Here is a 144179-nt window from a genome sequence, read left to right on the forward strand (position 1 = left end):
CATAATCTCGACCTCTTTAGACAGAAAGAGAGAGAGAGAGGCAGAAGAAATAGAGTATTTGCCTAGCTGTCCCCAAGGCCAATGGCAGAAATTCTCATAGAACGAAAAGCTCAGCAAGTGCCAAGATTGGATTTTTGCAGGTTGATGATACAACTAGCCACGGGCAGAGACTGGGACCTCTACTCAGATTAGATCTCAGAGATTTCTAAGCGCCATGTGAGTGCTACTGAGCTGCAAGAAAATACTACCCCACGAAACCCAAAAAACGTGGCCTCCTAGCCAGCCTTCGGCCTCCCAGCTGAAGATGGTCATCTTCTGCCTTTCAAGTTTTCTAAATGATGTTAACTGGTGAGCTGTTAAAAGGCTATTAGTATGGCTGGTGTCACTTGTCTGTCCTGTACTGCGAACATCAGTGCACGCTGTAGTCAATTAAGTGCTTGGCAAATAAAAATTTTAAGGAGCCCTAATAAAAGTAATCCCATCAATTATGTGTGCTCCATTTAATACAGGGTTGCTTAAAATAAAATTTCCCAAACATATGTTCATTATGGATTGCAGCAGGCTGGGAACCAGTGGTTTTATTTATGCATCTAAAGTCTTACTCCAACTAGGGAAGCAGAAAAATGACAAGTTAGTTGCCAGGAGCTTCTAAAAGCCGCTTTCTGTTGCTTTCAGGCTACAGCCCATTTGCCCCATCGAAGGCCGATTGGGAGCCCGTGGCCAGGCCGAATTCCCTCTCCGTGCCCTGCAGTTTAAACGTGGCCTGCTGCACGAGTTCCGGAAGGGCAACGCTTCCAAGGATCAGGTTCGCCTTCATGACCTTGTCCAGCAGCTCCCCAAGGCCATTATCATTGGGGTGAGGAAAGGGGGCACCAGGGCCCTGCTTGAGATGCTGAACCTCCATCCAGCTGTGGTCAAAGCCTCTCAAGAAATCCACTTTTTTGACAATGATGAGAATTATGCCAAGGGCATTGAGTGGTACAGGAAAAAGATGCCTTTTTCCTACCCACAGCAAATCACAATTGAAAAGAGCCCAGCATATTTTATCACGGAGGAGGTTCCGGAAAGGATTTACAAGATGAACTCATCCATCAAGTTGTTGATCATTGTCAGGGAGCCAACCACAAGAGCTATTTCTGATTACACTCAGGTGCTAGAGGGGAAGGAGAGGAAGAATAAAACTTACTACAAGTTTGAGAAGCTGGCAATAGACCCTAATACCTGCGAAGTGAACACAAAATACAAGGCAGTAAGAACCAGCATCTACACCAAACATCTGGAAAGGTGGTTAAAATACTTTCCAATTGAGCAATTTCACATTGTCGATGGAGATCGCCTCATCACGGAACCTCTGCCAGAACTTCAGCTCGTGGAGAAGTTCCTAAATCTTCCCCCTAGGATAAGTCAGTACAATTTATATTTCAATGCTACCAGAGGGTTTTACTGCTTGCGATTTAACATTATCTTTAATAAGTGCCTGGCGGGCAGCAAGGGGCGCATTCATCCAGAGGTGGACCCCTCTGTCATTACCAAATTGCGCAAATTTTTTCACCCTTTCAATCAAAAATTTTACCAGATCACTGGGAGGACATTGAACTGGCCCTAAAATAATAAGTCATATAACACTATGTGTTGTGGCTGGAGACACACAATGTCTCCTCTAGATTAAAATATGCACTTTTCTTAGACACAACTATCCAAGTCATTTTTCCGTGTGTACTTGTACATACACAGTGTGTGACCAAATATAAGATCAATTCTTTTTCTATTGAAAAGTTACAAAAAAATAATTCGCTGTCCGAGGAGTTGCATCTTTTAAGATATTTACAAAAAGAAAAGGTGGTGGTATTGGGGGAAAGTGACTTCAGCTATTCTCAAAGAGTTTAGTCTTCCTTTGAGTCAGAATTTGTCGCCCGCCATTTTCATAGAGTTAAGCCAAAAGATGATGTGTGAAAACGTACCAATGGCTGTGAAGCTTCAGGAAGTAGAGGATTCAGTTATGCATTCTTTTCTAAGGGAAAGCTGGCTCTTTAATTCAGCTCCTGAATTGGTGCCGTGGAAACAGAAAATACTATTTTCTTATTATTCGAAAGAATGTCGTATCTCATAAAATTGACATTGTCCCAAAGTTCCTGTGGTGATTTTGCACTATTGTTTTCTCGTATAGACCATGGTGTTACTTGTAGCATGTCAATCACACATTGGAAAGTTAAAGTCCTTTTACTTCCATGTTCTGTGTCAACAAAGAGAAATGTCATGTACATAATGTATATTGTTGTAAATACTGGTTTCACACTAAGTAATTCTATTTTGTAAACTGAATATGGCTATTTAATTTATTGTGAAAATTAAATTTATTGTGGTATTTAAAAATGGAATGGATTAAAATTACTCTATGTGCAACCTTTTTTTTTTTTTTTTTTTTTTTCATTTTTTTTTACACACCCCCTGCTGGCTCCCCAAATCGAAGCTGTTTATGTGCATATGAGCGCGCTTGGAAAGAGGCGCTTCCCGGTTGGATTTCTGTACCCTTGTGAAAATGTTTTTATGAAGTGAGGTTGAGTATATTAAAAAAAAAAAAATCTCAGCCATCTGGAAATCTAGTAATAGAGCCACCTCAAAGAATACTAGTTTTTCTGCTACAACTTTGTAACAATTAATTTACATGCAGTTTCTGCTGTGTCAGGAGAGAGACAGAAATACTTTAACATAATCAAGGCATAGAAGAATCACAATTTTATTTGAACCTCTAATCAGAGTCAGACCAGTCGAGAAATTAAATAAAATAAGATTAGGAAACGTGTGTGGCCTCTGTACTGAAAGCGGCTGATGCTTCAAAAATGAATACAAACTCCCAGAACTGCCTCTTCGAGATGACAAAAAAAAAAATCAGTCTGCTCAGAAATGATCAAATGCGTAGTGCTGCTATTACTAACATAAACATAGGGCTCATATTTCTATCCAGAGAAATTAATGCTAAATTGGGTGAGTGCCAACATCAGATACACTGTATCAGGCTTAATATAATTCAGAAAACTGTGGAAAGAGGTGTCAACAACAGCAACAAAAAGAGGGATTTTTCGCAGTCATGGCTGCCTATCCAGTAGAAGATGTTTGAGGGAGTTTTGCTCAACATCACACTGAGAGTGCCTAGAGAAATCAGCAAATTACAGTGGGTTCCCTTTTGATTGTAGTAAGTGTTGACTTTCCCCATGAGTTGTTTCTCCTGTCCAGTGATTTGATGGTGAACTTCTCTAAATAAATAGCCCTTTCCCCTCTGGTTCGGTATATATTCCCTCTCAAGTGACACAGCCTTAGTGATCATCTCTCCCGTTTCAGTTAGCAGCGATGCCGTTCTCTAAGCATGGGATAGGCATGATGGCAGCACACGGTGACAGGCCAGCTCCTCACCCACCGTGCAGTGACCCTGGAGAGAGTGTCTCGGGTCTAGATGCCAGTCCCTTCTCCCATAAGCCATGAATGAAATCAAACATAATGAATGTAGCATTAGATTTCCTTGTGCCTCAACTGTCAGCCAGCCGTTAGAGTAAACTCTGAATACTGCGTCCAAGGTCATAATCACATGCTGTCATCAACTCTTTCTGGAGCACTATGCGGCTGATACAGTTTTATACCAGTAACTGTGAAATTATGCCCCACTGGAATACGGATGTTTCCGAAAGTCAGCCTGGGTATTCCACCAATAAAACTGAAAAATGGCAGTCTTTTGCTAGACAACTAGAGAAGTTTTTCTAAAACAATGAATAGAAATTTATCAGTGATCATCTTTTATATTCTAAATTTTTCTTAAATTTTGCTGCTGCTACCAACAATATAGATCTCAGAGTTTATTCAAAGATTCTGTTTGACTTATACTGACTTTTCTAATTGGTTATTTGGGGCTCAGGAAGCCAGTATTTTTTCATCACGCTCAGAAAAAAAGCTCTGTGATTTCCAATAGTTCTGCTTCCTGAATAAGTTTGAGAATTGCTTTAAACCTTGGAGCCTCCCCACAGGGACCTAAAGCAGAAGACCTGGCCTGGGAGGATCCTTTGGAGGCAGGTTTCACCGCACTGAAAAAAAAAAAAAAAAAAAACAGCCATGGCCACTGTTGATTGAGCAATGTAGAGAGAAGTAAAAATCCTATAACTTAATAGTGTACCTCCACTGGAGGTTTTAAACCTCCTTGTTTAGAAAAACGTGTCCTGTTGTCATCAAACAGGCAACAGATCTCTAGAGAAATCCTCAGCTCATTACGTTAGCTCTACCAGGGCTCTCTTGAATAAGTTATTCCTTTTACATTATGAAATCTCTGCATTCTTCCTGAAGGCTTGGTGGCACTATACGGCTTTGTGAAACAGTTCTAACTGCAAAGAGAAAAAAAACTTTAAGCAATGGTGAAGTTGCTGCTGAACCAAAAAAGCTGAAATGACACTGGTGATTTTGGAAGCCAAGGAATGCTGATTATAAGTACACAAACAGGAACAAGAGTCCCGAAGGGTCAGAGAAAAAAGAGACCTACAAACCCAGAGACACACATCCCCAGTTCCAAGTCCATCCCCTACTCAACCTGAAATCACCTCACAGAAGCCCTCAGTTGATGAAAGCCTCACTTTTCCTACTAACTTCACTGCCATATAGGAAACATCTAAGACATTAAGGTCCTTACTCATGTATGAGAAAGCAAAGGCATGTGAACCATCATAATCACATCTGATCTTAGATTTGGCACCTTTTATGTGGAGGGACCAGCAAGAACCGTCACTAATTGCCACTAAGGCTGACGGCCTCACGAGAGCACTGTTTGGGTGCCGCGCCTGGTAGAAGGGCCCTGTGAGGAGCGATACGTGGGACATGGGAGGCGTGTTGCTGCTAAGGGGAGGTGGGAACCCAGGACAAGGAAAGTCCAAATACCAGCCCCGCCAATAAGCTTTTGCTTTCTCCAATTAGCAGTTAGCTAAATTGGATTGCCTTCATAAGCCTAATTTGAGAATTTTCTAGGGATGGAGAATTTCAAATGATCGTAAATAGTGTCTTCCTGCTGAAGTCTTTTGTACTTTTTGGCACACTCAGCAGCCATTCTCCACTCAGGAGAACAGTCTACAGTGTAAGCAGAAAAAGAAAACTTCACCAAAAACATTCCCCCTAAAAATGACTAAATATGGCAAAATCTTAGCAATTTGGGCTAACAAGAAATATAGAAAGCTTCAAGCAAACTCACTGCAATTATTCCCAAGTGGATAAGGTGCAAAACTGTACTAACAATATACTGAAAAATACCTAATTGCATCTGCTTTATGAAATAAAAGCCTCTTAATTGGCATAATTTTTTTTTCCAAATTGGTGTTACTCAAGTATTTCAAAACAGTCTGTTCTCTTAAGCAGGTTCCTCAGGCCCCCTAGCATCTGTTTATCAATTTTCATAGGAAGCCTTTCCTTTAGAGCGAGGCCAAGGATGAAATTTAGGCCCAAACAGGATCATTCAGTAAGGTTCTAATACAGGTGCCTTATTACACGTTACAAATACAAATGCAAATGCACTTTCAAAGATTTCTTTCCAATTACATTGCATTGTACTTTTGAGGAATAAGAGTGCTATTTCATAATGATTCAGAACGGGGTGGGGAGTTGAAGAGGCAGAACTGAACGGACAGCAATAGGCGTTCCCATAGAAAGCCCTGACCGGAAGCCCAAGAACAAGTGTCTCTTCTCCAAAGGCAGCTGGGTTGAGAAGGAATACTCCGTCAGGCACAGCTCGGAGGCAGCAGCGGGCTTGGTGCCTGATGGGCCTACTTCTCTCCCTGCTGAGTCTGTGAGCCGTGTCTGTCTACCAGGGCTTGGGAGCTGTTGGTGAAAGGGCTGTTGTTTCCAAACATACATGCCGCCCCCCCGCCCTTTAAAAGCAGTCCACCACGAGGGCCAGGGTTCCCCGTAGATTGCTAACTCTACAAAGAGCCTCCACCGTTTCTGAATGCACAGAATTCGGCTTCACACGTCCTTTTCAGAGGGATGCGGCGTTGCTGGCTTTGATGACCAACGGCGGGAGCCGTGAGCCAAGGAACGCGGGCAGCCTGTAGGAGCTCCAAAAGGCAAGGAAATGGATTTCCCCTAGACCCTCCAGAAGGGAACACCTGTCAACACCTTAACTTTAGCCCAACGGAACTTGTGCTGGATTGCTAAACCTACAGAAATGTGAGAACAAGTTCATGTCGTTTTCAACCACGGACCTGCGGTAATTTGGTACAGCGGCCGTGGAAAACAGCTCCAAGGAATACGGAGAAACAGAGTGCTCGCCAAGTGCTGGCGTGTTTAATCAGCTGATGCTGATCATCTTCGCAGGGTGATGGGGCAGCAGGCATCAGTCGCAAGGGCCTTTCCAAACAAAGCAAGCGGAAGTCCTGAAGGACAGGGGTAGGTTCCCGAAGGCGAATGCAGGCAGAGTGACCCTCGAGGTGACACTTCCCTGGTGATAAAAACCAGAGCAAGTCTCATTTCTTCTGGGACACTCCAAGGGGTAAAAAACAAAACAAAACAAAACAGTTTAATGGTAACTTGTAGACAAGTTTATGACAAGGTATAGATTATGTAACATTTTTTAATATCTTTAACATTAAGGTTTGTACGCTAAAAAGAGAAAATATTTCCGGTCTTTTTACAAGTCCATAGAATCTAGCCTTGATCCAGAATATCTGAAGTCTCCAAAGATCAGAGCCAGGAGAGTTGGTCTTTTTCAAATTGGTCCCAGGCCATTTTGAGGTCCAAATGGCCTCAAAAATTGTTCTGTAAGGAAAACAGAGACCTGAGATTCTTTCTCCTGGCATTAATGAGATTCAGAGGCACTTATTGATCACCTAGGATGTTCCCAGCTCCTGAAAGATCTAGCAAACCATTACTAAAGGTCACTAGAAAAAGCCAGCGTTAGAGGTGTGACCAGAATGCAGCCCTCCAGAATTCCAGCCCAGGGCTGCTTGTCAAGAAGTCTCTAAATGGTTCTTTTTATTATTTATGTCTGCCTACTTCCTAAAAGGATTTGAGGTGGTGATTTTCTAATTAAAATTTGTTTCTAATCTCTTTCTAATCTTGTTTTATTGGCTGCATTTCAACCTTCTTGTACTTAATCAACCTTGAATAGTAACGTGTATTGAGTCTGTATAAAAATATGAATTAGCATTAAAATTAAAATGTACACACATTTAGTACACATGTAATATGTATGGGCATATTTGTATTTGTAAGCCTGCTGAAAGAAGCTAATGATAATGGTTCATTATGGGACTAATCAAAACCATTCTTTTGTTAGCGATTACCTATCAAATTTGCACAGCTGCCTTTTAAAAATTCCATTCCAAAGGTGTCACAGTCCAGCCAAACAGTGAATATACGTAAAGAAAAGAAAAACTCAATAAATTAATATTTCACATCAACTGATCTGGAAACAAATACTTTGATAAAAGAATACGACTTGCCTAATTAAAGTGTCGATACCTCGAATATAAGAAGTTTTAATGGTAGAAAGACATACATCTTGCTAATTCGAGGCGGGTGCTCACACAGGAAGTATTATTCATGCCACCACTCTGTGCATGTGCATGGACACACGTGTGCATGGGTGCGATTTTCAGCGATTCTGGAACAGTGTCTCATCCCCATGTGATTATCACATTACTTTGGCTTGATCACCACCCTGAGTCTTCCTCCTGAACTGTATCAAGTTTCTCTGAAAGCACAATTAAATTTAAAGATAAATTTAAGAACAACATGTTTACTTGGCATTATTATCTGTAGCTGTTGTGTTTGAGGCACTAATGTAAAAACAGTGTGAAATTCGTAGGGACACAGACCCATGCCTCAAGCTCTGAGAACATGGAATTGATAATTCCCTCTGGGCTCCTGAAATGTCTTTGGGAACTCTATGCTAAAGGTTCAGACTGCACTAAAAACAAATGGTATTTGAGGTGAGTGGTCAGAATCACAAGGACAGAATAGCCCCAGTGCTTTTCAACCGCAGCCCCATCATGGGAAAGACTACCAAGGGAGTAGACACCCACCGAGTGTTATCTGTATTTATACACACAGACTAACCAGCTGAATTCAGCCACACAAACCCTTATTTTGAACAGTGTGTTAAATTGGCCAAATTATTGGTGACTAGGGGATCATCTTCAAAAAAGTCACTTCAATCTTTTCAAGTTCTCCTTCAAACAATGTCTTTGAAATATTTAGAGAAATAACTTAAAAATTCGTTATATGGGGCCCCCCGGGTGGCTGTCAGTTAAGTGTCTGCCTTCGGCTCAGGTCATGATCCCAGAGTCCTGGGATTGAGCCCCGCATCAGGTTCCCTGCTGGGCGGGGAGCCTGCTTCTCCCTCTGCCTGCACAAGCCGCTCCCCCTGCTTGTGCTCTCTCTCTCCCCCACCCCTCTCTGACAAATAAGTAAATAAAATCTTTAAAAAAGTGTTTTTAATTATTTATGTGAAATTAATTATTTTTCAATCTCTTTGGCTGGCTCGTGCCCCCCATGGGTCCCAGCCTCTGCAACGTGCTCTCAGAGCATTCCCAGAAGTCCTCAAGAGCTTCTTAGCTCTGCTGACAAACAAGCCAACCAGCACCACAGCGCACCTGTCCGGCATGGAGGTCTCAGCAGCACGGCCAACTTTGCTGGGCAGGGTGGCATCCCCGGTGGGCATCACCACAGCCTCCACATCCCCAGTGAATGAATGTATGTGAGGGGGTATCCTTCTATTCTTCTGTTATACCACCTTTTAAAAAGTACCAAAACTTTCCTATGGGGTTACCAACAAAGCAGCTCTTTCCATCCATATGTTCAAAATCCATCCTCTCCATACAGCCAGGCTAGAGCAGAAGACAAATTTGGGCAATAGACACTCTATCAAACTTAGAATCTCATGATAAATGATCAATAAATATTTGTGGATTGAATGAATAAATCCTCTTTCATTACAGTGATGGGGGCTTCACTGCTGGACTAAGTTTGTTTGCCTATCTTATTCTTCCCTTAGAGTGGTTCTCTGCCAGGAGAGTCTAAGTCCTCTGTGCAAATAGGCCTCTGGTGGCCAACCCACCAACAGCAGTGGACATAGTGCAGGCCTTTGCTGGGCTCCCAAATGCCCATTATATGTTTAATGTACTGCAGGATAGAAATGCGAAGGACCAAGGGCTACCTTCAAACTCTGTTCTCTACCTTCTCATGCCAGGCACCAGTGAGACAGTTGAAGTCACTTCACTTCTTCATGCCCTCCTAACATACAAATGGTGAAGCAGTAGATATCAACTTTTATTTATCTAAGAGACCTCACCCCTCCATAAATGTGGATCTCTAAATGTTCTCTATTAAACTGCTAGGTTTTACACTTAATGAAGCATGAATTAAAACTGTGAATTTCAGAAACAATAAACTAATTGCCACGTTCATCATAGTAAACCATGCTCTGAGTATCATTGTTTAGGGGATTATAATATGAAAGGTGAGCAGCTCAGTTCACTGGTGGTATAGAAATAGAGCTCTTCGATGTTGTTTTTAATTACACTTGACTTCTACCTTTTTGCATGTGAATGCATCTTAGTCTGAGAACGTGCAGACACAATATGATGGACAATATGATGGATGAGACGTAGCCAGTTCACAAGCCCCTGGAGTACTGGAGAATAACAGGGATCTACATATACACAATAACTCCCTCATCATCGAGTAGGAGAAACACCTACTTTTATTTGCTTTGACATGTTTAGAAAATCATTAGTAGATATTAATGAAAGAATTATATTAATTGAATTAATTGAAGGCCCTGTATGTACAAGGAAAACAACGAAATGATAGATGATCTACTTATTTCTGCTTATGGTGAAAATAGTTGCAAATTGAAATTGTCATTCTATGAGTCTAGCTGATTCTTGCATCTCAGTTGATTGGTTATATCATACAGACACGGGCACATCTTTTGGGAATATACTTTGGCGAATGAATGATTTTGGAAAATTCACTAACTGAAGAGGCCGCAGCTGTGAATAGAAGAAAAAATCTTGACCTGAATATCTACCCAAGTCAAACAGAACCACTCCTGTCAGGGCACGATGGGTAATATGACTAACAATGACCCGCTGGGCTGCTTATTTCAGTATCTCACAAGCAGTCTGGAAGAGACCTGAAAGAAACGTGTATGTCAGTTCCTACCCCTCGTAGTACAGATAGGCAGGCAGCCCACGTAGAGAGCCACTATTTTCTATTCTAAAATGTACATGTTGACTTAAGTTGTCTTAATAAGCGCAGCATAATTAAGAGAATGATGTCTTTGACATTTCTTCTATATCAATAAGCAATTTTAGGACAAGGATTATGACATCTACATCTCCCCATCCCATGCAGGCCTGAGACTCCCACTCTACGCCACAGTAAATGATTTTTTTTATTTTTTTTATTTTATTTATTTATTTTTAAAGATTTTATTTATTTATTTGACACAGAGAGACACAGTGAGAGAGGGAACACAAGCAGGGGGGGTGGGAGAGAGAGAAGCAGGCTTCCCGCCGAGCAGGGAGCCCGATGCGGGGCTCGATCCCAGGACACTGGGATCATGACCTGAGCCGAAGGCAGACGCTTAACGACTGAGCCACCCAGGTGCCCCGTAAATGATTTTTTTTAAATCGTTAATGAAAGAATTTAACTATTTAAATAATATCAAGAATAGCAAAAGATCATTGTTTGCTGAAAAGTAGCTTCTGATGCCCGATGCCGCTCAGGGACCACCAAGTATGGATGCTCTTAGATGCACGCATTTAGCGTAGGGCTCCTCACTTGCAGCAGGAGGTACAAGAAGGACCACGGGCTCACACTGGCAAAGAGGTCAAAGGTAGACCAGTGGCATGACCTCCAAATGAGACCTCCAAGTGAAAGGTCAAAGTCAGACCAGTGGCATGACCTCCAAATGAGACCTCCATAGGAGAGGTCAAAGTCAGACCAGTGGCATGACCTCCAAATGAGACTGCAGTCCCTGAAAAACTCTGACACATATCACATATTTTGACATAGCTCATTTTTTAATACACCCACACCTCAGAAAATGGTGGCAGGCCCTGTGACCTCTGAGAAGCACCAGTTTCATACATCCGGACCTAAACTCATTCACAACAGGATGGGCAGGATGGAGGGGGATCCCTTTAGCATACTCACGTTGCTTGACCTTGTCAATTTGTTTGGGAAACAAGAGGGTGGGACTCACAGGTCTGCACAAGAATGCACTTTTGGGAACAGAGCAAAGGCTACGGGAGAAGAAGTGCAGGAATGCTAATCCATATTCCTATGGAAATGCTCGGGTTTCAGTATTCCTTTTGAAAAAACGTAACTTCTCTAGTAAGTTGGTCACACTCCAAGAGGAATTAAGCTTGAAAGATAACAGAACTTCAAAAGCCAAATTGAAAAGACCAGACCCGAGGCTGTGAAGGGCATTCAGAAGAGAGAGGGGTTTTAACTCAGCTTTCAGAGCATGTTTTCCCTCCTCTTTGAACGTTTCTGACACTTGCAGAGTTGCTGAAGATTTTCCCACCAGTGACATCTTTCATCAGAAAACCATGAAATAACAAAAAGCTGTTTCTAGGTAGAGCAGGGGGAATGTGAAAGTCAGTTGAAGTAAGTTGCCTCTTATTCTGTTTATTCTGGGGTGTGTGTGTGTGTGTGTGTGTGTGTTGCTTCTTGAGCCTAACAGTCATCGAGAAAGCTCCCTGAGCCTTGCTTATCTCACTTCAAAGACATACATTCTGTGGACAGTGGAACCAAGGCCCCCAACATGTGGCCCCCAACGGTAAGCAGAACTCTCAGCGGGTCCCCAGAAATGTGTCTCCGTGTCCCATCGGCCAGGGATGGCAAAAAAATCCAAAGCGAAAATACTAGGAGAAAGGAATAAAAGTAGAAGGGGGGGGTCAATACACACCTCAACACTTACATTCCTGCCTCTTTCGGGTTACTTCTTTTACCCAGAACCCTGGCATCCTGCCTTTCCCTAGGGAACCTCTGCTGACCCTTCAAGATTCAACTGAGAGTCATTCCAATTCCTACTATGTGCCCGACCCAGTACCAGGCACAAGGAACCTGAAAGTGCACAATGCAAAATGTTGACCTTCAGAGAGCTGTGTGCTAGGCTCACGAGCGGGCCCCACGAACAATGTACAAAGAAAGCGATTGTTCTAAGCTTATCGCTTGGCACAAAGAATGCAGCAGTGCGCAGTACAAGATGCCTGTGCACAAGGAGCTGAGCACCAGACTCAGTGCTGTGCACGTGGGAAACAGCAGTGCGCAAGGCATCTACCCCAGGAGGAGCTGAGAGCAGGCTGAGTACTGAGCATGAGGGACTCAACAATGCATGACGCAGGTGCCTGTCCACAAGAAGCTAAGCCCCAGGCTCCGTGCTGGACACATGAAGCGCAACAGAGCGGAATGAAGTGTTCTCACCTGGAGGGAACTGGAGTCAGGCTCAGTGCTAGACGCAAGGAGCACCGCAGTACGCAACCCAAGCTTCCTACTCACAGATGTGTGCCAGGTTCAACATGGGCAAAATGAACAAGGCAGGGGCGCCTGGGTGGCTCAGTTGGTTAAGCATCTGCCTTCAGCTCAGGTCATGATCCCGGGGCCCTGGGATCGAGTCCCGTGTCTGGTTCTCTGTTCAGCAGGGAGTCTGCTTCTCCCTCCCTCTCTGCCTGCCGCTCTGCCTACTTGTGCGCTCTCTCTCTCTTTCTCTCTCTCTCTGTCAAATAAATAAATAAATAAAATCTTTAAAAAAAAATGAACAAGGCAATGTACAAGGCAATATGCTTACCCTCAAGGCACTGCCCTCCTTGAACCCTCTGACCTGGTAATGGCTTCTACACCTCCCATTTATACCCTGATAAACAGCATCACTTTCAAGCAAAATATTTTCAGTGTCTACTTCCCCCCATGGACGGTAAGTGTATTTATGATTTCATTTATAATTTATTTGTGTTCATATCCCCAACACTAAGCACAGTGACCACCACCAGTGACGACACAGATGTGTGTGGCTGAACAAAATTACTAAATTTCTGCCCAAAACAATGTCAGTGAGGTTTCAGAAAAACATTTCCTTTGCCATATTTTCGTTAGTATGTATGGTTCAGTGTGCATGAGTGATACTGGTCTTCAGTTCTTACTCTTGTACTGTCTTTATCTGGCTTACAGATCAGTGTCAAACTGGTTTCCTAAAAGGAGTCAGAAAATTTCCCTTCCTCTTCAGTATATTAGAACAGGTATCAGTACATTTTTGCCGTAACAGATCGATAGTAAGTGACAGTAAATATTTTAGGCTTTGCGGTCCACACAGTCTCTGTTGCAACTTTCAACTTTTACCCAAAGCAGCCATAGACAATAAGGAAACAAGCAGCCGTGACTGAGTGTGACTGTCCAATTAAACTTGATCTATAAAAACAGGTGGCAGTGAGCCAGATTTGATCTGTGGGCCTGGGCTTGTTGACACCTGTTCAGGAATAATTTATAGAGCATGTGAACCATATGGTCTTTGAAAGTTGGGTAGAAATGCGCCTGTACCTGATCTCAGTGGAAAAGACTGTGGTGTTTCCCCAGGAAATAAGATCAGAGGACATCGCATGTTTACCTCGTACTCTCCCTGCCCCAGTTCTGGAATGACCCACTTCTCCAAGGAGCCATACCCAACGCCCTTCGTCATAGAGGCTTTACAGTATATTTTAACGTGTGATAGAGCTAGTTGCCCTTTGTAGTTCTACTTCTTTCATATTTCGTCACAGGGTCTTCCCTGCGTCAACCAACCACAGAAAGACAGAGAAGGCTAGCAGGATACGTGACCCAGACGCCGACTTGCCCCCAGGGACAGGGGCTGGGAGGAAGCGGCTCAGCCCGGCAGGCTAGCTGTGGGACTTGGTAGCTTGCGTATGGCAATATTATGACCATGGGTCCCGGCATGTCTGGTCTAGGAGGCTGAGTCTAACCGAGATGTCAGGCTCTGAGGGCGGTGAATCCAGGTGCAAGCGAAATCCTGAGACTCACTTGTGCTGGGTGGGCAGCAGGTAGCAAGGATCTGCTCCCAGCAGGTTGCTGTCCCTGCAGCAGAAGGTTGGCCTGGCAAGGACAAGGCAAAGGCCGGAGAGTAGAGGTTCAGTGTCCCGAGACAGGGGCCCCGGCAGAGGTAGCAAGGGAGATCTCCCTTGCTGCCTCTTCGTTTCTTTTCCCTAAATTCCTTCCAGCTCACAAAGCTAATTTTATTCCTTTTTAATCAAGTCAATGTCTTACACAATGAACTGAAAAGTGAATATCCAATAACATTTCAACGACTGTTTTCAACTAATTCACATTTACTATGGTTGTGGTTTTTGTGATTCAGAGTTATTTTTTCTTGTTAAAACAAAATATGATGGTGTTTACTTTTTAATAAGCAACATCACTGTAAAGTTACAATAGGAGACCCTAGGAACAAAATAATTGTAAAACATGAATTCAATTATTTCTCACAACAATCCTATGCAATAGGAACTATTATTATCCTAACTTCATAGTAAACAAATACAAACAGATTAATAATTTATTCAATAGCATCTTTTTGGTCTAAAGATAAACTCCAAATTCCTTTGGTTTTCAATCAAGGCCCTCCATAATCTGGCCCCAAATGCCTTTTCAAAATTAGATCTCACTCCTAACTTACGATTATACTCATTAGGACTTGCCACATCTTCTGCTTCTTGCCTGTAAGCCTCAGTCCCACCACTGTCCCCATCCAAGATGCCCTCTTCCTTGCCCTCTGCCTATCTGGATCCTCCCATCATGCAAAACTCCACTCTAGTGTCCGCTCTTCCACAGAGACATCTCTGACCATTCTCACCCAATGACACTCAACAACCGACTCTTGCCAATAGTATCTTGTAACTTCTTTCGACATATTGCCTTATGTTGTCATTTAAATGTCCATATCACAGTCTATCCTCCAATGAGAATGCTAACGTGCTATGAATCATACTTCCACAGTGCCTAGCACAGTTCTAAGAACATAGTTATCCTCCATGCTTTTTTTTTTAAAGTAACGTGGGGTTCAAACTCACGACCTTGAGATCGAGTCACACACTCCACCGACTGAGCCAGCCAGACACCCCCCCCGCAATGCCGTTTCCATTAATGTATTCCGTGGCTTATGCAGAGGCTATTCTTTTTATCAGAAATGCACTTTGTTCTTAGACTCGAACATCTTCGGCATGAAAAATATTTACATGCCTGAAGATGCATCTATTCTGTTAAAAAAAATTTGGTGAGAGTTATCTATTAATCAAGATATTTGCTGCCCCAAACTCATATTGTTTTTACCTTATTTTTATATGCTATAAAAAAGAGAATATTAGAAAAAATTTACCACTTGAAGCAAACCAGTTAATGTAACATTGGAAAAACTCACAGCTTAGGCAAGAAACAAGAAATTGGATATTTTTTCTTTTAATAATGCACAAGACCAAAGGGAAGGCAGGTGTAAGAGAAGTAGAGAGCCGCACTCCGCTGGACTTATTTATAATAACTTCAAGGGTCCTTGGATAAAGAAAAGTTGCAAAAGTTAAAATGAAGAAAAATGGGTTTTCAAATGGCAGATTAATTTGAAAGTTTGGAAGACTGTTCAGGACAGTAACTCACAGCTTTCTGAATGTATTTAAATGAGGTGGAAACTGACAAAATGGAATTGTCTTAGAAAACCTGCCCCAAGCAAAGAGCAGATGGGTGGAAGATGATAGTGAACACAGAGCTACTTAACTCCAGTTTGGAAATGGACCATTAGGCTAAGGATGAGAAAGAAAAAGAAAAAAAAAAAATGTTTAACTCAAAATGAAAGAAATAAACCAGCTAGCTACTTTCAATGTATTCTGCCTGATTTTACTTCAAACTGCTCTTTAAGGGATCAGAAGTACATCAGCTTCTGCGAGCTGGCAGTGGAAACCGTCTTTGTGCTCCTCACAAGGCTCATTTGCTCATAAAACAAGAGAATGAACAAGACTGCAGCATCAACACTTACTGGTCGCATGGTCAAAATTAGTGTTAACTCATTTTAAAAAGTCCTGATTGGCCAAATTTACAGCACAACACTTAAACACCAAGGTGATTTAATTGGAGTCCTATCGGTCAGGAATTCAGGAGAAATTCTTAAGGAATTGAAACTAGGTAACAATAATAAAGATCCAGGGATGCTCTAGGTTCAGAAAATCATAGACTGGCTGGTTTAACTTCTGTCCTAAAGAAAGTATTAGGCTTTATTTTTAGAAACCAGTTGGGAATAGTAATGGACAAAGCTTCCCTTCGTTAAGGGGAACTAACCTGGTTGCAGGAAAATATGGCCACTCGCACTAACAGAGGTAATACGAGCTGTCGTTTGAAGATAGCAGAGCTGAGGAAGACAAAAAGGAAAAGCCGACATCATAATGAGATTACCACAAAGAGTAAGAGAGCATCTCACACTCAGAGGAAAGGTACAAAGGTCAAAGTCAGCGAACGGCTAGTAATGACCCTGCCAGCACTCAGTGTTAACTCTCAGATGCAAGATGAAAAGATGCTGCAACCTCCGACTCTTGCAAGGTTTGGGTGACAGTACCCTACATGTGAACTTGTTATGTACGGAGGATCAGTTTTTATTAAATATAAATAATAGATTACAACTTGCCTTAAAGCACGTTACGATGTGACAGACAATATAATGCTAAGAACCATGTAACAATGTGAGAGACAATATGATACTAAGAACCGTGGCTGAGTAATGAAAATTCTATCCAATACAAAACTTGGTAAGTTGGGGCTATATTTCATCTGTACTGCTTTCTGGAGAAGCCATAAGCAGACAAAAGTACATACGTGGAAGCTTTGGAGCAAAAATAAATGCCTTATATTTCTTGTCACAGACTTTCGCTCTAAAATATATATATATATATATATATATTTTACTCTGAGCAGAACATCTGGCCAAATTCGGTCCAACATTCCATCAGTCTTAGGAATGTTCCCAGGCAGCTGGAGTAATGACCTTTTTTACATATTGACTCTCCATTTTGGTGTCATGGTATTATTATTCAAGGACATTTTTTAATTTTCTAGACTTTGGATGCATTAACTTTTTAATTTTCTAGACTTGGAAGCAGCATATACTACTCTAGATTCGTCACCATCATCAAACATTTATTGAGGAGACAAAACCAAATGCACGTGAACATGAATTAAAACAACAAAGTGGCATAAACTACCTACCAAATGAATGCTAAGGACAACAAATACCACAGAAAGAGGTAACATTGGTTTGGAAAGGTCAGGAAAGAATTTACAGAGAATGCAGACATGAAGCAAGTTTAAAAGTCCTGGAAGAATTAAATAAATGGAGAAGAGAAATACAGGCATCCAGGGGAAGGAAACTGTGTCAGCCAAAATCTAAAGGTTGTAATTCACCTGGCTTGTCCAACCTGAATACAGTGTAGAACTCCTGTAGCAGCTGTAATGAAAAAAAGTTGGAAAGGTAATTAAAAGCAAAATGATGTTGCTTTTTGAAAGTCAGGTTTAGCAATTTGTACTTGATCTGTGGATAAATGAATTGAAGATTTAGAAAGTTTGAAGGGAGATCTGTGAACGAGATGGGTCAAAAGAATGAAGGTGGAAAAATCAGTAAGACTGTTGCAATGATCCAAGCCAATCAAATCAAATTCATACACTGGTAGCCCAAGGGCCCAGTCTGGCCCACAACAGATTTTATTTAGACTACATACTATTTTTTTAAATTGAGATATAATTGACATATAACATTGTGTAGGTTTAAGATTTACAAAGTTTGATTTTGTACATTTATCTATTGCAGTATGATTACCACAATAGTGTTAGTTAACACCTCTATCATGTCCCATAATTATCATTTCTTTTTTGTGGTGAGAACATTTATGACCTAGTCTCTTAACAACTTTGAGGTATATAATAGAGTACTGTTGACGATAATCACTACACTGTGCATTAATTCTCCAGAACTTACTCATCTTCTAGTTGCAAGTTTGTACCCTTTGACCAAAATCTCCCCAATTCCCCCACCCCTAGCCCCTGGCAATCACCATTCTATTCTGTTTTTTGAGTTCAGTTTTTTTAGATTCCACATATAACTGATATCATGCAGTATTTATCTTTCCCTTTCTGACTTATTTCCCTTAGCATAATGCCTTCAAGTCCTATCCATATTGTCACAAATGCTTACATACTTCTTTAAAAAATTCAAATAAATAAGTTGCCAACATTTAAAATGAGAATATTTCCCATTAAAACCTGAATTTCCAACTTCTCCAGAAGAACTGTTCAAGACCATCATAGTCCCTAGGGCCGAGGCACTGAATTTGGCAACTCAACCCCATCTTCTGTCAAACATACCCAAGTGAACCCAAATCCCACATTAAGTATAATCTATACCTAATTGTCTAAAAGTTGATTTACATTTGATTAGTTGATAACATGTTAGGTTTTGCAGACATTTAATTAAAATACTTATTAATTTTAATTTGCAGTTTTGTTTTTAAAGTCAAAACCTTTGGGCACCTGGGTGGCTCAAGTCAGTTAAGCATCTGACTTCTGCTCAGGTCATGATCTCAGGGTTCTGGGATGGAGCCCCAAGGCAGGCTTTGCACTCAGCGGGGAGTCTGCTTGTCCCTCTCCCTCTGCCCCTCCCCCCGCTCATGCAGGTGCTCTGTCTCTCTCAGATAAATAAATAAATAATCTTTTTTTTTTTAAAAAAGAGGAATGATGCATTTCATTTAAGTAGGAAAATCAGAAAGAAAAAAGGAATAGAATGAATCATTTTATACGTGTTGAATTTGAGGTATTGGCAAGAAAAATCAAAGTCCAAATAGCCAACGGGCCATCGCTGACACACAAGTGGAGGTTGAAAGAGATGGGGCCTAGAGATTTAGATTTTATAGTCATTTACACAAAAGAAACCACTGGAGTCATTAAAAATGAGCCTTGGAGAACATAAGGATTAGCAGGCTGAAAGCAATGGAAGAGTCAATGAAAGAGAGAAAAAGGCAAATGAAGCAATGTAATTGTCTAGGGTTTGGCAGCCAGGAGAATGCTGAGTTTCAGGGGGAGCCCAGCTGAGCCCGGCAAGCACTTCATACACGGCAGCCTTTCAAGATGGGGCATTATACCCATTGGACAGATAATACCAAAATACAAAGAGATTTCCTAATTAGCCCCAAATCACACAGCTAAGAAGCGATGAACCTAGCACAGTGTTTCTCAACTGGGGGTGATTTTGCCCCCCCACAGAACATTCAGCAATGTCTGAAAAAATTTGGGGTTATTACAGCCTGGCGTGGGGGCTTGTGGGGAGAGATCAGAGACGATGAAGGTGGAATTGATCGCTACTTGCAACTAGTGGATAGAAGCCAGAGATGGTGCTAAACATCCTAGAATGCACAGGACAGAGAACAGCACCCCCCCAACAAAGAATTACCTGGCCCCAAATATCAATAGAGCTGCTGCAGAGAAACCTTATTTAGCGTCTACTCTTTGAAATATGGTGTATAATCTTTCCACAGCACCACTCTCTCCACACCTCAACCAGGTTGCTCCACTACTGCCAACATTAGAGTAAGGGAGCCTTGATGGAAGTTTCTAGAATATGTTTTCTGTGTAGCGCACAAGACTGAGTTAGAAACTCTGGGAGTGAGGCCCAACTATCTGTGCTTTGAAAATCTTTCCAGATGATTGTGTTACACTCTAAAGTTTGAGAGCCAGTCATTTTTTTTTTTTTTAATGTCTAATGAATGTGGTCATTTGTAAACCATCACAGTCTGCTGAGAGTGTGCCGGCACCAGTTTCACAAGCTAGAAACTTAATGATTTGTCCTCTCTTCTCCATATATGTTAAATAAAACTAAATAAAGAGTTTACGTGCAAAATTTTTTAAATGTAAGATGTTTAATAAAAGTAAACATATTTCTATAATTTGTAGGAAAATTGCTTTTGTGCTGTTAATAAATTCAGCGTCATTCCTCTGTATGAGAGTGGAGGGCAGAGCCCTAGTGCATAAGATGGCTGCATAAATCCCACTGCTGAAAAAGAGAAACTCCATGGAAAAGATGATTCTTAAGATGAGTTGCAAAAATGCGAAAGCATTCGTCCCACGTGCAAGTTGCGAGAGTGCCTTTTGGGCAAGGAAGCCAAAGCAGCAAAAGTTAAAGAGACCTGTGTCAAGCCCTGGCTTATGTTAAGATAACAATAAGCAGTTTAGCCTGACTAGAGGACAGCCCGGCAAGTTCTGCAGAGAGGACAGCTCAGTCTGAAGGGCAGGAATGAAGAGCTTGACCATGTAGGCTGGAGGTGATTTGTAGAGCTAATGAAGGGGGAGGGGGGAGTGAAGTTTCAAGCATGGAAATACCTTAATTAGATATGCATTTAAGAAACAGGACATAGCAGGTTGTTGGAGGGTAGACTTCAGTGGGATAAGAGGCTAGCAAAGAGTTGGGAAGATGCTCTTACAACCATTTATTTCACCAGTGGTTTCCAAAGAAGGAAGGATGTACCCTGGGAGGGCTGCACACTGATCCACTCTGGTAGGGGAGAATGTGAAGACCTTCACTCTTCCCACATGCCAGAGGGCCACGCGTTACTCACTCTGATAGAAGAGTAGAGAGAGTTCCATGATGCGCTGGCGGGGCACTCCTCATCTCACACACGTTAGACTGTGTATTGCACCTCACATTTGCCCGGTCAAGTGGATTTATGGCTTATGTTATCTAATTTCAGCGAACCTAGCCCTGGCAAAGTGAACACACAGTTTTTAAAAGATTCCTGCAGGGGCGCCTGGGTGGCTCAGTCGTTAAGCGTCTGCCTTCGGCTAGGGTCATGATCCCAGGGTCCTGGGATCGAGCCCCGCATCGGGCTCCCTGCTCTGCAGGAAGCCTGCTTCTCCCTCTCCCTCTCCCCCTGCTTGTGTTCCCTCTCTCGCTGTGTCTCTCTCTGTCAAATAAATAAATAAAATCTAAAAAAATAAAAAATAATAAAAGATTCCTGCAAAGAGACATCAGATCGTAGAGGATGTGAACAATTCAAGCACGAGGAAATGGCACAGCTAAAGCTGCTTCTTCTCCTAGCCCAAACTCTCCCTCAACCACTGTGGAGGCATAGATCTGATGAGACGCTGGCCACAATAGTTTAAATTGTCCATAATACTTGAAATATTACTTTATATCAATAAAGAAAGCCTTACCTAAATTGCATGTTGTGCTTTGACAGGTTAGCTATTGGTAGGATGAAGTCGTCAAAACTAGTAAGATGTCTCAGGGATGAGAATGAAAAAATACATTGTTACAACATGAATAAATCTCAGAAACTTCACATTGAGCAAAAGAGGCCAGACGCGGGGAGGATGTGCTATTTAACTACTACATAAAGTCCAAAACAAGTAAATGTCTGTGGTGGCAGAGGTCAGAGAAGTCAGGCTACTGGTTATCCTTGGCAGTGGGGAGGATGGGGGCTGTACGGACTAAGGGAGGGCACAGGGGAGCTTCTGGGTTCTGGTAATGTTCTATTTCCTGGACCTAATTTAAATTACATGGTCACACGCCTATATTCACTTTGCAAAACTTCATTGAGCTAGAAACTTAATGATTTGTCCTCTCTTCTCCATATATGTTAAATAAAACTAAATAAAGAGTTTACGTGCAAAATTTTTTAAATGTAAGATGTTTAATAAAAGTAAACATATTTCTATAATTTGTAGGAAAATTGCTTTTGTGCTGTTAATAAATTCAGCGTCATTCCTCTGTATCTAAAATTATTGCGTTATTCCTCTGTATCTAAAATTTATCTTTACAAATGTATAAAATGTTAGACAAATAGTGCATGGATTTCATTTCATCAAGTCTAAAAAATAATACGCTGGGGAGATGGAATGCCTCCGTTTACTGATGGGGATATGGCAGAAAGAATCTCACCAGAGCACGCAGGCAAAGCTCGCTAAGAGTGTGAACTCCCAGTGCACTGGGGACGAAGGGAGGGAATTGAGAGAAGAAATTACAAGGAGACAGGATCTATAGGACAGATAACAGGCAGGATTGTGGGACCTGTAAAGAGAAGAAGAGTCCCTAGGGGCTCCCAGGTTGAGGTGTGGGTTTTGGCGTGGGCTCTCAGAGGTTGATAAGCCCGGCTCCAAGACAGGAAACCCAGGATGACAATGGGTGTGGAGAAGGTACATTTAGAATATGATAGGTGTACTATTTTTATTTCAATCCACAATCATAACCCCCGTCTTATATAGTCAGCACCAAAAAATAATTAATCTATTATTTTCAGAAGGCACCCAAAGAAGTGTCACTCCTAAGAGGAAATCCTGACTAATTAATGTTACACACTTAGGGTTATACTCTAAGTATCATTTACTTTTGAGAGAAAGTCTAGGAAAAATTACCCTAAAATCAAGTGCTGAAATTCTTTCTGTAAGTGTGGAAAACAGTGCACAGTATTTTATTGTGAGGTCTATGGAAAAGGGCAGTGTAATTAATCCTCAATTACAGTCTTAAAATTAGGCTTCTTTTAAAACATAAAAGTCAAAGAAATGCATTTGTTTTTAATTGAGGCTTTAAGAATGTTTTAAAATTAGCATCACGAAAATGTTATTAGGACAAAAGTCATTTGCATTGCCCACAAAAGACCCCATTCTCGGTAACGTGCATCAAGTGTATCGTCTCTAATTAAAGACTTCACCTTTACTTGGCTCTTTTTTTAATCCAAAAAGCTTTAATTTCTTTACAGATATTTATCCAGCTCCTAGGTACCTCATTCTCTGAAAGATTAAATGACAGAAGGATGCCTGCCTTTCCCTCTAGTCACCCCGTGAGAGATAGACTAGTTGGCATAGTGCAGGAAGGGACACGTCAGGCAACACTTCTCCATAGCCCATGTTGCTCCCTTTACTACAGAAAAATTTATTCTACGAAGCTATGAAAAGCACATGGAACCCCCTAAAATGTGTTGGAGAACAAGAAAAATAACCCCAAAGAAGAAAAAAACACACTGGAGGAAGAAAGGGCAAACTAGCTCTCACCTTTGACCCATCATCACTCTCTGCCATGGTCTCTCACTCTTGTTGAAGGGCTTCCTTTCTGCTACACTCATCCTCTGTACCTGTCTGTACCTCCCTTTCCCCTCCCTGCCTTTACTTCCCTCCTTGCATTTTCTTTCTTTTCTCTTCCTTTCATTCTTGTCCTTTGCTGATGGTGACTGTCGGTCATACCAAGCCGGCGTCAGGAATACCAACAAGTTTATGGTGCTCACCCTCAAGGAGATCAGAGTTTAGTAAGGCACTTAACATTTTAATCAAGGAAAAGACATGCCTTTTATAATTTTTTGCCCACAAAGCATGTGGACTCTTCAGTTTGACCAGGAAACTATCAATATTTTTTGAAGTCTTAAAACACTGATAGATTGGCATCTTAAAGACAAATGTTTTCTTGGACTGGTCTTCTAGTAGATAAATCCCTCTCACAAGGGATTGAAAGGCAAAGAAAGTCTGCTTTACTTTAGGATGATGTTTTCCCAAGGCTGGAAGTGATTTTTCAATATAATTATTTTTAGTGATACTGAAGCATGCAGGAAACATTTCAGCGTGCCATCCTAAAACCCCAGGCTCATAGGTATATAGTTTTTAAAATCCTAGTTATTCACCTCCTCTCCCCTCCATTTTTTTTTTTTGTCATGCTAAGACTATTTCAGATAACAAATCACAGACACTAGCAAGCATGCTTTCCTTCTTTTTTTTTTTTTAAGATTTTATTTATTTATTTGAGAGAGAGAAAGAAGGAGCAGGGAGAGGGGCAAAGGGAGAGGGAGAAGCAGACTCCCTGCTGAGCAGGCAGCTCAACCTGGGGCTTGATCCCAGGACTCCGGGATCATGACCTGAGCCAAAAGCAGACGCTTAACCAACTGAGCCACCCAGGCGTCCTGCATGCTTTCCTTCCAATGGGCACTGCAATGTTCCTGGACTATGGTTTCCCTTCTTATTCCTCAATTAGCTAAGAATGCTGAAATACCTGGCTTTCCCTGCATAAGCCAGGGATTTTGGGTGGGGGGTCACCTCACTTTGGGATCTGGGGTCTGTAAGTTTTTCTTTCTTAATGCAGAGACCACCCTGCTGTTTGCAAGATCCAAGGCTGATGTTGAAGGTATCGAAATGGCTAACATCAGATGGAGCACCTGAGTGTCCTCCCTCAGGGTTCTGTGGTGTATCAAGTGCTCTGATGCAGGGGGCAGCATGGGGCACCCAGAGGACGCATCCGCTCCCCAGCACCACAGTAAGTGTCTTTCAATGGCACAGTCAAATGAAATGGAACCACAGTCATTGTGCAGATAAAGCAGATTTTTGCCTCGTGGCCGGCTGTAAAATGTAATCAGAGCTTTCCTTTAATGGACTGAAAGTCCAAACCAATTAGAAAACTGTCTGACCCAAACTGTAGTTTAATTCAGACTAGGAGAGAGGCTATTGTCTTTAATGTACTTCACCTCTCCCCCGAAACAAGCTCTGCTGCTTTCGAAAAGGTTACAATTATGCCCAGGCAGCAAAACTAGAAACGGCCTGCCTGAAAGGGGCAGACATCAAAGTGATACCCTGAATCCTTACCCGTAGCGAGATGAAACCATAGACACAGAAGAAGCGGGGCACCCTATTTTCAGGCAAAAGAGCTGAAGAAGTGAGGAAAGAGAAACTTTAACAAGTTGATATTTATTAAAATAATAATGAGGAGGAGTTTCAGGTATGTTTTATAGCCCTATTCAGGAGGAAAGCACAAACCCCTGTATGTCCACACACAGAGGGAAAGCGTTTCTATTTTCCGACAGGAGATGCGTGGATATCCTGGGACCTCCCACCCATCCCAGGACCCAGACAATCAATCCGAGGGGACAGTGTGTGTGAGCAGCAGAGATAGTAGCTACAATCCTTCCTTCAAGGACAGGCTAAGACTGGGAAGAAATTAATTGTGGAAGAAAATAGGGGTAGACTATATTAACCAAAATATTGCTTTCCTTAGCTGAATCATCTGCCGCCCCATCTGGTTACATGGAAATCCTGAGCAGACCGACAAAAAGACAAGAGCAACTGTTCTCCAATTATATGTGGGAAGAAAGTGTACAAGAACAGCTAAGGCAGGTGCTAAGACAGTGAGCTTTGAACTTTCCAGTGCTGTGGAGAGGAAAGACAGGCACAATCACCATTATCTGCCTACCCACGGCTCATGGGCCATTCTTACGTCGGGGGGCTAGGTATTAATTGATTGTCTCACGGTTCCAAATCCGCCCTTCTTTGCCCTGTTTGGTGATGCCGAAGCAGGTCCCTGTAAACACATCTCCTTTGCTGGCTAGATCATATAGGCTTTGCCAACAGAGGGTACTAGAGAGACTCTGCAAGGGCCAGAACAGGAGGCAGGGATGTTCCTTTTTTCCCCTGGTGTGAGGGTTCCACTAGGCCAGAAGCGGGATTTGGCCTGTGTGGTATATAGTGCTCAGCCTCAACCCACGCCTCCAGCAAGAATCGCCAGCACCAGTGGGCCACGTGTATCCTCTCCTCAGGGGTTCTGAATTTCAGCCCCAGGGGGGAAGGAGGAGCTTCTTCTTAGTGCCTAAGTTCCTTCCTGTGCACCCTCTCTCAGCCCAGGGATAGGTGCTGCTTTCTCTATTTACTACCTCCTTACCTCTTGGAGTCCCTTTTTACCCGTTGTAGTTGTTAATAACTTTTTGCAAGCTAACACTTCTTTATATTAAATTTTCCCTCTTCAAATTGCTGGTGTAGGGATGCCTGGGTGGTTCAGTCGGCTAAGCGTCTGCCTTTGGCTCAGGTCATGATCCTAGGGTCCAAGGATCGAGTCCCACATAGGGCTCCTTTCTCTGCAGGAAGCGTGCTTCTCCCTCTGCCTGCCACTCTCCCTGCTTGTGCCCTTTCTCTCTCTCTCTCTCTGACAAATAAATAAATAAAATCTTAAAAAAAAAATTGCTGGTGTAATTTCTACCTCCATGAGTTCTCCATGGAAATAGGGTCTCCAAGGGTTACCATGATCCAGGGTCTGGTACTTGTCTTTGCAGTTTTATAAACTCAAAAGAATATGGAGAACTTCAGGTGTACTTTATCATTGGAAAGCCTTGGATTCAAATCTTAGTTCACCACTTTCTAGCTTTGTAATCAAGAGCAACTCCTATAAATAACAATTCTACTTATAGGAGATGATTCATTTATTCAATAAATGTGTTTACGGAGATCCTACTATGTGTCGGGTACTATTGCAGACATTAGGGATACAGACAAAAAGCCCTGCCCTCGAGGAGCTTATATTCTGGTAAGGGAAGACTGGCAATAAAAAAAGCAATGTATGAAATACACAGCATGCTCTATGGTCTAAAATGCTATGGTAAAAGCCTAGGCAGGGAAGGGCAATGGGAAGTGTTGGGAAGTTGGAAGCTTCCATAGAATGACAGAGAAAAGCCTCTTTGTGAATATAACATGGGAGCCAGTTTTGGAAGGGGATGAGAGGATTTGCTACAAGGATCCCTGGGGGAAAGGTATTCCAGGTTAGGAATTATTTCCGAAAGTGTTGCTTCAGGAGTTCATGGGCCGAGTGACAGGAGCAGAACGAGGGAGGGAAAGAATCCTTGAAAATAACAAAAGGTAACAGTGAGCACGACTGTGCAACCTGGAAAGCACTTGACCCCCTGCCTGGCCCGTGCTCCCTCAATGGTCCCTGTAACGGCCACCTCTGGGGCTGTGGGCTCCCCACAGAGAGAGCTCTTCCTATTCACTTCGGAATGGCTTGCACCCCCAGCAGCACCCAGCACACAGCAAGTGCCGAATGAACGATGGACAGATTATTTACTCTAATGACACACCGGGACTGTGATGTGAGGTCAGAACATGAAGTTATTAACGGATAACTGGGGTCCACCTCTCTCATGTACTAATTATGTCAGTCGGCTATCCGGGACACTTCCTACTAGATACCAAGGCAGGTAGGTAGCCAAATTACTCAAGACAAAACTGCTTAATCAGCATGGAATAAGGTCAAAGAAAGCCGGGGAATCCTAGGGGATGTTACTGTCTTCCCTGCCCTGGCGATTTTACATATCAGAAGATGTGTCAGGCGAGTACTTTAGGTCAAAGCAGGAAATGGAATAAACACACAACAGGGACCTTGTTGGCTGCCTCTTCAAGACTCATCCCCTCTCCGCATCCCACAGTTCCTAGCTAGCAGATACCGAGGGGCTACCTGCTTCAGGGGAGGCTGAGCCCCCTCCCAGCCCCCCGGGAGTGAATCACACTTGATCTAAAGCAATCACAGTAATCCCCGTTCTCCTTGAAGGAATTACTTAAGCAAAAGCACATGACAGAATTCTGACTAACAGGACATGACCAAAGGACTATGGGGGGGGGGGGTGGGGGGGGGGCTTCTGGAGAAGCTTTTTCACTCAAACAGATTTGCATGAGGAGAAGCTGGCTTTTCTGCTTCTTAAATAGCTGTGAGTGGAAGTAATACTTGGTAGCTGATACAGCTCTCTTGCATCCACGCGTGGACAAGCCTAGGGGTCAAAAGTCAATATGCTGAGGATGACAGAACTGGAAAATGGAAAGAGCTTGTGTCCTTGTTCACATTATTGAGCTGTTAATTAGTCAGCCTTGGGGATGTCCTAACTCTACAACTCCCTGTGTTATATGGGATGATAAATTTGCTTATATTTCAAACAATTTTGTTTGGATCTCATATTCATTTGCTAGGGCTGTCATAATAATATACCACAGACAAGGTGGCTCAAACAACTGAAATCTTTTTTTCCCACAGTTCTGGAGGCTAGAATTCCAACATCAAGATGTTGGAAGATTCAATGAGACCTCTCTCCTTAGCTTGTAGATGGCCACCTTCTTCTGTGTCCTCACATGGGCATTCCTCTGCATGTGCATCCCTGGTGTCTCTTCCTTTTCTTAAAAGGACATCAGTCATATCGGATCAAGCCCCATCTTTATGACCTTATTTAACTGTAATTACCTCTTTAGAAGTCCTGTCTCCAAATGTAATCACATTTGGGGTTAGAGCTTCAACATATGAATGAGGGGGAGAGGGGGGACACAATTCAGTTCATAACAGGTCTCTTCTTACAGATAATATACCACCTCTAAGGTCATCGTGACAATTTCAGGGGTCAGTGCCGTAGGCTGTGTCACAACATCTAATGGCAATTATAAGTTGCCCATCAAAATTTTAATTTGTATAATTGGATAAATTACTTTTCAAGGTCCTCCCAACTCTGAGATTCCATGAGTACATTTGTTTATTGCTAATATTTTAAAAGTTATAATCACAGTTATGTATCAGTTGAAGTACTTTCAGCTTCAAGGAACAGAAATATCTAGAAAAATGCAGCTAGAAGGAACTTAAGCCACATCACATAAAAAGACATCCAGAGGCAGAGAAGTTTCAGAATTAGTTAATAAAGTTGCTTAACAAATTATGAGGCAAGGCCAAGATTCCTTCCATCCTTCCAGCCTGCCAGTTGTCAATGTGTTAGCAGTCCCCCTCCCCATGGTCACAAAATGACTGCAGAAGCTCCAGGTATCACATCACTATATAGTACCTCCACAAGCAAGACAAAGGGAAAGGAAAAGATTTTCCCTTCCTTCCATTTTATTTTTTTAAGATTTTATTTATTTATTTGTCAGAGAGAGAGAGAGCACAAGCAGGGGGAGCAGCAGGCAGAGGGAGAACAGACTCCCCACTGAGCAGGGAACCCGATGTGGGGCTCCATCCCAGTACCCTGGGATCACGACCTGAGCTGAAGGCAGACACTTAACTGACTGAGCAACCCAGGCATCCCCCTTCCATTTTAGTTTAAGAATGAAGAAAGAATTCCATAGTTTCCCCATTAGGCTTCTTGCTAGGCAGACTTTTGTCACATACCTACCATGATGGGTTTAAATTGGTAGACTTCCCCTCATTTCTCCTTGGTAGAGTGAGGTAGCACACATACCAAATCATTTAAAAGCAAAGTGGCAGGGAGCCGGGGGCACCCGGTTGGCTCAGTTGGAAGAGTGTGAGACTCTTGATCTCATGGTTGTGGGTTCAAGCCCCATGTTGGGTAGAGAGATTACTAAAAATAAATAAATAAACTTTAAAACAATTTTAAAAAGAAGGAAAGAAAGAAAAAGAAAGCAAAGGGGAAAGAGACCTAAACGAAATATGAGTCTCTGGTGAAACAAATGTCCCCTGGAGAAGAATTGACCAAATCAAGAATCCATTAGCAAGAAAGGACAAGAAGATCTAAGATGTAACAACCACATTACTACAATCCCACGTTAGAGCTGACCGTGGAACTGCATATTTTTTTAAAGATTTTATTTATTTATTTGAGACAGTGTGAGAGCGAGAACACAAGCGGAGGACGGGGTGGGTAGGGGTGGTGAGAAAGGGAGATGCAGGCCCCTTGCTGAGCAGGGAGCCCAGCGTGGGGTTCAATCCCAGAATCCTGGGATCATGACCTGAGCCGAAGGCAGACACTTTATGGACTGAGCCAATCAGGCTCAGAGATGCGACCTACAATTGTTCCCACCCTGGTATTCCCTAGAAATATCAGAAGGTGTTGACAGAATCTTTGAGCTATTTCCAATATCTCAAACACCCCAGGAGAAAAATTTGTACAAAATGGCTAAAATGTTAGAATTATTCTGAAACTAACTGAAATTCTATAAAGTCTGTGTGCTAAGGATTGTTCTATCATGCTATTCAGGAGCTCCTATTGCTTGTTAATTACTATTTAATAAAAGTTTTCAATAAATTAGTAACTAAAACATATTCGAAAAATGGACACTTTTAAAATAAGGAATCCATGAAGGAAAAATAATTTTAAAAGGTTCTTGTTGAGAAAAACATGAGAGATCATTGATGCCGAAACGACTCTTTTCCTCAAGGAAATGTAAAGGATTTCAGCTAGTCGTGACTCAAGAGTGCTGTCCTCTCTAAAGAGACAAGAAGTAATGGTTCACAGACATTAAGCCATTCAATCTTTGCCTGTTCTGTGCCTGGGCAGTTATCTTTCACACTGACCATATGCTCAAAATCACTATCTTTCCATATCATTAACTCTTGACACCACCAGAATTTCCTGAATAAATGCATTAATTAATCTAAATGGAATGTAACAGGCACCCTTATTATCTTTTTTTCTAAGGGAAAAGGACCAATCAACAATAAGCATTTAAATTAAACTCTATCAGCAAAATATACTTGATATCACAGACATTCACACTGTATACCCTGCAATTACCATTTGCTAATAGTAATTTAATTGTTTAATAAATTATACCAAGGAGAATAAACATTAATGAAATGGTGCACACTCTATATGAGTCCTTCTAGTTTTACTTCTCAAAAGGGACAATTATACTCAGCAATTTAAAAAAGAGCATTAATCAAAGCCAGAGAATGATAATGAGAGATCGTTGCATGACTCTTGAAGATTATATGGCCAAAGAAAATAGCTAATTCTGGAAGTGGTGTTTGGGTAGAAGACTAAAGTGTAACAACACTTGTCAGGTGTTTTGAGTATGAGTTCTGATGCTAATGTAACTGGGACAAAAAACAATTGGTTAGGAAGAGAATGCACAGAGATTGCACACACATCCTCATACCTTTAAGCTAGCACCTAAGCTTGCTTGGCAGCTTGCAAGTAGCCTGTTCAGGAGTTATCCACAGAGCAGACACTGATCTCAAAGATTGTTGAATGATATCCTGGAAAGAAGGGTTTGTTTCTCTCTTTCTTTTTTTGTTTTTTTTAAGTGAATGACTATGGCTTGTATTCACACATTGGTGAAGTGGACACAGCAATGAACATATCTGATTCTCCATCTCAGACTGGAAAGGCCACTGTCCTAAGGAACTTTCTGGTCCAGGTATTAGGGACATACAAATGGGATAAAGGAAAAGGAATGCCACAGGTATACAGAAACAGAAGTCAGAGTAGGGTTCAAGCTCAAGCCTTGGAGAATAAACTGAAGGGTAGGTCTTAACCCAAGATTTCTCTGGAGTCCTCAGCAGTGGTACGCCTTGGCCGCAGTAGTCCACAGTCTACAGAGCACCAACTCTTCTCCACTTGCCTTCTGTTTTCTCTTCCTATGAATTTGCTTCTTCACTCTCTAACCTCTGATTCTTTTCTCCATCTTGAGGCGTCTGCTCATTCATAACTATAACTCATGTATAGTTTTATATCACTCATGACCTAACTCTAGCTCAACGCATTTCACCTTCTTGCCCCATTGCTAACCCCCTTCTTCTCTTGGCACATCCCACATGAAATGCCCAAGAGAGACCATCTAATTGACTCATATTATCTTTCTGTGCCCGGGTCACTAACACATACAGTGACTGCCTTGGGGTCAAGTGCCCATCCTACCATGTAACCATTTATGTACAGGAGAGAGAAGGGTACATAGGATCGAATATAACTGCCCAGGGCTCTTTCCTCACTAGGGCCCGAGGATGAGGTGCTTCGCTCAGGAGTATCTGAAAGGTAGCCAGGCAGGGTGACTGGCATCTCTAGTTAAAAAAAAAAACAACAATTGGGGCGCCTGGGTGGCTCAGTTGGTTAAGCGACTGCCTTCGGCTCAGGTCATGATCCTGGAGTCCCGGGATCGAGTCCCGCATCGGGCTCCCTGCTCGGCGGGGAGTCTGCTTCTCCCTCTGACCCTCCCCCTCTCATGCTCTCTCTCTCTCTATCTCATTCTCTCTCTCAAAATAAATAAAATCTTTAAATAAAAAAAAATAAAAAAAAAAAACAACAACAAAAACCCCCCACTGAATCAGGAGAACTCAGTCAGAAGACATGCCCGTAGGTATCTCTTATCTCGTTGGCAGATCTTCAGTGAGTCAGCAAATTGGATAACTATCCCATATTTACTTTATGTAATATAATCATAGTCTATACTTCTTTCAATCTGAAAGTAAATGCCAGTAATTATGAGAGATACTTTTCCAGTGCACTGGAGTTGTTCTGATGCAACCAGCTTTTGGAATCAAAACAACTCTAACAGTTAGAGACCCATGGAAATCTACTATCTTCTCTAACTCCCAGGAAATAAACTCCCTTTAGAATCCATGAATCATGACTAGGCATTCCATTATTAATAAATTCTGTAGGAGACATTTCAAAATAAAGGGCTGTTACTATTTATTGTTTGTAACGAACCCTACTCAGCCCAGAGGGGCATTGTGAGGATCACTGTCAGATTTTGCAAAATGCCTTTTGGCTTTTCAACGGAAAGTTACTATATATGATAACAAAAGAAATAGCAGTAATATTCTTGCACAACCCTGACACTGAGTTCATCTTTGTCTTAAAAAATAAGATAGTTCATCTTTAGGCCTTATGGGGATTACTGAATTCAATTTGTTCTGAGGATGCTAAGGCTGATGAAAAAGGATGCTCATTATAAAAGCCCTTTCTCCAGGTCCTGTTCTGTTCAATACTGTTGCTCTTAACTTTTGTTGATAGTGAAGAGTTGACCATCATCTGTAAATGCACAATGGTATTAACTGGAATCCAAACCTGTAGCACTTTTATGGTACATAGAAAGAACTGTTTTAAAAATAAGGCATCAGGGGGCACCTGGGTGGCTCAGTTGATTAAGCAGCTGCCTTTGGCTCAGGTCATGATCCTGGGGTCCTGGGATCGAGCCCCATGTCAGGCTCCCTGCTCAGTGGAGCCTTGCTTGTCCCTTTCCCTCTGCCTGCCGCTCCCCCTGCTTGTGCTCTCTCGATCTCTCTCTGTCAAATAAATAAATAAAATCTTTTAAAAAAAAATAAGGCATCAGAAACTTTGCAAATATGCTTGGCTAGATGCACTCATGGGCTCATGCAGTTATTTTTTTTTTAAGATTTTTTTTATTTATTTGAGAGACGGGGGAGAGCACAAACGGGGGAGGGGCAGAGGGAGAGGGAGAAGCAGGCTCCCTGCTGAGCAGGGAGCCCCACGTGGGGCTCGATCCCAGGACCCTGGGATCATGACCTGAGCTGAAGGCAGATGATTAACCAACTGAGCCACTCAGCTCCCCTCATGTAGTTAAATACACACGCATGAGATAGAGACATGCAAAAGCAAGAAAAGGAGCTCCGGAGTGAGGCTTTTTTAAGAATAGTACTATAATCACACCTATATATGGGCTGTGCTTGTATCGTTTTACAAAGCATTTTGGATACAGTATTTCATTTGGTTCTCCCTGGAAACCTTGGAGGTAGGTGGAGAGATGAGGTGTGTCCAGCTCTCTTGCTCTGAGCCCTGTAAGACTCGAAGGCACTCAGACAATCCAGAGGACAACAGGGCTGGCAGTGAGGAAGGAGGTGCGTGGATAGTTTCCTGCTGGAGACAAAAGGAGAGATGCCATGGAAGCCCAGAGAGCCAGTGAACCTGGACACCAGTGTCCTCCTTTAGGTCCCAACTGGAGATTACCAATTGATTTTCCTTTAACCCCACCTGGGTTGGGGTGCAGAGAAGGATGTATTTGTGAGGCAGTGAGATTTGAAGGGGGTGGATCATGTGGATCATTCCTTTCTAAGCAATTTTCAGGAGCCAGCGGAGATTGCGATAATATAAGCCACAGGGCTGGAAGGAAGGCACCCTGAGGAAGACAAGAATAAGGGGTCGTTAGAAATCCCAGATTCATGCCAGAGCTCCTGTGGTCAGCTCTCTACGACTAAATATGACTCACGTAATTGATGACTCACATAATTAATCCTCTCTAAACAAACAAGCTATGTTGATCAAATCACAACAAGGAATGCAGTAAACGTCTCCAGATGCGCTGGCCCAGCCTTGCCTCCTCAGATACTCTGATCAATGCCTGCCTCTTATGAAATAACCACCCTTCTCTGGCTTTTTGGAATTCTCACTTTTCAGAATTTCCAGGCTGTCTCAAATGTGGCAGCCTAGCAACTTTCTCCCTATAGAAAACTTCACTTTGTCATTCTGCCATTTCTAAATCCAATTTAGCACTGCTTTTCTAGTTTTTACAACTCTTGCTCGGTTTGCTCCTCCCTCCCCTTCCAAATGCATTTCTCCTTATCTTCATCAATCTGTCGCCTTCAGCTCCACCCCCTCACTCCGCTTCTTGGCTTTTCAGGCAGTTACCGTTTGAATGAGAAGATTGAAAATCTCATTTATCACTTTTGAGAAGTCTCACAGAAACATATTGCAAAGCTTCCCTCACACCCGACGGAGAGGGAGAGAGAGAGAGAAAGCGTGACACCTAAAAATGAATCTCTAGAGAGGGAGTATCCCTAAAATAGAGCAAAATAATAAATCGATGCTGTTCTGCTTTCTTACAAAATGAAACCACTCACAGTGGAACTTTCCTTCTGCAGATGAGCTATTATCAAGGTGCTTGATACCGGAGAAATTCCACAAATTGCTAAATTCCCTTTTAAAAAAGATAAAAATCCACGCTCTCCGGACCAAGGCAATGAGCCACGACAGAAAAGCCGCGCTGTCTCACTCCCTCTCTCACTCGATACCAACAGCGCCCAGGCCTAGGTCACAGCACCGAGAAGCCTCGGCAGTTCAAACACCTGTGCCAAGGCACACCCCGTCAGAGCGGCCACCTCCGCTCCTATTCCTGCCTCGGCAGGCTCGACAGATGGATGTATCCCCCACGGCCCCAGGTTACATCCAAATGGTTGCCACAGCCCTTCCTGCGTAGCAAACACTGCTTCCCCCCCAGGCAGCAGAACTGAGGTAACAGTAGAGGGGTGTACAGTGCTATAAGTTGGGGAGCTAGGCTCAAGACCCAACATTTTCCCTGCTGGCAGCGACACCACACGATGGTGTCTTCATCCCGCCGCACTCCTTCCGTGAGTGACAACAGGCAATGAAATGCAAAGGAAAAGAGAAAGCTATGCCCCCAGGGTCTCTCCCAAATGCTGGCCAAGGGTTTTGTTTGAACTCCCCTGTGGGCCATTGGAGTTGGAACTGCAAGTTCCAAAGAAGACTGCCTGCCGCCGTGTTAGGATCTTTACTGATCATCCCCGAGGCTCTTTTGTCTCGGGAATACAATGAAAAATACCTCTCGTCCAGGACGGTGGTATAAGCTGGGAAATGCAGACTCTTCTGTCAGGGTCAGGTGGAAAGATGTGTTCTGCTAGCAGGCTTCCATTTCACTCTATAACTATAAAGGAAAGAGATGAAATTTCTAGCTGAGAAAAGAAAGCTGCTGCCAGCGAAAAGAACCAAGAGCACATCAACTAGACTGGGGTCTCCACTTACAGACGGTGGTTAACATAGACTGTGGATTAAACTGTGCTGACATGTATATCCCAGGAGTCTCTCTGTCCTTTTGTGGACTCTCCTTAGTCTTCTTTCCTCATAGCCTTTTCTTACTCGACAATTTTCCAGTTTTGCTTTTTGCTCTACATTAGCATAAGATTCAGATTCTTAAGGGTGTCAGGTTATGAGTATAGAAACAAATTTCATTCTAATTTATTTTTGTGTTTGAAATTCAATATAGAATGAAGTATGTGTATGTCATCTTGAAAGAGGCTGTGAAGAATCTCCTTCGAGTGAAGAACCTGCTTCCTGGAGTTCTGTGGCCCCCGATGTGATAATAGAAGGTGTTCCATTTCTATTTTCATTAAAACTTATTCAGAGCTTTGGCATGTCCCTTTCTGTAATGTGTCAATATTCTTGTCTTAGCCACTATCGAAACCTACTTAAAACATTTCTTAAGAGTCAGCGTGCTGCTCAGTTTCCGTGTTCCCCAGGGATACACTTGTCCTCTACACCACCTTTCCCCTCTTGCCAACTGCTATTCCTATTCCCATTTGGCTTTTCATTACATTTTCCCCAATTTGAACATTTCCATTTGCTTTCTTCCATCTCTCATTTCCCCACTAATTCTCTGGGGGGGATGAGATTCTATCATTGTTATTGTTATTTTCTTTTTTCTTCTAAAGACTGGAAGAGCGGAGCTGAAATACTTGGGAAATGACTAGTTCCATAAATATCAAGACAAAGGTAATCAGTGGAAGCTGGTCCAGAAATCCTAACTCCTACAAGATTGTGGTCGATTTTTAGTGAATCACACTAAATACAGGTGGAGATCCAAACTCCAAGTGCCCTTATTAATTTTTTTTTTTTGGAGCTGAAATCATATCAGGTTTCTCAATTATACATTTATTACAAAATAAATTGTTCCACGATGCTAACCAATTGATAAACCTTATAATTCAGTAAGAAGTTCTCAATAGATTTCTGTAAATGCCATAAGAATGAAACTCCAAGAACGAAAGTAGTTTAGTTTTGTTAGTAAGATAGAGCTTTCATTTTTTTTATTTTTTATTTTATTTTTTTTTTAGAGATTTTATTTATTTCTTTGACAGAGAGAGACACAGTGGGAGAGGGAACACAAGCAGGGGGAGCGGGAGAGGGAGAAGCAGGCTTCCCACTGAGCAGGAAGCCCGATGTGGGGCTCCATCCCAGGACCCCGGAATCATGACCTGAGCTGAAGGCAGATGCTTAATGACTGAGCCACCCAGGTGCCCCTATTTTTTTTTTTTAATAAAAAAAAGTACCATCGGCATGTTAGCTCAATGGTGTGTCTCTTTAAGCATGAAAGCACAAGAAAGCCCCACTGGCACAGCGTCCAGCTGCTGCTGACCTTTTTGTTGTCTGAATCAGTGGCTAAAAAAGCTGCTTAGAACCTGCTTTGGTAGAGTTCAGTGGCGGTGATTTTTTGTTTTAGAGTGAGATTTGAAATGGTTGCCCTCGCTAAGAAAAAGAGGGTATGCTTGCCAAAATGTAAATGCAGGACCAAAGCCTGGCCCCGGAGTCGGGGAGCTAGAGCCCACAGGTGCCCCCGGCTGGTCTCCACTGTGTGAGCAGAGGGCCGAGCTGCGTGCAGACAGCAGGCCGGGAGCCAGCCGGCTGGGAGCCAGCAGTTAAATGCAGCAGGTGGAGGGTGACCTCCGCTGGGAGAAATGAGAAGTCTCTCCAGCCGAGAGCAGTGGTGTAGTGCTCTTACAATGACTGTTGCCTTTCCAGAAAGAGCAGAGGGTGGGTGTTCTCAGACATGAGCGCGCAGAAGACTCGGGTCAACTGCTTAAAAATTCAGATCTCCAGCCCCACACCTCCAGACTCTTGGGGCCTGGGAATCTTCGTTGTATCATAACACAAGTGATTCTGATGCAGCTGTGCCAGGAGCCACACTTTAAACATCCGTGGCTGGGGCGCAGCACCTAGGACTATAGGGCACAAAGATGGTGACAACTATGCAAGCGACAGGACTACATAGTTCTACATAGGGATCCGGCTTCCTTTGAACCCTTTAAAAAAATATTGCTTACCCATGAAATTAGATTATTTAGGGGCTACTTAATTAAGACACTTCCATTTTCTGGAATTCTGACTTTTTGTCAGACCGTGTGTTTTGATTTGAGATGCTCTAAATAGGATCCTCGTTTTATTTTTTTAAAAGATTTTATTTATTTGAGAGAGAGAGAGAGTGAGAGAGAGCACAAGAGGGGGGAAGGTCAGAGGGAGGAGCAAACTTCCCCCCCCACCGATGTGGGGCTCAATCCCAGGACCCTGAGATCACGACCTGAGCCGAAGGCAGATGCATAACCAACTGAGCCACTCAGGCGCCTCTATGATCCTCATTTTAGAAGAAACCATGCTCTCTGTTGTTAGAGCAGTTACTTATCTTTGTTGCTGTTCCATTCTGAAAAAGTAAAATCCACATGAAGAGAGATACCCAGGGCACCTGGGTGGCTCAGTTGGTTAAGTGTCTGCCTTCAGCTCAGGTCATGGTCCCAGGGTCCCAGGATCGAGCCCCACACCGGACTCCTTGCTCGGCAGGCAACCTGCTTCTCTCTCTGCTTGCCTGCCACTCCCCCCAGCTTGTGATCTCTCTCACTATCTCTCTCATTGTGCCAAATAAATAAATAAAATCTTTAAAAATCAATCAATCAGTCAATCAATAAAGATGGGTTTCACCACAACACAAGACCACCATCTTGCGATGCACATTTTTTGTGATCAGATGGAGGATATGAGTGGCACAAGATTTAATAACTGCTAGAGGCAAGAGAAACAAATCAAAAGAAAGGGGAGAAAAGGTTATAGGGGAGTTACTTTAACCATATGCCTCAGATTTGCAACATTTCTTAGGTTGTTCCTGGTGGAAGAGGTAGACTTTGTCCAGGAACGACAGTACTACTGGCTTCCAAAAATTTCATATTCTGCTGTTGTCTGCGGGTCAGGGTGAAAGTCAGCTCTGAAAGAATCAGCTATAAATTTAATAAGTGGCAAAGAAACTTAGACGGTTTTATAGAAAAGTAAGTTTTTTTTTAGATAGCCTGCAAAAAAATGTGCTGACCTGAAATCAGCAATTACAGGGTAATATTCGAGATATGCAAGAAAACTATTGAATTTTAGGACTTTTCAGAAACACAGATACAAAAATATGAAAGTGTCTTTTTTTCAAAGCTCTAAAGTGGATCATCAGTAAATTATCACATAATTGGGATACAAACATTATACCTTGGATATATGTAAACATTAAAGATTTCTGCTACATTGGGTCTTTGGTCTTTTGGGGACAGGCTTTTCAACCTTGATGTCTTATGCTGCATCTCCCTTGGCTCCCTCAGCAATGCTATAGCTGAGGCAAATGGTGAGTGGAGAGAAAAGTAGTGAGACTAACAAGAGAGATTAGTCTGGGAGGGAATTAGTGTTTTTCCTCTTGGTAATCAGAGAATTTGATGCGCACCCCACTTCATACATTTCTTATGGTTGCCATAGGCGCTGGACCCAGTGCTGATATTCCCTTTCATCCTCAAATTCTCTCTCGCTGAGCACACACAGACTATGTAACAAGGTCAGTGTCGAACCTATGTGCTAAGCACTGACTAGGAAAAGTTGGATGGCATTAATTTCAAAGGTGAAGTGGTCTGAAAGATACAATGAGGAGTTAAGAAAATGCCAATGCCAATGCCATCTCTTGGCCCCATGGTCTCCGGAGGGCGGGCGAATGAGCAGCCTCTTCCAGATGCTACAGAATTGGACCCGTCAGGGAGTAGCAGGAGATTGAATTTAAGGCAAGGAGGTTGAGGATGTAAGGAAGTTAATTAGGTATCCATTAGAGTAATGCTAGACAAACGCTGTAACAAATAAGCTCCAAAATGTCAGTGGCTTGTTTTCTCACATCCAGTCCATTGCAGATTATCATCATTGGCGGCAACTTCACTTCATGCAGTAGTTCAGAGATCCAAGCTCCGTGTATCTTGTGGCTCTGCCAATCCCTAAAACTACAGAATCCTTCCCATTCGGGTGGGAGTAAGAGAGCAGGGAAGGTGCAGATTGCTTTTCAAATACCACCTGGGAGGTGACCTAAGTCTCTTATTCCACTGGTGAGACCTAGTCACATGGCCACATCTGGATGCAGGAAGCGCTGGGGGGTACAGTTCCTGGCTGGACAGCCACCTCCCAGTGACCTCTCTACCCAACAAAAGGGAGCTGAGTGTTGGGGAGCAGTTGGCCCTCTCTACCAACAAAGGTTTGAGAGGGCACAATAGACAGGACTGAGCAGGAAACTAGCAACCAAAGAAGCAGCGAATATTCTGGGAACGGGGCAAGACAGTTAACTGCATGGACTGCCATTTCCCTGGTGGCTTTTTATAACAAAGATGAGACGTATGATTAAATTAATTATCATTGATTTTTGGGGGCAAGACTGACTACAGATTCAGGTATGATGAGGTTTAGGAGACATTGCCGGGTGTTCAAGTAGAATGTAATCAAGAACTAGTTCCGGGGTCTCCAAAGAACTTCTTTCCAGGTTATTAGAGAGAACTAACTGCTTTTGAATTGTCCATGTCCTGAAAAAATTGGCTGTTTGCAGTAGCTGGAATGCTTAAGGCTTTTGCTGGTGGAACCAGAAATGGCTACGTACTAGACGAGAGGTGTCTAAGAGCAATGGCTGCGATGATGGAAATGTTCCACCTGTGCTGCCAGATACAGTAGCCACTAGCCCCGTGAGGCTCGTGAGCACTTGACGTGAGGCCAATGTGACAGCAGACCTGAATTTCTAATTTTAATTCTGAGAAATATACATTTACAATGAACCGCACGTGGCCAGTGTCCACGTCCTGCACAGCCTGGCTCTAGAGGGGGGGTGATGGGCAGCCCCCATGTTATCTTCACTGGCCTCGCCTTTCTACCGCCACGAGCTTACTCAGGTGGCTCAGCACAACCAGGTTCAAATGGTTTTTCCTCCTTACTGGCCATGGTTGATTAAACCTGGGGTGAGCGCTGTACCAAAATAAGCCAGTCAGAGTCCTTTCGTAGATGCTAGGCAAGTGACAGAGTATCAGTCTCTCTGTGGGTGGATTCAGGAGCCGCGGCTGACCATGTCTCCTGCAGGGGGATGGGAGAGGCAGAAGAGGCCAGTCTTCGGAGAGAGATGAATGAGGCAGACTTGGAGGGGGTTGGCTGGCTAGCTAGACGCTCCGTTTGACGGACTCACAGCTGACCCTCCCCAGGGAGGACACCTGAGGCAGGCTCACAGCACGTCCCTGAGGTCGCCACAAATCCTGATCTGACCCTTGGCCTCACATATGGGAATGTTCATTCCTTCAGTTCAGCCAGACCTGAAGCAGCCTCTGAGGGTTGAGACAATCTTCCAAACTCACAAACGACTGATTGCTAAGCAAGAAAAGCCAGAATGCCAACTTCTTAATTGCCTACTTAGTAAATAATGGCAGTATTAAAGGTCTGTAATGACCTGACCTCATTTTTTTTTTTTTATTAAGCCTTGATTTCCTCCCATGTATTCCACTTTCTGTTGCACACATATGCCATGAATTTTTCCTCTATTTCTTTGCTCCTACCAATAACTCAGCCTGGAATGTCTGACCTCCCTCTCCACCTATCAGTTCTACCAATATTTTAGGGCCCATTTCAAAGGTCATCTCCTCCCAGCCTTTCGGAGTCAGCAGTCTCTCTCCACTTTCTCCTCCCACTTTTACTTTGTGACTCCTTGAGCACGCAGTCTGCACTGTTTTAGAATTATTTATGAATGGATCAGAAGTTCAATACTCCAAAACCTTCACCAGACACACTTCTTTATTAATGCAGTCTATGAATGCATTCACTTTTCTGGTAGCTGCTTCATATCTCCATCTCACATTGAGTTTTGTGGTCAATTTAGACCTTAAGTGTCATAATCCTTGAGGATTTTAGCCCAGAACATGCTGGACGTCATCAGCAGGCTGGTGAGAAAGTAGAAGGGGGAACCAAACGGCAGGGGACACAGGAACAGAGCACAGGAAACTTGGAGTCAGTGCAGGGGTATGAACATCGAACGGGTCTAGCGAGAGGAAAACTACAGCCGGTTATTCTGGATAGCTCCTGTAGCTGCAGTCACTTAGCTAACCACTTTGTAGTCCAAGGGCCCATTGAAGTTGAAGAAAAACCTAGCCAGCAGCCAACAGGGTTTGGGGAAGGAGCTCCTAGGCCTGACCACCTGAGAGTGGCTAGTAAAGGCATGATGGGCTTTGGGGGCTCAGCAAGCAGAGGAGTAAGGTAGAAGCACTAGCTCTGGAACCGGAAAACCGGGTTCTTGTCTTGGCTCCACCATTCACCTCCTGTGAGACGTGGCACAAGTGATTTTGTGTCTGTGAGCCTCCGTTTTCTTATCTGTAAAAGGAGGGGAAATATTCCTGCTTTTCACAGAATTGTGGTGAGATTACCTGAAGGGGCACATGTACACCTGGGCCACGGCTGACATTGAATATATATTCATCTCCAGCACAGGCCAGGGCGTGGTGGCACGCATGTGTCAATCTAGGCTGCATTCCTGGCAGAACCTACCTAGTAGAAGGATCAGAGATCAAGAAAAGAATCAAGGCTGCTAGCCAGGTATGTGGTCTAAAACAGCAAGTGTTAGAAACTCAAAGAGAAAACTGAAGTCAGGAGCAGCATGGCAGTTCCCACCAGCTGTTGAATCATAAATACAGATCCACAGGACACTGGCCGGTGCCTTTCACATGTGATTGCTACATCCTACAACAGCAACCTCTCTAGCCCCTCCTGGCTTCCTCAGTTCCTCCGAGACCACCCTGTCCTATAGCTTCCTGCTTGTCCAACTGCTCCTGCAGGCACCTCTTTGCTCCTCTTATAAATATTGGTGCTGCTTGCAGTTCTGTCCTGGGCCTCGTGTCTTCTCACTTTGCATGTTCTTTCCCTGTGACCTCATCCTTGTGGCTTTGACTTGCTTTCAACTATTTGCTGCTGACTCTCAGATGTGCCTCTTTAGCTATTCAGTCCCAACTCAAAACCTTCAAGGCTCCAGCAGAACCTTGAGCTTAATTTGCATTGAACTACAGTTATCCCTTTACCCTTCTTCCTGTGCCCCCCTGCTTTTCCTGAAGAACTGGAGCCCTGGCTCAGAAATGATTGCTGGGCATCTAAAGGCATCACTGTAATCAATCCCATTATATTACCAAAGTATTAAAAACTGTGGATCACGACCTATTATTAGGACTAGAATTAACTTTGAGAGTCACAATTGGCTTTTTCAAGCATAGAAGAACATAAGGGTGCCTGTGTGGCTCAGTCAGTTAAGCGTCTGATTCTTGATTTCAGCTCAGGTCATGATCTCACGGTTGTGAGATAGAGCCCTGTGTTGGGCTCCATGCTGGGTGTGGAGCCTGCTTGAGATTCTCTCTCCCTCTCTCTCTGCCCTTCCTCTCTTAAAAAAACAAGCAAACAAAAAGAATAGAGGTGCATAGAATGGAGTAGAAATAGCAGAATGCTTGCCTCCCTAGTAAGAGCAAGTATTGTTTTAGGATTTTTTTATTTAGTGTATGTGTATTGGGTCACAATAAAAATTTATTTTTTTTTTATTATGAGTTGATAGATATATCAAGACAAATGTTGAATACTGACTGGATTAGGTCACTATCTCTTCCAGAGAATCCCAAATCAAACTTTAAGAGGAAAGATTTAGGAATTACCTGGGTTCAATCAAAATCTCCTGTGCTGACTAGTGTGTTTTCTTGGACAAATTACCTCTCTACTTCTCAATTTTTTTTCATCTGTAAAATGGGTATAAAAATAATAATTCCTGGGTGCCTGGGTGGCTTGGTTGGTTAAGCATCTGCTTTCGGCTCAGGTCATGATCCCAGGGTCATGGGATCAAGTCCTGCATCGGGCTCCCTGCTCAGTGGGGAGTCTGCCTCTCCCTCTACCCCTCCCTGCTGCTTGTGCTCTCTCTCTCTAATAAATAAATAAAATCTAAAATAATAATCACTCCTCATGGGCCCATGGTGAAGATTAAATGATTGTTATTGCCTGACATGGATGAGTGCTTTTTAAGTATTAACTACTCTTTTTTTTTTTTTTTTAAAGATTTTATTTATTTATTTGACCAAGAGAGACACAGCGAGAGAGGTAACACAAGCAGGGGGAGTGGGAGAGGGAGAAGCAGGCTTCCCGCAGAGCAGGGAGCCCGATGTGGGGCTCGATCCCAGGACCCTGGGATCATGACCTGAGCTGAAGACAGACGCTTAACGACTGAGCCACCCAGGCACCCCTTAACTACTCTTAAACAATGAAAATCTAAATACTTTATCAAAAAAATTAAAAGCATGGAAGTACGTGAGAGATATCCACATATAGGCTTATTTTATATAACATGGAAATGGACAAACTCATCAGATTATTTCCTTTTTTTCATGACATGACAAATATGGAAAAGGATAGTGTTTGCCACTGTGGTATAAAGGGAACAGTCCACTCTGGCTGGAGGTGACTGGCAGGATGTGACAGTGGCCTCTGGACAGGCCCAAATGGCAGCCCCTGGGCCTGAAGGGATCAAGGGCTCTACACTCAACCCATTCTCAGCACAAAGTGAGAAGCCCTGGACTCTAAACCAAGAGGTATATGTCTTTTCCATGGCTACATTACCAATTCAGGGTGGGCCTGTGATCAAGTCTGGCCAAGAAAACTGATGAGAAAGATTGACACCCCATTGTGTCTTTCTCTCTCCCACCAGATGAGAGGAAGCCCACTGCCCAATTTGACGCCAGCCTTAGGATGGGGCTGGCACTATGGATGTCAGAGAAAGTGCTCTAAGGAACCTGGTCTCTCACAAAATGGCCGAGCTGCTGAATCAACCAACCCTGAAGTATGCCCTATTCTGGATTCCCTGTTTGGGGAGGGATAATAAATGTGTTTATTGTTTAAACCATCTTTTGAGTTAGGATTTCAGTTACATTCAACACAAAGCATCCTAACGGATTCAGTGTCTTGTTCTATTTTATAGATTTTTGAACACTATAATTCATGAATACTGCACTGGGAAATGCAAAATATCACACGTGACTTAAGTAGTCAGTGTTATATGGGCCACAGAACTCAGATAATTACAAGGGTTTACATTTGGGTTTTCAGGTTCTTCTCAGATCCTCATTAACTCTCCTGTGGCAAAGATTTCTAACTAAAGACTGGTCCACCTTTACCTCATTTAGATTTTTGTTTTCTTTTTGGTGGATTCAGTGTACTTCCCTGGGTCTGGATAACTTCAGAGCGTAAACTGCTGGAAGCCACAGTGCCGCTGTCTGGGTAATTGCTTCCTTGGGTAGCCTACGGGAAGCCCCCTTGTGGAAATGCCATACCTGCTGCAAGAAGATTAAGTTCATGGAACTCAGTAACTGTGAGGACATCTGACTCCCTGCCCTCTAGATGGCCCATGATCGACTGTACTTCCTCTGATGGGTGACCTTCTCGAAGGTGTCGCAAGCGCATGGTGGAGGCCGACAGGAGGAAGCACGGGAAGGCACATGGGAGCATCCTCATAAGCTGCCCATGGCTCTCCCAGCTCTTCTTCTGCCTGCTGCCTGGCATCATCCTCCAAAAGTATGGGCAGGAATGGAAGCTGAATCCATGGAACACGCAGCCCGGGAATTCCCGAGAACCCCCTTTATCATCACCATTTCGAAGCCTCTCATAAGTGACAGAGGACAGGCACGGCCCCAGCATGGGCCCCAGCAGGTGAATGTGTGCATTGAGTTTACACACAACACTGAAGAGTGGCTGGAACCATAACAAAGCAGTTTTGAAGCAGAATTCACACTGTCCCTTTATTTTGAGGCAACTCGGGGTGACAAATGGCGGCACACACACGTTTCCAGCCCTGCAATCACTTAAGAGGAACTCCTTCCTCTTCTCCGCCAACTGAATTTATCTGGAAGCAGCCATCTAAGGCATGAGAGGGACTCCCTGGCAGCGGCTAGTTCATTCTTACAAACTCTCCCTACTGCCTTTGTTTTTTATTTTTGTATTAGAAACATTTAAGAGCTTCAGAGCTTCGGCTGCTGACCACTGGGCTCCCCTTAACCTATTAACTAGGTTCTGCTCCGCTCCTGACGTAGCACCTGGAATTTAGCATCCACATAGCCCCTGCCCCTGGGGAAGGGTGACCCGCATGGGACAGGTTCTGGGAAACTTCACGAGGACCTCTGAATTCCATCCCTTGAGGGTACAGACAGCATGATCCTCTGCCAATCCCAAGGCCAGTTCCAAATTTCTGTCCCTGTAGTGTGTGATGCTTCTTCAAGGAAAACTTGTTAAAATATTGACTTTTCAGCCAGGGAATGGCCTTTTGTGCAGCTAATGGCGGTTTTAGGTGAAGACGACATTACATTTGGGTTTGCTTCCATTCATTTTGGAAAACTTCAGGGAACTATTTACACAAAGATAAAGCTAGCTAGTAACCATCCATTGCCCTCAGAGATTAGTTTGAGGTCACCTTCAATCTGTGACAGATGCTACAGCCTAGGATTTTAAGGATTATAGAGAACAATGAACATCGATTGAGGGTAGAATTAGTCAGAACCTTCCCTCAAAAAAAAAAAGAGGAGGAAAAGTTTTCAGTAAAAGGAAATTTAGGTGGTGGTCCTCTTTTAGGGTTATTTAATATTGAATTATATTATCAATTAACAGCAATGCTTTTCTAGGCCATTAGTGTCCTCGGTTGTTTATATGGAGCAAATAATCTGTATAGAGTTAAAGGGGGGCGCCTGGGTGGCTCAGTCGTTAAGCGTCTGCCTTCGGCTCAGGTCATGATCCCGGGGTCCTGGGATCGAGCCCCGCATCGGGCTCCCCGCTCTGCGGGAAGCCTGCTTCTCCCTCTCCCACTCCCCCTGCTTGTGTTCCCTCTCTGTCAAATAAATAAAACCTTTTAAAAAAAAAAAAAGGAAATAGCTTATGTGCACACTTGGGAGTAAACTGAGGGGAGAAGGCTCATTCTGGGCATAACGTGTGGCTGATGCTGGAGCCTCCCTTACCCAACACCCTGAGGACCACTGGTGGGGACAGCAACGGCAACAGAGGGGCTGCATCTAATGGACCATTAGACTTCCTCACAACGGTAGCTATGGCCCTCATGGACGAAGTACCCTCAGTATTCTTGCATTTATCACAATGAGGATTCTAAGAGATCAAAGGATAGAGGGAATGGGAATCCCTTAAAAAGAAATGCAAAATCATTTTTATCCCCTAACCAGTGAATTAAAACCTATTCATAGTATAAGCATGTGTCATGGATATATGCAGTAGAGTACATAGTACTCCTTACTTTCCACTTAACGGAGATATTAATCAATGCACAACAAACTGCATATATTCAAAGCATACAATTTGATAAGTTTTGACCTATGTTCTATGCCTTGAATGGGATGAGACTTTTCAAATTTCCTCTAAAAGCTTCCACTGATTTAGGAATCTCAAATCTTACAGTATGGCACTGAGAAGGGCTTCGGGCAGGAAGGTGGAAGAAGTCAACTGTTAGATATGCACAGATCCCAGCACCAGAGCATAGAAGTGGCAACCAACAGGAACTGAAGAGCAGAGAGATTAAAAATCAACCATTCTTTGTATGTGGCTCTGGGATAGAAGGCAAGAGGACAGTCCTTTTTTGTCCGTGTTCTCTTCTTTGCCAACATGGCTCACAGGAGTGTGCCATCTCTCATCTGGATGGCTGCACGGGAGTGACAAATGGCAGCAAGGGACACACAAGATGACTGGGTCCCCAACAAATCCATGGAGGTTAAGGCCAGCGTTCTCAGAGGCCTACAATTAAACGGACTGACCACACAATGGGAGGGCCGGCACTGCTTGGAGAAAAGGGCTGGAGTCAGTAGGCCTGGAGCGGCCTAGTGTGCCAGAAGGCATCTTTCAAAAATGGCTGCCAACACTTGTGATCCATTTTTGTCTTAAAGGTGACCTTGACATTCTACCCATTGTGTAGTGGGCTCTCCATCCCCTAGCCTTGAACTGGGGTGCACCTTTGTGGTTGTCTCATCCAAGAAGTTGCTGTAGAAGTGAAGAGAGAGGACTTCTGAGGCAAGATCATAAAAATGTCATTATTTTTTTACTTTGTTCTCTTGGTATGTTCATTCATAGAACTCAGCCACTATGCTCTGAGAAACACCAAGCAGCCACAGGGAGAATCTCAAACTATCTCCTCACAAATAACTTATTTACAAGGGGAAAAATAAAAACTATATAGTGAAGAAACCTGGTGGACATTACCTTAACCAAGTTAACCAACCAGTTAACATGACCAGTAATTAGGAAAATAGATATTATGTGACTCCAGATATAATGCACTGACAAAGATACATCACTTCAGTGGTATTTCTGCAAAAAAAAAAAAAAATTTAATTTAATAATTTAATAACAAGAAATAACAGATAAACACAAACAGAAAGCCATTCTATAAAATAACTGGTCTGTACTCAACAATGGCAAGATGAAGAAAGACAAAAAAAGGCTGAAGAACTGTTTTGAATTAAAGGAAATGAAACAGGCATTTCAACTAAATGCTATATATGATCCTGGATTGCATCTTGCACTGGGGCAGGGAGGGATGGGGAATAACTATAAAAATATTATTGGGATAGTTGTAGAAATTTTACATAGACTCTGGACTAAATAATAGCATTACATAACTCTTGTATCTCCTAATTTTGATAATTCTACTTTAGTTATGTAGGGGAATTCTTAGTCCTTAGGAAACACAGATGGGAATGTTTCCAACCTACTTTTAAATGGTTCAGAAAAAGAAAAATGTATGTGGGAATAATAGGCAAATTTGGAAGAACGGTATACAGAAGTTTCTCATTACATCCTTGAAACTATTCTGAAAGTTTAAAATTATGTCAAAATACAAAGCTCTTCCTGGGAAAACCCCCCAGAAGAAGAAAAGGACATAAATGTTTAGGGGATGGGGCTGGTTCGGGCACAGGCAATACTTGCTTCTAGATGCTTCTCTGAATCCGACAACGCTTATAGGCTGGTTGTGCTTTAGGAAACAATGGGTGATCGTCAGGGGATGGGGATAAACTAGAGAGGATGTCATGGATTCTGGACAGGGGTCTGGGCCAGCAAGGGACTCCCAAAGCAAAGCCATCAGTGTGTGCAAGTGCTTTTGTCACACCTTGTGGCAATAAGGAGCTATTGCAGACTTCAGTGCCATCTCTATTTGCCAGGATTAAGCTTTGAACTCAGTTCTCTCCCACAGTTCTTGAACAATTTGGGAGAAAAGATCTTAAGGAGACGTTACGTTTCCTATTAAATGTGGTAGGTGAGTTTTCAAACTAGAAAATGGGGGAAAAAAGAGATGTAATAGTGTTTGTATCCTGAGTTTATAAGGTGATGCCAATCCTTTGCTCTACCTGCTCCTGGGCAACCGCTGTGTCACAAACTAAGCACATGCCAAGAAAAGGTGATGAAAACACAGCTGGGTAAGTTCTCATGAATGGGAACAATGCAACTGCATTGTAACAATTACAAAGTTATGTAATAGTCCCTTTGCATAATTTTGTGGTCTTGAAAAGTTACGAGTAAACTGAATTTTTATAATTGAAATCATATTTTCACAGCACTGAGAAGCATTTAGAAGAATATTATAGAATAACATTTTGAAATGTAAAAACATACAAACTTTTTAGTTTTGTAAGCTAAATTTTCAGTCTTGGAAAAAAAATCACGTTTCTGTAAAGGGCAGTATTCCTGCAAAGTTGGATGTTTAAATAGATAGAGACTAGTGGTAAGTCCTGTAAGCTTGAGAGCAGAAATTCTGTGTTTTAAAATAGTGGACCACATGATAGAAAATAAATGTGTGTATAGCTATTAAGATAATTTATTGGTATATCTTTATAACTTTTATTTTTTATAATGCTTCATGTATTGTCAAGACTGTTTTGGTTATAAAGTGAAAGAGACCCAAATCAACTAGTTTAAGAAGAAACGAAACAAAAAAAGGAATTTATTGTCTTATACAACTGGGGAATCCAAGAGGTAGTTCTAACTCTCGGGCATGGCTAGATTCAGAGGCTCAAATATTTCCTTCCTTCCTCCTTCCTTCCTTCCCTCCCTTCCTCCCTCCCTCCCTTGCTTCCTTCCTTCTCTCCTTCCTCCCTTCCTTCCTATCTATCATCTATCACTTTTCTGTTTCCCTCTTTATTTCTCTCAGTCACTCTTTGTACAAACAGCCTTCTCCTTAATGTCAGGGAAGACAGCCAAGAGCAGATAGGGTAAGTCCTTCAATTTGCTCTATCAGCAATGTCTGGGGGAATAGTCTGGTCCAATTTGGATCACAAGCACATGCCTGGGAGGGGAGGAGAGAAGCCATGTGACTTACAATCCTTCCAGAATCATGGCCCAAGATGGGGAACAGAGTAGGATGTTACAAGGTGTAGTTCATTTAAAGAACCAGAAGAAAAAAGGAAAAATGTGGTACATACAAAAACCATAGCTAAAATCTCCCCCATGTTTGATAAAGGCAGAGTTTTAGAATGCAATTCTAATGGACCTAAACATAGATAAACATATATCAAAAGCTCTTTAAGGTAAATATTGAACAAATGCACAAAGATCCATTATAATAGATTTAAAGAAGGCACAGTTTTATAAGAGCCAAAGATTTTTAAAAATCTAATGGATGTTTGGTTAAACAAATCTTACTTTGCATTTATTTATATACAAATTGTATTATTGAGAGGGAAAAGGTAAGTTTAAAACGGTATATATGTATAAAACAGTATATCAACAGTTTTATTTGATAAAACTATTTTTGTTTTGTAATGTATTTTCTTACTTGCTTACATAGCTTTATGTGCATTTATAAAGTAGGACAGTATACGCAACAAAATGTTACAAAGGGTTAGTTATTTCAGGCTAGAAAGAGATGAATGATAGATGATTTTTTTTTTGGCCTGTTTACATTTTCTTATTTTTCTATGGAACTACATGTAAAACAAAGCTCATATTCTGTATAATTCAAAATTTTGTGCATCAACTTTAGTTGCAAGTGCTAATCCATTTCAAACCAGCATGGCGCCTGGAGGCAGTCAGTTTCACAAGGGTGGCAACAGTTAGGTGTCAGGCCTCACTAGTTTACCTGGTTAATTTGGACTAAGTGATTTGGTCAATAAGAAATTGTAATTGTGCTGAGGCACCTGGGTGGCTCAGATGCCTAAGCATCTGCCTTCAGCTCAGGTCATGATCTGCAGGTCCTGGGATGGAGCCCTGGCATCGGACTCCCAGCTCAGCGGGGATCCTGCTTCTCCCTCTCCCTCTGCCTCTTCCCCTGCTTGTGCTCTCTGTGTGTCTCTCTCTCTCAAATAAATTAATAAAATCTTGAAAGAAAGAAAGAAAGAAAAGAAAGAAAGAAAGAAAGAAAGAAAGAAAGAAAGAAAGAAAGAGAGAAAGAAAGAAAGAAAGAGAAAGAAAGAAAGAAAGAAAGAAAGAAAGAAAGAAAGAAAGAAAGAAGAAAGAAAGAAAGAAGAAAGAAAGAAAGAAGGAAAGAAGGAAAAAAGAAAGAAAAAGAAAAAAGAAAGAAAGAAAGAAAAGAAAGAAAGAAAGAAAGAAAGAAAAGAAAAAAGAAAAGTTGTAATTGTGCTGATGAGAGGATTGCCATACACCCCAGGGCCTTTATATTATGATTATTATCAATAGAACAGTTCTTTTTTCTAACATGAACACTAACTGGAAAATTATAAAGTTGTCATTAAACATCTTTGATTTGAAAAATAGAATAATCATATTACATAAAGGGCTTTAACATTTTTTCCCAGTAGAATACATTCCAAATTTTTAGGGATCAAAATTCATAAAATGCACAAAAATTTCCATTATAGAAACCATTCTAGGATCATAACTATGATGTTAGCAAAACAGACTTGAAAGAATAGATAGTTCAGAAAGAAACAGAAAAAGAAAGAAGGAAGGAAGGATCAAAGAGGGAAAGAAAAATTCATTAGAATTTTGCTAGGCGCCAACTAAGTTCCTAGGGCAAGCACTTTTATAATCAGAAAATGCCATCAAGGTTACTTTTCAAATTATTTAATATACAATTTTAATATACCAAAGTTCAATTCGCAAATTAACTTTTGGGGAATCTACAATTTTAGGTTATTTTCTATTATCTTAAAATTTTAGTAGAATAATAATTAAATGAGGAAATAAAAGCAAGGTGAATAATTAACCCTGCTTCCATTCTACCTAGTCAATGAGTGTTTAGAAGTAATGTAATGGAAAGCAGTGAGTAATCAAGGAAATAATTTAATGGGAAAAATGTGTTTAAAAGAACAAAATGAGTTAAGCTAAATTCTGATAAATCTTTATTATAAAGATACTGAATAATTTTCCACTGGGAGTAGCAAACATCTTTATTGCCTGTTATAAGTACTTTTAAAGTACTTGGAAATATAGTGTAGAGGGAAACTAAGCAAAATATAAAAATTGAATTATCTATTCAGTTATTTTCTTCTTCAGTCTCTAGTAGTGTCCTAATAGCTTAAAGAAAGCATCAACAGGGGCGCCTGGGTGGCTCAGTCGTTAAGCATTGCCTTCGGCTCAGGTCATGATCCCAGGGTCCTGGGATCAAGCCCCACATCGGGCTCCTTGCTCAGCAGGGAGCCTGCTTCTCCCTCTCCCACTCCCCTTGCTTGTGTTCCCTCTCTCGCTGTGTCTCTCTCTGTCAAATAAATAAATAAAATCTTTTAAAAAAAAAAAGAAAGCATCAACATAAGAGAGCTATGGTCGGCTAGATTTCAGTCATGCAATACACAGCTTATTCTTCAGTGACATAGTACTCATTCTATCGTTATGATTTTATCAGTCAGGGTTCTCCAGAGAAACAGAACCAATAAGATGTGTGTATCTATAAAAAGAGACTTATTTTAAGAAATTAGCTCCTGCAATCATGGAGGCTGGCATGCCCAAAATCTGCAGGGTGGGTCAGCAGCCTGGAGACCCAGGGAAGAGTTGATGCTGTATTTCAAGTCCAAAGGCCATCAGGCTAGAGACCAGGAGGAGTCAATATTGCAGTTCAAGTCCAAAGGCCATCTGCTGGCAGAATTCCCTCTTGCTCAGGAGGAAGTCAGTCTTTACTGCCATTTAGAAACTTCAACTAATTGGATGAGGCCCACCCACATTATGGAGGGCAATCTGCTTTCCTCAGTCGACTGATTCAAATGTTAATCCCATCTAGAAACACCCTCACAGAAAGACCAGAATAATGTTTAAGCAAATATCTGGGCACCCTGTGGCCCAATTAAGTTGGCATGTAAAACTAACTATCATTCAGAAACAACCAGAATATTGTTTGGTCACATCTCTGAGCACTGTGGTCCAGCCAAGGTGACACACAGAATTAACCATCACAATGACCTAAGTTAGATCTGATGTCTGAGATAAACAGTAATTTTTCTTTAGTTTCTAAACAAATGGCTCATTTTCTCATTGAATATAAGAAAAATTAGGTTTTCCAAGTTATTTTATGAAAAGAAAGATGAGCCCTACAGTATAAGACAGAGAAAACCATCAGATTTAATTATATGTCATTTCTTATCAAGAGGCTAACATCTGAGGTGGACACTTTTGGGCTGACCAGCATTTTGACCCTCTTCTTATGTTTGGGCAGTTGGCCATTGGTGCATTTTAATAGAAGCCAAGCTCCCATCTTCCACCAAAAATGACACACGTGGCTCCCATTGATTCCTGACAGCTAGAGCATATAACCTAAGAACCATTTATTGGACGCTCCTCCTCATGACTTTTGTATTGAAGTAAACACATAGAGAAGGCAGAGACAATGCATGACTCTGGCATGATGGTGGCAGCCGACTCCAGGGTCTTGAGCTGGGGTTGGTGATGCTAGCAATGACAGTTTCCAATGCCCACTGAGGAAGCAACATCATAACCAGACCCCTCACATGAAGGTATTTAGCTATGTTTTATCATCTGTCTTACTGGTTGATTCCTGTCAACTTTCCAAGCATGTCCTCTGGCTTTCCCATCCACTTTGTGAACTACCTCTACCCTTCTAGTGCATTTCTTTTTGTTTATTGTAACCAGAGCTGGCAACCAAGAACCCTGACCAGTGTAATCCTCTTGGTCCAGGAAGTTTCAAAGGAAATTGTTTTGATATATTTTATAGAGTAGTTATAGCATAAGTGGGGCTATTCTGATGCACTACAAAGCCTGGATTAATTTTAGAACATAATGATGTGTACATTTACATCAGTCATCCAAAACCTGAAGACATATAAGATTCCCTGCTGTTATGAACTGACTTGTGTTCCCTCAAAATTCATACGTTGAAGCCCTAACTCCTAGAAATTCTAAATGCAACTGTATTTGGAGCTAGGGCCTTTAGAGAGGTGACTGAGTTAAAATGGGGCTATTAGGGTTGGTCCTAATCCAGTATGACTAGTGTTCTTACAAAAGAAGAGGTTAGGACACGGACAAAACAAAGGGATGACCATGTGAGGACACAGCAACAAGGTGGCCATCTGCAAGCCAAAGAGAGAGGCTTCAGAAGAAACCAAACCTACCAACACCTTAATCTTGGACTTCTAGCCTCCAAAACTGTGAGAAAATAAATTTCTATTGTTTAAGCCACCTAGTCCATGGTATTTTGTTATGGCAGCTCTGGTAAACCAATATACATGCCCTGAAGGATCTTATAATTTTGTAAAGAGAGATAAATATAAATAAGAAAAAATATAGATGCTAAGATATAAACTGCACATAGGATGGTGGAAGATAAAGGTGGAGAGTTAGGGAAGAAGGGTTAGGAAAATGCTATCTGAATTTAGATATTATTTGTCTTATTTTTAAGCAAGATCTCTTCTTGAGCCAAACTTCATATAAATACTGGTTGCTTAAGCTTAAGAAAAAATGAAAATGTGTTTGGCTAATTAACATACCATCACAAATGAAATACAATAAAAGCAAATTATAAAGCAACCAATGGAGGGAAAAGAAGGAAAAAAAAAACCCTGTTTTAAAAGTTTTGCCTGATGAATGTTTTTTTAACATATTAATATACCAACAAATGTAAATATTTATTATATCAACAGATAAACTATAAAACTAGTATCAAATTATTCCTGTAAAGCAAGGTGGCAAAATTTGATACCAGGCCATCAACTGTGAAGCAAATTTGCCACTAGCTCAACTAAGACCAGAGTCTATAGTGATAGTTTAATGCTTTAGAAAATGAGACTTCATTGTAGAAAAAAGAACAGCACTAAACAAAGTAATCTCTGCCATTATGCACACTCAGGTGGAGGTCACTGTTATATTAAGGAAAGTGTGGTAATCTCTTGGGGCATGGCAATGCAAAATTTGGGTGAAAAAGTTCCATTATATCTCAATAAAACTAGAAAAAAGAGAAAAGTTCAGTTAGAAAAGAGCAAGAGAAGGTGAAGAAAAAGTCAGCTGGCATAATCTAACCTTCACTGCTGCTATGTAATATCTGTTCTAGATTGTTAGCATTCCCTGTCCATGTTCATATGAAAAAGATACTGAATCTTCAATAATTTGTGATTCTATTTAAGTGCTCCTGTTTATTACCTCAACTTCTTTGTATTCACATTAGCACAAATGGGATAAAAGCACATCAATTTTCCGTTGCTAACTACCAATCTGATGCAGTTTTCCAATTAAATCCATCTGAAGCTAATGTGCAGTTTTCTAGATATTTTTACATTTCTCCCTCAAGATCGGAAAGAAGAATCTAGAATTCACCCTAAGCTGGATATATCTGTGGGTTCACAGTATAAGGAAAACTTTCTTGTTGCTAACAACACTTTGGCATTATATGGTCATGAACTGTCAAGCCATGGCGATTTTATCCCCTCTTGCAAGCTAATTAAGTTAACCTGTTAGTTTCATGGACTCTGGCTAAAGTCAGGAGATTCTTGGATCAGACAAAAAGGACTTTACTGCTCACAGCACAGCAAGCTGCATGAGCATCAACCTATTTGTGTCGGTTGCTCTTGCCCCTCTAAGTCCCAGATAGAATACATAATGGACCCAGACGACAATGTGCACACAGAGTGGGTTGTACTGCAAAAGAGAAACCCAGGACCAAGGGCCCAGATTTCTTAGCAAGCAGCAAGAAGCCAATCTCTCCTACCCTGAGAGTGAATAGTTAGTAGTTACATATTAGTCATGATATGGTCACCTTCCTAGTTAGGCATCCATGTGACTAGCTTTAGAAACTGCTCAGTCTCAGGAGACGGAGAAGCCTTGCAATCTAGCATACTCAGCAAGAATGTGCAGGACACTCAGTAAGAATGTGCAGGGACCAGCCTCTTCTAACAATCCACCCTACACGTTCTTGACAGAACTGAAATTTTCACATGGATGTATAACCCTGTTGACCACTCTGATTAATCTGACTGACAGAGGCTTTATTCAATTTGTCTCATACAGCATTTAATTAAGGCCCTGTCACCAATAGCCAAATGGCAGGATGAGACCAATCTGTCGTATTGACCTCAGTCATGCCCCCAGGTTCCTGAAATCTCATAAACCGTCAGGATCTACCTTAGAAAGTCAGTGGCTTTCTCCTTATGGCTCTGATTTGACCTTCATATCTGCTCTGAGGCATTAATCCAGGTTCGGCTGATGTATTAAGGATGGTTCAAAATCTGCCATCTAGGGCAATTCTATTATCTATAACAACTCTGGCCAGTGAGTTGAGGCTTCAAAGCCTTCAAAGGCTCAGGTGTCATCACTGATCACTGTAGCTAAACTCAGGGACAAACTTCTTACCATCTTTTCTAACTGACTGACTCACATCATCAGGATAACCAACCAGAGTGCACATAAATGAGTCAGATACCCCTCTGGGGAGTTCCTCCAAGTAACTGAGGGTGGCTCTGTTTCAGAGAGATCTTCACTGTCATCTGGAGCCTATGCAATCTATTGGTGGGTCCTTAAATACTTCAAAATCTCTTATGACTACAGCTAGGGTGCAAGTTACTGTGATCTTGGAAGCAGTAAAATTAATGCCTGGCTTCCACACAAGAAGTACAGTCCTGGGAGTGAACAGGGTATCCCCAGAAAGAAAGTGTTGATTACAATTGTTGGGGATCCCTAGTGGGACTAACCTAAGTCTCAAAGCACAGGTCAGGTTGACAGTGTCTCCAACATGGTGAAGAAGTACCCCCCGCCGGGAGGAAAGTTACACAAGCAGGATACTGCCCAGCCATCTGTCTTTAAACCTACTTCCTGGTTGGGGTGCCTGGGTGGTGCAGTCGGTTAAGCGTTAAGACTCTTGGTTTTGTCTCTGGTCATGATCTCAGGGTTGTGAGATCGAGCCCCACGTCTCCCGGAATCTGCTTGAGATTCTCTCTCCCTCTCCCGCTGCCCCTCTCCCCAACTTAAAAATAAATAAATCTTAAAGAAAACAACAACAACAACAACCTATTTCCTGGTATTTAGCCTGAAACCCCTCAATTCCTTCTCATTAACAGGCAATACGGTGTAGGGCCACTTAATTCCCAGTTGATTATACAACCTGGTCAGGTTTGCCACCAATTCCCATGGACTTCCCTCAACTTCCATTGGTTGACATGGCTCTTACCTTTCCTTTGTTTTAGAAAGCTATGTCTTTCTCAGCATCCTAACCTCACCACCAAAAACTGAAGAAATGTGAAGGGTCTGAGATTTTACCCTATTTGCAAGCTAACAAGCTAGTCAACCACAGTTTCATAGACGCTAGTATAAGACACAAGACTCCTATGCTAAAGACAAAGATAATTTATTATTCACAGCAATAGCAGTGACCTGAGTATTATTTTTTGGGCTGCCAAGCCCCAGTTCCTACAGGTCATGAGGAAGAGGGCCAGATGACACCTACACTTGTAGTACATTGCATTATAAGAGATGAACCCTGAATTTAGAGCAACTGAATCTTTTGTAATGGGCAGTAAGCATGCCCCACCTTTGCTACAGAGGAAGCCATTTTTTCTATCTTCCAAAGCTGTCCACTATACAAACATTTTTGGATAGACTGTTTGGGAAAAAAGGGCATTCAGTACCTCCACTCTCAAGATATTCAGAAACCCATAGAGAGCTCTCTCTCAACAGAAATCTGTAATTTCTTAGTGGAAATTACCAGAAGCCACTAACCTCTAGTTCCTATTTTTTTTTTTTAAGATTTTATTTATTTATTTGAGAGAGAGAGAATGAGAGAGAGCACATGAGAGAGGGGAGGGTCAGAGGGAGAAGCAGACCCCCTGATGAGCAGGGAGCCTGATGTGGGACTCGATCCAGGGACTCCAGGATCGTGACCTGAGCCGAAGGCAGTTGCCCAACCAACTGAGCCACCCAGGCGCCCCACCTCTAGTTCCTATTTCACATGAGGTAGGGTTGTACTCAACTGCATTTAACAAAATTCTGATTACAGTGGTTTAACCAATGTTTGTTTTGAATTGGTTTTTTTCCCTCTGCAGGTAACCAGAAGTCCAAGAGGTGGACAGTCCAGGTCTGGTGCGAATATAAATGAGGTGTTCAAGGACCCAGGTCCCTATCCTCCTGTTCCACCATCTTCATCATTTGGCTTTTCACCTGATGGTCCCAACATGCAAATTCCCCCTCCATTGGTACAGTGCTGGTGCTCAGTTGAGAGAAGTAATTATCACATTTGAAGGAAAGTTAAAAAATTTGAGATAGGAAAGACGAAGAATTAAGATACATATGTAGGTGGCTGGGAGACAGTAGCAAGTAGATTTTCCCAGACACAGAATGGTATAGAATTTTACTAGAAAATTTGTTTAAGTAGATGGTCTGGATCAAAGTTATACTTTGTTTTAAGGGACAGGAACAAAGCATTAAACAAGCTAACAGGGGTGACTTGAAAGATTTAATTTAACTGAATAATTTAGTAAATAAGCTATGATTCAAAAATGTGTTTTTGGGGTGCCTGGGTGGCTCAGTCAGTTAAATGTCTGACTCTTGATTTCAGCTCAGGTCAGAAGAGTCTGCTTGAGATTCCCTCTCCCTCTGCCCCTACCCCCTGCCCCCCACCCTGACAGGTGCACACACACTCTCTCAAATAAATAAATCATAAAAAACCCCACAAAAACCCAAAAATGTGTTTTTAATAAAAATTGGAAGTTTTAAATTTTATTACACAAATGCACAGTTCAAATAGCACTGTAACCTTTCTTGTTTGGTGCTACTGTTCAGAGGAATGAGTAGTGGCTTATAGTACTGGGTAAAAATAGGAATCATGCTTCTGAGGAAATCAGAATTCAGCTTGAGGCTGGTTTAGTTTGTGACAATACCCTAGTGTTAGTTACCGTACTTCTCTACCTTCTGTATTACCTTATGGAATTGCTACATAGAACTTAACACCAAGAAATCTAAATTTCCTTAGAGTAGAAACAAGCTTATATGAACAATTCCTTTATAGTAACTAAAAATTAGACTATCTGCTGCAGTTGGTATCAGGGTTTCATTTTTAGCATAAGCTGAGGCAATCGGTTTCTAAATAGTTTCTAAATACTCAATCAGTTCTATATGGTTTAAATAATCCATTTGTTTAACAGATCCTTTCATTGAATAATCCCAAAGCACTGAACATCTTCGAGATTAGAAAACTCATATAGACGGAGAAGAAACTAAAGAAAAATAGTTTAAGAATAAAGACAATCCTCAATTATGCATTCTATGAATTAACCATGTTCTCAACTTTCTTTCTCCTGTATATTGTCTAAAACTTTCTTTTTTTCTAATGGTAAAAAGGTTTGATAGAGATGAGTTTGAACATGGCGAATGAAATTAGAGCTTGTCAATAGGTTTTAATAACTGATTGTATGTTAGCTCTGATAATCTAAAGTTCATTATAGATGTTTAGGCACATAATTCTCTTGGTCTCCTCCTATCACCAATAAGATATCCTTCTCTAACGCCAGTTTCTAAAGGTAAAATAATTGCTTCTATTAGTTTAAAATTATTAAATAATAAATAACAAGTTCAACAATAACCAAAATATATATATGCCCAGGCTCTTCTCACATGTTCAAAGTTAGCACCATGGATGCAAACAATAATTATTATTACTAGTATTGTAATAATAATCATAATAAATCCTTAAGTTTACATAGTTCTTCATTGTTTATAAATGATTCCATATTCTATTTGAGCCATTCAATATTCATACGAGGAATTATTTTTCAAATAATACTGCCTCATTTTACAGATAAAGCAATTCAGACCAAAAAAAGTTTAAGTGACTTGCCCCGTGTCATAGGCATAGAGATACAATTATATCCAAGACATAGTCCCTCCTCTTGTTAAACTCTATTGTAATGAGAAGTCTGGAGGACTTGTGAGCAACCGTAACATGGTGTTGAGCTAGAGCGCTACTAGTCCCAAGGACAGACCACGGGAAGGACAAGGAAACAGACCTGGGGGCAGGGAGGTAGGCAGAGGCAGGGAAATTTTCCTGAAGTAAATAAAGTCTCATTTCAGACTTCACTATGTTGGTTCTGAGAAGAATATTAGTTTCTTCTCAGAATCTACCAAGTTGATTTGGGACTTGATAGAGTAAAACTGTGAAAGTCAATACCTCGTTATTAACTTTAAGCCAGTGTTTCTCACACCGCTGCTCCTGTACCAACTGCACCAGTTACATGGGGTGCTTGTTAAAAAATAAAGACTTGGCGGGAGAGGGGGAAGGGGTTACTTTGGACTTTCTTAAACTTCTTGGGTGAGATCCAGGAAAACTGCTGCTGTAAGTATAAACACCTTGGGGATTTTGAAGTCAAAGAGCAAAATAAAGAAGATATTTTTGGTAGTGGCTCCAAATGGCTCCTGCTTCAGGAAGGCCTTTTTTCTTTCTTTTGGATGGAGTATGGAAGAGTGTGTATTCGGCTATTTGGGGAAAAGAGTACTATATTGCAAACTGTCAGTCCCTCCACCCTTCACGTGCAGTGTGGTTGGCTTAGAGCAGGTGCTTGGTAAATGTTTGTTGACTTGTTGATCAGACATAGGTATATATATAACTTCCATGAGCTCTGAAAGCGCTTTCTGCTTCTATCTTCCAGTGTCCAGCCAGCAGCGGCAGTATAATGGAGTAAAGGTGTGTGGATTTCGGGGAAAAACTGAACGGATTCAAACCCCAGGTCCTCAACAGTTGAGAGGACCAAGTTCCTTAATCTGCCCCCATTTATAAAGAAGGAATAGATATACCTCCCAGAGTTTGGGAGAGTTTTAAATGAGTTAACAGGTATCTACGATATATAGGTATCAATGAAAATACTATAAATGCAAATGATTAGAACTGTGCTTTACGTCCCAACGCAAATGCGTTCTACAAATACTCATTGAAACCCAGGCAGTGGACTCTACAATTTATTGTCTGTAATAGGTCCCCTTAACAGGTCAGAACCTCGGGGCAATTATCAACAAAAAAATGAAAGAACAAATGAACAAACTAGAAACCTGAAGCGACCCAGCCCAGGAACCCTGAGCTGCAGCGTGACGTGTTCGAGGAGGCCGGAAGGGGTGCAAGAGTGGTCTCTCCCCGCCCGGTTCGCAGCACGTGGTCCGCTCGGGCGGGAGCTTCGCGACAGTGGGGGAGGGGAGCGGCGTGGGACGACGCGGAGGGGGTCTAGGCGGCCAAGGCTACGGTTGGGAAGATGCGACTGCGCAGACTCCGGATAGGCGCAACCACTGCGCGAAGATCCAAAGGGGGGAGCGTTCACCCGGCTCCGCACTCCTTTTATCTACTTGCGGAGCGATAGCCTGACTTTTTTTTTTGTTTCACGACTGCATGTGGCGTCGCCGTCTGCAAGTTGGTCATCAGCAGAGGCCTCTTATTTCAAGACTGAAGAGACCTCTTTTTCTAGTCGGACCCCTTTCTCCCCCGTGAAGGCCACAGTGGACACGTCCCACCTCCCCTCGGCCTCCGGAGGTGGTTTGGCTGCCCCCTCCCCCCTCCCCAGTGTCGCGAGTTGGCGCCGCTGCCACCCCCCGCTCCGCGCTCTCGGCCCCTCGGCCGGGCGGTACCGAGTCCTCCCGGCGTCCCTCATCTCCTCCCTCCGGCCAGCCGTTCCTTGCGGGACTGCCACCTCCACCTTCGCCCCAGTCCTTTTTTCTCCCCGCCGAGCCGCGGCGGCACCAGCAGCAGCTTCAGCAGGAGGAGGAGCCGGAGCCCGGAGGCGGCGGTGGCCGGAGAGCCCATGGCGTACAGTCAAGGAGGCGGCAAGAAGAAAGTCTGCTACTATTACGATGGTGAGAGGCCCGGCTGGCAGGAGGGTGGGTGGGCAGGGCTGAGGAGCCAGGCCCTGAGCCGCGCCGGGTTCCGCAGCCGCCGACGCGAGCGGGCGCGGGTGCTGAGGGGTGGGAAGGAGGAGGGACCGACGTCTGGGCGCATCTTAACCCATTCCCGACCCGACCCGACGCCGTCAGGGAGAGCCCCTCCGCGGCGAGCGGCCCCCGCGGGCTCTGCGGCGGGAGCCAGGTGGACGCCCCCTTTTTCTTCTGCCGCTCTCCCTCCGGCAGTGGGGTCCGCCGTCCCGAAGGCAGCCGCCTGTGGGACGGTGCCAGCCTACCCCGTCTAAGTGCAGGCGGCCAAAGGGATGGCTTGCCCTCTCTCTTCTCCTGCTCGCCACTTGCGGGGGCGGAGGTGTGGGGGTGCTCTGCTCCGGCCCCGACCCCTCCCCCCGGGTCAAAATATCTACCCCGGCCCGGACTTCACACAAAGCCCCGCGCCCGCTGGAGCCCCGCCCTCAGCCCCCGTCTCTCCCCGCCCTTCCCCCGTCACCGCTCGCTCCCGCCCCTCCCTTCCTCTCTGTCTCGAGCTGGCCCGCTGCGTCTGCTCCTTTCTCCGCCTCCAAGCTTCAGCCCGGACCCCTCGACCGGGTCGGGGCTGGCAAGAAGTTACCAAGGGTGGGGACCCACGTCCTCCTTGGGACACACTGACTCTGCCGTTTCGCCTTGGGTTCCATCCCTCTCCTTTGTTCGCCGGGTTCTTTGAGCGCCACTTTCTCAGGATTCAAATGAAAAGGCTTCACTTCCTCGATAAAAATTGGGGTTTTCGAGTTTGAGGTAGTCAGTCTTCGCGGGAAATGTGACGGTGTTAGGGAAACGTGGAGCTGTACTGCTTGTGTTGTAGATCAGACTCGATGGGTTCTGGCTTGTCTCTGTGAGAGGCGGTTACCACCCACTTCTTTGTTGCTCTTTGTTCGATCAGGAAATACACCCTGCTTGGGAGGTTTAGGAGAGAGCGTTTGCATCTTGCTTGCGAAAGCTGTTTCTAGGTGTTGGGAGTTTTGGTGTAGGAAAACTTGGAGGAGTAATGCAGAAGTACTAAATAATCAGGTAAGCTTGAGCTTGCGGTGCAGTAAATTATGAAAGTCAGATAATTTTAGGGGTTCTCTGATTTGAAATTTGAGCAGTAACATTAAATCTCTTGAATCCTGTTTCCTGTGGAAATGGAGTAGTAACCTGTTTTGCACATTTCACAAAGACATTCATTTGGTAAATATTTCTACTGGGTTACTGTCCAGAAAAGGATTTCGAAAATTTTACAAAAAAGCTAGGCTCAATGACCTGCAAGTCCTTGATCTGTCTAAAGCAATACAAATCTTGGAAGTTGTGTCCTGCATATGGTGTATTATGTGTATATTACAAAATCTTAAAGAGGTGGAAAGACCTAAGAGGTCTAGGTCAGAATAAATCTGATTTTAATTTGAAAATGACCATACCATATTACTTCAGTTAGCAAAGATGAATCTTTTAATGCCTGAGTATATAAAATGACCACCTGTGTCATTTGTGGAAAAACTTAAAATCATAAAGAAGAAATCTAAATTGTTTGCTATTTGATGGCTAGTACTAAATAGTTAACAGCTGTATTTTAAAAACATTTTTTGAGAGCACTACATATATGTGTAATACAAATCGAAATTACGGCATCCTGGAGGAGTAAAGATAGGAGTACATTTATGGATTATATTTGTTAAAATCATTCTTTAAGTTTTCATGCATATTTTGAGACAGAGGTAAAACCCAAGCCCTGCATTCCCTGATCAAATTGGAAAATAAATAACCGTGTGTGTGAGTTAATTTTTAAAATGATATTGTTCCTAAGGTTTAGAGATTTGTTCTTGTCAGGAGTTGGGGTAAAAGGTTTAAAAAGTTGGGGAAACTGGTGCTAAGGCTCTTCCTGCAGCTCTTAGTTGCTACTGACAGTGATAGGCTCTGAAGAAGTAAGCTGCTTGTAACTTCTTGTCACCAGACTTGAATTGTAGAGCTGGGAGGTACACTTAAGTAGCAGTTTTATGAGCAGCTGTTTCTGGGCCCTTAAGAGCCTTTGCTGAGGGAATGGGATGCCCAGGGCAGGATGCAGACTTGATAGGTAGAGTGGAAATATTCAAGTCCCGTGATTGTTGCTTAATACTTTACTATAGACCATTCAGCTGCTTTACTTAAGGCCAACACCAGTGTATAACTGAATATTTGGAAATCTCTTCATTAGGTTATATGCCTTTTGTCTAAGGCTCATGCCTCATTTTCAGAATGGAATTTTTATTTGCTTTCATTTGGAAATATTCTTTGGGTTTGGGGGGGCTAATAAAATTGTTTTGTAGAAATTATTAAATGGGTTGGGTATCATTATGCTAATTATTAGTATGTGATAGTATATATACTAAACTTTCAACACTTCCAAAAGCTTACTTTTTCATTATTTAAAAAACCCTATTTTGTCAGCTTAAAAGGGTAGTGGTGTTTTTTTCTTTTTTGGGGAGGAAAGAAGATGCAAGTAAAGCAGCTTCTGCACCAAAGAATTGGGAGATTTGAAGGTATACAATATGGATTGGATTAGAATTAAAAATCTGCTACCCTAAATTATCTTGTTTTAACTTGATAAAGAAAGTAGAAGAAAGATGAATACAGGAATGAAGTAGTGGATTCTATAACCATAGGAAACCTACCTTTAGGCTTAGTGGGACCATTAGGCATACTCTTGACAACAGAGAGTATCTAGCAAATGAAAGGAATTTCTAAAGACATGTATTTTTCTCTGTATGCTTTACAGTGTTCAGTATTATACCCTTTAGATGACTGGAATGCTGGTTCCAGCTAAACCTTCAGGCATTGATGGATGAGGTATCCTTAAATCTTTGAGGAAAGTAAGAGAAGTTCACTTTTCTTATTGTAGATACTGACCCATAGTCCAAAGTTTTCAAAAACTTAATTCTAAATCTTGGTCATCTTGTATGTATTGCGTGATTATCGATACTCTGTAAAATGATATACCTAGTGGCTGAGATCCCTTCTGACTTCAAAATGATGTGGTTTCTGTACTTAAATGTAATTAGCAAACCAACTGTGTTAGTCCGGTATTACAATACTCAAAATTGTAATACTTTACCTAGGGGGCGCCTGGGTGGAGCAGTCATTTAAGTGTTAGACTCTTGGTTTCAGCCCAAGTCATGATCTCAGGGTCTTGAGATGGAGCCCTACATTGGGCTTCGTGCTTATCACAGAGTCTGCTGGAGATGCTGTCTCCCTCTGCCCCTTACCTTGCTTCTGCGTGCGCGCGCTCTCTCTCTCATGTAAATAAATAAATAAAATATTTATTAAAAAAATAATTTATGATACTTTATCTAGAAATATTAAGTATACTTTGTTTTGAATTAAGCTTTAGGCCAATCACATTTGGTGCTGGTTTTACAATGTATACAATATAATAGGGTTGTGTGTAAACATAATTTACATAATTGTATAGATACTGCTCTGTGCTCTATTTTTTCCTCTTTTGATAGGGTGCATCAAAATGTTGGAGACAAGTGGTTCAGCAAAAAGCACTTAACACTATACAAAGATAGAATATAAAAGTTACCAAGATCATGCCTCCCAGTATACTCATAGTTTAGGAGTATAAGGATTTATTTGGCAGCCAACTAATTGACAGATTTTCTTAGACCTTTATTTGCAGCAGCGGTGCCAAAGTCTTTTTGGTAGATAGCCTGTAATAAATTGCATGGGTTCTTAGCTGTAATATAAATATTTTCCATAAAATAGGTATCATTTCATCCAAAATAGGTAATCAGCAAATCAAAGTGCTGAATGAATTACAGTAGCAGTTCATAAATATCAGTAGTCTTTTTTTTTTTTTTTTAAGATTTTATTTATTTATTTGAGAGAGAGAGCCAGCGAGTGGGGCGGAAGGAGCAGAGGGAGAGGGACAAGCAGACTCCGCAGTGAGCACAGAGCCTGATGCAGGGCTCGATCACACAACCCTGAGATCATGACCTGAGCCGAAATCAAGAGTTGACCCTTAACCAACTGAGTCACCGAGGTGCCACCATAAATACTAATAGTCTTAATTGCACATCATTGTTTAAACATAGTAGGGTGTAATGCTCAAATAAAACAGCTTTTCTTATACTCTTCCCCAGCTATTCTTTAGTATTCATTTCCTTCAGATTTCACCTAATCAGACTTTTTTCCTATTACCTTAATCCTCCTTACTGCTTTTCTCCTTATCACTTGTACTGTTATCCTATTTCTAGCACCTAAATTTTGTCCTCCTCACTAGAATATAAGCTTCATGAGGACAGAATCTGTTTTGCTTATGTCTATATCTCTACCATCTAAATAAAAATTAAAGGTTTTTTTAATTATTGGTGAATAAATGATTAGTACCTTATTTTTATGGATAGAGCACTTCCATATAACATTCTCTGCTGCTTACAACCACTCTGAGTTATGGACAGGTAGGATCAGTGGCATTTTGTCTGTTTTACAGATGAAAATAGATTAGTATCCCTGTTTGATACACTCCTTATCCTTTACCACAGTGACTTGTTTTAAGGTCCAAGAAGAGGTCAGTACCTTGCACCTAACACGATTTTTCTTCTTCCTTTTGGTGACACAAGAGTGGAACTCTTTGCACTGATACAAAAAAAAAGAGTATTAAGTAATTCATTCTTTTTCCTAACAAAAATATGTAAATTATTCAGTTGACAAATACTTAAGGAAATGGTTGGAACTGGTAATCTCTTAGGGAATGATGATAGCATTGAAACAGATCAGATTTAGAAGTTAAAAGTATAAAGGGCGCCTGGGTGGCTCAGAGCTGGTTGTCTGCCTTCAAGTGTCTGCCTTGCGGCTCAGGTCATGGGTCCTGGGATCAAGCCCCACATCGGGCTCCCTGCTCAGCGGAGAGCCTGCTTCTCCCTCTCCCCTACCCCCCGCTCATGCTTTCTCGTTCTCTCAAATAAATAAAATCTTTAAAAAAAAAGTTAAAGTATAAGGATGTTTGTACTGGTTAATAAGTCTTATTCCTCTCTAATAACAGTTGGTTTATACTTGTTCATGAAATCAACTTTGGGTTTAGAAATATCAAATGGGCTTAAAGTCCCTACTGTGTGCCAGGTAGACAAAAGATTATATTTAAGTCCTAAGAACGAAATAAACTGTATGCTAGATCGTAAGAGTGGGGACGTTTGTAGCGTACTCAAGACAAGGAAGGCCTGAAGAAAGAGAATGGGCCAGCCTTAAAAGAATTTTCCTGTAGGGGCGCCTGGGTGGCTCAGTTGGTTAAGCGGCTGTCTTCGGCTCAGGTCATGAGCCGGGGGTCCTGGGATCGAGCCCCAGGTCGGGCTTCCTGCTCAGCGAGAGCCTGCTTCTCCCTCTCCCTCTGCCTGCCTCTCTGCCTACTTGTGCTCTCTCTCTGTCTCTCTGTCAAATAAATAAATAAAATCTTTAAAAAAAAAGTTTTCCTGTAAGATACTGCAAACTGCAAAGGCCACGTAGTTAAGATTTGGCACACTAAACAAAACGGAAGACATGGGGGAATAATGGGATGCCAGGCTAGGTAGTAAAGGGCCAGACCACAAAAACTTTGTAGTAAGAGATTTGAACTTGGTTCAGGGAGTAGAAAACCACTGAAAGATTTTTAAATAGAACTCAGGTGAAGAAAGGGTGGTGAAGAGTGATGAATGAATACTGAAAGCAAGAATTGAATGCATGTTGGTCCACATAAAATACATTGGTTGTGGCTGACAGAAATGGACACATTTAAGAGAGGTTTTGGGAGTACAACAAATAGAACTTGTTGATGGATTAGAAATGGAGCTGGAGCTGGTTGATGGTGGTACAGAATGAAGGATGGACAACTCCTAATTTTCTAGATCGAACAGTTAGGTGACTTATTGCTGAGAGAAGAGGATTTTTAGGGCATCACTCTTGTTCACTGACTTATCCAAGCACCTAGAATAGTGCATAGCGCACGGTAGGCTCTTAATTTGTTAAATGAATGAATGAACATGAGAAACTCCTGATACTTAAAGGTTGGTGCAGAGTGGCTATGGGGTAGGAATACAGTCCATGACAGTGGAATTATGGAAGCCAGTGGCCAGAGTGTTTAAGCTAGTAGTGGACTAAGTCAGTAGTGTGTGGAAGGTGAAAATAATACTATGGCTTTTTCTTGCTTCCTTTGGTTTTTCTGTTTGTTTTTCTGGATAATTTTTATAACGTGCTTATCTTTAGGGGTAAAGGTACATTTTACAATCTTAAAATTCAAAGTTATCTGAAAATGGGAAGAAAAACCTGTAACTCATTTGGAATCAAAAGCTTAATCTGAATTAATGTTTATAATCTTTATTCTGTGTACTGTGAATATTCACACATTTTTGCTGCAAAAAATATTGTTTGATTATAGAATGCTGTGCAGACCCCAGGGTATCACATAATATACAGCAGATGTAACATACTACATTTATAAAACCTGAAAAAAAAAATCTGAAATACATCCAGTCCCAAGTACTTTGGATAAGAGAGTGTAGACCTTAGTAGCCATTTCATTCTGATAGCTTCTTTTGAAGAGTGAGCAATTTCTAAAATTTTGCAGATAACTAATTCTTTATGGTAATTTCTTCACATTGACAAAGTTTGTTGTATTCAAGGAACCACCTTGCACTAATTTTTCTGGATGTTTGCTTCATTGGTAATGCATTTTTGTGTATTTTGATAAAAATCAAGATAACATTTAAAATGCCTGAGTTATGTTACTAACCATTTAAATCATGAATGGAATTCGTAGGTTCTTAAACTAAGAAAAGACATTTTATGTTTAATAAAAAGTGGATGGCTACAAAGCAACCTTGTAGAGAATTTTGAGATACGGGATTAAGCCAGAAAGTGTTGGGCGATGTTTCTTTTATAACCCCCTTACATTTTGGAGGAATTCTTAGTAAACGAAATGGCACTTATCTTTGGCTTAGCTCCCCTTGTGTCATTTAGGAAGTGCACATATTTTTGATGGGACCCCTAAATTGTAGCAGAGAAACTTGTTGAAAGCTATATGTATTCATACAAAATTTGAGGACCCAATTGGTTTAAAAAAGAAAAGTGTTACTTTCATGAATTGGATAGGTAGTTTCTTATATTCATTTTCTGATCCTAAGCCTTTGTTAAAATATTTGTATTACATATATCCTTTTCTTTCCAGGCTTTCCCCTACCGTTTCTTTCTAGTGACTGAAAATGCCATTGCTTTCCTAGTAGCTGCTGCTTAATATTATCTGCATTGCTCTGCGTGTGTTTGAATCTAGCTCCTCTAGCATGCTAGTTGGGTTACTTTGGCAGTGTTACCCGATTCTGCTGCATCTCACCTTTCTTTACTATAGGAACAGTAGTAATAGTACCTACATCGTAGGGTTAATTGAGAAGATTAACAGATAATACATGTGAAGTGCTTAGAATAGTACCTCCTAGTGAACACTCAATAAATGTTAATTACTATACATTATATATTTAAAAAAAGATAGTAGGAAGGGAGAAATGAAGGGGGGAGGAAATCGGTGGGGGAGATGAACCATGAGAGACTATGGACTCTGAGAAACAAACTGAGGGTTCTAGAGGGGGGCGGTGAGGGGATGGGTTAGCCTGGTGATGGGTATTAAAGAGGGCACGTACTGAATGGAGCGCTGGGTGTTACGCAAACAATGAATCATGGAACACTACATCAAAAACTAATGGTGTAATGTATGGTGATTAACATAACATTATAAAAAAGAAAAAGACCTATCTGAGAGATACATGGGAATCGCTGATAAGTATTTGTACATCCAGCAAAATATGTGTAAATTTATTGCAAATGCACATTAAAACAATTTATTTCCTCAGGAAAAAAAATGTTAATTACTGCTATCGTCATTTCTTTTTAAAAAACAGGCTTGCTGAGAAATTGCAACTGTAGTCTCCCTTCTGTAGATTATTGACATATTTCCTATTATATTATTTGTGACTTTCCACTGGATTCTCAGTAGGTCTATAACTAGAATATTTGATCTTAAAATGTGATGGATGTTAGAGACATTTCATGTTAGTAAATCTCACACAGAAGCATTTGGAAGTTCTGTGAGGAGTAGTTTCTTTATTCCAACTCTCGTGATTTCTTCTGGTAGTGATAATAACTTAGAAATACCTCCCTTGCATTAACTTGGGTACACGATGCCTTGTAATTCTAGTGGGCTTTCCATACCTTAAAGAATTTGAGACCAGGGGCGCCTGGGTGACTCAGTCGTTAAGCGTCTGCCATCGGCTCAGGTCATGATCCCAGGGTCCTGGGATTGGGCCCCGCATCGGGCTCCCTGCTCCACAGGAAGCCTGCTTCTCCCTCTCCCACTCCCCCTGCTTGTGTTCCCTCTCTTGCTGTGCCTCTCTCTGTCAAATAAATAAATAAAATCTTAAAAAAAAAAAAAAGAATTTGAGACCAGGCTGCTTTCAAGGAACTCTGTGTAGTGCCAGCCATGTAGAGATGAGCTTTACAGCCGATCCTTATAAAGGTAGTTTATTTCACGCATTGCCTCTGAATTGTGATAAATGCAGAGGAATTTTGCACATCCCCATAGCTCTGCTTAGCTACTTGTATGTATTGTCTTATTTGTTTGTTGGCTCTTGTTTTAAGAAAGGTGGCTTTCCCTTAAAATGACTGTGTATATATTAATTGTTTTCAGAAGAGAGTTTGTGTTGGAAATGAATTAAGTAAATTAGTGGTATACCAACAAAGTCAAGCAGTAGTGGTATTTAGAAATAGGGAGGTTATAAAATAGGCCTGTTATGAAGTAGGAATGTTCATCCTAGACAATTATCAAATATATGAAAGAAACACAAGTTTTTGAGTTTTCAGTTTCTATTAAACAAAGTGTGTATTTAGGCAGGATTTTGAAAGATTTTTTTTGATTCTGAAGGTGGGGAGATGGAATTCTTTATCCCTCACTTTTATATAAACCTGTGTTGAAAAGATTAACTTCAAGCCGTTAAAGTCAGCTTGACTGTCCTAATAAAATTTTGGAATTACCTATTTAAAGACTAGAATTAATACTAAAAGTAATTTCTAATTTAATATAGGCTGTTACAAAAAGTGCTTGTTACATTTAAAAAATAGTATATTTCTAGGGGTTTCCTTAATTTTACTTTATTATAAAAACAATAGGTCTTTACCTAAAAGTATTTATTTCATTGAAATTCGGTAGATGAAAATTTGGTTTAAGACACTGGTAATATAAGATGTCATAGAAAGATACGCCGGCAGTTACAACTTCTAATCATGAAGAATGAGACAAATATCCTTACTATCTTAAAAAATGTCATGAGTATGTCTTACCAGAGCAAAACTCTATTTAGGATCTAAGTTTCATTCACCAAAAATTTTCTCTTATAGACTGTGATGGATGTGTAGAACGTTTTAACCCCCATAATTCCAACTATAAAGAATTTCTGGGATGCCAGTAAATATTCAGGAAGCAATATTTGCTGTAAAATTTTTAAATAATAACAGTGAAACTCAGAATTTAGGCATCTGAATTTGCCTGTAAATATGAAAAATAATTATCAATTTAAGTAAGTAAAACTACTTTTGTGAGTCTGGAGTATTTTATTAGGGCTAATCCGAAACTTTGGTAAACTGAAAATCAGAAAAGCTTGCTTGCTTTAATCTGTAAATAAACATCATATATATTAATGGTGTTATCACATGTAAACGTGTACACAGTATCTTGGTTTTCTAATACAGTTTGAAAGTTGAAAAATCTAAAATCATTCTGTAAGGTTTTAAATCTTGTTTAGGTGGTAAGTGCCTTCTAATGATGAACATACATAAATTTAGATTGTGAAGACTTTCTTGTCTATATTGTTCAGTTTGTCTTTTTTCTATTTTAGGTGATATTGGAAATTATTATTATGGACAGGGTCATCCCATGAAACCTCATAGGATCCGCATGACCCATAACTTGCTGCTAAATTATGGCTTATATAGAAAAATGGAAATATATGTGAGTATACCTTTTGATAAATATTCAGCAGTGATATTTTTTTTTTCCTTAATCTGCTTTGAAATGATTATTCCCTTTGAAGTGCATTTAGCAGATGAAAAGGCCTGGAAGAAAACAGAAAATCCTCTTTTTGTTTTATTCTTCAGAGAAATAGAGTGTGGGAGTTATGACCTCTCTTGTCCCTCTTCCTCAACCATTTCTTAAGTTTCTCGTACCCTATCTTTTCACATTCTGGAGAATAACTCAGTGTAGCATACTAAATACTTTGTTACAGTAGTGGTTGACCTGGCTGTGCTGCTGAAGGGTTGACCTGGGACTATTATAAAAGAACTATATAGAAAATTCTACAAATATTTATTGGCATATGGAACAATCTGTCAGTGGGCATGCACAGTACAGCTAACGTTTAGGATACAACCGCCTTAAATGCTTGTGCACTAATGGAAGTATATATAAACAAATGCAAGACACAACAATTCTTGCCTGTTTGAGGAGAAAAGAAAGACTTGAAGCAGTTAGCAATATTAGGTGTCTATGGGTTACTTTCTTTCAAATATAAACATTTACAGAAGAGGAGTTGGATAGGTCTTCCTGGAAGCCTTTTGGGAGAAGTGTGTGAATGAAATTGAGCTCTTGGGAACAAGGCAAAGGATAGGCAAAGGAAAGGAAGAGAGATCATGAACAAAGACTTATAATTGAGAATGAGTCTCATTCTCACTGGTTATAGAACAGAAGGTTTATGATGGAAAATGAGAGAAAGTAGAGTTTCTGAACACAGATTCAACTTTATAAGCATTGACCCATTTCCACTAAAATAAAAGGAGTAATTAATATTATATATAGTTGGGGTCATACCTGTCTAATGCTTTTAAAGGAGTAGGAATTAGCTTTGGAATTGATTACTGTTTTCTAAAACACACATGTATAAATTTGGATTAGCTTTGGAATTTATTTTGTTCTGGTAGACCTAGTTTTTTTGAGAGGACTATTAGGGGAAATTGTATACTTTGTGTTTGATGACTCTGATATAACCAGTTGTAGTTCCACAATTCTGACATTTGTTTTTCTTCACAGAGGCCCCATAAAGCCACTGCTGAAGAAATGACAAAATACCACAGTGATGAGTACATCAAATTTCTACGTTCAATAAGACCAGATAACATGTCTGAGTATAGTAAGCAGATGCAGAGATGTACGTTTCTGTGTTAAAAGTATATATTAGTATTGATAAGTATAAACGAGTATTCTTAGAAGCTTATCATTAGAGTTACCCAAATCTAGGTATACTGCCTGATCTAAAATACTTTTTTAAACTAATTATTGGTTTGAAAAGTCAATGTAAAAATACTAATAAAGCTACTTTACTTATTTTTAAAAATTTTTTTTAAGATTTTATTTATTTATTTGATGGAGAAGAGAGAGAGCACAAGCAGGGGAAGCAGCAGGCAGAGGGAGAAGGAGAAGCACACTCCCCGCTGAGCAGGAAGCCTGATGCAGGGCTTGATCTCAGGGTCCTGGGATCAGGTCCTGGGATCGTGACCTGAGCTGAAGGCAGACACTTAACCAACTGAGCCACCCAGGCGACTCGGAAAGCTATTTTAAATTAAAATAAATAAATAAATAAAAACGGGCTCCTGGGTGGCTCAGTTGGTAAAGCGTCTGACTCTTGATTTCAGCTTAGGTCCTGATCTCAGGGTCTTGAGATCAAGCCCTGAGTTAGGCTCCGGACTCAGCACAGAGTCAACTTGAGATTTTCTCTCTCCCTCTCCACCCCCCCCTCAAATAAATAAATAAATAAAATCTTTAAAAAACAAAATCTAGGGGTGCCTGGGTGGCTCAGTTGGTAAGCGTCTGCCTTCGGCTTGGGTCATGATCCCGGGGTCCTGGGATCTAGCTCCGCGTCAGGCTCCCTGCTCGGCGGGAAGCCTGCTTCTCCCTCTCCCACTCCCCCTGCTTGTGTTCCTGTTCTCGCTATCTCTCTCTCTGTCAAATAAATAAATAAAATCTTTAAAAAAAAAAATCTACCTGAAGCCTATTGGTCTGCCAGACTGCCAAAGAGCTGTTTGAATGTTCCTCTACTCTGTTTTGGTCCCTTGTTAACTTTGGGATGATGGATATTGGTGGGGAGACCTCACTCCCCTGCTTTTTTTTTTTAAAAAAAAAAAGTAATTCGGTTGGCCTTAGCCTGGTATATATATTTCTTATCTTCTATTTGTGTGCTTTAGTTAATGTGGATTGTAATATATAATCTGTTTCTTCCCTTTGTTAGTGAAGCTTTTGATTTTCTTCTATAGTTTTTTATATAGATAAAAAGTATTTTATTGTTAGCAATTGGTTGGCTTGAAAAAGGAACGCAAAATGTTATCATAAAATGATTGGAACAGTTTTTTTTTTAAAGCTTGATACTGAAGTTCATTCTCATCAGTGTTTCTGTTCTGTAGACTTCTGTAGTCTTCAGTGATGATTTTTTAAAAAAACAATTTCAGTAATACTAAATTCGTGTAGTTGCTAGACATCTTACACATATATAGAATTTTGTATACATTTCTACTATAGATTATTTCATTTACTCAATAAAATGCTATAATGTAAATAGAATGTATTACTTATCCCTGTTTTTTTGATGGAGATTCAGCCTTGGATTAAAAGTTATGGGTAGATAGGGCAAGTGAATTAACAGGATTGATTTAATACATAATACTGAATTATATTAAGATTATGATTATATCTGAGCGGTAAGAAACTAAAATCCATTCATTATAGTGCTAATAAATTATGGGTATACAAAGCTATGTAAAATAATTACCCCTGTTTTTTAAGAGGTAATAATTTGGGGGGTGGGAAGAGGCTGAGAATGGGTCAGGTACATAATATGTCCCTTTTATCCTGTCAGTACTAAGGAACTAAATACATTGCGATGTGTCATGTATCTGTATGTGTCGTTTCCTTGTGCTTTATATACCCCTTCCTTGTATGTCTTGGCTGTTAAGAACCTAGTTAATTCCTACCATCCTTTAAGATTGGGTAGGCAACTAGCTGCTTTATCTTTTTAGTGCTCAGTAAAATATATTTCAAAGTTAATGGATGTTCTGTGCATTTAAGAAGTTTTAGAGAAAGTAAATCATAAAGGAATTAAAGTTGCTTAAATTTTTTAGAATCCTGATTAATTTATTGTATGTTTAAGGAGAAATGCCTCAAATTTAAGTGCATGTTTTAATTAAATAAATCAAATGCCTTTTATATTTTGATGGCTATTTTTTTAGTAATAGAGCCGAGATTATTCTATAAATAATCCTGGTAAGATTTGGTGGTGGTGTTTCGTATATAACATTTTAATTACCTTGGATAAAATGATAAATTATATTTTTAAATAGCAAAAGTTTAGATTTCTTCTATGATGTGTGTTCTATGATTGCATCAAATAAAAAAGTATTTGTAAGAAATCGTTTTTGAAAGAAAACCTTTCATTAATTCATAGAATGGATTCTAATTGAAATCCATCTTTCACAGTTAATGTTGGAGAGGATTGTCCAGTGTTTGATGGACTCTTTGAGTTTTGTCAGCTTTCGACTGGTGGCTCAGTTGGTAAGTGTGCTGATTCAGATCTAAAAATTGATTTAAACCTGGTATGTAACTTTTGGGTTATTTGTTTAAAGCAAAAGTTTTTAGTGGTAGTGGATTTTGATAACAAAAAGTAGTCTGTATGTTTATAGTAGTACAATTGTCTTTAAAAATTCACATGTTTGGGGCACCTGACTGGCTCAGTTGGTAGAGCATGTGACTCGATCTAGGAATCATGAGGTCAGGTCCCACATTGGGCATAGAGCTTACTTTTAAAAAAATAATAAAAGTAGTAACCTTCTTTCTTTAAAAATAAATAAACCCCATGCTTTATGAGCATAATGACTTGGACTTTTTGTTTCTTACTTCTGTTGTATTTTCACTTAGAGATTTCTCTCCTCTCTTCTAGTTACCACTTTCCATAAATACTCTTATTTAATCAGATCACATCTATAGGATAATATTTATCCAAGGAAAAACTGTTGTCAGTGTCCCAGACAATGATCCTTATCTTTTTGTAATTTTAAACTCTTTTACTTATACATGGCATACTCTTTCCTATAGGGCTTTTGTCTAGTTGTATTAATTTTTTTATTTTAAGCACTTTGGAAGACTACCCTGTCTTGTCTTTTAGCTGGGGCTGTGAAGTTAAACCGACAACAAACTGATATGGCTGTTAACTGGGCTGGAGGATTACATCATGCTAAGAAATCAGAAGCATCAGGATTCTGTTACGTTAATGATATTGTACTTGCCATCCTTGAATTACTAAAGTAAGTTAATTTATGTTGATATTTTTCTTATGAAAAAGTTTTAATTAAAACAATATAAATCTATAACCTTTAAAAAAATATCAAAGAAACAGTAGGTTAAAAGTAGTTCAGTGGTGAGTCTTCTATGGATTTATTACAAATGGTTGTAGAAATACAGGCCATTTTCCCATTCCTTGGATTAATAAGAATGAGAAGTGCATATACATGTTTAAAACTCCTATTAAATACTCTTTTTAAAAAGACTAGAAGTAGTTTGGAGATTTAGATTTGAGTTACAGTTTCAACTAATGAAAGATGACAGGGTCCTGGAAGTTTATGTTCTAACATTTTGTAAGTTTTAACTTTTGAAGGCAAAATTTGAAACCTTGTGTTAAAGGAAATTGGTTCATTGAATGAGTCTAGCCAGTTGCCTAGTTTCCACATGGAATGGCCTTTGTTCTCTATTAATGGGTATAATTATGTCTAAATTACTAAAGGAGTTAGTTTTAAGGTTCCTTGACTGCAGTTTGAGAGAGATCTATGGAGGGACTTAGGAATTGAAATTTACCAAGTTGTTTTTTTTTTTTAACCATTATCAGTTGTAACATGTCTTAGCAGATTCCATTTGAGAATGTAGTGACTTAGTTTTTTCTCGGTATCAGAAATGTTCTTGCCTGTAGTTATTCTATGCATACTGTTTATAGAGGCTTATTTTTCCATCATTTAAAATTTGGTTTTGACTCCTCAGATAAACAACTAAAATGTTTCAGTTAACTCATTGAGAGCCAAGGAAAACCACTTGAAATTATTTGCCTTGGTTTTTAATTCACTGTTGATTTTGGTTCTTGTATTTTCATCTCTGAGAAGTGGTTCTTGCCCACATGCTTATAGCCTTAAACACGTTTTAACTTAATTTGTCTAGACATATTTCTTTAACTGGTGTGATCAATCATGATTTAATTAATTGACTATTGATAAGCCACTTATGAAACACTCAGAAACTTACTTGGCTAACAGCTTTTTTATTATTTTTGTGAAGAAAGTCTACTATGATGAGACATTCTTTTTTTTTTTTTTCCCCGTAACTGCTGAATGGTGCTTTCCTGTGAGTTGAGAATATTCTAATGAGTTCTTAGTTTGATAATGTCAGTTTATATTATTTTCTTTTAACATAGTGGTGGTATCTTTATATAATAAACACAGAAAGCTCTGCCATTTAATTTAATAACAAAATAATCCTCAGTTCACCATGCCATAAAAGTGTGACATTCAAAGTTCATTTCCTTTTCTCTTGTTTTGACATGGTAATAAGATGTCACAGTATGGTGATATACATGGCTCTTAAAACGCATTCAAGCTATAACTGCATCACAGCAATTTGTAGCGCTCCAGGCAGCACGAGGAAGTGATGAGAGTACCAGCTGTGGTTTCTGTCACAACTACTCTACTTTGCAGTTGAAAGCACAAAACAAGCCATAGATAATTTATAAACAAATAAGCATGGCCATGTTTCGGTAACTATTTATGGACGTTGAAATTTGCATTTCCCTTGTCACATATGAAATACTCTTGTTTTAATTTTACTTTTCAGTGATTTAAAAATGTAGAAACTATTCTTACCTCAAGGCTTTACAGAAAGACTCTGTTGGTCAGATTTGGGCTATGCACCATAAATTGCCAACCACTGTTTTATAACATTGAAAATTTACTAGAGAGATGTTTTAAAGTAATCCTGTAAGTACTGTATAATCTTCAGTTGTTAATATATAGAAACATGTAGTATGTTTTTAGAACATGTAGAACTGGACAGATTTCACGGGGAGAGTAAATACATTTTCTTACCTAGTTTGGGGCTAAAGGGAGGACTTAAAGATCTAAGGCTCAAACCTGTAACTTTAGATGTTTGAATGGTCTCTTAGGCTGGAAATAAAGTAAGAAAGGGGATTAAACATTCTGAAATGCAAGAGCTCAAAAATAGGTTTTCTGACCGGTGGTTCTTCCCATCTTTTAAAACCTTTTAAAAAGTTAACTGATGGCTTCGTTTTCAGGTATCATCAGAGAGTCCTATATATTGATATTGATATCCATCATGGTGATGGTGTTGAAGAAGCTTTTTATACGACAGATCGTGTAATGACTGTATCATTCCATAAATATGGGGAATACTTTCCTGGAACAGGAGACTTGAGGGTAAGACTGAACTTCTGTCTGAATAAGAATTATGATATAAATATTAGGAGACCTGAGGAAGCTAATAATCTATCTAAACTAATACTGTTCTTGAGTTATTCATTTGAAACTTGTATGCAGAATTGAGTCATTTTACATGCTATAAAACATTTGCTAGAGTTCACTTTTGTTGACTATAAGCAAAAATTTAGTGATAACTGAGAGGACTTTTTTTTTTTTGCTCAGCCATTTTCTTTGGTTGAGTAATTATTTTTGAACATCCCTGAAGCACGAAGAAGTTTTCTAGATGTTTATTTGCATCTTCAAAACCTACTTGATAGTAGCCAACATTGCTGTTGATTGTAAAGATGGGTGGAAGAAAGTAACTAAATCTTTTAGGTTCTTGTACTGCCCTCCTTTTATAATCAGTCTTGATTTAATAGGCCTAATTGTAATCTCTTTTTCCTTAGGCTTCTGAAATTTGTAGTCTATATCATTTGGAGAGAGAAAGAACACCATAGCTTATCCTGCCTGCCTGTTACATTAAGTGCATTTATTTCTTTTATATTTCTGTTATCTTCTTCCATTTAGTGCTTTTTTATTGTATGAATGTGAAAATCACTGGTCAAATCTTGTTTGTACAAAGTTCCTGAAGTTTTTTTGCTTCGCTTGTTTTTCTTGAACCAGACTATGTACATGTTGAAATTCATTCAAAAATTTAAATAGCCTTTTTTAATTCAGCCTGGGTTATATGGGAAATTTCTCTTATCATGGCATTCAGTATTCTAAGTTATTTTATTAAGGTTATTTTTCATATCTGTGGTATGTAGTTATAGCTACTTAGCAACCAAAAGTTTGAAGAGTGGCCTTATTTTTCAAGTATGTGTGGTTTTTTTTATTTGACCACAAGATGGTGCTCTTTCAGTAAGAGTTGTGATGTGAAATCTTTCTTTACTTATAAATGGACAGAAGGTCAATTGTTTAATTTATTTGAGTTTAAATTATGTGGCTTTTAAAATTGCAAAGGTATATTTTCAGTTCCATGCCGTTAGCTCCTTCAGTGCCTTTTCCCCTTGGTCTTAACTTACATACAGTATTTCTTAGAGTATGACCCTTAAACTAGCAGTATCAGCAGCTCCCGGGAACATACTGTCAGGCCTCCGGAACTGGTTCTGCACACTAACGTTAGAGAACCACTGCTCTAGACCGGTAGAATTCCTTGGTCTACAGCCGTTGTACTCAGTGAAAATTCAGCAAAGCCTTCCCAGTTTTAAGCTTAAAGAAAGTCTCTTTTCAATATAATCCTAGTTAATCTCAGAAATGGTGAAACTGGCCTCTGTGTTCATTTCTGACAGTATTCTTATGATTGAAGTTGTTAGAAAGTATTGGAGAATGGGTGTTTTTTAAAGGTTTTAGAATGACTTTCAATTTCTCTTTTACTCACTAAACATTTTACACTTACTATATGAAATGTCATCATAATATTTTCCCTTTGGTTATTATAAAAGTGTCCCCCAAATTTTGTAAGGAAATCAAAATCAGTCATACATGGAATTATATTTAGATTTTCATAAAACTTATGTGTATCTTTGATGTTAATTTAATAGACATTCCCTTTCTACCTACCAATTTGTTCTAAATTAGAAAAGAAAGCTACTTTGAGCTTAGGTCATTGTTAAAACTGCTTGCATTTATTAGATCAGGAGTCTAAGTAGAGGAAAAAAGGGTACGCTAAAGGAGCAGTTGAGGAGTAAGATACGGGGGGAATAAAGCTTGGTGCAGCACGGGCAGCAGCTGAGGTGCCAGCTTTCAGCTAGAGTGACATGTGCTGACTGCTTTCTGTGTTCTGAACTCTTCATGTCAGTATATTCCAGCATTTTAGTTTTTACTGCAGAATTTTAAGGATTCACAGTGCTTTAGTTTATCCACATCTGAATGGTTTGTATTTAGTTATATATAAACATTTAGATTTCTTCAAGAAAAATTGTTGGGGGGAGATATGTAATTCCACTTACTTTTTTTTCCTTGGAAGTTGGGTCATGATAACTCTAATATTGAAAAATAAGCTATGCTTTTTTAAAATGAATCAGAGATAAAGGAAGACTTGTACAAAAGCATTAGTAATCCTAAAGATTCATGTATATTGAGACATAAAAGACATAAGAATTAGGCTCTTGGGTGGCTCAGTTGTTAAGCGTCAGCCTTCGGCTCAGGTCGTGGTCCCAGGGTCCTGGGACGAGCCCCGCATCGGGCTCCCTGCTCGGCGGGGAGCCTGCTTCTCCCTCTCCCACTCCCCCTGCTTGTGTTCCCTCTCTCACTGTGTCTCTGTCAAATAAATAAAATCTTAAAAAAAAAAAGACATAAGAATCAGTTACTGCCAGTTCTTTGGTGTTGCAGGTAAAGAACTATTTTGTAGCAATTTTTGTGCTATACCATTTCTTCTAGGAATTAGATGTGTGTGTGCACTCAGGTACATTTATACACATGCATCTGCGCATGCATAATATATATACAAACAGTATATGTAGTGTGTGTGTGTGTATATGTGTGTGTATTTTATAAGTGTGTATATATTGCTGAACCCAGCTCTCAGTTTCTCTTGCTTCTTTGGGAAGTAGTAATACCCAGAGTGGAATTTATTCAACAAATAGAAACAAAATTTATTTCAAGCCTAATTAAAGAGTAGATTTTGGTGCTGTAGTCTGCAGTTGTCAAAACTTGAGGAAAGTAGGAGCTTTTCTTTCATCATAAATAAACTTATACCAGAATGTGAGCTACAAGAGCGATTCTGCATTATAGAGACAGTTGTCCTGCACAGTTCTTTGGCTTAGAGTATTTATTTTCTATAGTTTTACATATTCTGTTCATGATTAATTTCTTGGCCTAATGTAATATTGCATAGAATAATTGTTAAATTCTTTTCTCCCCAAAATAACCATTACAGATTAATTGGAATTGGTTCTGTTCAGCTTAATAAAACAATCCATTAATATTGGAATTTACACCTATTCTGTATTACTTCCTTTCATCACCTAAAAGATGAATTCAGAATTGGATATTGTTACCTAGTTTTTTAATCTTGTAAAAAAATATTTAATAAACATGTCAAGCATTTTTACTATGAAATATTTTCTAAGAACTGTTTGTGTGTTTTAGGATATTGGTGCAGGAAAAGGCAAATACTATGCCGTCAATTTTCCAATGAGAGATGGTATAGATGATGAGTCCTATGGGCAGATATTTAAGCCTGTAAGTATTATTATTTTCAAAATCAAAATGGAGTTTTAAAATAATTTTACAGATATTAACATTTGTTATCTTGCACGTAGATTATCTCAAAGGTGATGGAGATGTATCAGCCTAGTGCTGTGGTGCTGCAGTGTGGAGCCGACTCACTGTCTGGTGATAGGCTTGGTTGCTTCAATCTGACAGTCAAAGGTAAGCAGTTTAATGGGTGATAGTCCCAGGAACATGTTTTTTTTTTTTTTCTTTCCGAGAACTTCCCGTAAAAATTATCATTATAATTTTTTGCCTACTGTATTAACACATTTTGTATTTTTCATTGGTTTTTGTCGAATGTATGTATGCATTTGGAATTGATTTTTATAACTATAATTAATGCTGTTTCAGTAAATTAGATTTTTTATTTTGTTGATACATTCATACATGAGTAGTTTTATAAAGCTTACAGTCCTAACCAAGGCAGCCATTTTCAATGTTTTCGGTTTCTCCTTTTGGTGTTTATCTTTCTCCAAGTACCATGCAAACTAACTTTATTTTATTTTATTTTTATTTTTTATTTTATGTTATTTTATTTTAAAGTAATCTCTGCACCCAACATGGGGTTCGAACTCAAAACCCCGAGATCAAGAGTTGCATGTTCCTCAGGGCTCTTGGGTGGCTCAGGAGGTTGAGCATCTGGTTCTTGATTTTATTGCAGGTCATGATCTTTCAGGGTCGTGCGATTGAGCCCTGCATTGGGCTCTGCGCGCAGCGGGGAGTCTCCTTGAGACTCTCTCTCTCCCTCTACTCCTCCCCCTGTTCATGTTCTCTCTCTATATATAAAATAAATAAAATCTTAAAAAAAAAAAAAAGAGTTGCATGCTCCTTCAACTGAGCCAGCCAGGTGCCCCAAACTTTGTTACTTTGAATTTTAGCTTTGTATATTCACTTCCCATCATGGAAGAAGAGGGATTTAGCCCTTTTTCACCACTTTGTCCCCAACACATGCATATACCCTTCCAGTATCTTCCTTTTTACAGTTTAAATCTGGTAATTATACTAGAATTTTGGTGTGGCATTCAGTGTTTACAAAGTCATCAACATTAAAGCACTTTTTTAAAGGCTTATCAAATTGTTCTTTATTGTATAACTTGTTTTTCTTGCCTAATTTTTTCATTACTTGGCTTTCTCTTTAATCATTATTAAACCACCAGTATCTAAATAGCTTCAAATGCTGAGGTGCATCAAGTATTCATTCCATCATTTTTACTTTCTCGAAGAATAGCCTTCTGACCTGTTATTGTTTGGATGAGTATCCCTTATAGACTTGGTAGAAAAAGAGCTCTTTGTTTCTCTTTTATATGCCCTCCCTCCCCCATTGCTCTTTCCTCTGTCTTGCTCTTAATTTTTGTGTCATTTTGGTGGAGCACATTCTCAATAGCTTTCTAAGATAAGATGTGTTGGGGGATCAGGAGTGTAGCACCAAAAATTTAAATTTGATCAAGTGTAGAAATTTTAGTAAGTTCTTAAAATTTGTTATATGGGGATCAGTAATGATGAATATTGTACATGATTTTGTAGTTTTGCTTTTGAATTTTCTGTTAACAAATGGATGTGCTTGGATTGAATTGCCTCATAAGATGTGAAGAATTCTCAAATAGAACTTTCCTAAAATGACTGTTGACTTAAATGGAATTAAATAACTAAATCCAGATATTAAAGTCTTTTATTTAATGTTATGATTGCTTCTATACCAGTTAGCATTAGAATTAATGGTATAATCTGTTCTGCTTTTATTAGGTTGAACCTACAAACTTGATTGCCCCTTTTCTTGGTAGGTCAACAGTGGTCAAATAGCAGTTTCTTATCGTTGAACTTAGTGTGTTGAAAACCTTCTGTTGGCCTCAAAATGGACATGATCTTCCTAATGTACAAAATGGGTATTAACTGTCTGTTTTCATGTCCTAGCACTTTGAAAATGCTTTGATGCTTTGATACTTAAAAGTAGTAGCATTCATAATCATAAACTGCAGTGTTTTACTTTTATAATAATCTATGTTTCAACTGTTAGATTTCTGTTGTATAAAGCATTAAGGATATTTATAATCCCAGATCTTAAACTTGATTCTGTTTTCTCCACTGCCAGCTTCAATTTAGATTTCTCAGGTCTTTTAAAACCCGTTACCTCTTGTCCATCTCTTTTCTACCTTCATTTATGTTGTTACTGTATGTTCTCTGCCATTCTTCATTTTTTATAGGTTTCAGTTTTAGCCTTTAAAAAATTCCCTTATACTCATTTTTATCAGGTTTTGAGAAGAAGGAAAGTATTTTTGTTTAGCTATCTTTACTCAGAAGTCTATAAAAGCTAACTTTCTGTTTATTTTGTCTTTAAAATAGCGAAGTGGTTTTTATCTATTATAAGAAGCCCGTGTTTTTCTAGTAGCAGTAATAGAAATTAGGTTATGAATTTTATAGTGCAACAGTTGAAGAATACTCAGTGGAAATGCTCACAAATATACAATTACATGAGAAAAAAATCATTAAATCTTACTAACTCAGAAGGAATTGGAAGGAAATACTTCAAAAACTATCTTTGGATAATGGAGTTTTAAATAGTTTTTTCTTTGTACTTTTTTGATTTTTTCCAAATATTCTTCAGTAAGCATGGATTTCTTCTATAATTGAAGGGGTTTTTTCTCTTTAAAGACTGATTTGTATGCCTGAATGATTGATACATTACTAATACTGGTAACTAACTTATAATTATTAAAAAATCATATTTATCCAAAGGAAATATTTCATTTTTATATTGTTTACTTTCTATTCAAATTTCTACACTTAGGTGGTTGTTGAAGTATTTCTTATAGTAATAGATAGTAATTTTATAATCTTAGATAAGTTAAGAAAATTACCCATAGTACTGCTACCTGAAGATAACCTACAATTAAACTTTGTTGTATAGCTTTTCATAATTTGTCTGCATATGTTTATATGGAAAAGTGGTAAAATTTAGATTGTGCATGTTGTAACCTTTTCTTCCCCATGTAATGTCACACACATGAACATAGGATCTTCATACGACATAATGTCTTCCTATGTTAATAAAGATAAGTGTTCTGTTCATATTTTTAATCTTAATTTAGTTGTATAATTCACTTTTCTATTAGGGACACTAATAGAAAAGTGAATTAAAATAGCCACTTATATCTTACTGTGTTTTATATATCATTGTGTGAAAGGTATTTAAAAAATTTTAGACTAGAAATTTCTTGAAATTTTTACATATTCTTTAAATACTTAGAAAAGCTGTTTTGGTTGAATAAAACTTTTTGTTTGCATTTATTATCTTTTTAAAACTTATTTTTCAAACTGTTAAAGTATTTAGATTTGTCGTTACCCAAATCTTTTTTTTTGTCTCAGGTCATGCTAAATGTGTAGAAGTTGTAAAAACTTTCAATTTACCATTACTGATGCTTGGGGGAGGTGGCTACACAATTCGTAATGTTGCTCGATGTTGGACATACGAGACTGCAGTTGCCCTTGATTGTGAGATTCCCAATGGTGAGTGTTTTTATTATGGTATCTGTATTGGATGGAACTGTCAGTATATACAAGTGGACAGGTGGATGATTACAGTAGATTCCAAACCATGCAAATAGGAGAGCAGTCACTTACAAAAGTTTTCTTGGGGAATATTTCACAGCTTGAATCTGGATTTTGTGCATGGGTTTGTGTGAAAACTGAGCTTTTAATATGTCACTTTATTTAATTGTTTTTAATAGAATTGCCATATAATGATTACTTTGAGTATTTTGGCCCGGACTTCAAACTGCATATTAGTCCTTCAAACATGACAAACCAGAACACTCCAGAATATATGGAAAAGATAAAGTAAGAGATCATTGAAATGATTTGATAACATTTCATCTTTATTTTTATATAGCAGATGTTTCCTTTGTCTTTTTCAAAAGCATTTGAAACCTTAAGATGACTGATTTCTTTGTTTTTTTCTGAGATAAAATGTATGGGCTTCATAGCTCAAAAATATTTCCATTTTCTATTACTTATGGATTTTTAAGTTTCAAAGGGCACTGTAAATTGTATACATTCTTGCTTTACATGAAATTTTCCTTTTCGAAACATTTTGGAAAAGCTTTATCTCCAAGAACAAAGTGTTTAGAGAGCTATTGTAGTACACAGACCCAAGTTTGTGTCCTCTCTCTCTCTCTGCCACACACTAGTTTTGTGACATTTGGCAGGTTAATTTGCCTTTAGGTTGTATTTTCTCATCACTGAAATGGGGGGATGAAATAGAACCTACATTCTAAATTTTGAGGATTAGATGGGTTAATGATAGTCTGTGAAGTATCATGCTTTTATGTTATTATTTCAACTCATAGGTTAAGTCAGATAAAAGATGAAATTTTTGCTTAATGTTTCCTCTTACATTTAAGAGGAACTTGAAAAGAAATGAATTTTTTCTAATAAATTTGCATGTGTAATTTAGACAGCGTTTATTTGAAAATTTACGCATGTTACCTCATGCACCTGGCGTCCAGATGCAAGCTATTCCAGAAGATGCTGTCCATGAAGACAGCGGAGATGAAGATGGAGAAGATCCAGACAAGAGAATTTCTAGTAAGATAATGCCTTGATGTGTATTCTGTTACATTCTTCTGATTTGTTAAAAATATCACTACAGATTAAAGGTTTTAGTGGTCCAAGAAATTCACTATGGGTTATGTTTCATGAGGACACTAATATTATTGTCCTTTTTTTCCCATTTTTAATCTTACATAGATTTAACTTTTTTTTTTTTTTTAAGATTTTATTTATTTGACAGAGAGAGAGAGCACAAGCAGGGGGAGCAGTAGGGAGAGGGAGAAGCAGGCTCCCCGCAGAGCAGGCAGCCTGATGCGGGGTTCAGTCCCAGGGATTGGGATCACGACTTGAGCCACCCAGGCGCCCCTAGATTTAACATCTTATGCCTTAAAGCCTGATTTGAGCGTCATTGTTTTTTAGTTCATGTGACTCTGTATAGGAGCACCTAGGTGGCTCAGTCGGTTAAGCATCTGACTCTTTGATTTTTGGCTCAGGTCATGATTTCAGTGTCGAGAGATCGAGCCCCACGTTGGGCCCCACACTGGGTTTGGAGCCTGCTTGGGATTCTCTCTCCCTCTCTCTCTACCCACCCCCACATGCATGTGTGCATGCATGCTCTCAGAAAAAAAAAATTTTTTAATGTATATTTGGGAATGAATTGGAAAGTAATACCATTTATCCAAAGGAGAATGAGTTCAATAACATTAAACACCTGTTTGATTCTCTAGCCTCTCATTCCACTTAATATTGATTGCTAGAGTTGTAATATAATGGTATCTGTTGTGGTGTAGACCTTCTAACATACTTGATATTAATGATATTTTTAATGTTGTCTATCTACATCTCCTTTTAGCTCTGAAATAAATGGTCACTCCTTAGGTAAAGACATTATCCCTACCTCCTGTTAGTAAAAAATAGTTTTTCCCTCCAAATTTTTTTTGGTGAGATTCCCCAGATGTTTTTCATGTTTCTTTGAATTATACTTCTTCCTAGATCCAATCTAAATTTTCAGTATATGAACAAACCATGCATTCAGTTCTAATCTTAAGATTATTAAGCATCTGTTATCCTGTACTTTTAGATGTGGAAATTGGTTGGTACATTTTACATGAGTGTGTAACAATTACAAAACCTGTAACTGCCTTTTTGAACTTTTATTAAAATCTTTAATCAGTTCGAGCATCAGACAAACGGATAGCTTGTGATGAAGAATTCTCAGACTCCGAGGATGAAGGAGAAGGAGGACGTAGAAACGTGGCTGATCATAAGAAAGGAGCAAAGAAAGCTAGAATTGAAGAAGACAAGAAGGAAACAGAGGACAAAAAAGCAGGTAAGATTTATTTTTTGGTAAATGTGTTTTAATTTTAAGTTTTTAAGATGAGCTTCACTGCAATTTTTTATGAAATCCTGAAGTCGATTGCGCAAGTATTAAAGGGATGGTTATGCTAGGTAGATGACTTTTTTCCATGTGGTAAGTAGTGCTTAACCTTCTAAATTTTTTATTTAAAGCTCTGTTAATGTTACTAGTCACATTTGCTCTTACAGAAAACCTTCTTACCTTCTCTTGCTGACATAGACATAAAATAGCAAACATCACACTGTGATACAGATTGGGTAAGAAGACAAAGTGGTTATAGATCCATTTGTAGTCTGTGAGCAGAGCTCAAATTCTAAGATAGTTTTTAACTACCTGAAGTTTATTTGATGGGAATAAGACACAAAAGAAGAGTTATCCTTAGACCAGTTTCACCATTGTGAAAAAGCTGAGAGAGTAGACTTTGCTCAGAAATTGGTGAAAACATAAAAACTCTGAGGAAAGATAGGAAGGTATTTGGAAGCTGGGTTGGAGGGGGGAGGTATAATACTTTGATGCCATAACTTAACTTAAAAATGCTGCTAGCTTATCTCATGACAAAATGATGCTTTAGGCAGTAAATTTACTACTAGAATCTATTACCTTTTATCTGAGTTCCCAGAGCACTTATACATATCTTGGTCATTTTATTTAACATAAATTATAATGCCTCGTTACAGGATTTTATGTGCCTCCATGCTAGATTGAGCTCCTCGTGGCTAGGGAACACAGTATCTTAAATATCTATATTCTTAACATTTAGTGTGTTTCTTGATTGAATGGATACCTGATACCTGTATATAAGTAATGGTGATGAAGATGAGTTTTAGTTGGCTGTTAATTTTGACCCTGTGGCATGTGGAAAACTAATAGACGATAGACCTACTTGGCCAGCATCCTTTTCACTATATCTGTCACATTGAAGTTTTTTCTTTTTTACTAGAGGTTAGGATTCCCCAGCATATCTGACACTTCCAGTTCTGTTCTTTTACTTGTGATTCACTCCACTGTAGGCTACCATTCTCTACCATTTTATAATTTTAACTTTTGAATGTATCACAATGAAAGCTCCAATCCGCTACATACTAATTGACATCCAGAAATTCCACTTATGTCTGAGGTAAGGAGGGCTTAGCTTTAGCTGTAGGGCTTTTCTAGTATTTTTCATTTCTTTCACCATCAGTACATATTCTTGTCATTTTTGGAGTTTCTTCTCATTTTAAAAATCTTTAGCTTTTTTGTGCTTCCCCCCCCCCCAAATGGGAAAGCACCTTCACTAGGGTGCTACTTGTCTGTCATTGCTATTCTAGCTAAAAATGAGAGTACCCTTTGATCTGGCTTAATGACCTCGTAGTGGATTAATCTCTTAGTATTTAGCTCCTCAAAACTGCTGCTGCTGATAATGATAATTTAAAAAAAATTATTTTGTGGTGGCTCTTCTTTGTTTAAAATCCTTTGTCTTACACGTAAAGAAATACTACTATAGAAAACTTTTTTTAAAAATCTGTAAATCAGAACCTAAAGTTGGGGCCATTTCTTTTTTCTTCCTCCCTTTCCCAGTTCTCTTTTGGCCCTTTGAAATTACTAAGTTTACATATCCAAAATTAAGCCAGAAGTTGAAAAAAAGTCATAGTATCCTTATTGTCACACACATTTATTGTATTGTAAGTGAGACCAGTCCCCTGAAATGTCTATGTAGAATGCTTAATAACAATGTTTATAATCAGATATCTTTATTGTTAGGTCATTGCTTCACAACTTCAGTTCATATGTTTCTTTAAAGAAATTCAGCACATTTGGGCTACTTTGTTTTAGTAATCTTGAGTTTGTAGTGTTAATGTTACCATTTTATTTATTTTTATTAGAATGGTAAAGTTTTAAGACTTACAGAGTCTGGGTTAAAAGTGAGTGGTGTAAGCAGGAGGATTTAGCCTCTACTGTGCCCCTGGGTTATCTTAACCTAATTCTCCTCTCTTCTCACAATACTTCAGTCCCAGTGGTCTTTCAGTTCTTCCTTCTAAACTGTTAGCTCTGTCTTGCCTGGGGTGCGTGGGTGGCTCAGTCTTGGTTAACCATCTGCCTGTGGCTTAGGTCGTGATCCCAGGATGCTGGGATCGAGTTCTGCATTGGGCTCCCTTCTCTGCTGGGAGCCTGCTTCTCCCTCTGCCTCCCTTTCTCTCTGTCTCTCATGAATAAATAAACAAAATCTTTAAAAAAAGTTCTGTCTTGCCTCGAAGTCCCTTTTAAGTTTTCCTGCTGTTCAGGTTACTTCATCCCTTTTCCCACCCAAAAGCTGTTCATTCTTAGGACTCTTCACAAATGTCACTTCGCTGTGGTAGCCTTTCCCAACCTCCCTCAGTGCTGTGCTCATATCTGTAGGCTGAACTTCTCCACAGCACATATCCCAGCTGTAATATTGTAGTATAAGGGAAACAGAACTTCAGAAGGGCAGGACTTATGTTGTCACGTTGACCCCTTGAACCTCTGTCATATTTAGCAAAGCTTCTATAGTTACTGAACTCATGAATAGTAATATTGTATATGACAACTTTTTATATTTCAAGTATATTTTAAAGTGTGTATATTTTGTATTTTAAAATAGGCTTTAATCTCTTCCCAATTTTTGTTTTTAGATGTTAAGGAAGAAGATAAATCCAAGGACAGTAGTGGTGAAAAAACAGATACCAAAGGGTAAATTATATTCTTCATCTAGTAATTTTTATATATTATAAAAATAATAAATACATTTACTTTGGGTGTGTATGTGTGTATTCTTTTGAGAAGTGCTGGACTGAACTTGCTTGAGAGCATCAGTAAGTTGTATGAGGTGCTCTAAATTTTAGTCCATATTGGTGCATAAGGGAATATATGCCATCTTAACCATCAGTTTATGTGTTGGCTGTTCATCTGTTACTTACGTAGCTTGCCTTAAAAAATGATAAAGACTCGAAATAATACTGTATAACTGAACATAAATCAGTTTGTACTCTTGTATGTAATGTATCTGAGACCTTTTGCTTTTAACTTTATGTGATCTTTTCATGGTTCTCTTAATTTCTATATCTGTGAATTTTTTTAGTGTTGGGAGATGGATAAATTTAAACACTGGGCTAGCATAACGCAATTCATGATGCAGTTATGTTTAGCAAAATCATTATTGAAGTTTTTATCTCAGAAAGCATATAAATACTTGACCACATATAATTTTGTGCTAGCATTTGTAGGGTAACTTGGAAGAGATTGTAAAATCACTGGAAAGATTAAGGGAGTTAGTACTCCAAAAACAAGGCATTATCGTGTGTTTCTGGGCATGACCCTACAGGACCTTAATATTTTTTATGTTGCCTCTTTTAACAGAGCCAAATCAGAACAGCTCAGCAACCCTTGAATTTGAATGTCTCACCAATTTCAGAAACCATAAAAGAGTGAGAAAATATTGGGAAGAAAAATTTTTTCTTTTTGAAGACTTCTGGCTTCATTTTATACTACTTTGGCATGGACTGTATTTATTTTCAAAATGGCTTTTTTTGTTTTTGTTTTTCTTGGCAAGTTTTATTGTGAGTTTTCTAATTATGAAGCAAAATTTCTTTTCTCCACCATGCTTTATGTGATAGTATTTAAAATTGATGTGAGTTATTATGTCAAAAACTGATCTATTAAAGAAGTAATTGGCCTTTCTGAGCTGATTTTCCATCTTTTGTAATTATCTTTATTAAAAAATTGTACTTGGATTGTCTTTTGTCTGTTTATTACAACATGAAATCCTTTCTCGGGGGCTAATAACATGACTTTCTGTACAATTAGAATACACTAGGAGTGAAAGATAACTGATTACAACTTCAAGGACATCCATTTACTGTTCAGGAAAGAGTATTTTACAGTACTTATTTCTTAATGCAATTGCAGTTTTACCATCTTGTTTTTTATAGTTTGGCCAGTCACTACCCATGAAGATTGGCATCTCATTATAATTTCTCTCTACATTAATAATACAAGCTGTGCGATTGAAATACAGGAATTATATTTGAGCTGAACCAAAGATTCCCAAAAATTGGAAATGAAAATTCTGAATTGAAAGAAGAAATCATAATCAGAGAAGGAAACTGTCTTCCATACTGAGCAATATGTGACTTTGTTGCTAACCCCACTATGTACCAAGTAGAAAAGGAATTGTATGGTTGTGTTTGATCAGAATTTTCGTGTATTCATATTAAGTCTGTCTAAAATAAAACCTATTTAGACAAAACCTGGTCCTTTTACTGCATTTTACATAGCATCCAGGTTCCACTATTGCACACAAGTTTCCAAACCAAGGAAGTAAAGTAAACACTTAAAGAATTAGTTTATTTTTCAATTTATTGAGTATCTGTTCATTTTAATGCCTTGCGTATACAACTGAAGGTAATGGAAAAATGCCTGCACCCACAGCTTACATTCTAGTGGTAGAAAGCAGACAAGTGGGTAATTTATACTTACTCTAGGATATGCAACAGAAAAAATAAAACGTTTTAGGAACTTGTCAAAATGAGTGAAATTACTTTTTTGCTAGACCTACAGTGATTGTTTTGAGATAAAAATCATAAAATTCCAGAAGATGATGATGTGGAAGATGTTTCTCTATAACCCCATGTGTTGAGAAATATTTCAGACATTCACAGAAGCAACCGGACTTAGGTAACGAACAGCCATGTACCCTCTCAGATTTAATAGACTTTTTTTCACTTTTGCCATATTTGCTTCAAGTGTTGTTTTTTTTTTTTTTTTGCCTTTAAATATACCAGTTTGAAGACTTCTTTATACACCCTGCCATTTAACTCCCCTTTCCCACTTTTCAGAAGTAACCATTACTCTGAAGTTCATGGATATTTTATCCATGTTTTTATTCTTGATACAAATCCGTCAGGATCTAAGCCTTTATGACTGGTATTAACTCAGTCCTTTAGGGACTAAGGAAATATATTTAGTGTTTGTGAAACAAGAAGTATCACATACATACACTTCTGTAACTTGGTTCTTACATTGTGATTTACCCCTGTTGAACAAGTGTAATTCATCTTACTGCTATGTATTACTGTTCAGTGTGTCTAAGGACACACCAAACATCTGTTTCAATACCATAATGAACCTCCTTGGGCACATTTACATTTTGTTTTCCTATTTACAAATACAAGCATTATGTATAACTGAAGCTTCAAGAGAATTATGAAACAAGCACATTCAGCCTAAGTGACTTGGTACAACCTCCAAACAACTGCTGAAAGAACAAGGACCCTGTTTACAAAATAGCAATAACAAAAATTTCTAGAAATAAAATTATAGAGAAGCTATAGTTCTGGTGTATAATGAGAGAGATCAGTGTAACAGTAGATAAATATCAATATACGTTTGGAAATAATGGATAAATAGATTGGTGAGGGAAGAAAGGGTTATTCCTTAAGGAGTGCTGGGATAATCGATAGTCATATAGGAAAAGTTTTATACCTTCCACCAGAAGAATTGAATTTAAATTGGAAAGGGAAAGTGAGACCATAAGTACTAGAAACTATAAGAGACTTAAAAATGTAATTGGAGTAGATAAAGTCTGACTCCAAACTATAGACGAAACAATTGATATATTTGACTAAAAAAAAAACTGAGGCTAACAACACTTAAGTTGAGGAAAACACGGCAGGGAGCAGTGTGCAGAAAGAATTACAATTTGGCCACAGTTCAAAAGGCTAATATCTAAAGCTACTTAGTAGAGAAGGACTGAAAAAGTGCATGAAGGATATGAACACTGGGAAAGAAATACAAATAGTTATTAAATATAAAAAGATCTTGAACGACTTAGGAAATGCAAATTAAAATCTATGAAGGTGATTTTTATTTTTTGACCCATTTTTTAAACCTATCATAAACTTGAAAAACAAGTGTTAGCAAGAGGATGAGGAAATTGTCATACATTGTAATAGAGCGTGTGAGTCACTATAACCTATAATGACTTAATTTAACATCCTATATCAAAATTTCAAATAAAAATCGAGGGCCTGGGTGGCACAGTCGCTTAAGTGACTGACTCTAGGTTTGGGCTCAGGTCACGATGTCAGGGTTGTGAGATCGAGCCCTGCGCTCTACGGGGAGCCTGCTCAGGATGCTCTCTCCCTCTCCCTCTGCCCTTCCCCCTGCACTTGCTCGTGCACACTCAAATCTTTTTTAAAAATTACAAATAATCGGATTCAAAATTTCATTTTGAGAAATTTAACACACTTGTGCAAATGGCTTTCAGAAATCTTCATTATGCAACATCGTTTGAAATAAAAGATTAAAATGACTTAAATGTTATGTAGAGGAGGAGTTGAATGATAGTTCTGAAAGAATAGAGCCATAGCAAGTATGAGAAGTACATGCTATATATGGAAAAATCTCAACATCTACCATTAAGGGAAAGAAGGAAGAGGTGGAATACATGACATACTACCTTTTTTTTGTGCGTAAAAAGACAAAATTGATTATACAAATAACATCTAGGAAAGATGATAATGAAATGCAGCATTGGGGCATTGGCTGCTTTCATGGAGATTCGAATGTTGGACCATGTGAACATTACCCCAAAATGTTAATTAAAAAACACAAGCAGGGGCACCTGGGTGGCTCAGTCGGTTAAGCATCTGCCTTCGGCTCAGGTCATGATCCCAGGGTCCTGGGATCGAGCTCCGCGTCGGGCTCCTTGCTCCTCGGGAAGCCTGCTTCTCCCTCTCCCACTCCCCCTGCTTGTGTTCCTGCTCTTGCTGTGTCTCTCTCTGTCAAATAAATAAATAAAATCTTTAAAAAAGAAACATGATTTCTAGTCCAAGGGATAGAAATTTTACACAACCTTACAGCTTCCTTTTCCATGTCTCAAAATTATCTTTTGAAATGACTTGCAGATTCATGCAGTTCAGTTGCTGAGACAATAGTGACTATCCTAGTTTCATTTCTTCGCAGGAGAAGAAAGGCGTGCCATGTGGCTAAAAGACATTGAGCCTAAACTGAGATTATATAAACCTGGAAGAATCATGTTCCTGATCAGGGTAGAGTAGCTATCAGTTCTCACTAGCATTTCATTTTTTAAAAATGTACCTTGAAATTAAGACCTCAACTCGGGAAAAAAAACAAAGCAAAACAGTGGTCCTTTAATTTAATGAAGATGTTGCTTTGTTCTTAATTTTTGACATTTCCTCATGACATAGGTGAATGCTTTCTCCAAGTCAGCACTGGTACTATAAGGTAGTTTTATAATAACTAATCTTTGTCCTTCTACCATTCTGTCTAAATAGAGGGAGTTTCTGACATTCTTACATTGAAGTAATTTACCTGCGTCTTCGGTTCCAGTGCCTTCAGTAAAAATCTTTCTGAAGCTTCTCTGTTCTCTGGGATTCATAACATTTCTTATTTATATGGTGATATAAATGACATGGGTTTTCAAGGTTTAAATAAAAACTTTGATTTGTGTGCTATCACAAGTAGTACATTTCAATAGTGTAAGATCTCTTTTTCTTCACCATAATCTTGTGTAAGTTACTAACCTCGGTGCCTCCATTCCTTTTTGATTTAAATGAGGAAGATGATAGTCGTCCTTACCTCATAAGGTTATTGGAAGGATTGAGTTGATACATAGTTAATGCTCAGTAAGTGTTAGCTGCCGCTGTTAAAGAAGCCTGGCTGGCTCAGTCCACAGAGCATGTGATTTGGTCTCGGCGTCGTGAGTTCGAGCCCCACGTTGGGTGTAGAGAGTACTTAAAAGAAATACAGGAATCAGTAAGTGTCAGCTGCTATTGTTACCATGTCAGGTAAAGGGTGGTAGATAAGGCCAAAGTGATTCAGGGGGAAAGTCTTGGATCTTCAGGTATTCTTTATTTTTTTTTTTTTTTAAGATTTTATTTATTTCAGAGAGAGAGAGACAGAGAGAGGAGGAGGAGAGGAGGGGGAGGGGCTGAGGGAGAGGGAGAAGCAGGATCTCTGCTGAGCAGAGAGCCCGACGTGGGGCTCAATCCCAGGACCCTGGGATCATGACCTGAGTTGAAGGCAGATGCTTAACCGACTGAGCCACCCAGGCGCCCTTCAGGTGTTCTTTAAACATCATAGGTTGCCTTTGAGCCTTTTGGTGCAGTATGATGCCTACTAAAACTCCTAGGTCAGGTGGATACAGAAGCAATCTTTTGAGAACTGATTTTCGCAAGGAAGCTAGCAAGATTTGGCAAATTTAGGAGGATATTAATGCCCCTACAATTTACTTAATGATAATCTGTCAAGCAAAATTGTTGTGAATGGGTTATAGAAAAAATAGGACTTATATTGTTATTGGCTATTCACATGAGTAGCAATGTTAATGTGAAGAAATAATGCTCAGGAGAGTTACAGTATTTAGAACTGCTGAACAATTGCTGCATTTCCTCACCTCACCACAAGATGGCATATATTCCACTGTTTAAATGCTGTTCTATCTGTGCTTTTTCTCCTGTAGTCACTTGGTCCATTTAACAAGCAGAGTAACATATACTAACAGGTTCTTTTGGATGCAGTATTGGATTGAATACTATTTGAATTAAGCTACAATTTGGTGTACTCATTTGGGCTTTTCTTTAAGTAATAATTATAACACTAATTCCTGAGCTTTATATCCATAACACACAAGAGAATGTATCTGGTAGTAAATCATGCCTTCTCTCGTAAAAAGTAGACTAGAAATGAATATTAGAAGAAGAATTTTCTATTTTTTCCTGGGGGTTTAATCATTTAATATAGGAGAATTGAAATTTATTTCTAGGAAATACAGCTTAGTACAGTGAAGGTAATATGCGGGGCGGGAGCATTGGATTCTTGTTCTACAACTTCTGTCTCTAAACTATGTACCTAGCCTCTTTGATCTTTGGTACTTTACAGAGTTATGATTAGGATTATTAATAAATTCTGGTGGAATAAATTATAAGGGAGAGCAGATTCCTTGGTTAGATTGTGTTATTAATAGAACTCTGAATAGGTAAAATTTTTTGGCAGGCTCACCTTGTAACAAGTAGTGTGTGTTAGGGTTCAACAGTTATGATTGAAACTCTAATTCCTTTGGGTTGTGAATTTTGGGTTCTATTGATAAATCAGAAGCTTCCAACTTCTCTCATGCATCATTCAACTAGTTACCTTTTTTGTTTCTTCAGAAATCAACATTTCAAGGGTGACCTCCAGTCATGTGGTCTATACTTAATAGGCTGATGTCTAGGCAAGTATAGACAGGCATTCCTAAGTTATCAATAAAAGGTCACGCCTTCTGCTTAACAGATACCAACAAAAGGTCACGATGGCCTGGCAACCAATAAGCTGAATGTTTGATTTGAAGAGACAAGAATTTCTCCTTTGCCTTTTTTAATTGCACTTATGCTATGTTTTAAGTGGGAAAGACTTCAAAAATCTCATTATTCTGCAGGATAGCAGGAAAGTTCGAACTTTGTTGTCTTTGACTAGATTGCAAGTGAGACTGAGATGCTCGAGGGCACCCTTGTCTGCTCCAGTGGTGAGCAATAGCCCCCTAGATGCAAGAATGGGAGCACTCATCTCAGTATTTCAGGAGTTAGCCTCTTCTAAATGGGCTGGATTTCTCATCTCCATAGGATCTGCCTGAAGAGGACATACAGTATTTTTCAGGAAAAGACTTTCTCTATAATCCACAGTCCAAACCATTATTAGCTATTATCCTCCCTATCAATCAAATGCAAACAAAACTTCTTTTTGGTGAAGTAAAAGAAGAAGGTATTATTTTCAGGTACATTTATTTGTATAGTTTAATATTTACATGCAATAGGCTTAGGTATAATTTCTGTGCTATTCCCTTCAATGGTGAATACCCTTTCAAAATCTGTTTGAAAATCAAATTAACATAAATCTCATGGTAAAGCATTGGGCTTTCTTAATGACCCTTCTACCATCCTTTTACCATTAATTATAACAGGATTAGAGTAATGAGGGATTGCCTAATAAGAAAATGAAGAGAATATATATTTTTTAAAATACAGGAATAACAGATGTAAGGAGTAGCCACTACCCCTAGCGCTGAGCGTACCCAAAGAGCCACCCGCCCTAGCCAAGACTCTGAAAAGGGCACATTGACGGCTCACTCGATGGCAGAGGCGTCACTGGGATACTGCATAGGTGGGGCTTACTGGAAATCCGCCCTCTAAACTTGCCAGAAATCCTCCCTGTAGGGTGCTAGCAGAAGCTACTCATAGAAAGGTGTCTTGTGGAAGGGACTCGGCCACGAAACTGCTTGAGCTGCCTGGCTAGGAACAGGTGAAACTACCAGCTGCTGGACGCTGCTGATCACCATACACTACAGAGGTCAAGGGCTAGGCAGCTGACTGGTGATGCAGGAGCCCAGAGCAGGAGAAGCTGCCCATGCTCCGGGCACTGAGCGCTAGAGGAGCCGTGGACCAGCAAAGACCTGCTGAGAAGAGCGCACCAGAACCAGAGAAGCCACGTCATCCTCTAGCGCCCTCTACTGACAGAGCTTAGTATTGTGCCAGCTGGCAAAAGAGAAACCTTTAAAAGCTTGAACTCTCACATTGCAGTGCAGGCGGTGAAAGATGTGTTTGGAGCCGAGAGGCAAATAAACTGATAACTGTTCCTCTTTCCAAAGGACTCTCTGGTGTTAGCTGTTGTGTGCAACGGAGTAGTAAATCATCAACCATTCTCTGTGGACTCGGGTTGGCTAGACTTGAGTCACTTTTGCCTTGCCCTCCATTCTTTAGAAGTAAAACCATTGTTTTTTGTGTTTTGGGGTTTTTTTTCTGCACAACTAGCATCTCTCTCAGCCATATCACCACCAGTTGGTTTCCTCTTTACTGTCTTTTGAACCGTTGCTGGTAAATGCCTAACAGGATTCCTGTGTCTAGGAGTATTGAGTGTGAGTGGAGGTTAAAAAATGGAACCTGTCTAGTCTTGAGGTATGAGCACTAGGAGGATAAACTTGTTGAACCTTACTTAGAGAACATAGGGAACTCTAAAACACTTGTTTTAGACACTTGCTAAAGCCAGATGGCCCTGGGGCCGATTGTGTCTACTTCTGCTTCGTGAAACTCTACAAGGTAGTATAAAGGCCACTGAAACTGGGAGCCACCATTTACTGTCTTTGTGACTTTGGACAAGTTTTCTAAACTCTCTGAGCCTCAGTTTCCTCCTCTGTAAAATGGGGATAATATCAATTTCAGGTAGACATAAAGATTAAATGAGATATGACTCTATCTCTGGTCCTTCCCAAAGCTTTACTAGTATACTAAAAAGGAACAAAAATAAATCCAGAAGGAGAATGTAAGAGGAAACAACAGCAGAGAAGAGAAATGATCGTTTTGGAAAGCTAGAGACAAGTGGTAACTGAAACCTACTCTTGCAAGGGTGAAAGCCAGGAAACAGTCAGTTCCCTGCCAGAACTTCGGAAAGGCTTAGAATGGGAGGCATCATGAAAGCTGCAGTGCTGATTAGAGGCGAAAATGGGAAGATTGGTTGATGTGTTTAGGAGGAACGATTAGATCCCTAGATACCTTTCTCTACCCTGAGAAGCCTGGCAGGCACCCCTCCCCCACCCCAATTAGTAGAGGTTTGCCCTCTGCAAAAACTGAACCAGATTGGTTCTGGGCTTAGAGACACAGGAGGTGAGGTGACACATTGAGAAAATGAAAACCTTCACACCAAACTGTGAGACCCTACTGAATGTAAGTCTCTTTGTGAACTCAGAATTTTTTTTAAGTTTTTATTTTTAAGTAATCTCTACACTCAACGTGGGTCTCGAACCCACAACACCGAGATCAAGAGTCCCATACTTCACTGACTGAGCCAGCCAGGTGCCCCGTGAACTTATAATTCTTGAGTTCATTGAGCTTCATGGGTTTGTGGATTCATATACGTCATCAAATTTGAGAATTATTTGGAAAGATTAATAAAACTGACAAAATTTTAGCTAGGCTAAGAAAAAGAGAGGATACATAAATAAGTAAAATCAGCAGTGGAAGTGGAGACATTACTATCAACCTTACAGAAATAAAGGCATATAAGAGATAGAACGAAGAATTGTGTGCCAACAATTTGATAACCTAGATGAAATGGAGAAATTCCTAGAAATACACAAATTACCAAAGCTGACTCGAAAAGAAATAGAAAAGTCTCAACAGACCTATAACAAGTAAAGGGATTGAATCTTTAATAAAAACCTCCCAACAAAGAAAAGTCCAGGACCAGATGGCTTCACTGGTGAATTCTATCAATCATTTAAAGGATTAACACCAATCTTCAAACTCTTCCAAAAATATAGACAAGGAAGGAGCACTTCCTAACTCATTTGATGAGGCCAGTCTTTTCCTGATACCAAAGCCAGACGAAGACGCCACAAGAAAAAAACTATTGACCAACATCTCGTATGTGTATATGACATATTACTCAGCCATAAAAAGTAATGAAATACTGATACACGCTATAGCACAGACAAACTTTGAAAACATTACACTAAGTTAGAGAAGCCAGACACAAAAAGTCACCTGTTTTATGACTGCATTTATATAAAATATTCAGAACAAGTAAATTCTTTGCTTTTTTTAAAAAAACAACAAACATTTTATTTATTTGAGAGAGAGAGAGCACAAGTTGGGGGAGGGGGAGAAGCAGAGGCAGAGGGAGAAGCAGACTCCTCACTGAGCAGGGAGCCCCATGCAGGGCTCCATCCCAGGACCCTGAGATCACCACCTGAGCTGAAGGTAGACTCTTAACTGACTGAGCCACCCAGGAGCCTCATTTTTTATGTTACTTATTATTATTACTTAAATTCTACTCTATAGATCAGAACAAAATTTGGCAGTTGAGGTTATTCTGTGATTTCTGGGTTTGCTTAATTTTTCAATAGTGTACCAATGTAGAGATTCATTATTGCTAGAATATACTTTTAAAAATTAAATATATCATGATTTGGAAATTTGCACATCTTGTCATAGGTTAAAATAACCTTGTCTCCAAACACTCTCCAGGTACAAAAATAAACAACTAAAACTGTACATGGGAATGGAATACAAGAGTTAGTGAATGAGGATATGAAGGTACTTTGAAATCAGGCTGCAATGTTTTGATGACAACAGTTTGGCTATTATATATCATCCTCCCCTAAGATACTGACTCCAGAGTGCCTTAAATATACCTGGAAAACACAGCTCAGGAGAAGGAGAAGGCTCATCCTTTTTCCTTCTTTGATCAGAAGTGTGAAGACTAACTGGTCTTCTTGTGTCATGCTCTCCAAGAGAGAGTGGTGCTTGTAAATATGAAGAATGTATGAAACTGTAAATTTTTACAAGTGGTTTTAAGCCTGATTTAAAATATTGTTGGCAAACATAACAAAATTAGTCCCAAGATGTTCGTTTTAGTGTTGTTTATGATAACAATCTAAATAGTCATTCTTGTAAATTTCTGTAAGGAATTATAGTTTATTAATTCACTGGAATATTTATTATTCCATAAAAATGATGATATAAATCTGTATTCTTGACATGAAAATATATTTAGAGATATTAATTAGTGAGGGGGAAGCAGGTTACATAACAAATATATAACTTCGCTACATTTTCGTTCGAGTGATAAATACACATGTACAGAATCTGGAAGGACAAAAGTCCAAATATTAACAGTGATTGTTTCTGTATGATGGGATTAATGTGATTTTTAATTTCTTTTGTTTATTTCTATTTTTGAACTTATCTACAATGAAAATATATATTAGTTTGATAAAATAATTTCTTAAAACAACTCACTGACTGCAAGCTGTGATTAATTTCACTTTCTATCACAGAAATATTGTTAACATTTTCTAGCTTTCAGATAATGGAGGAAAAGCTAGAGGTAAAAAAAAATCCCCACAGAGAAGCAAACTTTGAGATGCCCTGTGTTTTATTTTCAACCAGAATCTTAAAGAACTCCAAAAGAACACCTACGGAAAGCCCAGAACCTGTTGCTGAGCTGGCCTCATGAAGACTTGCCACAGAACAAAGGGAGAGGGTGGGTTACTGACCTGCCTTTGGAGAGGCTGCCCTCCAGTTGGTCGATCTGAATGTCATGTAGGACAAGCTGAAAATCCATAACAAAGCCCAGCATCCACATTTAAAGAGATTTTTTTTTTAAAGATTTTATTTATTTATTTGACAGAGAGATAGAGAGAGAACACAAATAGGCAGAGTGGCAGGCAGAAGGAGAGGGAGAAGCAGGCTCTCCGCTGCGCAGGGAGCCGGACGTGGGGGCTCGATCCCAGAACCCCGCGATCATGACCTGAGCTGAAGGCAGCAGCTTAACCGACTGAACCACTCAGGCGCCCCAGGATCCACATTTAAACTCGTGTCCCCCATAGTCTGTTCTGCGGACTCTAGTCCCATGGTATATTAGCTGTTGCTAAAACAAGAAAAATGTTCCATGCTCAAACAGTTTGGGGAAGACTTTAGATTAAATGTTGGCAAATTTATTTTCAGGAGCTCCTGCACAGAGCCTGGAATGCGAAGCTGTGCTTGGTGATCTCCCAGAGAGGTATCATGTTCACACGTCTCTAACTAGTGTCCTCTGAGATTCCTGGTGGGAAAAAAAAGTGTCCTGTGGTCAATAAAGTAGAGAAATGCGTGTTAATGGGCTAGATACCTTCTCATATTTGTATATCTTTCTTCTTCATTTCCTGTATCCAATCCACTAGCATTTATTTGTTTCTTCCTTCACCATCTTTTTCAAATGTGTCCATTTAAAATCATAGATTAACATTGAGCTTCTATTAAATACTAGGCATTTAAAAAACTTTATAATTTAGTTTTAAAACCATTATAAATGCTTGTTTCACCTCTGTTTTCTAAGTAGAGAAACTGAGGTGTAGAGAGATTGGGTCAACGGGCTCATAAGTGACTGAACTTTGCTTCAAGAAGCACATTTCAGTTCTACTTCAGTGACCTTTCTTTTTCCCCATGGACAACAGCAACAGTCTGTCTTCCTTCCCTCCAGTCTCTTTCGATCCACCCAGCTCTGTTTTGTCCCTGCTGCCAGGCTAATTTCTCTCACACGCATGTATCCCAAAGATCAAGGGCCCCCAGAGCTTGTGATTGAATCTGCAGGAGAGGGAGCTGTGAGTTTCCAGTGACTTCATAGAACTTCACCTGTGGGAAAAATTTTTCTGCTGTCATTAAAACTTTTAAAGCAGAAAAAAAGATTATAAGTTATCAGAAGAAGGTGAGACAGTTCTAACTCAAGAGTATTTGAATATGAGGCAGGTGGAATGTAGAGAGGGGCAGGATATGGAAGGGATGAGCTAACAGGCCGGCTATTGCCTGACTTCCCTCTGTGGCCTCCTACACACCAAGAGGAGGTGGGTCCCATTCCACCGAACAGGAGATCAGGTCTGGGAAACCTACCAACAGCCCATGATGGAAACTGGAAAAGGAAACTGATGTTTTGATTAAACGAATATTTGAAATTATTTCATTCCAAAGGAAAATATCCCAATTAAAGTGCCAAGCATTCAGTATTCACAAACAGAAAACAGATGCAACATGTGTTCAGTTTGAAAGTGACTTGGGAATAACTCTCCTGAAACAGTGTGGACATATTTAAACAATATAATTCATAACAGAGCTCTAGAGGGGTTTCTAAGAGGAGACAAAGGAGTACCATAGACACACATTGAGCTATCCCAAGAGTATGGGCATGTACCAAATGTAATAAATAAATGTCTGCTATTTAGCTCTGCAATTTCCACATGCTTTTTAAGTGACTGCATTACTGATTACATAAGACACTAAAATCTTCTTTAGGAATATATATAGTGGCAATGTTTTTAGAACCAAATTATAAAAATAATTAACCAGTGTGAAAAAATTTTTTTCTACTTCTCAAGTTCAATACTATCCTAAAAAATTTTCTGCTTCCTGATTTGGAAAATGAACTTGGAGCCAAGATTTACTTTCTCTTAGAAAGGAAACTTCAATAAAGTTTTGTCGTTCTTTGATCCTTTTAGAAAAATAAGGCTTATTAGTCTTCAGAAAACAAAATTCTCTGATAATTTCTTGCATTCCTTTTGCATAAACGTAAGACTGTTTTTGGAGGGCAAAATAATATCGTAGTTAAAAATAATTGCTATCAGGATTGCTAAATTTTAGTCCATCTTCCATCCAAGTGAATAAAAAGTTTTAGCAGGTCCATAAAATGCTTCCATGTATTTCTAGCCAGAAAGTTGATGGTGGAAACCAAATTGTAATGTTTTGCAGTTAATACTGTCATCGATATTTTGTATGTATTTTTTTTCGTTTTCCTTTGTTTAACAAATGAGATTTCTCACATTTTTTAATGTGCTGTTTTAGCAACAGTTCTCACATTCAAAATAAATTTACAAGAATCTACTCAGCAAATATATATTGAATGCTCACTATGTACAGAACATTATACTGTGTTATTATGAACTTTCCATTTGAATTAAACTTGTATATTCGTTAACTTATGTGTTAATTTCATAGACTGATGGTTAGAAGCAAATTTTCAATATGCTTTTCTTTATTCTAGTTCCTCACTAACCTACCCTTCAATTGATTCTGTACCTGTATAGTCCTGATTAATAAAAAGAGTGGATTTAATATGGTATATTATACATCCAATGAAATTTAAAATTATTAATCCTATTAAAAATGTGGAATAAGATTAAACATTAAATAACATTGAAAATATATAGATACAGTATGCGATTTAAGATCATATAAACATATGTGAACATCTAAGATATGATAGATTACATTATTTGACCCAGTTCCCTCCATCCCCCCTTTCCCACTGCCATATCCATACTCTGTGCTATGCCACTTTGCAATGCTCTCCTACAGTAGACATACTTCTTATTGACTATAATTTACGTTGTGTTTGATCTCTACCTTTGGCTTAGTCATGTGAATTGCCTTGGCCAGTATATAATATAGCCTTATTATTATTATCATATTATTGCCAGAGCGGCCATAACTGAATGCCACATACTATGGGGCTTAAACAAGAGAAATTTATTCTTTCACAGTTCTGGAGTCTAGAAGTCTGAGATCAAGATGGGTTGACAGATTTGGTTTCTTCTGAGGCTTCTCTTCTTGACTTGTAGGTTGACCATCTTAATGTTCACATAGCATTCTCTCTCTAGGCATGTCTGTGTCCACATTTCCTCTTCTTGTAAGGACACCAATCATACTGGATTAGGCCCACCATAATGACCTAATTTTAACTTAATTACTTCTTTAAAGAGTCTTTCTCCAAATACAGTCACATTTTGAGGTACTAGGGGTTAGGACTTCAACATATGAATTTTGAGGAGATGCAATTCAGCCCATAACATCAACCAAACTCAGCCTAGATCAGGGAATCCTCAAGTGTCAAACAGATTCATCACTTATAATAATAATAATAGATCTGCATTTTAAGGCAATGAATTTTGGTGTGCTTTGTTACAAAACATTACAACTAGCATGAAAAAAAATTTTAAACAATTATTGGTGATGAGATTTTGAATAATTAAAAAATACTTTAGGATTGTTGCTACATACTCTTTTAAATTGGCTATATTTTTTTCTGTGTGTAAAGTAATACTTCTCCATTGTTATCAAAACAGAAAATGTGGTAATATATAAAATATAAAAACAAGAATCAGTTGTAATGTGCCCCTTTCCCCATGCATGGTAAAAAGCCAACGGTTAATACCTTTCAAATGCTTTCCTATTTACAAACACACATACAAATACATATTTTTACGCATATAACCATACATATTTTTACAAAAAAGGTATTATGTTTTACATGTTTTAAGTTGCTTTTATTTTTGTAAATAAAAAATTGTCCAAGGGAAGTGTTCTGTTAATATAGAAAAAATTATAAATTATAAAATTATAAAAATTATATCATAATTTTAATAACTACATAGTATACCATTTTATCAATTAGCATCATTTACTAACTTTTTACTGGCTATTATTTAGATTGCATTCATTTTTTATGGTTATTTTATTTTTCCATTAAAAATAAAAGATGCAATAGTGTTTCTTCCTAAAATGCTTTGAGATCTGGGGTTAAAAAAATAAAATACACGTGGAGACAATTACTAACTCTAGTTTACTGTGGGTTTTTCTGCCAACTTTACATAGATGGCTCTAACAAAATGTAAAGACGATAATGTATTTGGCTTCAGTATAAAGGTCAGTGAACTGAAATAAGGATGATGGTAACAGCAGAGCTGATGGTTTCATTTTAAAACGTTAATTCCATCGATATCTATTGAGCCGCCTACGAAGTGTGTGACGCTAACCTACATTACTACCGAAGTGAAGCAGACACACATGTGGCTTCAAATGTCTTCCTGTTGAACAGAGGGAGCACACGAGGATGCGTACAGGTGATCCCAAGGGCTTAAAATACCAATCCAACCTTAAATCCACAAGGTTGCATGTGAGATGATGAAGTTCAATGTAAGGGTTGGAAAGAAACAGGTTTTCTACTTTTATAATTAATAAACTGTTCTTAAGAGCAGTGCTTTTCTTCTTGGTTTTTCTTTCTGTATAAGAAAAAAGTAAAATTCTCATTTTCCTAACATCAGGACACATTTAACAACTCTCAACATCTTTCTAAGGAAGAGCCTCTGAGGCAAATACTTTCTGTGAAGTTTCTGAGATGGTTATTTTCTCCCTGGAGTGTTGGCCAATCCGTCAATTGTGGGTCTCGTTTCTTTTCTGCCTTCTGTCACCTCATCTCAGTCGGCCAGGCCACAACCGGAAGTCCACATTGACCATGCGAGGACACCCTCTATTGTCCACTCTCCTGAGGCTGGCTGCACTCCTGGTGCCATCTGTTCTGTCCTTCTGGGGACTCCATGTTGGTTTTGACTTGGTGCCAGAGAATCTTTACTTCTGGAGATTGTGGTGGTGACGTTCTTGTGTAATTTCTCCTCCAGAATGCAAGGTCACTCACTGTCTCAAGTAATGTACTTCACAGAGGCATTTTTCTCTGCAAAATTGGGAACCTCATGGGAGGAAACAATATTTTTAGCTGAATACACTGTTTGCATTTAGGTTAGTGCGATCCAGAAATTGTACAAAATCCACGCCAGCTTATTTTCTTCACCTCCATCAGTAAATGTAGAAAGCACAGTTTAGTGTAGCTCTATCAACTCTTATCTTATTTAATGCTTTTAGCAGTGCTATGCGTTTTCAATATCAGGGTCCTAGGAAGCAAATACTCGCACTGTCAGATAATGTAAATGACAAGTGTATTTGCCATATCCTTACTTACCTCTGGATATCCACCCGGTCAAAAGTCTGAGATGCAGCACAATGAGGCTGGGGACCAACAGGCGTATGTATTTTCAGTCCAGATGACAAAAATCTGAGCCAAGGTGGACATCAGATTTTGTATTGTGTGATTTGTTAACAGACTAAATATGGGAAGTGGAAGATAAACTAGAGTCATAATAATATTAATAATAATGATGGCAACAATGATGGTGATCATGAAGACAGCTGGAGTTTACTGGAGGCTACCTATTTCCCAGGATCATGCGAAACACATTATATAATTACTTTGTTTCTCCTCCCCGACAACATTATCGAGGCAAATACTATTATTACCATTATTATTCTATTTTTGAGGTGAGAAGATTGGAGTACAAAGTGTTTACTTGGCTTCCATCACTTTAAGGGTAGAAAGTGACAGAGCTGAGATTTTTACCAGATCCTGGACTCTTAATTACTGCACCACACTACGCATGGGCATTTATCTTTCACTGTTCTTTTCTGCACTATGCAAGCTATTATTACTTTATAATAAGATAATTCTATAAACACTTAAGGGGGAGATAATGTTGCTCAGGGCTTCTTATTTGAAGAGGACCACCATTGCTGGGAGTTAAAACCCAGGCCTGCCAATGGCGTTTATTATACCCATTACAGCCATTGCCACATTTCCATGTCTAGATCTTTCTAAACTCATGACTAGATAGGACTTTTAAGGAATCGCTTTGGGACTTCTGCACAGAGCTTCCTACCGACGAAATGTACTGGACTTCCAGAGTGTGCTCTCTACAGGGCAGGCCCTGGGTTGTCCTGGCTGGGGTGTTTGCAGTGGCTTCTCTCTCTCTCTGTGTTTGTCTCTCAGAATCATTAATAATGACTTCACTATCCATCCCTTCAGCATAAATACCCCCACCACTGTTCTGCCTACGCCTACTCCTAAGTCTCCCCTTCCTCCTTTGCTTCTCTCCACCTGGCTCATTCTACAGTGTCACTGGTGCTGGCCGTGGCCTCATCCACCTTTGCACCCAGCCTTCTGGGTAAGAGTCTTAACTTGGATCCACAGACGATGCATGCTGTGACCCAGGCCGCCAGGCAGCTGGAGAGAGAAGACAAAAGACACACGGCCACTGTTTCACCTGCTCGCTCAGGTCTGCAGAAGCTGCCTTCTTAGGAGCACAGCGAGATAGCCAGCCAGTCCTGTGGGAGTGTGTGGTTGCTGTCACAGCTTTAATGAAACTTCAGAGTGATGAATAGCTTCAGAGTGATGAATAGCTTCGACAAGTCTTATGGATGCCGTGTCCATACTCAACCCAATCCACGTTGGTGCTTACAAGTTGTGAAACTGACAGAGCATCTGGGGTAGGCGTTGCCTGGCCGGGTAATTAAATCGATCTCAGACCTTCTCATTAAGGCCAGTAAGGTCTGTTACACCTGGTGTTTTCATTAACTGCAGAGGAGTCTTTCAAAATTCATTATAATTTGTCCTTTTGTGAATCTGGGCAGCAACCAACTCCAGGTACAAATTCTATGTTAGTAACCCAAAGCTCTCAATAGTAATTGACTCTTCCCCTGTTGAGGGCCAAGAGTACACAGGCAGATGGGTTTGGCTACTGGACATTAGAACTGATACAGTGAATGAAGAGGGAATTCTAAAGCCGTGGCCTCTCGCCCCTGGCCTAGATTTGCATGCGTGTCTATAGTCACATGCAGAGGCTTTGAATTTTAAAATGTTGAAAGAGGAATCCTCTACTCTGGAGACCCAGAAATGCAATTATTTCTTTTTCTTTCTCTTTTGCAGAGTCATTAATAACCATTTCCTTAATAAATGTGTAAACTATTTTTCCATTGATTTCTAATATATACCATTGTCCTAAATATGGGGCTTCATTTTTCTTCTTACTTAATACTTCGATGTAGTACATAATACGTTCACCTTGTTCAAAAATAAAAGATATAAAACACGTAAACTTTCTTTCCTACTTCGGTTCCCCAACTTTCCCTTGTCATCATGGCTAATGATTATTTTCTGAACTTTGTATTGTTGCAGAGCCTTTAGTGCATAGAAAGGCAAATACTAATACACATGTGCACATACACATAATCCTTAAGAACAAATGAGGTAGCATTCATCCATTCATTTACCTAGTCATCCAACGAAGGGGGGCATCATAATGTGTCTAAGGACATGGACTTTAAAGTCAAACAGACCCAGGTTTGAATTCTAGCCCTCTTGCTTTCTAGTCATTTAACTGATGAAGTTACTAAACCTCTCTGTGCCTTCATTTCCTCAGCATCAAAATGAGGAAAAGAATGTCCACCTACAGGTGTGTGACAATTAAATGCAAAGAAACATATAGAAAACACTGATCATAGTGCCCACCACATAATTAGTTTCCAGTCTTATTATCATATATTTACAGGTACCTATGATGTGCTATGCACTCAAGATGTGTAACTCAGGATCCCTACCCTTATGGAGTTTGCAAATAACAGGGAGGATGGAATTCATTACATTTAATTTTTTTTTCATAGAGAAAAACAGCTCAGGAATCAAAAAGGCAAGCCACAGAGTAGGAGAAAATATCTGCAAAGCATATCTGACAAAGGACTTTTATCCAGAATTTATAAAGAACTCTTACAACTCAATAAGACGAACAACCCAATTCAAAAAATGGCTAAAGCACTTAGGCATTTCATGAAGGAAGATATACAGATGGCTAATAAACACCATGAAAAGTAGCTCAACACAGTTAGTCATGAGAGAAGTGCAAGTGAAGACCGTAGTGAGATACCACCACATCCACTAGTATGGCTAAAATTAAAGACTGACGATCAAGTGCTAATGAGGATGTGGAGCAACTGGAACTCTCATGTGGTGATGGTGGGAAACAGTTTGGCATTTTCATATGACCCAACAATCCCACTCCTAGGTATTTACCAAAGAAAAGTGGAAACACAGGTCTACACAGAGAACTATATGCAAATGTTCATTGCAACACTATTCACAGGAATTAAAAACAGAAGCAATTCAAATATCTGTCTACCAGCACATTTTGTGATATATCTTTTTAAAAAGGAACAAAATACTGATACAAACAGCATGGATGAACCTCAGAAACTTCATCCGAATTGAAAGCCATATAAAAAGACATCATACTCTATGAGTCCACTTACATGAAATTCTAGAACAGGCAAAACTATAACAACAAGAAGACCAGAGGTTGCCTTTGGCCAGAGTTTGGAGGAGGGGGTCGACTTCAAAGAGGCACAAACAAGCTTTGGGGAATCATAGAGATGTTTTATATCTTGATTGTGGTGGTGATTATACAGTTGTATGTAGTGGTCAAAACTCATCAACTGTGCACTTAAAATGGGTGGATTTTATTATGTGTAAATTATATCTCAACAAAAAGGAGGGGGACAAAAGAGCCTTACAGCAGGTGGGAGAGAAGTAAGCGTTATGGAAATCGAGAAGAGAAAGTTAGCTTGATGATTTAAAAAGTTGTTACTGAGGAGGTGGCATATGTGGGCTGACTCTGGAAGGAAGAGTGGAATGTAGACATGGTATTGTTTTTATGGGAATGGTCCATTGGATGGAAACAGTGTCAGCGTGGAACAGGATCTTGGGGCAATGCTGAGGGAATACCTAAGACCCCAGCTTGATTCAAATTCAAGTTGTGTGCCTGAGGAGTAGAGGAGAAAGCTGAGATTGGAGACATAGGTTGGGGCCCCAAATCCTGCAGTGCTGTGAATGGAATGGAAGGAGATTGGACTTAATTTGGCAAAAAGGATATAAATACATAAAATAAAGGTTTTTGAGCAACAGCACAAAGGGTGTCATGGGTTGTTGGCAACGTAATGTGATTTGTGCTTTTGATCAGGAGGCAACTAATTCTGGTCTGTGGACCAAATGCAGCCCACCGCCTGTTCTCATCAGTGAAGTTATATTGGAGTAAGCCATGCTCATTCTCTTATGTAATGTCGATGGCTGCGGGTTCTGACTGGTTTTTTACAGAAAAAGTTTGCTGACCTCTGCTCTACTTTGGATGAACCAACCTGTCACACTCTTTGGAAAGTGAAAAACTCTTTTCTTCCCTCAAAACAGCTTGAATTAGCAGAGAATTTATACTTACATGTTCTTGTCGAAATTCTTGTACGAGTTTCTTTAACTTACATGTAGAAGCTTGAGGCCCAAAATATAGGCACAAATTGCCCGTTTTGGTAGGATTACACTATATGTATTCATTTGTGACTAGTATTTTTGCCTAGTAGTATGTTTATAAGATTCATTCAAGTTGGTGAATAGATGTGCCTTTTGTTTATTTTCATTGCATTATAGTATTCCACTACACAAATATGTCACAATGTGTTTATCCTTATCACCTTTATGTAATGTATAAATGATATCACTAAACATATTCTTATAGTCTGGTGCACATAGTGATCATGTCTTTAGGATATATATTTAGGAATGGAATTGCTGCTAGTCATAGATATATATGTATTCAACTATATTAATAAATGTCACATTATTTTTCAAAGTAATTTTTGGGGGTGAATTGTGTCCCCCAAAGAGAGATGTTGAAGTGCTAAGCCCTGGTACCTGTCAATGTAACCTTATTTGAAAACTGGGTCTTTGCAGATGTAATCAAGTTAAGATAAGGTCATACTGGATTAGGGTGGATACTAAATCCATTGACTAGGGTCCTTATAAAGAGAGAGTGACGGGGAGACAAGCAGACATACCCAGAGGGAAGCTGGCCAAGTGAAGACAGGCAGAAATTGGAGTGATGCAGCTACACTGCTGGCAACCACAAGAAATTAGCAAAGACATAGAAGGAGTCCTCTCTAGAGCCTTTAGGAGGAGCTTGGCCTTGCTGACACCTTGATCTTTGGACTTCTAGCCTCCAGAACTATGAGATAATAATGTTATTTTAAGCCACTCAGATATGGTAATTTGTTACAGCAGCTCTAGGAAACAAAAACAGTGATCGTATTGATTCTATTCTCAATAGCATTTATGAGTATTTCTTTTCCTGTGCATCCTCATCAACAATTGATATTATCAAACTTTTACTTGTTGTAATTAAGAGCATATAGGATTGGCACAAGAATAAAAATTATACCAATGGAACAGAGTAGAGGGCTCAGAAACAGATTCTCACATTTATAAACTATTTATGATGAGAATATACTTCATAGCAAGGGGGGAAATAGAATGGGCTTTTTGGTAAATAATGCTGACACAATTAGAAATCCTTATGGGGGAAATTGGACTCCAATTTCACACCATAAACAAAACTCAATTCCAGGTGGATTAAAGACTTAAACAGGGGAGGCCACAATATAAACCTTTTAGAAAACTATATAAAAGAATATTTTCACAACTTGGGGTAAGCAAGAAAAAAATTAATGAATTGTATTACTTTAAAATTAATAGTTTCTTGGGGTGCCTGGGTGGTTCAGTTGGTTAAGTGTCTGCCTTAGGCTCAGTTCATGATCCCAGGGTCCTGGGATCAAGCCCCGCATTGGGCTCCCTGCTCAGCGGGAAGCATGCTTCTCCCTCTGCCTGCTCTTGTTCTCTCTCTCTCTTTCTCAAATAAATAAATAGAATCTTTTAAAAAAAATTAATAGTTTCTTAAAGAAATAAAAAATAAATAAAATTAATAGTTTCAGAATTTTACTTCTAACCAAGATGATGTGACAGGCACCAGATTTAACCTCTCTCCTGAAACAAGTTAAAAATTGGATGAAACATATGAAATAATAGTTTTCAGATATCAGACAGAAGAGTGATCCATGAGAGACAGAAAACAAATGTTGCTCTGGCTAAATTGTGTCCCCTGCCCCCACAAATTCATATGTTGAAGTCTGAACCTCAGGAGTCTCTGAATGTGACTGTATTTGAAGTTAGGGTCTTTATTTAAATGGGGGATTAGATTAAAATGAAGCAAGTAGAGTGGGCCCTAATTTAATCTGACTTGTCCTTATAAGAAGAGAAAATTGGGACACACTGAGAGACACCAGGACCATGCATACACACAACAGAGAGAAAAGACTACGTGAGGACACAGCAAGAAGGCAGCCATCTGTAAGCCAAGGAGAGATGCCTGAAGAGAAGCCTATGAGCACCTCGATTTGGACTTCTAGCCCCCTGAACTATGAGAAAATAAATTTCTGCTGTTCAAACCATCCAATCTGTGGTATTTTGTTAAGGCAGCCTAGCAAATTAATATAACCATAATTGCCCCTATTTACTTCCTAGAGAGAGTTTTTAGGCTACAGCCCAGGGAAGGGAAAACACAAGCGGAGTTCAGTAGTCTCCCTGAGTTGAAAAGATGGAGCTGGCAGTGACAGGAGGTCAGATGACTAGAGTTCACAGGACAGAGAATATATACACACGTATATGTGTATAAAGAGAGAGCCTCAGAGATCTGCACCAAGTTTTCAGCTAAGTACTGATCAGCGTATGCTTGTGAGAAAATACCTGAGACCAGAGAAAGAACCTTCCAAAAGAAGCAGAGAGAATAATACTTGGAGCTCAGACAGGGCAGAAAGTTTGTGTTTCTTTTAGCCAGACTAGAAAACCACATAATTCAGCATCAAGTAAAGTTCTCAGAAGGGCATCCCCTCAGTAATGGGCCAAAATCAACTCCAGACTAATGGTTGCTCAATGTCGTCTAACAAAATTGAAAAACAAGCCTTGAAAGATCAAGTTTTTTTCCATAAAATACATCTCAGAGCAAAGTTTAAGATTGTTTATCGGAACACAGAAATCTAGTCTCTAACAAGGTACAGTTCATAATGTCTGGCAAGCAAAAAAATAAAATAAAAAAATAAAGACACAAAATGAAAAGAAAAATTAATCATTGGAGACAGACCCATAAACTATACAGATAAGAAAATTAGATATGTAGACAAGGAATTAAAACCATTATTATAACTATGTTCCACATGTCTAAGGTGGTAGAAACAGGATTGAACATGTTCTGTGAGGACATCAAAGATATGGAAAAGATGCAAGTAGAACTTCCAGAGATGAAAAAATACAATGTCTTAGATGAAAAAATACTGTCTGGGAGTAAGAGCAAATTAAACACTGCAGATGAAAACATTAGTAAACTTGCAGATAAGCAATAGAAACTATTCAAAATGAAATATAGAGGAAGAGTGGGAAAAAATGAGAATTTTACTGTACTGTAGGACTGCATTAAGTGGTCTAATAGACCTGTAATTCTAGTCTCTGAAGGAGAAGAGTGAGAGTAGAAACAATAATTAATAAAATAATGACAAAAATAATTTTAAATTTTGACAAAAACTATAAACCTACATATCCAAGAAGTTCAATAAACCTCTAGCCCAAGAAACATGGGGAAAAGGTCACCAAGGAATATAATAAACAGATTGATTACAACCAGTGATAAAGATAAAAATCTTAAAAGCAGCTACAGAAAGAAGGCACATTATTTACAGAGAAACAAAGATGAGAATGACAGTAGACATCTCGCTAGAAACAACGCAAGCCAGGAGAGAATGAAGCAGCATCTTTAAAACATGGAAAGAAAAACTGTCCAGCTAGAATTCTATACCCAGCAAAGATACCTTTTAAAACAAAAGCTAAGAACTTTTCTTAGATGTTAAATTAAAAAAAAAATGTCTATTTCTTTGAAAACTAAACAGAAACAGAATGGAGAAAGTATTTAGAATACATACAACAATAACAAAAAGTCTGGTATCCAGAATGTTAAAAAGTAGTATAAATCAATAAGCGAAATGGCCAGAAGAACTGAATAGGCTCTTCACAAAAGGAGAAATCAAATGGCTGATAAATATATGAAAGTATCAAAATATGTAAGTAACCTGAGAATTACAAATTACAACCATATCATTAAACACCTCTCTGATTGGAGAAAAATTTAAAAATCCATACTTTATCATTCTTTTTCTGATTTGTGTAAAGAGAAAAAAAATATTTTTTAATACTTTTCTATTCAATAAAAATAGATTCTTATTTTTCCCCCTGATAAAGTGATAACAATGTATTGAGATGATAGAAGTGTTTACATAAAAATGCCTATAAACTGATTTCCTTATTAGTGAGTTGTGAGATGTTCTTAATTAGAACAGATGAACTAGAACATTGGATAAATTAAATTGTATTAACTTTTATTAATAATGTTAGCAATCATGAAGCTAGAATATTGAAAAAATATCCTTAATCTAGTCATTAAATTAAAAAGAATTGTTATAGAAATGTTGATTAATTCAATAATAATTTTATGATCAATTATTTAATTTAATGAGCAGAGAGAAGCAGACTGCGGTGAGTGCATCTTACCAAAAATAACTGCTTTTATGTTTGAAAAGGAGAAAAAGAAAGACATATTCTCTTTAGGGTTAGAGAGCCATCTATTATTAATTTCTTTGTCCCCTGTTGTGCTTCTGGGAGCACTTGGGACATAGAAAGTTTGTTGGATAGAATTTTAATGTGCCGTGGTATTTGTAGTTACTTTAGAAAAGGCAGGGCAAAGGCTTGATTAGAGAGTTAAACTCCCTGCCTTTCTCTTACAGTGTCGGATAATGCTTATTGACATTGATCAATATATATATATAACTAAATAATTGTCCTCTAAATTCAAAGAAGGGGATCTATAATTAAAGTCCACACATGTCCATGTAACTTGAAGCTGACTTTAGCAACAGCAAGTAGGTCCAACTACACTCAGGAAGATAGACAATTAATGCCCTAGTTTATGAAGTTGATTAATATGCAGGGGAACCATCCATGAAATGCCAACCAGGAAGACAGGAAGAAGGTGGCCAAATTCTTTTCTACAACTTCACAAAGAATATGTGAATATGGGCCTAAGGGAACAAAATTCAGACTTAAATCCAGCAAACATTATTGAGCATCTATTATGTGATGGTTAATGTGCAAGTTACAGTCCTCTAAAACCTCTGGTTTGATCCTTACAACAGCAACAGTTCGTCTGTCCTAAATGGAAAGAATTGAATTAGAACACTGAATAAAGTAAATACAAAGTTGAAGAGGATTTGTGTTGATACAGAATGAAATAAGCTATGCAGGCAAGCAGGAATATTTAGAATTTTCCACTGATTATCCCATTCACTGGGATTTGACAGCTATCTTAAAGGCGGGATAGATCGAATACCCGCACATCTGCATCTAGGCTCTAATTTTGTGCTCCTCATAGTATAGCTGAGTCGTCTTCACATGTCGGGGTTTGTAGGATTCATGGTACTGGAGGTATGTACAAATCTGTGTTTATATGGATCATTTTATGGATGTTTCGAGGGTAATTTTGACTACACGCTGCTCCCTTTAGGTCTTAGCTGGCTACCAGATGGCGCGGCTGCAGGGGTCATCGCGCTGGAACGAGGCAGCTGTATCTGAACTCACGGTCCCGATCCAAGGCTGCACAGCCTTCCAGGGGAAAAGCCACCCGCTCTTTGCACTCCTGAAGCTAGCTGTGTATTTTCATCATAACTGGCTACCAAACCCCCTCTGGTGTCTACTTTCGCTGAAAACAAACAACTCTGGCAATTTTTAGCTTCAAAGATAGAGGCATTTTCAGAGGTGGGCCATAATTCCTTACTTCGGCATCAACTCCTCCTAGCATTCGCCTTGATCGGGTCTGTCGTTGCCCTCAGTAAAAAAGGTCGAGGTGAACAGCAGGCAGCGATGCAATCACTGGGGCCCCACTTTTGTCTCAGCGGGATTCTTAATTACCATCTCAGAGTCAAATAGGTCGTGTGGAAAATGGGAGATTAATCGTTCACCCACTCCCTGCGTGTCGGCCAACCTGAACTAATGTCCCGTCCTGACTCTGGGCCTTTGGACTTACTGTCCCTCTGCCTGTCCGGCTCCTCAGCATCCTTCAGGATTGCACTGAGGATCCCCTCCTCCAAGAAGGCAAGTCTTCCCTGTTGCTCCCCCCACCCCGCCCCCCGCCGGAGTTGGGATGGAGAGCCACACCTGGGGTTCTTCCAGGGCTCTGAGCACCTCGAAAGGCAGAGATGGCGTCTCCTTTACTTTGGTGCCTTATTGTAAGAGTTTGAAAATAATATGCTGAATACAAGAGAAATAGAATGATATCTCTCCCGGGCTTTAAATGAAATAGCAAATGTAAAACGTGAAACCTACTACCTGTCAGGGTCGCTGCTCAGGCTTTCCTTTCTCTCCCCACAACCCTGGCCAATGCTTTCTTCTCAGGGGCTTTGCCCGACCCTCCTTCTTGGTGTGAGAGGTGATTTCAGTGGAATCTGCTGAGCGCGACCCCTTTCGGAAGGAATTCAGGTGGGATTCAGATGGGAAATGTTTATTTTAGGAATCGTTTCAACTTGAGCTCGTTGTGAGAGGCCATTTATAGAGTGATAAATGATGACCTCACTTTCTTGGAAAATTTAGAGTAAATGAGCTCTACGTTAATTAGGTGATAATTGTGTTTTGGTGTGGTCTGAAACTCGATAAACACACTATTGAAAACTGATAATTACAAATTACCACAATAATAGTAGATGTTGAGATTAACCATGAGTATTATGGATCCTCTTCAATACAAAGCAAAGAAAAATTTTAAAGTGCAAATTCAGTTCCAGATGAAGTTAAACTTTACTCACATAAATTATTTAAATATAAATGCATGGGGCAGATTTGATCAAGTGTAAAGACTATTTTGACCACTAGAGGGAGCTCATACTTTAAAAAATGTTTGGAGCAACGACATTGTCCCAACAGGGGCCACTGTGGGTTTTGAAATCAGTAATGCTATTGCCCTGATTTTTTTGGGGGGTGGGGAGGGGGAAGTGTCTTACACTACTAACGTTTCAGAGGGATGAATAAGTGACAAAAATTGTATATCAATGTAAATATATTAGAACTGAGCGAAAAATGTTCAGAAGAAATATCTGTAATCATACATACATTAACTTACGGATTCAATGTATTTTTTCTCCCAGAACGTAAAGTATTTTTTAAAGATACTTTCTTTAAGAAAAAAAACCACACATTTCTTTCAAAAGCGAAAGCTGTGGAATTATTTATTTTGCTTTCACTTATTCAAGGCATGGGGGGATTTGTGTTAATAATTTTATCATTACATGTATGTGAAACAAGTAATGTTTCAGGGTCATATCAATCTTTGGAATGTCTCTTAAATCTATTCTCTTTACCCTGTTCTCACTACTACAGCCTTGGCTTAAGGATTCTTTGTTCTCTCCTGGATTTTCATGATAGTTTCTTTTTTTTTTTTTAATTTCTTTTACTTATTTATTTTTAAGATTTTATTTATTTGAGAGAGAGAGAGAATGAGATCACAAGGGGGGAGGGGTAGAGGGAGAAGCAGACTCCCCGCTGAGCAGGGAGCCCAACTCGGGGCTCGATCCCAGGACCCTGGGATCATGACCCGAGCCGAAGACAGACGCTTAACGGACTGAGCCACCCAGGCGCCCTTTCGTGATAGTTTCTTTATTGGTCTCCCCACCTCCACTGACCAACCCTGCCTCATGTCCCTCAAATGCAACTGACTTTGTACATCACTTTCAGACTCATTTTCATGAAATGTATTTTTGATCACATCACCTTTCTGCTCCCTATTTCTACAAAACAAAGCCACAAATGGCGTTCAAGATCCAATTCAATATTACCTCCTCCTCACACCCACCAGCTCCAGGCTGCAATAATTCTTTCCCTCTCTTTTTTTGGGTTCTCATGGCACCTTTTTGCTGTACTGATCTTTATTTTATAGTTGCTTGTGAGCATATCTTACCTGTAAGCCAACTCCCTTAAAGGCACGAGTCCTTTCTCAGAAACTAGAAAGCCAGTTTTGCCTTAACACGTAAATGGCATTGAAGGTCTGCCAAGAGAACCAGATTTGGGAGACATTCTGAGGTGGAATTGATAGAACCTGGTATTCTGGTTGTCTATTGCTACCTCAAGATGTAGTGGCTTTAATAATTTATTATTATCTCTCAAGATTCTGCGGGTGACTAGACCCATCTGGGTGGTTTTTACTTGAAGTCTCAAATGCAATTGCAGTCAGAAGGGAGCTGGGCTAGAGTCATCGGAATGTTCAGCCAGGCTAGACATCTAAGACGGCTTCCTCGTTTATATGTCTGGCCACCTAGACTAGGATGGCCGAAATCACCGGGGGCTGGCCACACATTTGCTCTCTTCCTATGGTTCCTCCACGTGACTCCCTTCCTCAAAGAATGGTGGCCTGAGGTTAGATACCTTATCCTGTGACTTTCCTCAGAATGAGCATTTCAAGACTCATTTTTTGGTCTTGGTGGAAGCAGCAAGGCTTCTCATGACCTAACCCTGAAAATCACACGGGATCATTTCCTCCACAGCGGCAGCCCAGAGTCAGTGTTGGAAGGGACCGCACGAGAGCACAATACTGGCCTGGTTCCTCAGGCAGCCATCTTTGAAGCCTAGCTACCTCACCTGCTAACATCTCCAGTGTGGAAAAAGCCTTTATTTGAGGTGTGGAAGGTAGAAGCTTGAGGATGAGACCACTCAAGAGAACTGGAAAAGATTGGGGTGAAAACAAAAATTGCAAGACAAAGAGGTGGCCAGTCAGTATTGTTTGATACGTCCACGAATCCTTTTGCACTCTTCTCATCAGGAGGAGCGTCTATGTTCCCCCCCCCTGAAACTGGGCAGGCTTTCCTGACCGTTTGGTCTAACCGAGTACAACAGAAGTGATGTGTGTAACGTCCAAGGCAAGGTCAAAAAGGATGACAATGAGATTTCCATCGTGCTTGCTGAAATCCTTGCTCCTAAAGCCTTCAGCTTGTGTATAAGCAGTGTGACTTTGTCAGGCCACCGTGCTTCCAAGAAGCCCGGATTAGTCTATGAGGGACCCTGAATGTACTGTCATCCATGGATGTCATACAGAGTGGGGGATGGGGATTCCCATTTACTCACTCTGGAGAGATGTCTAAATTCTCAGATGCTTAACAAGGCCACAGGAGTTGGTTGGGAGGCAGTGGGGGTCCCTAATGACCCTTGCAAAACGAGATTGAAGGCTGCTTAAGACTTGGGACCGGCAAGTACAAAGTTGTAGGCATCCGTCCCATAATGGCAGACATTCTGCTTTTCACTTCCATCGGAGGCTACGTGCTCAGTGCCCCGTTCTTTTTTTTAGTTCAGTCTTTGAAGCTTTTTTTTTTTTTTTTTTTTCCCCAAGCTCACTTAAAAGTTAAAGAGCTGAGATAGGCCATATACGTGTGAAAAGCCTGGGAGGAAATAGTACTGGCAGGGTTGGGTGAAGCTAAGGTTGGAGGGACGTTCAGTGCCAGGGTACACGCATGGATTCCTCCTGGCTTTCTGCCCTGCTAGCTGTGTCCGTGTAGCACAGTAGAACATTCTTAGGGAGAAACAACGTCCACTGACTTCATTCCAAGAGAATCAGCAACAACACCCAGTTGTCCTTGAGAAGGAAAGAAGAGGACATTGAGAGACAGGACAGTTAGGGGGAGGGGCACAGCCGGGCACTCTTTCAGCCATCCCAGTGGGGACCTGGCGCCTGGGATGAACAAAGGTGCTGGCAGGAAGGACAACCACACACCAGTGGACAGGCTGACAGACCGCAGCTAAAGCAAGGGCAACTGGATGAGAAAGCCCGGGGAGGATCCCTAGTTCTCTCCTCCAACAACTTTTGGGCCCCCTTTTCTGAAACAAGGCTCAAGGAGGATGCCTGGGGGATGTGGGTGAAGCATCCCAGAGAGCAGAGGATGCAGGTTTTGCACTTGCAACTGTGAGGAAGTCGGTACTGGAAGTCATTGAGGTTGGGGGTACAGAGACCTTCTTGCCAAACCCATTCCCAGGCTTTCTGACTCTCTAGGAACGGAGAGTCAGCGAGAGAATGCTCTGGCCAGTTTCCTGTAATTCAGTCGGGGAGCCAGGGCCCCGGCAGGCCTCACTCTGAGAAAACACATGCAGAAGAGAAAAGGACTAGAAGGAGGAAACGCCAGCTAGGAAACTCCAAAGGGTTCTGCGGCTAAGCTCACGGGCAAACTGCTTCCGCACAGGAAGTAAGTAAAGCGCAAACAGGATCTGAGCGAGGTCGTTTGTTTGGGAGGCGAGAGAGGGAGGCGGAGGGAGGGGCGGGCGGCAGTGGGAATGTGCAGAACCGTGTGGGAGCCTTCTCCCATCCCTGGCACGTCCTGCCTGCCACACACTGCAAACAACCCTCCCTGCCTGCTAAGCGCGAGGGTCCTACAGCCCTCCCTGCATTCGGTCAGGGTGATTACAAAATCACTATCCCTCCAATTGCAAGATGCACACCAAGGGTCACTTTCCCGGGGAGCTGCCCCGGGGGAGGGGCGAGTGTGGATTCCTGAGAGACCCTTGGTGATCTGCTCAGAATATTCTTGCAAATTCTTTCTTTTTATTCTCGCAAATTCTTAAATGTATTCGGTAAGTTTCCTTTTTATGAAAATGCCCTTCCCTGACCAGATTGTACTGATTTTTCAGAGCACCCTTTTCAGTGCCTTTCTACTTCATGAACTTTAAGAGCCAACTTTCTGTGTGTGGTATTTTGGCTGAACAATGGATAACCAGAACTTTCTCAGGGACTGTTTTGCTCAACACTTGACTTTTCTAGAGACAATTTGAGGAGCTTTAGGTGTGAAAGAATATTAGCATGGTCTTACTACATGGTGTCCAGTGCCAAAAGATTAACAAGTTTAGGTATTAGAAAGAAGAAAAAGTAGCATGGATCAAGAATCCAAAGTTATATAGCTCACAGTTCTTCAAGAAATGGGGACTTTTTTGCTCTTGGGTGGTATTTCCCATTGTTTCATGAAAAGCAGTACCTTTCTTTTGACTTCACTCATTCTGTTCATTCTTTCCAGAACTCCAGTGTAAGGCAGAATTCATTAACCAAAAATTGTTTGTGTGTGTGTGTGTGTGTGTGTGTGTGTGTGTGTGTTGGGGGTGGGGGTGTCAAATGCACTGATTAAAAAAATACCTCTAGGACTCCTGGCTGGCTCAGTCAGAAGAGCATGCAATTCTTGATCTCAGGGTTGTGAGTTTGAGCCCAAAGTTAAGTGTAGAGATTACTTAAAAATAAAATCTTAAAAAAAAGAAAAAGTCTCACCTAAGGACTCTTTAAGTGGATTCAGCTGGTCTATCTCAGCTGACAACTACTACCTTCTCTGGTACTTTCTACCCTGTGGACTATGACAGACAAGTCACACTGTCCCATTTCAGCCCAGGTGTCGCCTCTGTGGCCTTAGGAGGGACGCTAGGAACACCTCTATGCAATGAAGAGCCTGGGACGGGGGAGCAAAGGGAAGGGGCAGCTGGGCAAATTAAACGGCCAATCTTGTACCTAGGGAATTTACAGGATGCTTCCGGGTCTAAATAGGATGCAACACAATGATTTCTCTATAGAGTCCCTGTACATTCCACAGAGAAGGCCAGCCTCTCTTGACATTTTTCTTTACACATTTCTTTCCCCCGCTTGATACTCTAACTTAAATTTCTTTTCTGGAAACAATCACCTGGCAAGGATTAGTCCTAGATATCACTGGGGAGTCATTTGACACAGCTGGGTTCTTACAGTGGTAGAAATACATCTTTTAAATGGAGTATCCTGAAATGATTCATGGGGAATTCAGTGCACTATTTGTGGTAGAAGACTTTGTTGCATAGCTTTTGGTCAAGGTCTGCTTTTTCAGAGTGGTAAAAGTTACAATGGAAATTTAAGAGAATTTAAAATTTATCACTTATAAAATGGATATGTATGCATACCTGTTTAAGACAGTTGCATAAGAGAGACACAGGTTTTTTTATTTTTTTATTTGTTTATTTTTTTGTGACTGCATTCCCTTCTTTAAAGGCTGATCTTTGACTTCATTGGCATTTCCTAATATAGATCTTCCTCAACTTAATATGGGATTCATTCTGATAAACCCAGAGTAAGTCAAAAATATCCTTAAGTCGAAAATGCTTTTAATACACCCAACATACTGAACATCATAGCTTAGTCTAGTCGACCTTAAATGTGCTCAGAACACTTACATTTGCCCACTATTAGGCAAAATCATCTAACATGATGCTTTTATAGTAAGTATTGAATATCACATGTAATGTATTGAATACTAAACTGAAAGTGAAAACCCAGAATGGGAGGAGGTAGCCTCATTCTACCTTTAAAGCATAGGAGTCCTGCTGTGATTATTCAGGTCAAAGGATATTCTGTTGACTATTTTTGACTCAGTATTCTAGTTTCTAATCTACCACAAAGATGCACTGACAAATACAGAAAGATGTATGCACTGCACGAGGCTATTCATTGGACCACCGTTTGTTTATTAGAAACAACTTACATGTCAATCAAAAGGGGAATATCAGCTATGGTAACATCCCCATATAATACACAGATGTAAAAAGAAATAAAATAAAAGAAATAAAAAATAACATCTCTATATACTTTTATGAGAAGATCTACAGGATAGGTCGTTAATGAACTAAATATGAAGACACAATCACTAAAAGAACAAAATGAAAAATTGAACCTAACTATAGATCGAGTTGATGGCACATCCCTTCAGAGAGGAAATGTTTTTTTTTTTAAGATTTTATTTATTTGTTTGAGAGAGAGAGAGCACAAGCAAGAGGGGTGGCAGGCAGAGGGAGACGGAGAAAGACTCCCCACTGAGCAAGGAGCCCAACGGAGGGCCTGATCCCAGGACCCAGAGTTCATAACCTGAGCCAAAGGCAGATGCTTAACCGACTGAGCCACCCAGGTGCCCCAGGGAGGAAATCTTTCAAGTGACTTTAAAACATGGGAATTGACTGTAGATCCCAACTAGGATATATCCTTAGAACAAAAGGAACTGGCAAAAAAAAACAAAAAAAAACTTCAAATATTTCCAGCAATTATATTCTTGCTATTGTTATTCTGAGACTGTTATATGTGTTTTGTGGGGTAAAACAAATGAGTAATTATGTAGGTGTCGTTGAGAACCAGGATTTAGAGTATGAAAGGAGATGTAGATAAAAGATTGACAAAATCAAAGAAAAGCCATGCAGTCATGAGCTAGAATTTGCAGTGGAAACATTAGTATAAACACGTGCTGCTTTCTCTACATCCATCTGTCTACCTGCCTGTCTATCTATCTGTCATCCATCTATCTCTAACCCTCTAGCTTTGTTCCCTGAAGAGGCCTGGAAACAACGAGTAACCCATGAGGAATGAGCATCCCTAACACACAGAGTGTGATCTCCTCAGAGCTGGGGCTCCTCAGACAAATATGTGGCTCCTGGTCTGGGTCAAGAAATTCTCAAGGTGAACTTGTAACTTCTGATCATGCCTGAAAAGACTCCTGACAACTACTATGATTGTGTCATAAAGAGTCAGGAGCCAATATGCAGGGCCTTCCATTGGATTACCCATAAAAATAATACTTGCAGTAAGCTGAAGCACATCAACTACACTTAAATCTGTGAACTTATAATGAGTTTATCAAGAAAGAAGCTCCTGGGACCTGAGGTCAGGGTGGCAGTGACCAATCCCAAGGGCAGGTAAAGGATGGCCCAGGTGGTTAGGGGCAACAGGGTGACCACCTCACTGACAGCCACAGGGCGGCAGAGCAGGGGTCAGGGATGGGCCCCGGCACAGCCACCCCCCAGCCGTGGGCAGCGGGAGGCCTGAAGGAGCATGGGTGTGCCAAGCTACGTGCAGGCCAGTGGACAGGAGGCCGACAGGGGCGCTGTGGGGTTGTGGGCCAGGGGAGACTGATGAAGACAGGAAACCACAGGTTTCGCCTCCATGTCGCCTTGTTCCTGACGCTCTGACCCGGGCAGTTGTACCTAGGAGTATTAACATGTAGGAAATTGAAGTCAGTTACCCTGAGAGTCTCATATTATTGTGGAAGAATCTAAACTCAGGGTTTTATTATGCAAATCAATCAATTTTATTAGAAACCAAAATGGTTTTTTGCTCTCTTATTTCAAGTAGAAAATTTGTCTGAAAACAAAGGTCCTCTGCAGCCATCTTGCTGGGATTCATATCTGAGAAGGGGTTTTTATTATCAACTGAAACTCTCCACAGTCACCATTAATTCCTCTTCACTTCTGCTCTCCAAGAGCTAAGTAAGGGACTCAGCTCAGTTTGGCTTTAAATTGGAGATGTGATCAGTCCTTCTGTGGGGGGTATGCTGAGAGACTGGGGCTAAGCTTGTTTGGCTCCCGAGGCCTGATGCTTTTCCTGACTGAAGTGCTATGATTGAATTTATATGTTTTTTGACTGCAGGCTTATTTCCTGGTTTCTCAGATTTAAAGAAACTATTTGACATAATAAACTTCCTTCTTCTTGTGATTGAATCTATGGTGGTAAAAATAAAAAATAACACCATCTCTCCCTCTTCTTCCTCTCTCCACGTGTACCCCTTGGCCCCTAATGAAGTAAATCTCCCAACACCTGGCCTCACCTCAGACGGAACACAGGAGAGTGTTGAACACCGACTTAAGGAAAGCATATAGAGTCCTTATCGTATGTAGGGGAATGTAAAGTGCATAAAAACATTTTTATTATGTAATTAAAATACTCAACTTGTCTTGTATCTAATGATATGCGTTATTATTATGCTGGTACCTGCGTCTTAAAAAAAAACAAGGTTCTGGAATGCCATTTTGGCGTACATGTTTGATTGCATGATGGTGCATGGGAACTGAAATTCTGGCCCATTTCCCCTAAACTTGCACTGGTTATACATGGTTTTCTGAAATTGAGCAGGGCCAATTTCTGATGTCTGCAAATGGTTCATATTTACACAAGGGCTGAGGAGATTGCTGAAATGGTTGTACCCTGGGAAAGCTTTATAAGAAAGATGATTTATGAGAAGTGTTCAATGAAGGAAAAGGACAGACAGGAGGCCAGAGGGAAGTTTGGAGGAGAGCAGAAGGCTAGGCATTGCGAAAATAGGTGTCAAGTAACGGGGAAGATAAGTGGAATTTACTGGCTGGAACAGAGACATCTTGTCTATGCATCAAGGCAAAGGGATGTCATTCGTGGAAGTGGCGTTTAGTAACGAGCCTTAAACTCGTGATGAGAAGCTCTAATTTAAACCAGTGGAAAACTTGCAACTTGAATCTGTGGAATGATTCAGTGGTAGCTGTTGGTAAGTTTCTGAGTGAGGAATGATGTCATTAAAGAGGACATGAAAAAGATCATTCTTAGTCTCTAACATCTGGATGAAAGGAGTCCAGAGGAGCTTGAGGAGTCTATAGTGGGGGACAATGGACCATGACTTGGGTCAGGGGGTAGCAAGGGAAGGGTTCAAAGCACCATATGTGGGGAAAGAACCAGTGTGAGAGAGAAACTTCAGGATTAGAGATGAGGCAGAGAAATATTTTGGTTGAAGGGAAGCACAAGTAACAAGTCGGGAAAATGAGAGAGAAGTAACCCCACCGACAACAAGGGAAAAAGTGGGAAGGCAGAGGGGTTGCTGCAGTAAGGAATGATCTCTGCATGTAGAACATGACATATGATAACCTTCTGAGAGGTGAAAGTTGGCAGAAAGTTGTGGTGCATGAATCCGGTTGCTGATGTTCAGAGACCATGTTTCAATTCTATGTGGATTATATAAAAGACTTCTCAGGAGGTCGTTTATTTGGGTGTTGACTTGTGGTGGTTTGGCCCACAAACATGTCTTTTAGCAGTTGGTGGTTTCTTCCAGAGAATCAATTCCTGGGCCCTGGGGCGGCACACTTGGAGAATTGTAAGGACCGCAATATGAGGGCACGAGGGGCAGAACATAGATGAAACTGGGAAAGCAGAGAGGTTAACATAGAGTGAGTGTATATACCAATGTCAGGAGGTTTAGTGTTACTCAATGAGTACTGAGGAATCAGTGATGCTTTTTCAAGCCAGGGAATGACATGGTCGAATGTACGTCTTAGAAAAGCCTGGGGTGCCTGGGTGGCTCCGTTGGTTAAACATCTGCCTTTGGCTCAGGTCATGATCTCAGGGTCCTGGGATGGAGCCCCGTGCCGGGCTCCCTGCTCAGCGGGGCGTCTGCTTGGGATTCTCTCTCTTCCTCTGCCCCTACCCCTGCTCGTGTGCTTGTGCTCTGTCTCCAGAATCTAAAATCTTTAGTTAAAGAAAAAAAAAAGAAAGAAAAGAAAAACCCAACCAGCAGTGGTAAGGATGGCAGATTGAAGAAGAGGAGATGTTATAAGTGAGACCACTGCCTAGAAGGGGATTATTTAAAGAATGGCCAGAAATCCCATTTGCCAGGAAATATTAGTTATGAGAATGCCAAGCTTGGGACAACTCAACAACATGGGCTAAGTTCCCATGATTTTTAGACTTAGTGCTATGCTATCTATTGTACAATTTAAAACACTGAGGGTCATGAGACAGTTAGGGGTTAATTTACTCCAGAAATTGCAAAGAAGAAAGCAAAAAAGCATTTGAGTGACTAGAACCTTAAATGGAGAAGGGAGCAAGAGTATTGTGATTAAGACATACATTATGGGAGGGGCGCCTGGGTGGCTCAGACGGTTAAGCGTCTGCCTTCAGTTCAGGTCATGATCCCAGCATCCTGGGATCGAGCCCTGCATCAGGCTCCCTGCTCAGCTGGAAGCCTGCTTCTCCCTCTCCTACTCCTCCTGCTTGTGTTCCCTCTCTCTCTGTCTCTATGTCAAATAAATAAAATTAAAAAAAAAAAAAAGACATACATTATGGGAACTGCCTCCCTGGCTCAGGGTTCAGCCAGAGAGGCAGAGACTCGGATCTGTGTGTATGTACAAAGAGAATTGGTTTTCACAATTGCAGGGGCTGGCCAAGCAAGCCCCATGCCCGTCAGACGGGCAGGGGGAAAGAGAAGGTCAGGAGCCAGCTGGAAATCCATGAACTTTAGCCTGAGCTGAAGCTGGGAGTCTCTGAGCTTCAAGAAGGGCCGGCTCCCTCTTGAAAGGGCTTCTCCTCGTCTCAGTCAGACCCAGCATCGATGATGGCCCTTTTTGATTAACTCAAAATCAACTGACTTGGGACTTTAATTATGTCTGCATAATCCCTCAGTGGCAGAACTTAGATTAGTGCTTGATTGAACAATTGGGGGATGATGTGTGCACGCTTCAAAACAGCCCCTGTCTCCTTGCTCCTTCCAGCTCTCATGAGGAGTACGCTTGCAGCCCGCCCGATCCAGAACCATGCTAGAGAGGGCATGTGCACAGAGTTCAGACTAGCTACCCCGACAGATCACAAAGCCATGAGCTGTCATTCTATGGCAACTTTTCAGGTGTTCAGTGTTCAGGAGAACACTATTCTGGAGACAGTGAGAGCTGGAAATGCAAATTATATTCCTTCCGGTTTTAATAGTCATGAGGCTTAAGTGTCTCCATGCAGTATTGCAGGACTTTACTGCTATTCAATGAGAATGTTTTCTTTCAGAAAATGTTTGCATTTTTGTTACGTTCTCTTCTGTATTAAATAATATACACATTCATTTTAATAAAGTAGAGTAAATATTTATAATTACAATAAGGAATATTCATATTATAAAGCCAAACCTAAAATCGGGATACCTGACTTTCCAAGAAAAGTCAAAAGACTTCTATTTTCTTCCATGGCTTAGCTTCTAATTAGTTTAGTCACCTTGGCCAAATCATTTACCCCAAAACCCACACCTGAGTTTTCTCATGGGTATTATGAGGTAGCTGACTCCAAGGTCTTTTAAGATCTAGAAGTCTATTGGCCACATTCATAAAACAAATTATAAATTATTTCTTAAAAATTGTCTGTTTGATATTATTGCCTAAACTGCTAATAAGTCAACTCAAACAATCCAGAATCTCCTACTAAGTTAGCAACACTATCTATTGTTTTTTATGTCTATAACATTCTAGAAATCTATATTTCACCATGGACTTGTTAATCTCCTTAGGGCAGTTTCGGGATGCTTCAGACCTCACAGGATGGGAAATGTGAACTGTAGTGGGTTCTCTCCATCAAGATGGAGCTGACAGTCATTATACATCATGTAATAGCTACAGAATAAGAGAAACCCATCATGGCAGTTCCTAAGTTCTAAACTACTGTACATCACAGACCAGATCATTGCTTGCCAGCCAAACTTGAAGACCATTTACTGTTTATTGTAGTGACGTTCCGGGATGACCTTTTCCTGATTTGTTTCAGGATCGCAACACTACGAATTCGTCAGTGTTATTTCCCTGGAGAGAATGAAGATGCCTGAAAGGAACTTCACAGCTCTTATTTTCTTTCATGTGCATCAATTTTTTTTTTTTTTTTTTCTGGGAGGCTATCTATCCATCAGGGGATGTGATCATCTCTCTGTTCCCAGTATGAGGCCCCAGGACAGGCTTTCCTGAGAACAATCAAAGATCTGAGTGTTCTGAGGCAAATTCTATCAAACTGTTACTCCCACTTTTGATGGGAAGAAACACTAATGAGCCCCAAATAGTGTTAATTTCTCATTCTTTTCAAAAGCCAGCCTTTTTTTTTTTTCCTGAAAAAGAAAATGAATGTGAAATACCACATCAGGCAACCTGTTAAAGACCTCAAAAGACTAAGACAATGTAACCGAGGAGACAGAGAGCAGGAGACTGCTGGAGGACGAGAGAGGAGGAGGGAGGGGCGGGATTTAGGACAGTGTCTGACCCAGGAGGCCCTCCCACCCCGCCCCCTGAAATCTAGCTATATTGCTACCTTCAAGTAGATAGGACTTCTTATTGGAGAGTTGGAAATACGATAAGCAGTCCTCACCTTACTTTTCTAGAGCAATTCATTCACTCAACAAATACTCATTGGGCCTGCACTCTATACCAGGCCCATCAGGGACACAGCTGTGAACCCAGGAACACATCTTGTAGCTGATTCTCCTATACTGTGTCTTTTCTCAGGCCTTGCATAATCTAAGTAGGAATAGATATTAGAAATAGGAGATATTTTTGCCTCCTAGCATAAAATCAGAATATGAACTAAAAGAAAGCACAAAATCGGACTACCCAGGTGCTTTTATTTTTTTATTTTCATAGAAAGAAGTGATGGTTAGTACTTCTTTCTAGACATCTTCAGTCAGACATTTTACAGTTTGTCCAAAATTATACTTGGCTCCAGGAGGGCAAAAACTTTGCTTAGTTTGTTTCTGTTTTTCTAGCTCCCAAAACAGTGCCTGGAGCATAGTCAGGATCTAATAAATATGTGTTGAATGGATGCAAAGGACCAGAAGTCCAGATGTTCTAGAACATCAACATTGATTATCATTTAAACTTTCCAGTCAGGTATCTGTTACCGTGCAGACACTGTCTCCTCAAACACTGTTCGTCATATACTCTGTGTTTATGGAATCACTTGACATAAATACTTTTATTAAACATATGGTCTGTGAGTTCATCAAGTGAGAGCACTCACCAAACATGCAATATGACAACTCACAGTCCCAATTTTCCATTTGGTAAGTAACATTGTTTGTCTTGTATCTACGATCTCAATTCACAGAGTGTTTTCATTTCTTCATGGACACCAAATGTTCAACTTGGCTCTTGAAACACTTTTGTTTATTTTCCTCCCAAATTAGTTAAACAGCTGAGATGTTACAGGTTTTTCTTTCCTTTCTCTTTTTCTCTTTGTCTCTTTTGAGTTCTCTAATTTTTTTCAAGAAGATCACCCTCAAGGCTATCACACATGACATACTGTTGTAAAGACCATTGATTCGACTCTGAAAATTGCACAGGCATATTCATTCAGAGGGTTGAAAACACTGTTGAAGGATTATTGTGGCAGGGAGTGTTCTTTTTCTGTAGATTGAATTCATCTGTCATTCACATTCTGTTTCCAAGCACTCAAGAAAGTCATGCAATAGTCTATATATTACATATTAGGCATATTATATATCATGCATACTGCATTATTATATGTAATCTATGTATTACAATATATGATAGTTTAAAAAGTGTTTTACCTTGGGCATTTTCAAACAGATCTAAAGTAAATGGAATAGTATAAGGAATCAGATACCTGATGGGAAAGTTTAAATGATAATCAATGTTGATGTTTTAGAACATCTGGACTTCTGGTCCTTTGTAGAAGCAGAAACAGGCAGTAAGGAGTACAGGAGTTGGAGGGAAGGATGTGGTCATTTTTAAAAATGTACTCCAGTAAAAGCTCAGCGAAGAAGAGACGTATGAGGAAGTCACACAGAGGCGTGCTGGGAGGAAGGATTCACGGTGGAGTGCAGCAAGTACAAAGGCCCTGAGGTCTGGGGTGTTAGAGAAGCACCAAGGAGGCTAGTGTGTCTGGGTCAGGGTGAGCACCGGGAAGGAGTGGGAGATGAGGGGGAGGTGAGACCATGACCCAGTTCTGACAAGGTCCCTCTAACCCTACGGGGTCTCTGCAGTAAAGACTGCCCATCTGAGTGATCATGGGCTGGTAGAAAATGATGAAGCTTCTGTGCTACTCCTTGGTCGCTGGCCCCCGATCGCTGGCCACTGAGAAGACCATGAGCTCGCTGGAAAGCTGGGGAGGACCCTATTGACCCGGCAGCCAGAGGCTGTCAGCGCAGCCCACTCCCCATGGCGGAGTAATGACAGCTCTCTTGAAGAGGGATCTGAGCGGCTCACATCCTTTCAGACATAAGCAGAGCCTTATTCCAGTAAATAAAATAAAATGTCCAAGCTAACAGAATATCTCCAAATTCAAGTCCGCTGAAAACTCTACCCCTCCCTTGGCTGAGATCTGCTTCAGTCTTGGAGGCCTTCAGGGGAGGAGATGAGCGACATAGCTTCTCTCTCCCTTGCTCACCTCCTCTCCGGCTTAATGAGTCCAGCCGAAGGGGAGAAGGGGCTAGAAGAAAGAAGGGCCCATTCCAGTGGAGTTGGGGCCCCCTGGGCCTAGTGAGCGTTCACCAGAGGCAGGGAGAGTGAGGCACCTGCCTCAGGCACAAAATTTAAGGGGGGCATCCAGAAACTCAATAATCAAGATAAATATTTTAACGGAATGGTTTTTTAAATAAGAAGTAAGGCAAAAAAGCCCAGGATGAGCTGGTATCCCATTTTCCCCAGGTGGCCTAGGAGCTATTGAGGCAACTTGAAGAGCTGCATTTAACATTACGTTCTCTAATCATGGGGAATTACGTGCAGCTCTGCAAATCTGCCTTGCCTGCCAGCCCTCACCTCTGTGAGCAAGGCCTTCCTCACCTTGCCAACCTGGCACGCCTCTCATTCCTCAGGATCCAACTCAGGGGTCTCCTACTCCTCCAAGCCTTCCTTGACTACTGTTATAGACTAAATGTTTATGTTTCCTAACGTTCACACGTTGAAGCTCTAACTCCCAAAGTGAGGGCGTTAGGAGGTGCGGCCTTTGGAAGCTGATGAAGTCATGAACTGGAGCCCTCCTTCATGGGTAGGATTAGTGCCCTTATAAGAAGAGACCCGACAGAGCTTGCTTCTTTCTCCCCACCACAGAAGGAAACCGGGAAGAAGCCCTCACCAGACCAAATCTGCTGGCACTTTGACTTCCCAGCTGTGGTATTTTGTTATTGGAGCAGAGCTGACTAAGATGGCCACCCCCACCCCTCCCATTGCTCCATGGCTCAGAAGGATTTTCATACCCTTCAGTGTACCGCCCATGTACCTCCCACACCCTCTTCACAACCATTCGTACAGCCCTAGCCCACGGTGATCTCCTCTAAATCACAAACACCTTCCCTCCGTTTCGAGAGAGGACCTGGCACTTCACAGATCCCTTAGATTTTTCTCGCAGCAATACTTTGGGCATCACTGTTTCTTCTTTTAAACTGCGTAAACTCTTTCAATGTATCGATGTACCATAGTTTGTTAAACAGTCACCCTAAGGTGGTTACTTAAGTTTTTCTATCTTTTGCTATAAAAATAATGCGGCGATGACTCTTGATGTATCCACATCCCTTTGTACTTGAATTGGATATTTGATCAAGAATCCAGTGACAAGGAGGAATCACATTTGAGATCCTGTTCAAGCTTTATGTTTTGCTCAGAGATCGTAAGCTTTTAAATTCTCACTATATAGCACTCATCTTAACTTTTTCTTACTTTCTTTCCTTTTTTTTTTTCTTGCATATTCCTAACTCAGAACTCATTGTTTAAATCCTCAAATAGCTTTGACATATACAAACAAATTGAATGTCCCCTGCATGTTCTTTTTATCCAATTTTCTGATGAGGACACACTACGAAGCTCAGCGTAAGATCAACAAAAGAAAGAGAAGAAGAGAAAACACAAAGTTCCATGACTTCGTGACGCCAAGGTGTCTCCTGTTGAGCGGCTCTTCTGGGACAGAGCAACTACATGGAGCTGCCTCAGTGCTAATTCTCAGATATAAGAAGATAGAAGCACATGGAAACAATTACATAGAAAAAAAAAATCAAGAAAAGTTAAAAGAATTCTTAGGATAATGAAATGCAACAAAAACACAAGTTTAGAAACATCTTTGAAATTCAAACTAGATTTCTTGTTATTTGGGAGTGGTTGAAGGCAGATGGGAAGAACCACACAGGTCAGACACCAACAAATCCCCCCCAAGTTCCATTGCTGTTTTGTAAGGGATAGTGTATGTGTGTGTGTGTCCGTATGTGGGTGTGTGTGTTTAAGAATACGGTGTTCAAAACAAAAACAAAAACAAAAAACCCAGACCAACCATTTATAAACAAATCTTCCCAAGTTTCAAGAATTTTCTGACAAAATATCTGATGTCATCTCAGAATCTCAAAGTCCCCAAGAACAAGCTGATTAGCTGAAGGCTGACCTCAGAGGGGACTCATTCATTAGGCTAAATGTTTCGAATGCCCATGGCAAAGGGATGAAGATGAACGTTGGAACTCTCATTCCTCCCTCCTCTGGGAACTCGCCCCTCCATTGACTTCAAAAATGTAACCCCGAGGAAGCCTCACCTTTGGGGATCACTCACTGATCTTCCTCTAGTCTCAGACCATGCCAAGCAAAGGGGTCAGGTGGACTGCTAGGTTTCACCTGGAAGAAAAATTTCTCCCTGAAGCATCACCTTTCCCCCCCGCCCCTCAGATGCATGAACATGGTCTGGTGGGCTTACACCATGGTCCACGGCCCTTCCTCATGAGCCACAGTGACATCGAGAGAGCCCCTGCACTCCTATAGGGGCAAGGCACCCCAAGGCCCAGAGCCCCTCAGCTTGGGTTTGCACGTGAGCACACGTCACTTGTGCTCATCCACGGGCGCTCCTGGACTGGGGCCCCTTTCCCTGGGAAGAGGCAAAATAGATTCCTGCCTTCTTTCTGCTTCTCTTATCATTTCCCTCCTACCCTCACTTTGTTTTTCTGTGACCTCTAACTCCAGCCTCTCCAGTCTGATACACTGGACCAAATATTAGCTTTGCCGTCCAACAGATTAAGTCTTAATCTAGCTCTGCCACTGAGACGGTGTGAGATCCTGGGCATGTAATGCCATTGCCTAGAAGAGTTGGTTCCTGGGGCGCCCGGGGGGCTCAGTCATCAAGCACCTGCCTTCGGCTCAGGTCATGATCCTGGGGTCCTGGGATCAAGCCCTACATTGGGCTCCCTGCTCAGCGGGGGGCCTGCTTCTCCCTCTCCCACTCCCCCTGCTTGTGTTCCCTCTCTCGCTGTCTCTCTGTCAAATAAATGAAATCTTAAAAAAAAAAAAAGGGTTCGTTCCTATTTCCTCTTGTCCCACCCGAAACCAAAAACAGGCCTAAAGCTTGCATATTCATAAGGATAGTCCAAAATGATATATAAGACACTCATACAGAGGTTACCTGCTGGAGGGGCATAGGAGCCAGGCAATTTGGGAACAAAAATAGGAAGGACACTTTTTGTTGCATATCTTCTTAAACTTCTAGCTTTTGAACCACATAAATATATTATCCATTCAACAAAAGTATAATAAAAAAAAAATAAGAAATACTTCTGCAGAAAAAAAATCACCTCATATAAATCAAATCTGACTTTGCCACAGATAAAACATTATAATAGGTTTATTTTGTTTAATGTTGATTAGTTTTGACAAATGAATTTTTTTCTTAAAATGGCCATAAATATTAAATATAATGAATTTTATCTGCATTATAGTATAAGGTGATAAAAAAAAACTGTATTACTTCTGTTCTCCTTTCTTAGTCCATCCACTGAGTCATGAAAATCTCTTGAGTAAAATGTTAACATTCGTAAAGCACTTCAAAGTTTACCAAGGCCTTCATGTGCTCGGTCTAATTAAGACCTTCCAGCCACAGAAGCAGGCAGAGCAGGCCCAATTCTTCACGTCCCAGCTGAGGAAATGAGTGCCAATTCATTCAAGGTCACAGAACAAGCAAGTGACAGAAGTGGGATTTGAATCCAGTTCTCCTGGCTCTTCATGATGCCATGATGTTTCCTCCAATTTCAGGGCAGAATTCATATGTGAAATGTTCAAATTTAGCTTGAGAGACTGGAAAGAGAAAAGTAAGACTTAAATAACTATTCTGTTGACAACACCATCATAATTCAAACATGCCGTATTTTACACTTCACTGCTTCCATTTCTCTATTCTTAGCTCTCCAGTGTGTTGCCCAGGAATGCTGGACACCGTCTCTGACTCCAAAGTGTGTGTTTGTAGTGTGTCCCTCCTTTGAAAGGAGTTCAGAGCAGAGAGCTGGAAATAGTTGGTCTGGATGCGAAAAGAAAATCAAACTTTCTCTTACTCTGCAGAGCGTGATGAGCTAGGATTAATACCCTAAGATGGCAAGACATGCAGCATAGCACCCTCGGGAAAGATTATGCCTACATATTTGGTTTAATTTAAGGGAAAATGGTAAATTGGATTTTTATGTGTGTAACATATTATGAAAAAAATGTACAGAAAAGGAAAATTTCACTGAGTTTTTTTTTTTCCACTCCCACAAGCAATTCTCTTTTTAGCAGCAACTGGAGAAAGCTAAACATTTATTTATATCTTTTCACTGTTCCATATTGTCTTGTCATCATCTTTGGTTGAATACAATGGAGTTTTTCAGGGAGAGGGTCCTTTGTTAAGGACAAATCTAACTGCAGAGATTAAACACACGTACACACACATACACACACGTACACATGAGCTAGTATTCCACGCTGCAGTTATTTTAAGGATTTTGAAATCAGAAAGCCTGGCTCAAGCCCTACCCTGGTCCTTCCTACCTGTGAAACTTTGGGCAACAAACTCAAACTTTCTGAACACTCACTTCCTATCTTAGAATCATGGGGCAGTCAAGAAAGATAATGAATTTAAAGTAAAAATATACTTCTTGCAATATAGCATTCATTCATTCATAATCCATTCAACGGATACTTAGCACCTCTTCTGTGCGTGCCCTGAACCCATCCCTGGAGACATAGCAGGGGGCGAATGAGCAGCTCCAGCCCCAGGAAGCTCACATTCTCTGAGGGGGGACAGACAATAACAAATAAGATAAAATTTTAAAGAGAAGCCATAAAAATATTGGGGTTAGAGGAGAGAACGTTAAAGGTTTTAAGCAGATTGTTTAGGGAAGACTGTAGTAAGAAAGAATAAATTTAATAAATGTTATTTATAATTATTATGGTGGTGACATATATTCCACATTCATATATTATATTTGCAATTGTCTGTGAGTAGACCAATGAGTTTAACTCTATTACTGGCAAACATAGAAGATAATCATACACACACATTCACGATGGTCACGCTCCTCCTGCTTTTCTGCAAATAATTTAATATCCTAGAATTTTTCTATGGCTCCCTGTTATTAAACACTTGGTTTACATATAATTTTATAATACATCTGGTATAAAGGTTATAATAATGTTATGATCAAAACCAGTCTGAACCTATCAAAATCAATATATAAGGTAGATCTACTCCTTTTTAAAAAAATGCTGTCTGTCGGGTGGAGTGTCCATTTTGCATTTCCTTGACGTGCTAACCTCACTCGCCCCCCGTGGAAAGTTCCCTTTGAAGCAGTTGGCACACCCAGAGAAAACAGGGCTCTGTGCCTTCATTACTTTTCAGAAAATAGAGTCTTTATCCACATCCCTTCTGTGATGATGACCCCACTTAACTCTTCCCTTTATTTCTTACCTTCTGGTGTTTCTCTTTCTCCTTTCCCTCTTCTTCTTGACCTTCTCTCAGATTCCTCCCTCTGGTCCTCTCCTCCTTCTTTTTTCAGCCTTGTCTCCCTGTAAGTTCCTTGGAGAAGAGGAGGCATTTTATCATCAAGTGAAGACATCTCAGACTATGCAGAATAGGAATCCCTCCAATTCTTTACCCCAGGCAGCTTGAATCATCGGAAAGCTTGGCTCAAATCTCTAATGGCAAAGAAGGAAGAATGGCGCCGTGTACCAGCCATGTGGCCCCAGGCACCTCGACCTCTCTGCATCTGTTTCCTCAGTGGGACACATATTTTCGGCTTAAAGCTTGTGTTATGGCATTGCAAGGCAGCAACTGCTGAGTGGTGTAAATTAATGAAGTCTTGAAGGATTATGGTCATCTCATTTCATGTTCCAATAGCTACATTCATAACTTTTTTTTTAAGCGTGTGGTGTACTGTAGGCCCTAAAAATGAGTTATTACCTCACTTGGCACTGTTCTCAGCAATTTTCTCTTGAGCCCGATCCTTCCCTTCTGCCCTTCCCAGTGTCTAAAATGAGCTCTACTGGGGCCCCGGGGTGGCTCAGTCGTTAAGCGTCTGCCTTCGGCTGGGTCAGGATCCCAGGGTCCTGGGATCGAGCCCCACGTCAGGCTCCCTGCTCAGCGGGAAGCCTGCTTCTCCCTCTCCCACGCCCCCTGCTTGTGTTCCCTCTCTCTATCTCTCTCTCAAATAAATAAATAAAATCTTTAAAAAAATAAATAAATAAAATGAGCTTTACTTTCTCTGGTATCTTTGGGTTACTGAAACAGCAGGTCCTTTCTTCCCAACCTAAAAACCCTTGCTTGGGTCTGGAGCGTTGTCTTTCGCGGCCAGGTGCTGAGAGGGCCAGGGCAGGAACGTGGGCTGGGCTAGGGCGCTGGGGCCCCTCCTTCACCACACCATATGGCCTGGGAGGACCGGCACTGGAGTTTCATTTAATTGAAATTCTTGTAGAAAATCATTGACAATAGCATTAGCAGTCACCAGCTCTTTTCATTGTCCGAATAATCCTTGTCCGTTTTTGTGCAAACGTTGCCTTGCTCCTTGGTCAGCTGTGAGCGTGTGGACTCCTCGTCGGTGATGTGGACACTGCCCAAATAGTAATCAACGCAGAAACTTTAGAAAATTACCAACAGATTACGGCTTCTGTCGGCCAGCACTTTCAATGCCAGCTAGCTGGGGGGCTTTTTTGTTCGGGTTTGTTTTTGTGTGTGTGTTTCTGTGGGGTTTTTTGGTACTGGAGCAGGTTGTGATTTACAGGAAGCCTTTGTGGAGGCAAATGAACATACGGGGCTCACACCCAATTAACAAGCTTGGACAGACGAGGGCACATACATGGTGTATTTGCAAGGATAAGCAACAACTGAGAAAACTGGGGATCCTTTTCTCCCTTTCTCTTACCATAATAATCCGGGACAAATTTAATACAACCCTGTGTTACCCCATCATAGCGCTCTATGTTGTGAGGAATGCCAAAGAAGTAAGGGACATATCCTGCCTGTCAAGGGCAAATGTAAGGAGGTTGGATCACAATGACCATAGTAGGAGTCACTTACCAGGATAGAAAAAAAATAAAAATAAAACTGCAAGTTTCTATTCACATTTACCTACTTTGAAATCCAAAAGATAGGAGTGACATACCACCTAAGTTAGATGCAAAAGGAAATATCTTCGTCTTACCCCTGCTTCTGCTACACACTCTCAGTTCCCCCCCGCCCAGGGCTCCTTCAGCTGGCCCTCAATGACTGCTCTCACCTATATTTTATAGGTTCCCCAAAGAATTTCTGCTTCTGTGAGGCCACCTCAACCATGATGAGATGGAAAACCACGGAGAGCACTGCAGAGTCCCACAGCATCTGGCAAATCACTAGAGCTTTCTGCTGCCCAAGGGCTCCAGACCTGGGCTTCTCCCATGTGGTCCCTGCCCACCTTCTACCTCAAGGAGACTGCTACTTTTTTCTTTTTTTTTTTAAAGAATTAACACTATTGCTATTTAAACAGCTATACAATATTTTCTCTAGTCTGACCTATGTCCTTCCTTTACATGCATGTTTAAATGGTTTCCAAAAAACTCAGCCTCCCGTGAAGCATGAATTTTTAATGATTTAGATCAGTTTTGTCATCTCTACTGATTTTAGCTGAAAGATGTGTCCTGGTAATAATGCAAATTTAGATTTAACAGGTCAACTTTTATTTCAACCCTATGGAGTTTGGAAAGAGCCCTAGAAACCAAACCCCGGGGATCCTGGGTGGCTCAGTCGGTTAAGCGTTTGCCTTCAGCTCAGGTCATGATCCCAGGGTCCTGGGATTGAGCCCCACGTCAGTCTCCCTGCTCAGTGGCAAGTCTGCTTCTCCCTCTGCCTCTGTGGTTGCTTTCATCTCTTGCAAATAAATAAATAAAATCTTAAACAAACAAAAAAACCAAACCTTCAAGAAGTCTGGTAAGTTCCTCTACCTCCGTTTTCCCATCTGTCAGCAGGATGCCACTTAGGGCCACACAGTTTCCGTATCGCACAAATTCCAGAAACACGGTTCACGTCACGGTTAAGCAAAGGCAGCCTGTCTATAATCGGACAAGGGGTGGGCAAATTAAATGATCTTCAAAATCCCTTTGAGCTAAAATTTAATTATTATGTCAATGTGGTACTCCAATTTTTCTCTAAATTTTCTTCACATTTACTTTTAAAGTATCATTTTACCAATTTTTTTAACATGTGTTCTGGACAAAATTTGCTTTAAAAATATTTTGAATTTAAGTTCATGTGCTACTTTTAAGAAAATGAAATAATAAATATAAAAAAAATTTAATGAGTTTTAAATCTTTACGAACCCCACAAAAATCAAAATCCTGTAACTCATATAACATGTCATAGAGATAATCTACACAGTGTTTTTTTTCCTTTTTAATTTTTATTTAAATTCAATTAATTAACACCTAATGTATTATTAGTTTCAGAGGTAGAGGTCAGTGATTCATCAGTCTTATATAATACCCAGTGCTCATTACATCATGTGTCCTCCTTCATGTCCATCACCCAGCAATCCTGTCTCCCACCCCCCCTCCCCTCCAGCAACCCTCAGTTTGTTTCCTATGATTAAGAGTCTCTTATGGTTTGTCTCCCTCTCTGATTTCGTCGTTTTATTTTTCCCTCCCTTCCCCTATGATCCTCTATTTTGTTTCTCAAATTCCACATATTAGCGAGATCATATGATAATTGTCTTTCTCTGATTGGCTTATTTCTCTTAGCATAATACCCTATAGTTCTATCCACGTCGTTGCAAATGGCAAGATTTCATTTTTTGATGGCTAAGTAGTGTTCCATTGTATATAGATACCCCATCTTCTTTATCCATTCATCTGTCACTGGATATCTGGGCTCTTTCCATAGTTTGGCTGTTGTGGACATTGCTGCTATAAACATTGGGGTGCAGGTGCCCTTTCGGATCACTACATTTGTATCTTTGGGGTAAATATCTAGTAGAGCAATTGCTGGGTCGTAGGGTAGCTCTATTTTCAACTTTTTGAGGAACCTCCATACTGTTTTCCAGAGCGGCTGTACCAGTTTGCATTCCCACCAACAGTTTAGCAGGGTTCCTCTTTCTCTGCATCCTTGTCAACATCTGTCGTTTCCTGACTTGTTAATTTTATCCATTCTGACCCATGTGAGGTTGTATCTCATTGTGGTTTTGATTTGTATTTCCCTGATTTTATTGTATGTGTTGGCCATTTGTATGTCTTCTTTGGAGAAATGTCCCTGTCTTCTGCCCATTTCTTCATTGGATTATTTGTTCTTTGGGTGTTGAGTTTGATAAGTTCTTTATAGATTTTGGATACTACCCCATTATCTGATAAGACATTTGCACAGCAAAGGAAACAGTTGACAAAACCAAAAGACAACCCACAGAGTGGGAGAAGATATCTATACAGTGATTTAAACTGAGGTTGCTAACAAATTTAAATGGATTACTAGAGGTCAAATACTGTTGCTTTCCATTGTAATCCATATGGAATATTCCTAGGGCTTAACATCACCATAAATACCATGTGCTCTGGAATGACCTTCCCTACAAGGATCATTGGTCTTGGAATCCAAATAAGGGAGTTTAGTGACTGAATCATTAACAAGAAACCCTTGATGAAATGATTCTCCCTGTTAAGTGGTCCTAATAGTGTTAGAATCCAGCTCTTTTCCTTTAGGTAGTAGCATATTTGTGTCAAATCACTATACTTCATATCGAACCAAAAGGACACAGGGAAGCTTCAAAGTTTATTAAAACCATGTTGACTGACATCAAGTAGCTTTTCCTTTCTTTGTAATTCCCAGATCAACAGTATCTTACAGTGCAATGTGCCAGGAAATCTACAAACTCAAAGCTAGCTTTTCCTGCTATAAATTAAGCCCATTTCCTTATTGTTATCAACCAAATGCTTAATTATCACTCTCCTCTTTCACAATCCCTTCATAGAACTCAAGACTCTTTGGTCTTCCTCTACTTTTCCATCTCTACAAAAGGACATTGTTTTAAAACATCCTCCATTTTAATGACTCATCCAAAATCTACACCTAATTTAAAAACCAGGTAGAATATTCTCTGTGATGCCTGACTGCTCACTATGCACCAGGCACTGTTCATGATACCGTATATATATATATATATATATATATATATATATATATATATATATGATTACCTTATTTAATCCTCACACCAACTCTAAGAGGTAGTTCTGTTATTCTCATTTTACAAGTGAGGAACCTGAGGCACAGAGAGGTTATGTAGATGGCCCAAGGTCACACTATTGGAAGTCAGCAGAGCGAGTCTACTCATAACCACTGTTCTGCAAGCCTCATACCTACGTTGAGCTTACTTGCTTGGTAGTCAACTTTCTAAACACTGATGATCACACGTACCTAATTGCCTTCAGAACATCCTTCTGGTAAGTAAATTATTGCAAGTCTAAAAGCTTGATTGCTAATGGAACACACTCAAGTCATCAGAGAAAGAAATTATGCTCTAAACATGTCTAGTTCAGTGCCCTCCCCTCCCAGACTACTCCTGCCCTGCTTTTTTGTTTGTTTTGCAATTGTACCTTTGATTTTTAACTCCTTCTTCGTGTTGAATACATTGAATTTCACTTTAATTACCAGATACTGTCTGTGCAGCGTTTAAAAATGAACTAAAAATGTAGAGATTACTACATAAAGAACTATAGAAAATTTTAGACTAGTACTGGTAGTTAAAAGTAAAAAACAAATGATAAAATGAAAAATATAAAAATGATATTTTGTTTGGAATTTTGCATAAGACAGGCTAAAAATCTTCCTTAGGAACAATTTTCTACAGGCCATATTCACGTTAACCACTATATGGTGTAAATGGGTATTTTCAGATGACTGGGGCAAAGCTAATAACTTCAAAGCGATAGAAATAAAAGCAAAGTGAAACCATATAACACTAAAACCCCAATTTCCAATAAGTCTCAATTTTAGTCCCTACTCCACCAACGAGTGCCCTTGGCCTTCCAACTGAGATTCAGTACACACCAATGACCTCTCCGTGTCACTGGTGTGCTTTCTTTGGCTCCGTTCTACCCTAGCTCTTGACCGGGTTTCCCTCAAGTGCCATAGATGTTCTTGCAAAGGCCACTAAAGATAAAGGCTTTTATCACAGCTAATCTTTTCCCAAGGCAAATAGTATTCAGGGTGAAAAGAAAGCTCCTGGCTAATTTCTGTTGCTTAGAGAACCAAAACAGATAAAGGAATCGCCTTTAAAAATCGCCACCACACTGTAATATAATCAGGAACTGGGTAAATTCAACAATAGAAGGAAGTCAAATAGGCTGACCTTTCCCAAGTTGTTTTAAAACTGACATGTGAGTGGAAGTTACTGGTGTGGTTTTGTTGCAGCTTCTGTTTTCCTAAGGAATTTGGAATCTAAGCAGGGAAGTAGCCTGTTCTTTAAACTAGGAGTAGAACAAGAAAGAACACACCCATCCTTGGGGGGATGGGAGGGGTGATTATTCTAGCTGGGATCCAACTCCCCAAAAGATACAAAAAAAAAAAAAATCACCAACCATTAACTTAAACAAGAAGTATTATTTATCTTTTACTATTGACCTGCACTGTTCCAAACACTGGTAGAGCCGGAGGGGAACAAGGATGCAAAAGGAATATTGGAATGCCCTGAGTGAAAAAAAAAAAGGTCTCTCCTCTCAAGAAGCTTACAGCCTAATTCAGTATTGTTGTATTTTAAATATGTTTGAAAGTATTTAATTTTTTGCATCATCATTTGTCATTTTTAAAGTTATTTCTATAGTGTCGACATAAATTGTGATTCCTGAATTTTCTAACACGGTACCAAAATACTATGTATGTTGTACATGGTATTGTCTTTTCATATAAATACTTCACAAGTTACCAAGAAGTAGGGGCCATTGGTAAGCCACATATTTTTAGCTGGATTTATAAAATATGGTTCCTAGAACCATGTCCCAATGTGGTAAGTGGACTTACCCAATTTATACTTACCAGCCAAAAAGTAATGCCCCCAAGTGAAACGTGGCCAATACACTTCTAGCAACCAATACTAGAAGCAGAACCCCATGGTCATTTATTCCTTGGATTGTATCTTCACCCAGAATTGTGCTGTGTTTGAAATTTTCAGCATCAAACCCATCATCAAATTACGTTCTGTTTGTCTAGCTTTACTGCCCTTGCTTCCATTACTACCCCTGGAGTCCTCTGGGTCATGCTGATTTCCCATATTTCCCATTTCTTCTGGATTCTTGTCCAGTGTTACATGGTCCATAGCCTTAAATCTCTCACACCACATTCCACATTCTTTTGTCCCTCTCCCACACCTGTCCTCTGCATCCTTGATCTTAGATCACTTCATTATCTGTTTTATCTGTATCTGAGTTGGCAGAGAAAAATCTAATCACTGTGTTGAGGGCAGCATTGCAAACTCATATTTTTTAACCTAGCTATTCTACTTGTTCTTACTTCTCTTACTCATTTCCTGCAAAAACGCTGCTGACTTTTCATTCTCTTTAAGCCTTCCTCCTTATCCCCAAAACTCACATCAAGGTATGACCTTGCCTCATCTTTCATATAAAAAATGACACCATTAGGCTTGACCTTTCTCGATTTCTCCTTACTGCAGCTCACCAATATTTGCAGGCTATCCTTTTTATTTATTTTTTAAGATTTATTTATTTATTTGAGAGAGAGCAGGAGTGGGGGTAAGGACAGAGGGAGAGGGAAAGAGAGAATCCCAAGCAGACTCCCCGCTGGGCATAGAGCTCAATGTGGGGCTCCATCTCAGGACCCCAGA

The 144179-nt window shown here is 40.1% G+C and overlaps 2 protein-coding genes and 1 non-coding gene across 8 annotated transcripts in view; all 3 read left to right on the plus strand.

Moving 5' to 3' along the window:
• Positions 1–2397, plus strand: part of HS3ST5 (heparan sulfate-glucosamine 3-sulfotransferase 5) — a 265443-nt gene extending 263046 nt beyond the window's left edge. For all 6 annotated transcript variants that reach the window (XM_032408029.1, XM_032408028.1, XM_032408030.1 and 3 more), the window contains one exon: positions 676–2397. In XM_032408029.1, the coding sequence (XP_032263920.1) occupies positions 676–1606 (931 nt within the window). In that variant the 3' untranslated portion in view covers positions 1607–2397. The remainder of the gene's footprint in view (positions 1–675) is intronic.
• Positions 2398–29089: 26692 nt separating this feature from the next.
• On the plus strand, positions 29090–29162 carry TRNAK-CUU. Its single transcript has one exon. It is a non-coding gene; the product is annotated as a tRNA-Lys (tRNA).
• A 32340-nt stretch (positions 29163–61502) lies between these two features.
• Positions 61503–91622, plus strand: HDAC2 (histone deacetylase 2). Its single transcript, XM_032408034.1, has 14 exons — positions 61503–61667; positions 71612–71724; positions 72799–72916; positions 75235–75309; positions 75920–76058; positions 78086–78227; positions 81363–81455; positions 81536–81644; positions 84849–84989; positions 85211–85319; positions 85936–86066; positions 87205–87360; positions 90018–90075; positions 90742–91622. The coding sequence occupies exons 1-14, from the start codon at positions 61616–61618 to the stop codon at positions 90770–90772; spliced, it is 1467 nt and encodes a 488-aa protein (XP_032263925.1). The 5' UTR covers positions 61503–61615; the 3' UTR covers positions 90773–91622.
• Positions 91623–144179: the final 52557 nt, after the last annotated feature.

The sequence above is a fragment of the Phoca vitulina genome, unplaced genomic scaffold (assembly GCF_004348235.1).
Source record: "Phoca vitulina isolate PV1807 unplaced genomic scaffold, GSC_HSeal_1.0 scaffold9, whole genome shotgun sequence".
Lineage (NCBI taxonomy): Eukaryota > Metazoa > Chordata > Mammalia > Carnivora > Phocidae > Phoca > Phoca vitulina.

Bases quoted from the DNA above. Each gene is read 5' to 3' on its own strand.
- HDAC2 (XM_032408034.1), top strand. From the start codon at position 61,616: ATGGCGTACAGTCAAGGAGGCGGCAAGAAGAAAGTCTGCTACTATTAC. The intron at 76,059-78,085 runs GTAAGTTAATTT...CTTCGTTTTCAG, and splicing joins GCCATCCTTGAATTACTAAA to GTATCATCAGAGAGTCCTAT. The intron at 85,320-85,935 runs GTAAGAGATCAT...TGTGTAATTTAG, and splicing joins GAATATATGGAAAAGATAAA to ACAGCGTTTATTTGAAAATT.